This window comes from Spermophilus citellus (assembly GCF_964194105.1).
Source record: "Spermophilus citellus genome assembly, chromosome: 5".
In the NCBI taxonomy this organism is placed as follows: domain Eukaryota; kingdom Metazoa; phylum Chordata; class Mammalia; order Rodentia; family Sciuridae; genus Spermophilus; species Spermophilus citellus.
This window is the reverse complement of record NC_138186.1, coordinates 148864636-149008814: the sequence shown is the minus strand read 5'-3', so window position 1 is coordinate 149008814 and position 144179 is coordinate 148864636.

The following is a 144179-nucleotide window of genomic DNA, read 5'->3' as shown; positions in this document are numbered from 1 at the left end:
AGGTACAAGATAGGACCCCTTTTAAAATGATGGTTTTATGATAATTGTTAGACAAATATGTCAGAGAATTCCTTTTGGCCAGCTGTTACACATAAATGCTGGGAAATATTAGAGCAGTATTTCTAGATTTTATCATTGGCTCTCTGATATTGGAGTTCTAATTTCTATAATCTGCCTAGAGGAAGAGAATTCTTATTTTTATGGCTTTCCTTGAGGACAAAAGGGGAGAAAAAAAAGACAGACAGAAGAAGGTCAGAAAGAAACTCTTCTTCTGGAGGGTCTTTAATATCCTTCAGTTCATAGAATTCTGCATGCCAAACCACCATACTTTAGAGTACCATTCATTATCTGAGTCCTACAACATTCCATGCAATTCTAATGAATATTTAAATTTTTTTCTAGAAATTAATAGTTAAATTTTAAAAATTATGTGAATAATTTAAAATTTTAAAACCAATGAAGTATTTTCAAGACTTATTTTAATGTTAGAGTACTTATTAAGAATGAAAAGATGGTGTAGGAATAAACAAAAGACTATTCTGAATGAGAAATCCACTCAAACAAAAGCTAACTTTGTGATAGAGGTGGTGTTGCAGATTATTATTAATTTTTTAATAAATGATAATGTGACAAATGGTTATTCATATTAGAAAACATGAGTTCCCATCCTATAGCATGTACAAAAACCAATTCTGGGCATGATATGATAATAATGAAAATACATTTACAGTAGTGCATAATGGATGGGTTTTTTCAATCAAGTCTCCCCAAACAAATATTATAAAGGAAAAGGTAGATAAAATTTTCTGCAGTAAAAATAAAAGTTACTACAGAAAAAACTGAGACGCCTCAAAAATAAAAATATAATCTAGAGGCTCAAAAGGATTGGTATCCTATATAGAAACTAATATGAGTGTAAAAGCAACCCACTGAAAATATGTTAAATGATATAGAGAGCAATTCAAAGAGGAATGCTGCAAAGCAAATAAATGTTGAACAGATGCCTAACTACTTTGGTAATCAGGAAAATACAAATTGAAATAGCAAAGTGAATTTCTGGAAAGATGGTTGAATAGAAGTGGCCAATTTTTGCTTCCTCTTTCACAGTAGACCAGAACAAATAAATGGACACATTTCTAAGGTAGGTGACACTGAAACCTAGCAAGGAAGAGATGGAAATCCTTTAGGACACTGAAACATTGACAGTAGCACAGGGAGTGAAAAGAAGTGATCAGCAATGGCAATCCTGATCACCTAGCTAGAGAAGCTCCCTGTTGAACAAGAAAGGGTGAATGGAAAAATCCCATAGACCCCATCACAGCAGAGATCAGCTACCCTACTAACAGGAAAGTTCCAAAGATTTCACAGGCTTGAACCCCAGTTAGGGGAACTAACTGGTCTATACTAGAGCTTTGCTTCAGAGAAGAAATTTCATTACCTCCTTTCCTACCCCCAGAGACTAGGTTGCTGGAGCAAGACAACTTATTAGGGGAAAAAACAAACTGCTAGAACACAGTTGGCTCCAGTATCCAGAACCAGAAAATGTACATTTAATGTTCCCACCACTACTCTCTACATTGTTGCTGCTATCATTGCACACACTTCTCATGCCATGGTATGAGCATGCACATACCATGTTCCCTACCAGTTCAGCTGCTGAGTAAACATCCAACATGATCCATGTTTCTGATGCCACCACTTTCATTGCAGGAATGACCACACATGTGCACCCCACCTTCAATACTATACATACCACACTTACCTCCTCATCTCCCATGGAGCCCCCAGAGACAGAAGGGATTCCTGATCCTTTACCACACCCTATATATAACCAAATCCATTTATTTTACCTGAAGAAGCTATAAAGAGACTACATTGTGTCACCCAAATGAAATCAAAAGCAATGCAGGTCACAAAATTGACACCCAAAGGAACATTTTTAGTAAAAGGCATTTACTTGGAAAAAAAACCAGCTTATATAAATAGTAGAAAAAATAGATCCACTGATGCATAAATCTCAAATAGAGGTTCTAGATACATGAATAAACAAGGCAAACTATGTCTCCAGAGGAACTCAGGGGAACACTGTGTCTCCAAAGATGTAGCAACAGACTCCAAATAAAAGAATATTGATGAGATGCTTGATAAAAAATTCAAAGAATAATTATAAGGAAGCTCAATTAAATTCAAGAGAATAAAGAAAGATAAATGAAATTAGAAAAAAGAAGTTCATGACATGCATGAAAAATTCAGTAAACAGTGATCTTGAAAAATAATCAAACAAAAATCTTATAAATGAAAAAAAAAATCAGTAAGTCAAATTAAATTATAGCTGAAATTCTCAACAACAGACTACATCAAGCAAAAGAAAGAAGATTTAAACCTGAATATTTCTTTTGAAATATCCAAGTTTTTTTTTAAACAAAACAAAACAGATAATAAATGAAGACAATCTCCCATACATATGGAAAATAAAAATGAGTGCTTTCAATTTTTCTCCATTTAGAATGATATTGGCCTGGGGCTTAGCATAGAAAGTTTTTACAATGTTGAGATATGTTCCTGTTATCCCTACTTTTTCTAGTGTTTTGAACATGAAGGGGTGCTATATTTTGTCAAATGCTTTTTCTGCATCTATTGAGATGATCATATGGTTATTATCTTTAAGTCTATTAATGTGATGAATTACATTTACTGATTTCCGTAGGTTAAACCAACCTTGCATTCCTGGGATGAACCTCACCTGATCGTGGTGCACTATCTTTGTTTTTGTATTCGATTTGCCAGCATTTTATTGAGAATTTTTGCATCTCTATTCATTAGAGATATTGGTCTGAAGTTTTCTTTCTTGATGTGCCTTTGCCTGGTTTTGGAATCAGGGTGAAACTGGTCTCATAGAATGAGTTTGGAAGTGTTTCCTATTTTTCTATTTCCTGAAATAAATTGAAGAGTATTGGTATTAGTTTTTCTTTAAAGGTCTTTTAGAACTCGTCTGTGTATACATCTGGTCCTGGGCTTTTCATGGTTGGTAGTCTTCTAATGGTGTCTTCTATTTCATCCTTAAAATTGATCTGTTTAAATTGTGTATATCATCCTGATTCAATTTGCGCAAATCATATGACTCTAGAAATTTGTCAATGCTTTAATATTTTCTATTTTATTGGAGTACAAGTTTTCAAAATAATTCTAAATATCTTATGTATTTCTGCAGTGTTTCTTCTCAGTAGAAGAAACAATCAGTGAGGTGAATAGAGAGCCTACATCTTGGGAGCAAATTTTTACCACTTGCACATCAGATAGAGCACTAATCTATAGGATATATAAAGAACTCAAAGAGCTAAGCCCCAAAATAACAGCCCAATCAATAAATGGGCCAAGGAACTGAACAGACACTTCTCAGAAGGTGATATACAATCAATCAACAAATATATGAAAAAATGTTCAACATCTCTAGTTATTAAAGAAAAGCAAATTAAAACTAAGATTTCATCTCACTCCAGTCATAACGGCAGCTAATAAGAATACAAACAAAAAAAAGTGTTGGTGAGGACATGGGAAAAATGGCACACTCATACTTTGCTGGTGGGACTGCAAATTAGTATAGCCAATCTGGAAAGCAGTGTAGAGATTCCTTGGAAAACTTGGACTGTAACCACCATTTGACCCAACTATCCCACTCAACAGTCTATACCAAAAGGACTTAAAAACAGCATACTACAGAGACACAGCCACATCAATGTTTATAGCAGCACAATTCACAATAGCTAAAGGGTGGAACCAACCTAGATGCCCATCAGTAACAAATGGATAAAGAAATATATATATCTCACATTGTGTGTGTATATATATATATACACACACACACACACACATACATATATATACAGCAGAATATTACTCAGCAATAAAAGAGAATAAAATCATGACATTTGCAGGTAAATGAATGGAGTTGGAGAATATAATGCTAAGTGAAGTTAGCCAATCCCAAAAACCCAAAAGCTGAATGTTTTGTATGATATAAGGAGGCTGATTCATAGTTGGGTTGGGAGGGTAAGCATGGGAAGATTAGATGAACTCTAGATTGGGCAAAGAGGAGGGAAGGGTAAGGAGGGGGCAAGGGGTGTAAAAAAGATGGTGGAATGAGATGGACATCATTACCCTAAGTGCATGTATGAAGACATGAATGGTGTGAAATATTTTGTATACAATCAGAAATATGAAAAAATATACTCTGTATGTTTAATATGAATAGTAATGCATTCTGCTGTCATATATAACAAATTAGAATAAAAATAAATAAATTTTTTTAAAAAATGAAGACAAGAAAAAAATTAGGGCAAACTATTTAGTTCAATAATAGCTGAAAATTTCACAAGCTTGAAAAATATATGGAAATCCAGACACAAATAGACATATACAGGAAAGATCCTCATCACAGAATATTATAGTCCAATTGTCAGAAGTACAAGACAAAGAGAAGACTGTAAAAAAACAGCAAAAGAAAAGTGAAAACTTACATTTAGGGGAACTCCCATTAGACTAACAGCATATTTCTCAAAAGAAAGCTTACAGATAAGCAGAGAATGGAATGACATATTCTAAACTTTCAAATAAATTTCTTCTTTCAAAGAACACCTCCCCCCAACACACACATACCACTAAAAACAACAGACAACAAAAAGCTTGCAAGAAGACTATGTTAGCAAAGTTATCCTTCAGAAATGAAGAAGAATCACTTTCCAAGACAAGAAAAACTTGAAGAAATTCATCAGTTACCAAAGATAAAATTCTAAGATATTACTCCATGCACAATCATAGCAGTTAAAACATCAGACAATACCATAAGATGGTGAGTACATATTAGGATTCATACAGCAAGTGATAGTGTCCTATAGTCATCATCTCAGGGTGCCATGACAAAATACCATGTCCTGAATGGATTCAACCACAGCCATTTATTTCTCGACTCTGATAAGTGTAAGATCAAGATGCCAGTTGCTTTTCAGTGCATACTTCAATAGCAATTGAAAAAGAGTTCTAATGTCCCTTCTCATAAGTGTATTAACCCATCATGAGCTTCAACTGGGGAATTTGTGGGACCCAGAATTAAGTTCATTTTATGTGTATATGTTTTAAGCAGTTTGAGAGCACTATAACAATGTCTGGTATAGTTGATGGAACGTATCCATCCAATCTCTCAAATTAATCATAGAGAAAATTTTTTTTCAAATATATACACAAAGAGACAGAAGCATCATATGAAATAAGGAAAATGATGGAAATAACATAAATCTCTATTAATAGTAAGAGAGAGAGAGAGAGAGAAACCGTAGGATATTTAAGCAATCTAATACAGTCTCAGTGTTACCTAACGTTGAATACAGGACCATTGTAGTAAGCCACTGACTTAAATAATTTGCTCAGTTTATAAATATATACAATATTGAAGTCAACTCAGTATAATTTATTTTTCAATTTACTAGATATTAAATCTGACAATATTGTCTGTAAAATATAGCAGAGCTATCTTTTGTTGTTGTTGAAGCACTGAGCTACTATAAATCCTTTTCAAAGAAATACCCCTATTCAAGTGTTGAATGGGCAACATTGTGTGAACATGCCCTTTGAATCAGATCCTGTGAACTCATAAGGAAATTTTGATAAGTCTATGAGTAACACTGAACGTGAGATTTTTTTTGCTCACGAAGCATATATAACACTAGATGAACTAGATGATGAATGAATGTTCTCCTCTCAGCTTACACCAGGGCATACAAGCACGCAAACACACATTCTCCCTGCCCCCCACCTTGCTCTCTCTCCATTGCAATGAATCACAAAGAAAATTTAGTGGTAACTACGTGAACAAGTATGCAAAACAAAGAACATCAAAAATGATCAGTTCAAGCAAGTATCTGAATGAAAAAGTACAGTTTTGCTTGCATCTCCTTTTCCAGTATCTCCACCTGGTGTGCCAACCTTAGCATATCAAATAAGCAGAGTACATTTTGAAGAGGGTGGAAGTCTTATTTTATGCCAAGAGTAAGGCAATCTTATATCTGCTCTAAGAATGGATTAAGTAGGCTCTGGAGAAGAAGATGGCGGCGAGGGGAGCGCAGCACCCCAGTGCGCTGCGTCACTGTGTGGGAGAAAGACGAGGTGAAACGGCTGAAGGCTACCTTGGTGGGAATCCCCAGTGAAATTGAGGTGCTCCAGAATCTAGAGGACAGAGTTCCAGCGCACGGGATTCGGCTACAGGGGCTTGGTCGCGGGTGATTTCTCCGCATGGAGGGAAGCAGTACCTGGTCGGCGGTCCGCCCCGTGGATGGAGTCTGGGACGCTCCCGGGATTACAGCGAAGCGGATTCTGGAGGCTCCTGCCAGTGGCGCACTGGCCGCGCTGAGTGCTGAGTTCCAGATTTGAAACAGAGGAGAGAACCGGTCCAGTTCGAATCCCGACGCCGGTCGGAACACGGAGGAGGACAGCGGCCGCCATCATGGAGAGCTGATGCAATCATCCCTGCTTTCTACTGATCTCAGCTCATTCAGCTATGGAGCAGGTGATTCCGGGCTGGTATTTGTCTGCGCCGCGCAGACAGATCGCTCTGGCTCGGGACAGGAATACCTGAGGAGATTACTCTTCGGGCTTCACCCCTGGCAAGGCGGGCGCCGGACTTTGAGCGGCCAGATTCTGGTTCCCCGGGTTGCTTTGGCCCAGGGCGGGAGATCCTTCGGGGACTCCCGGCGGACGCCAGTTACAAGTGGATTGTGCCCTGAGGGGCGCCGTGGCTCTAACTCCCGGAACAGTTTTGGCTCGGGGCCAGGGAACCCGCAGGGACTGCGTCTTTGACCCTGCCCCTGGCTGAGCGTACACTGAGCTGGGAGAGGTTGGAGCTGCCAGGCTCGGGCTCCCGGGTCTGTTTGGGCCTGAAGCTGGGGTACCTCTGTGGAGCCTGCACCTAGCAGAGTGTGGCAGGGATCGGAGAAGCTGGGTTTTGGCTCCCGTGGCTGCTTGAGCCCAGGGCCGCGGAGCCTGTGGGGACCGCGAGCTGAGGCCAGCCACAAGTGAAACTTGCCACAAGGGGCAGCGGGACTCTGTCTCCCGGAACAGTTTTGGCCCGGAGCTGGGGAGCCCGCGGGAAGTGCGTCTTAGACTCTGCTCCCAGCGGAGCGAGCTCCGAGCAGGGAGAGTCTGGTGCGGCCAGGCTTGGGCACCGGGCAGGGAGAGTCTGGTGCGGCCAGGCTTGGGCTCCCGGGGCTGCTTTGGCCTGGGATTGGGGAACCCGAGGTGGTTGCTCTGAGGAGCCTGCTCCTAGCAGAACGAGGCGGGGATCAGAGAGACCGGCTCCTGGCTCCCGAAGCGGCTCTGGCTCAGGGTTGGGGATCCTACAGGGACTGCTTCTTGGTCCAGGTCCTGCTGGGTGCTGCGGGGGCCTGGGGGGCAGAGTGGAGCTGCCTCCTGCGCCCAGAGCAGGCTAAGGGTCCGGCCGGTGTGGTATCGCGACACCCCAACTACAGCTGGGGCCGAGGAGAGTAGCCGCCCACGCCTGGAACAGGACCAGCGACCTGACGGCAGGGTAGCCAAGTCAAACCACTTGGAGTGGAGGCCGTGAAGAGCCGCCGTCTGATCCTGCAAGGTAGGCAGTCCTGCATCCCACTGGCAGGACAGGCTCGGCAGCCTGCCAGTGTGGTGGACGAGTAGCATTGAGGCAGTCACGTCACACTGGTTGGAGTGGGGGTTGAACAGAGCCGCCGCCAGCGTCTGGAAGGAGCCCAGAGACCCGTTGGAGAGGCAGTTAGGTACCCCCACTGGGAGTGGGGGTTGAGCAGAACTGCCGCCCAGGCCCGCAGGGTGGGCAGATCTGAGACCCACCGGCGGAACAGGCTTGGAGGCCGACCAGCGTGGTAGACACGTCACATCAACTGGAGTAGGGGTGGAGAAGAGCTGCCGCCCACATCCGGATCAGGACCAACGATCCGAGGACGTGGTAGGAACGTCACCGCAATTGGAGTGGGGGCAGAGTAGAGCAGCCACCCGTGCCCGGAGGGTGGGCAGACCTACGACCAACCAGCGTAGTGGATAGATCACCCTGATTAGAGGAGGAGCACAGCCACTACCCGCCCTACAAGAGAGATATCCCAACTATACAAGAGAAATATAAATAAACAGGGGGAAAAACTTTAAAAACACAACAGTTTCACCAAGCAGAAAGAAAAGCAAGCAATATGAAAAGACAAGGAAAGAAAGGACCACAAGCAATGCAGGTCAACTCAACTCTAGAAGAGGTAATAGCTGCAACAGATGGAATGTCAGATAAAGAGTTCAGGATATACATGCTTCAGATGATCTGGACTCTCAAGGAAGACATGAGACAGCAAAATCAGACAATGAAAGATCACATTGACAAGGAACTACAGAAACAAATCCAGGAAGTAAAAGATCAATTTCACAGGGAGTTAGAAGTAATAAAAAACAAACAAATAGAAATCCTAGAAATGCAGGAAGCAATAAACCAACTTAAAACCTCAATTGACAATACTACCAGCAGAGTAGATCACTTAGAAGATAGAACATCAGACAATGAAGACAAAGTATTTCAACTTGAGAAGAACATAGACAGTTCAGCAAGACTGCTAAGAAACCATGAACAGAACATTCAAGAATTATGGGACAACATTAAAAGACCAAACTTAAGAGTCATTGGGATATAGGAGGGCACAGAGCTCCAAACCAGAGGAATGAACAATCTATTCAATGAAATAATACAAGAAAACTTCCCAGACTTGAAGAATGAAACAGAATCCCATATCCTAGAAGCCTACAGGACGCCGAAAGTGCAAAATCATAAGAGATCCACAACTAGACACATTATAATGAAGATGCCCAACATACAGAATAAGGAGAGAATTTTAAAAGCTACAAGAGAAAGAAAGCAGATTACATTTACGGGCAAACCAATCAGGATAACAGCTGATCTCTCAACACAGACTCTGAAAGCTAGAAGATCCTGGAATAACATTTTTCAAACACTGAAAGAAAATGGGCTCCAACCAAGAATCGTGTATCCGGCGAAATTAAGCTTCAGGATGGAAGATGAAATTAAAACCTTTCACGATAAACAAAAGTTAAAAGAATTCACAGCTAGAAAACCATCTCTTCAAAAAAATCCTTGGCAAAACATTACAGGAAGAGGAAACTGAAAATAACATTGAAAACCATCAGTGGGAGGTAGGACAGTAAAGGGGGGAAAGTAATCAAAGAGGAAAACTAATCAGGTTTAGTAACATAAATAAACAAATATGACTGGAGGAACAAACCAAATCTCAATAATAACCCTAAATATTAATGGCTTAAACTCACCAAATAAGAGACACAGGCTAGTCGAATGGATCATAAAACAAGATCCAACAATATGTTGCCTACAGGAGACGCATTTGATAGGAAAAGATATACATAGACTGAAGGTGAAAGGCTGGGAAAAATCATTCCACTCATATGGACTGCGGAAACAAGCAGGAGTGTCCATACTCATATCAAACAAAATAGATTTCAAGCCAAAGTTAATAAAAAAGGATAAAGAGGGACACTACATACTGCTCAAGGGAACCATACACCAACAAGACATAACAATCATAAATATATATGCCCCAAACAATGGTGCAGCTACGTTCATCAAGCAAACTCTTCTCAAGTACAAGAGTCTAATAGACCACCATACAATAATCATGGGAGACTTCAACACACCTCTCTCACCACTGGACAGATCTTCCAAACAAAAGTTAAATAAGGAAACTATAGAACTCAACAACACAATTAACAACCTAGACTTAATTGACATATATAGAATATACCACCCAACATCAAGTAGTTACACATTTTTCTCAGCAGCACATGGATCCTTCACAAAAATAGATCATATATTATGTCACAGGGCAACTCTTAGACAATATAAAGGAGTAGAAATAATACCATGCATCTTATCTGATCATAATGGAATGAAACTGAAAATCAACGATAAAAGAAGGAAGGAAAAATCATGCATCACTTGGAGAATGAACAATAGGTTACTGAATGATCAATGGGTTATAGAAGACATTAAGGAGGAAATTAAAAACTTCTTAGAGTTAAATGAAATCACAGACACAACATATCAGAATCTATGGGACACATTGAAAGCAGTTTTAAGAGGAAAATTCATTGCTTAGAGCGCATTCCTTAAAAAAAGAAAAAACCAACAAATAAACGACCTCATATATCATCTCAAAATCCTAGAAAAAGAAGAGCAAAACAACAGCAAAAGAAGTAGAAGGCAAGAAATAATTAAAATCAGAGCTGAAATCAATGAAATCGAAACAAAAGAAACAGTTGAAAAAATTGACAAAACCAAAAGTTGGTTCTTTGAAAAAATAAATAAAATCGACAGACCCTTAGCCAAGCTAACGAAGAGAAGAAGAGAGAGAACCCAAATTACTAGCATACGGGATGAAAAAGGCAATATCACAACAGACACTTCAGAAATACAGAAGATAATCAGAAATTACTTTGAATCCTTATACTCCAATAAAATAGAAGATAGTGAAGGCATCGATAAATTTCTTAAGTCATATGATCTGCCCAGATTGAGTCAGGAAGATATAGACAGCCTAAACAGACCAATAACAATAGAAGAAATAGAAGAAACCATCAAAAGACTACCAACTAAGAACAGCCCAGGACCGGACGGGTATACAGTAGAGTTTTACAAAACCTTTAAAGAGGAACTAACACCAATACTTTTCAAGCTATTTCAGGAAATAGAAAAAGAGGGAGAACTTCCAAAGACATTCTACGATGCCAACATCACCCTGATACCTAAACCAGACAGAGACACTTCAAAGAAAGAAAACTACAGACCAATATCTCTAATGAACCTAGATGCAAAAATCCTCAATAAAATTCTGGCGAATCGGATTCAAAATCGTATCAAAAAAATTATACACCATGATCAAGTAGGATTCATCCCTGGGATGCAAGGCTGGTTCAATATATGGAAATCAATAAATGTTATTCACCACATCAATAGACTTAAAAATAAGAACCATATGATCATCTCGATAGATGCAGAAAAAGCATTCGACAAAGTACAGCATCCCTTTATGTTCAAAACTCTAGAAAAATTAGGGATAACAGGATCATACCTCAACATTGTTAAAGCAATCTATGATAAGCCACAGGCCAGCATCATTCTGAATGGAGAAAAATTGAAGGCATTCCCTCTAAGATCTGGTACAAGACAGGGATGCCCTCTCTCACCACTTCTGTTCAACATAGTTCTGGAAACACTGGCCAGAGCAATCAGACAGACGAAAGAAATTAAAGGCATAAAAATAGGAAAAGAAGAACTTAAATTATCACTATTTGCAGACGATATGATTCTATACCTAGCAGACCCAAAAGGGTCTACAAAGAAACTATTAGAGTTAATAAATGAATTCAGCAAAGTGGCAGGATATAAAATCAACACGCATAAATCAAATGCATTCCTGTATATCAGCGACAAATCCTCTGAAACAGAAATGAGGACAACTACTCCATTCACAATATCCCCCCAAAAAATAAAATACCTGGGAATCAACCTAACAAAAGAGGTGAAAGACCTATACAATGAAAACTACAGAACCCTAAAAAGAGACATAGACGAAGACCTCAGAAGATGGAAAAATATACCCTGTTCATGGATAGGCAGAACTAACATCATCAAAATGGCGATATTACCAAAAGTTCTCTATAAGTTCAATGCTATCCCAATCAAAATCCCAACAGCATTTCTTGTAGAAATAGATAAAACAATCAGGAAATTCATATGGAATAATAAAAGACCCAGAATAGCAAAAACAATGCTAAGCAGGAAGTGTGAATCAGGCGGTATAGCCATACCAGACTTCAAACTATACTACAGAGCAATAGTAACAAAAACAGCATGGTACTGGTACCAAAACAGGCGAGTGGACCAATGGTACAGAATAGAAGACACAGTAACCAACCCACAAAACTACAACTATCTTATATTTGATAAAGGGGCTAAAAGCATGCAATGGAGGAAGGATAGCATCTTCAACAAATGGTGCTGGGAAAACTGGAAATCCATTTGCATCAAAATGAAACTGAATCCCTTTCTCTCACCATGCACAAAAGTTAACTCAAAATGGATCAAGGAGCTCGATATTAAATCAGAGACACGGCGTCTGATAGAAGAAAAAGTCGGCTATGATCTACATACTGTGGGGTCAGGCTCCAAATTCCTCAATAGGACACCCATAGCGCAAGAGTTAACAACCAGAATCAACAAATGGGACTTACTCAAGCTAAAAGTTTTCTCTCAACAAAAGAAACAGTAAGAGAGATAAACAGGGAGCCTACATCCTGGGAACAAATCTTTACCCCACACACTTCAGATAGAGCCCTAATATCCAGAGTATACAAAGAACTCAAAAAATTAGATAATAAGATAACAAATAACCCAATCAACAAATGGGCCAAGGACCTGAACAGACACTTCTCAGAGGAGGACATACAATCAATCAACAAGTACATGAAAAAATGCTCAACATCGCTAGCAGTCAGAGAAATGCAAATCAAAACCACCCTAAGATACCATCTCACTCCAGTAAGATTGGCAGCCATTAAGAAGTCCAACAACTACAAGTGCTGGTGAGGATGCAGGGAAATGGGTACACTTGTTCATTGTTGGTGGGAATGCAAAATGGTGCAGCCAATTTGGAAAGCAGTATGGAGATTTCTTGGAAAGCTGGGAATGGAACCACCATTTGACCCAGCTATTCCCCTTCTCGGTCTATTCCCTAAAGACCTAACAAGAGCATGCTACAGGGACACTGCTACATCGATGTTCATAGCAGCACAATTCATGATAGCAAGATTGTGGAACCAACCTAGAAGCCCTTCAATAGATGAATGGATTAAAAAAATGTGGCATTTATACACAATGGAGTATTACTCTGCATTAAGAAATGACAAAATCATAGAATTTGGAGGGAAATGGATGGCATTAGAGCAGATTATGCTAAGTGAAGCTAGCCAATCCTTAAAAAACAAATGCCAAATGTCTTCTTTGATATAAGGGGAGTAACCAAGGACAGGGTAGAGACGAAGAGCTGGAGAAGAAGATTAACATTAAACAGGGATGATAGGCGGGAGGGAAAGGGAGAGTCAAGGGAAATTGCATGGAATTGGAAGGTGAGCCTCAGGGTTATACACAATTACATATAAGAGGAAAGGAGGAGTAGGAGAGAAATTATATAAGTGTAAGAAAGGATTTACAGTAGAGGGGGTGGAAAGAGAGAAGGGGAGGGGAGGGGAGGGGAGGGGGGATAGTGGAGAATGGGATAGACAGCAGAATACATCAGTCACTAGAAAGGCAATTTGTAAATCAATGGAAATGTAACTGATGTGACACAGCAATCTGTATACGGGGTAAAGGTGGGAGTTCATAATCCACTTGAATCATTCTGTGAAATATGGTATATTAAGAACTATGTAATGTTTTGAACAACCAACAATAAAATAATTAAAAAAATAAAAAAAAAAGAATGGATTAAGTAGTTACAGACAATTGTTAAGCTACTAAAATAATCATGAAGAAGAATACATAGAAGAACAGATCCTTGCAACAAACTCCTGTTAATTAACCTTGCGGCTGGGAGATCAATTTGCATAGAGAGTCTTTGAAGCCTGTCAGGTATGAATTGAACCACTGAACTGCTACATTTGATAATCTAGCCATTGAGGTCCCCCCCTCCAAGATGTTTTTTCAGCCTAACAGACAGCTTTCTTCATATAAAGTACTCATTTCTAATTAATTTTCTACTATATTTAACACAGGCAAATTTGTGACTTTCAAGAAATTAACAAAACATCAAAAACACAGAGATTATTAATTATATATATATGAAAGAAGAAACATTTTAGTCATCATTTAGGTTTAGGCTTAGTTCTCAAAATCTGAAAACTTGAGAAATAAGTATCCTGGGACACTTACAGATGAAAGTTAGCTAATGATAATGAGACAGTATTATAAAAGGCTTTTCCAGTATTCATGCATTTAAAATTCTCAATAGCCATTCGAAGTAGACAATACAGCTTTTCTCATTTTATACAGAGGGAAACTGAGGCCAAGAAACCAATGATATATTGACCAAGAACATGGCCTGCTCAGAATATGAATCCAGATAGCCTGTTTCTCAACATATTTCCTTATTCACTCTATCTCACTCACCTAAAATGTCTACACTGCCTCTCCTAAGGTGTAAGTTTCTTTCCATTTAATCTCATTAAGTTAAAGAACAACAACAAAAAGTCTTAGTGTGGGTTTGTGGCAGTTAGTAATATTTATAATTAAAATAATTGTCAACTTCTATCTTTAAAAGAGCAATAGATATATAATAGGGAAAAAGAATATAGAAAATGAGAAAAAAAAACAAGAAATTGAGTGGAACCCCATTAAAGGTTAGCAATGTTTATAAAAACTGTGGCAAATATAGAATTGGACAAAAATTATTTAATAAATTTTTAAATATTTAGAATTGAGAATTCTAAATATGTAAATCTACTTTTTATCATCATTTTGATGATAAAATACATTTTTTTCTTTGATATGGAGCTACTGATTGGTTAAAAAAATCTTTTATTAAAATATAAAAATGTTTAGAATTTTTTAATTTTTGAGAGAATTCCCCATAGATTCAATCCCATTGAGTTCAACTTGTCTTTATTAAACTTTTACAACATTGTCAATTTTATTTTTATCAAATTAACAAATATTGTCACATTTACATACATATACAAAAGATTTAGAGAGATTAAAAAAGTCAGATCAGTGGGACCATCAAGCCAAGTAATAAAGGATCTCACAAGATCAGACCACAGGAAGGATTTGCTTTTAAAAGGGCTCAGTGGGAATCTGTCCTTAAAGCCTCATGTATCTAGCTGCAAGTATCTATACCAACTAGGCTAGCAAATTATCTGCAGTAAAATAGAAAGAAATCTATACATTAAAAAAGAAAGAAAAAAAATTCACAGCAAAGACTCAAACTTTCGAGATATGTCCATTGTTCTAAATGTCTTTTCATTTCTTTCAGGACAAAGAATCTTGATGTGGGGTTACAAATCAGCTTTCTGATATGAAATCTAAGAGGATGATTCCAACATAATCCAGATGAGCAGAGTGACAATTCAAGGAGAAACTACACAACACATTTGCAGAGCATTTCAGGTACAGAGTGGAAGTATTAGCATTCTCCTAGGAGAAGACAGCCAGAAGGAGATATAGTGCTCAACAGGCAGAGAAGGGTATAATATACCAAATAATCTTCTAAAAACATTAATTAATTTTAGAGTGTTAAAATTCAATCAAATATAGAATCCATGTACAAGACACGAATGATGAAATAAAATATGAATTGGGATTAAAAATGACATGTCTGAATGAGCCATAGGACTTTATAAGGGAAATAGACATAAGAAAAGCTTAAAAATTAAAAAAAAAATCCGAAAAATATCCAAAGAGTTAATGAGTCTGATTTAATAGATCTTTTTATTAAGCCTTATGTTCTAAAAAATCGTCTTCTATTAAAGCCAACTTTTGAATATTTATAAAAACTAACCTCATAGTGAGACACAAAGAAATCTACAGGGCAAAATAAATACACAGAAAGCATACATAGTAAGCAAACAATCTTGTTCCAAATGCCATAAAACAGCAACAAACACAACAAAAGCACCAACAAAACAAATAAACAAAAAAAAAATGACAGGGCAGATTAAAAAATTGTTTCATAAAAAAATCCTAGGGTAAAATAAAAGATCAAAACTAAGTATTTAAAATAAAAAAGGTATTATGAAATCATATTTTTATAACTCAAAATACCTTATAAACCAAGGAAAGTTACAATAAAATCATTTCTTACTCTAGAATAAATTTGATTCAATAAATTCAAGAAGGATAAACAAAAGAAAACAAGGATTAAGATATTAGCAATGAATTAAAAGTTACTTTTAAATAATAAGGATATGAATAAATTCTTTGAATTAGTAATAAAATTGATAAGTTGAATTAGTTACTAAAAATAGAGAAAAATCTACATATATTCTGTTAAAGGAAAGAACCAGGCTATAAGCAACAACAACAACAAAAAAAAGGCAAAAAGAAAAAAAAAACAATGTAAATAACCAAAATATATTTCCCAATATGAAACTGATAAATTAGAAAATCCTAATGTATTAGATAATTGCAAGGCAAATAAAGTGACCAAATTTGGTCTCAAAAAATTAGTATATGAATAGGTGAATGATCATGTGAAAAGAATTTTAAAAAAATAAAGAATGCTTCACAAAAAGTCAGTTAAATGGTGAATTTCAGTTTCTACTTCCACATATAAGAAACTTAAAGGTGAACATCCCATCCTAACAAGAAAAAAGCTAAACAGACTGAAAAATCAGCCACTTTTCTGGGTAAGAAGTGTGAGGACACAGAGCAAACTTCTGACCTCGAGATTTGAAAGATAAACAGGAAAATACCGTGAGTCAACGTTTACTGGAGCAGAGGCTCGGGAGCAGAAAATATGAGAACCAGTGCCTCACTAGGAAAACCTGAACTACAACTGAAGAATTGCTGGAGACTCAGAACCCGCAGTGCTGAGTTTAAAACCTCCAGGGAGACACAGTCATAGGGCAGCAACCACACTTTTGTGAGTTTTACTTTAGGAGTGTGAACAGGTTCTCACAGTAAATATCAGAGAAAAACTCCCCTGTAGTTCTGGCACTGGGAGTATAAAAGGAGCCGTTTCTAACATAGTAGAGCACTCCGTTCTGTTTGAAAAGGCCTGTCCTCAGGAGAAATCATTTAACCAGCACTGACTGGCTGGGCTGTTATCAGAGCCCTGCATACCTGGGGTGAGGAAGATGTCCCACTCTGGTCAGCAATAGCCTTTCATGAAGTGAAAGAGAGATGCCCAACTCCAACCTGTTAGGTAGCAGTTAGAATGAGCAGTGGGTGAGGAGGAATCAGTTAATCAACATTCCTGCCTCAGTTGCACAGCAAGGTCGGAAAAGAGCTCTTTCATGACCCTTGGCTGATCACAGACCCAGAAACTATTCCTCTTATGAGAGGAAGAACATTGACAAAATCAGGGGTAAGAACCAAAGGCAGGGATGTGTCTGTTCAAATGGGATCTAACTGCTACAACATTTAAAACAGGACCCAACACAAACAACACAGACCAGAAATTTCCATACCTAGGAGAGCAGGTTGATTAAAAATGGATTCCATCAACCATAAATTCTGCAAAACAAGTTCCAAATAGAACTTGTCAGCTATTCTAAGATGACCAAGAGTTGCCCTTAGGTGGTTACGTAATATAGAATGTCATTCCAGGACTGGGGGTGATACTTGGGTGGGACCTTCTAACAATCTCCATTCTATACCAATAAAGGCAGGGACACAAAGGAGTCAGTGTTGCTCTCTTCTCTGAGGGGACCCACTCTTTTCCTTCAGAGTGTCTTTTCCCCCTTCAAGTCTCAAGTCTTGCTTCAAATTATCTCATGCAAGAGCACAAAAGCCACCAACACAGCACAATCTAAGCAGAAGTGGAGTGTTATTTTTAAAGTCAGGTATCATCTTATCTCTGTCATCACAACCCACTCTAGCCCTCCTCCCCCACCCAAGGGGAAGAAGAATGCAAAATTCTGATGAAATTCACAGTTCAGAAGCCTGCTATTCTTTAAATAAGTTCTAATCAGAGAACTATAGCATTCTTCCCTTCCCACCACAGCTCACCATCACACCACTCAAGGTTTAATCACAACTTATCTCGCCATCAAGGAAAAATTATAAATCATTCTGAAGATAAAAAGCACAGTTCGAAGAGATGGAACTGCATGTGGCTGGAAGATTGGAATGATGAGACTGGTAATTCAAAACAACTAGGATTAAAATGCTACAGTCTCTAATGGATAAACTAAATAACATGAAAAACAAATGGGAAATGTAAGTAAAGAAATAGAAATTTAAAGAATGGCTATTAGTATACGAGACACACCCAAGGAAAGAATCTCTGAGATTGAAGACATTTCAGTGGAAAACACATTGATCTACATCCGTACCCTTTTCCAATTTGTTATTTCTTTGAGACAGAGTATTGCTAAATTGCCTTGGCTGGCCAAAAATTTACAATCTCCCTATCTCAGCCTCCCTGCTGGGATTACAATTATGCATCACCACTCAATGCACAGAACTGGAGGTGATTCTTATGTGGGACCTTCTAACAAAAATAACATAGACCAAAAAAAAAGTGAAAAAAATTAAAATTTATATAAAAAATCCTTTATAGGGCTGGGGATGTGGCTCAAGCGGTAGCGCGCTCGCCTGGCATGCGTGCGGCCCGGGTTCGATCCTCAGCACCACATACCAACAAAGATGTTGGGTCTGCCGAGAACTAAAAAATAAATATTAAAAATTCTCTCTCTCTCTCTCTCTCTCTCTCTCTCTAAAAAAAAATCCTTTATATATATTATATATATGTAAATACATATATATGTAAAGAAATAAAGAATAATGGAAAATTGTACAACAAACACAAAAAGAAATGTGTATACTGGAAATAGAAGACAAAATTATAGAATTTAAAGACAGAATATTTATAATAATGATTTCCCCAGAATAAGCTAGGTGTGCTAGTGGTAAATATCAAACACCAAACCACAGCGTAGAAATCTCAGAGAACACTAAATGCAAATGGAAATACAAATGATTGGGGGTAGGGGGGAATTATACCTATGAATACCATTCTCAAATTATTATGAAAAAATAATGAAAATAATTTTACAGAAAAATAATTACAAAGAAAAAACTCTGAAAGAAGGCAGACGAAATAAAACTTATGGAGGAAAACAAGGATTAGAAGTAAATCTTACTTCTCAAATAAATCTTACTCCTCAGAATCTACATGAAGCAAAAGAAAGTCAAATACTATTTTTAAAGTTTCAAAAGGGAAAAAATGAACCTAGAATTCTGTACTCTAAAATGATCCTTCAAGAATTGAAAAAAAGTAATAAACTTGAACTCATAAAAAAGGAAATTAAGGAGAAAACAAGATTTCCTCAAATATTAAGGAAAATTGTTGCCAACCAACCATTCTTTTAAGAAATGCTAAAAAATTATATAGAGAGAAGGCAAATAATGTAGGATAAAACCTTGGAAATACATAAAGAAAAGAGAAGCCTAGAAGAAGAAAAACCTGACCAATTTAAAACTTTAATTTTTCATACACTCATTTCATTCAACAAACACTGTTCAAAAGTAATAACATCCAAAAACATATTGAATTATCAACACTAATTTAAATATATAAAACATATACACAGTTGTGTATAATTTTATATATAAAGGAAAAGATTCACAGTAATGATATAAGGACAGGATTAAAGAATGAGTATTTTTATTATAAGGTGTTCACACTCACTGTAAAATGTTACAGTATTATTTGAAAATGGACTGGGTCAATCGTAAGTGCACATCTCAAATTCTAGGGCAACCACTAAAAATGTGAGTTTTTTTTTTTAAAAAACAAAATATAACTGAGATGTGAGAAAGGAGAGAACACCAAGGCACAATTTATGAAAGAAATCATTGGTAAGGTGGACTTCATTAAAAATAAAAACTTCTGGTCTGTGAAAGATGAAGTCAGGTGAATGAGAAGGCAAGCCAGAGTCTAAAAGAAAATATTTGCAAAAGACCTCCAATAAAGGGCTATTATCCAAAGTATACAAAGAACTCTAAAACCTCACCAGTAAGAAAACAAACAACCCAGTTGAAAAAAAAAATTAAAAAAAAAATATATATATCTTAACAGCATCTCACTAAAGAAGATATACAGATGGCCAATAAGCACAAGAAAAAATGCCCCACATCACATGTCATCAGGGAAAAGCAAATTAAAACATTATAACAACAGTGAGGAACCACTGCACATGCTTTTGAATGACTGAAATTGGAACACTGACACCTCCAAATGCAGGTGAGGATGTGGAGCCACAGAAACTCTGATTCATTCTTGTCGTCTCACTGCTATCTCAGCAATGCTTTTGATCTCTGTTTTTGTAAACTAAAATGATAGTTTAGAAGATAGTTTGGAGGTTTCTTACAAAACATCCTCTTGCTACATGATCCATCAATCACATTCCTTATTGTGTACTCAAAAGAGTTGAAAACTTATATCCACATAAAACCTACACAGACGTTTGCAGTAACTTTATAATTGCCAGAGCTTGGAAACAACAAAAATTCTTCAGTAGACAAATGGATAAATAGACTGCTCCCTCTGGACAATAGAATACTATTAAAAAGAAATGAGCTATCAAACCATGGAAACACATGGAGGGATCTTAAATGCATATTAATAAGCGTAAGAAGCCGATTTGAATAACCTACAGTCCAACTGCAATGACATTCTGGAAAAGGCAAAATTATGGAGACCGTAAAAATATTAATGGTTGTCAGGAGTTGGAATTTGGGGAACAATGGATAGGCAAAGCACAGAGTATTTTTAAGGAAGAGAAAATTATCTGTATGATACAGTAATGATGGATACATGTCATTATACATCTGTCCAAACCTATAGAATGTACAGATACCAAGCACAAACCTTAAAGTATATACTTGGGATTATTATCATTTGTCAGTATAGATTTATTAATAGCAACAAATGTCCCTTGAAACTTTAAAAAGATAATAGTGTGAGCTATGCATATGTTGAGGCAGGGAACTATCTGAATTCCCCCTGCCCTTTTTTTAGTGTGTGTGTGTGTGTGTGTGTGTGTGTGTGTGTGTGTGTGTGTATCTAATACTATTCTAAAAAATAAAGTTAAAAAAAAGTCAGTCAGACACATGGATTTTCAATTAAGAAATGTTTCTAATGCCAAGTAAATATTCCTGAACACAGGAAATAGAACATTCTTGACTTAATTTTATGAAGCTACTTTTACCCACACTAGAATCATGAAAAAGACAAGGCAAAGAGAAAGGAAGGAAGGAAAGAAGAAAGAAAGGAGCATGGACAAGGAGGAAGGAAGGGTGGGGAAAGGAAGGGAGGGAGAAATTAAATTTTTAAAAGACCACACATTAATGAAGATAGATATAAAAAAAACCTAAATAAAATATAGGCAAGTTCATTTCAGTAATATACCAAAAAAAATACCATGATTTACTTGTTTGAATATAGAATGTTTGTTTTAATGCTAAAGACTCTACTCATTTATTTGTTAATGCCAATAAGCCAAGGAAGAATGAACTCCAGTGATCAACTTGATAGAAGCTGAGAAGTCATTCAACACCCTTCATCATTCTTTCTTCATAGAAAAACATTTTAAAAGCAATGAAAGAGAACAGCTAAGAAGAAAGAAGAAAGTTTTCCTCAATCCTTTGGTTAATATTATTCATAAATGGAAAATACTTTGAAGCATATATTAAATTCAGAAACAGTAACCATTAGCATAAGTACTACTGTTTAATAGTCCTCTGGAATTTTGCAATAAAGTAAACAGAAAACAAAAAATAATAAATATAGAGTATAAACACTGCAAAGGAGATAAAAATATTGTTGATTTCATATGGTTTACTATTAAACACCCAAAAAATAAAGTTAAAAAGATTTTAACAAATAATTTTCCAATTTCATATTTTCTAACTGATGATTTGTTGTTATAAGGTCCCTACTCTTCTTTTAAATTGTTCCCTAAAATTTCACAAATTTTTGAATAAGTGAAAAAAAAATAGAAAAATCAAAAGAAATCCTAAAAATTCCATCAAAGGGACTCAAGTATAATGAAAAGTTTTAGATTATAATCGCTGTAGAATTTAGAGATAATAACTAGATGATTGCAAATTTAATTCACTCTGTATAAAGTTTTAAAAATCTTCCATTCACATTTTATATGTGCATGCCCCCACCTCAATGTAGAGATGGATTTAGTGTATTCATATAAAACTTTATACTATGAAGGAACTAGAAGAAATTTGCCTGAGCTTGATGACCTAAGCATAAACGTGGAAGAAGAATACTTTGAGGAAATCTTTATAGGCACAAAATTTTAACCCTTCTATATGTCAAACCATTACAAAAATACTTAAAGTTTAAATTTAAAGGCTAAAGAAAACATGGAAAAAAATATAGGAGCCTTTATAGACCTTAATATTGCTCTATAAAAAATCTAATTGATATGACTCAGAAAAAAATGAAATGAGGATAGGAACAGAAATTCCATATGAGGGAAAAAAACTAGTCATCATGTGAAGTCATATTCAATTTCATGAATAAAGTAAAGAATACAGAGTAAAAATGCTGCAAACTACAGCCTTAAGTTATAAATTATATAAGTTACTATAAATACAGTACCAATTTTCACAGTTGTCTGTGAGGCTCCCATGTTTAAAAATTGCTGCTTTGCAACAGTATTTGTTGGGAAATAAAGGTATATAGATTTAATGCTAAGTAAAACAATGTCCATAATTTGTTAAGTAAAACAATGTCCATAATTTGAATGTGTACCTATCTGAATGTTTCAGTGAAATCAAAATTTGTATACACTGCAGGTGAGTGAGCACCTGATAAGAAAGTTAGTAAAGACGTTTAGTAAGTAATGAGAGATAATATCATTACCAAACAATTATACTTTCAGAAGGATTCTATCAAAATCATCTGAAATATGTAAAAAGACATGCTTAAAATATTTATTATGTTATTATTTATAATATCATGCAGAAACATATTTTAATCCCCGTTAAAAGCAGATTGGTTGAATAAAGGATAAATTATCAATGCAGTTAAACATCAAGCAATCTTTCAAATTATACTTCAATAATTTTGGAAGAGCAAGATAGAGTACTGGAAAAGCAGATCCCAGTCCCTCAGCTCCTCCAGCCCTCAATCTGTGGTCTGTGTGAGGTTCCCATGTTTGAAAATAGCTGCTTTGGAACAATATTTGGAGGGGAAATAAAGGTGTTTAGATTAAATGTTAAGTAAAAATTAAACAGATTGTAAAACAATGTACTCAATTTGAATGTGTTCCTATTTGTGTAAAAATGGTTTAAAATATTCCTTTGATACATGATAGAATAGTTTTTTAAAACATTTTCTTTTTCCAATATGTTGAAAGGAGGCTATACTACATTTTAGTAAGAGAAAAATTCATAAACCCCTCAGAAAGAGCCTGATGGCACAACCATAAACTAGATCTGGGGATTTGGGGCGTGGAAGGAAGTAGCGTGAATTACAATCATTACCTGCTTGGTGACCTTTATTTGAATTGGATCATAGCAATATTTTCAATGAAGTCCTTCCCTAGGTTTTTTGGAGATTAAGAAAATAAATTATTTTCTTTTATAAAGAAGAAAAAGTATTTATTTTCTTCCAGTGTAGGCTAGAATACTACACTTTTTATTTTCTGCATAATTAGAAGAGACTAATTGCATAATTGGGTGAATATTGATTAAGACATTCCCAAGAAAAATACAATAAAATATTGGGAATATCTGAGAGAGAAATTATTCATATGATCGTGGATAAGTTGTTATATTTTATATTTCTCTGTACTTTAATTTAGTGATGTATAAAAATAAATAATCATATATTTATGATATAGAAGTATATATATATATACACAAATACAACTCAGAGATCAACCCCACCATCTCTTATCGCTGATCTTCCTCTAGCATATATGGAAAAGGAGTAAATTTGTTAGGTAATCTATGATGTATCTTTTCCATAGTTGCCATTTGTTCAAATTTTTGTGCCTTTCTGTTCCTCTGTAGACCACTGTTTGCTTCTTGCCAATTTCAGTCTAGACTGGTATATTCTAAGAGAATATAATGTGAGTCATATATGTAATTTTGTATTTTGAGTAGCCACATTGAATAAAAAAGTTAATTTTAATAATATACATTTATTTAATCTAATATATATTCAAAATATTAGCAACTTAGCCTGTAATCAGTTTAAAAAGTAATGAGATACATTGCTATTTTTCAGACCAAGTCATGGAAATGGGTGTATATATGACACTTACAGCATATTTTAAGTGAGAATAGCCATAATCCACGTTTTTAGAGACCACATGTACCCAGTGGCTGCCATATTGGTCATTCCAGCTCTAGAAGTTCTTTCTATGTCTTGACTCTTCTCTTCCATTTCCTACAATCCTACTTGAAACTATCCATTATATAGCTTCATTCCAAAGTTCTTCCTCATAAAGTTATTTTTTTATTTCTTTTTCGTGTAGCTCTTTTGCACAAATCTCTAAACTTGTATCAAAAGAGTTCTAATAATCTAGGTGGAAATACAAGGTATGAGGTAAGGAAAATATTACTCTATCACATTATTCAAAGAAAAAGATATACAAAGGAGTTTCAACCTTACTTTGGTATTTTCTCAGTTCCTGCTATGCCACCAACTTTCTTGCCTGAAATTTCCTCCATGAGCACTTTTACCCTTTAACTTTAAACACATGACTCTCTACTTACCAATTGAGAAACTCTACCCCTTGCGTGTAGGAGCTGACCTTGCCTCTGAATGTTAAGCAAAATATTGCTTTGAGATTGAGATGCCCAAATGAGAACTAAACCTCAGTCTAAAGTCACACTCACAAAATACTGGGGTCTCACAAAATAGTCTGGGATGAATGGGAACATTCAAACTAGGGACAATTTGAGTGTTACCCACCTGCTTAATTATAGTTGTCAAAGAACACACACTCACATATACTCACAGACAAACACACACACACACACACACACACCTCACTTCCAAAGACAGACACAACTCTCTGTATGAAAACAATTTAACCCAACTTATAAGAAGATAAATTCATATGTGTCTTATAATTTACATGGCTACTATTTAACGATAGAGTAAGTACATCACCTTCATAGCATACACTTCAAATTCTGTCCCCTCAGATCAACTAACAGGAATAGGATGCCAGCAATACTTAAGCTAACAATGATCAAAAATCAAGCCTGAGCTATAAAGACTTTGAATTTTGCTTTGTGAGGGTACTGGAAGAGCAATTTTTCTCCTCAGAATTTGTCACTTAGGGACTGTAATCCGGTTACTCCTGCTTCCTAGGTTGAAGTGTCTCATAGCTAGGTCTGGTGTATAGCCAATACTCAGTAAACCCTAGTTAATATAATCTGAAGAACGATCATGAGGATGACATGGTCATTGATTTACTCTATTTACAACAAAAACTTATTGTATTTGTCAGTTTTGCATTATTATATCAAAACACCCGAGACCATCAACTTATAAGAAGGAAAGGTTTATTTTGGCTACCATTTTTGAGATTTCAGCTCATGGCCAGGTGGACCCATTGCTTTTAGGTCTGTGGTGAGGCAGTGCATCATGGTAGAGAACATATGGTGGATGGAGGAAGCTGCTTATTTCAGGGCTTCTGAAAGTGTGAGAGTGAGAAAAAAAAAAAGAAGGACTGGGTCCTTATATTCCCTCCAAGGGGATGCTCCCTGTTCAACTCCAGGGCTGCAATTACCCAAGCATTCTGTTTACCAATCGTAAAGGAAGAAGTTGGAGACTCAATAGAGAAGTTTGAGACATTTTATTACTTTTGTACTCCTCAAGCCAGCAGAGAGTGGAGGTTGGTGCTGCACCAAAAGTAGGCAGAATATGGGATAAGTGCTAGTGGCTCTCTTCAGATGTTTTTTGAGTACATATTTTCCTTTACAACCAAAGTCACTCTATTTTGATCCTTACCTAAAGATTGGCAATAAGGGAAGTGCCCAGCTTCTCTCTTTCCATTTATTTCATTATCACATTTTGGGGGGTTTAAGGGGGGTGGTACCAGGGTTTGAACTCAGGGGCTCTTAACCACTGAGCCTCATCTCCAGCCCCTATTTTGTATTTTATTTAGAGACAGGGTCTCACTGAGTTCCTTAGCACCTCATTTTTGTTGAGGCTGGCTTCGAACTGATGATCCCCCTGCTTTAGACACCTAAGCTGCTGGGATTACAGTTGTGCACCACCACACCCAGTCATTATCACATTCTTTACAGTCCTTATCTCAGTGCAAGCTTTCCTAAGCCCTAACTAGTGTTTACTTCAACACTCCCACATAAGCAGAATACTCCTAACTAGGTGTCACCTCTAAAAGGTTTTATCACCTCCCAAGGCATTATAGACTAGGGACCAAGCCTTTAACACATGGACTTTTAGGGGACACTTATCCAAACCACAGCACCTATTTTATTATATTTTTCATAGAATGTACTATAAAAGGAAAACATTTGTTGCTCCAGCTTTTGCATTGTCTCTTCATGAAGGCATTTTAAGTAGTAAAATTGTTTTTTTCTGAATAATTTAAAATATTAAATATTAGAAATATTTTATTGGGCTGGGGATGTGGCTCAAGCGGTAGTGCGCTCGCCTGACATGCGCGGGGCGCTGGGTTCGATCCTCAGCACCACATAAAAATAAAATAAAGATGTTGTGTCCACCGAAAACTGAAAAATACATAATAAAAAAATTCTCTCTCTCTCTTAAAAAAATAAATATTTTATTATGAAATATATTTTTTATTCATTTCTATGTTTCCTATCAATTTATATTTCAATATGAAAAGTCAAAATATATCATTTTAGTGGTTTTAGTGGGACAGATAAACATTCTAAAAAAAAGTTTATATGATTGCTTCATATTCTACCATAATTGTATACTATACCCATGGCCAATAAACTATACCAATCTAGTTTCAGCTTCAGGTAGTTGTAAAAACAAATTGGCTTAGTAAAATAAGGTTTTTCTCTGTTTCCTTAAACATTTTATGGTTGAGTAGGATCTGTAGGATTTGTGTTCCTTGATCTAATGAAAATGAAAGAAATATGTTCAAAAGCAAGCTTCTTTAGCTAAAATACAAAATTTATATAATAGAACAACTTTTCTTAATGCAGCTAATATAAAAGTCAATTATCAATGTTAATTATAATCTAATGCAATGAATAAGAATGCAGGCTGTGAAAGAAAGAAATCTGGATGCAATTTTAGAAGTTATAAATTTTTCTATAGACCTCTGTCTCTTTCTGTTCCTCTCTTTCTTTATCCTCACACAAGTTTTTTTCTTTAAATGCTCTTACTCAAATCACTCCAATCTTAAAACAAGTAATGAATAAGCAAAAGTCCTGCTGGATTATCTTTGCCTCTATCACTAACATACCTCTTTCATTCCTTTCCCAGCCATACTTTATTTTCCACTTCCCATTCAGTATCCACTGTACCTCTCATCTTCATCCAGAGGATAACATTGCACTTTGATTAAAAAAAATAAAAACAAACAAGCTGAAGGTGAAGTCAAGTGAAACCCATTGTGCATTTTAAGTCTTATTTCGCTTCTATTCTCCATGGGCATTGAACCCTTGACCATTACCAACTTCTTGATGATCTCTTTTCCTGTCTTATACGACATCACTCTCACTCCTACCTATATCTAAACAATTTTCTCCAAACATTTCTCTTTTTCACTCATCTTCAACTTTTAATAGTCTTCAGTGATCTATGATCAGTCAAAACGCTCCATGATAGATTTCATTAATTCTCAAGTTTTCTATTACCAGATACATTGCAATGATAAACAAGTCTATGCCCCCATACGTCTCTTGCTTGAACTTCAAACCTGCATTTCCAAAACCCTTAGGATATCCCCACTTATATATTCAACAGGAGAATTCAAGTTCAAAACATCTAAAAAGTAATTCATCATCCTTTCCATTTTCCTGCTTCATGCCCTGTATTCCCTATCTTGAGATAGATAACAGGACTCCCAAAGTCAGAAATCTGAGAGTTATACTGATTCTCTCTCCTTTAGCCAATTAATCCTGAAAATGCTTTTTCCTACAGCTATCTCACCAGCATCTTCTGTCTTCTTTATTCTCTTATTGAGGATTTCCTCATCTTTTACCTGACCTAATGATTTCTCTAGTTTCTTGAGCCTTCACTGAGACCACTTGTGCATCCCACACTCCCTGCTACCAACAAAACATACCCCTTCATTTGATTCTCTTGATAGTAGTAATTTCATTTTACAAAAATATAAATCAGAGTAAAAGTAGTTTTTACTATCCTGCTAAAATCCTCCAGCATCTGCAGTTACACTACAAAGCTTTTTGTACAACATAAGACTTTTCATGATCTTTACCTTCCCACTAAGATAAGGGCTTCTTCCCACCCTGGTTTCTTTCACTTTAGTGAGATGAAACTTGAAACTACTATTTTAAATTTCCAAATGTTTTCCTGGACTTTGATATTCTGTTCATGAATTGGAGTTTATAATAAGATGTCAAGTAAGAGTATTTTCAATATTAAATCAATCTGTACCTATCATGATTTATAGCCAATAATATACACCCATTAGCCTACATATAAAATAATATATGAAGAGGCATAAATTATGCCATCAATCCTCCAGGAACATAGATGAAGAAAATCAATGAAGGAGGCTTAGAGAAAAATTCACAGAAGATGGGGGGGACCCCAGTTAAAACTGCAAGGGTGATAAATATTTGAAAGGCATAAGGAAATTGAGAGAAGTTGATTATGCCTCTTCTAGGAGAAGCAATACTGTTGACAAACACACAAAAGTCATTGTTGCTTGTGGGTTGGTGAGAAGACCAACAGACCAACGGACAGAAGAACAGAAAGCAATCCAGAAAGTGACAGAAGTAAAATTTGAATAAGTACATGTCACCAGGAAGCAGAGGACCTTGAAATTTATAGACACAGTTATTAAAATCCTTAAATAGAATAGTATTGTGACGATGACACAGAGTTTAAGGGAAAAAAGCATTCATTAAGCTAATGGAGATGTGTTAGCAGAGCATGAAAGGACATGAACAGAGAAATAGACCATGGAGTCATGAAGAGAGTGAGATCTTGACATTGGGAGATAAGCAAACTGCATAGAGTATGATGGGAGAGGACTAAACTGCAGGGAATATAAAAACTAATGGAAAAAAAGAAAAAGAATGGACAAAAAGTGAAGTCATGCATGCACAGGACCCAGCTGTGTTGTTTATCTACACTGCTTAATTACAAACTCAAAAACACTTAATTGTTTACAAAAGCCGTTCTCCCCCCCCCCCCAGTATTATTGGTTAACTGGTGTTCAGATCTGAGGTCTCTCTGCTGGTCTCTGCTTGGATGTATAAGGAAACTACATTCAGATTGAGGAGATGAGGTTCACCTATCTGCAACCTTTCCAGAAATGGCAGGAAGGCCACGTCTGTTGGAACACTGGTATCAGGATGCTTCACCTCTCTCATTATCATCTCTACAGGTGATCTCTCCAACCACGTTGTCAGACTACTTACCTGACAGTCTGGGCCTTTAAAACTTAGGTCAAGACTTGGTATGGTGTTCCTTCTGCCAGATTTGCATATCAAATCTAATTTCTCTCATCGTCCAGCATGCTTTCCTGCTACTTGTTCTTCTTATTGTCCCATAATTATGTGCACAGTCACCCTACGGCTTTTGTTGACATCTGTACTTTTCCTAAAATGTTCTTTTAAATTCTATCCACTCTGAAAATATTAATGTTAATATTAATATTGTGTCAAAGTTCATCACAGGGACTTCATATTCACAATAGGATGGAACGACTCAAGGGTGTCAGTTTCAAGGAAGCATTGTTCGTGTTGGCCAGTTATGTGGTCTAATTTCCACATCAGCGCGTAAGACATTTTAGCAAATATTAGCACATTAATACTTCATAAAAACATATTAGGACTGAATTACTATTATTTTGACAGATGGAGAAACTGAGGTTCAGAAATATTAAATGGTCCGGCTACTACACAACTAACAAGCAGTAATATAGGGCTTATGGAACTCCAAAAAGCCATCGCACATTATGCTAATTTTTAGAAATAAAAAAAAAATCAGTTCTGATAAAGATAAGGTAAAAGCCAAGACTTGAGTGCATGATGACTTTTCATACTCTTAGTTTAAAGCAGGGCAGTAACAAGAATAGTATCCTAGGGGAAAACATGCTATAATGGTGCTGTGAGATTCTTTAAAATGAAAAAGTCCCTTCAAAGACACCATTTTCAGCTGAGCCTTCAGGCAGGAAACTTAGTTTTCACTTTACAAATGATAGTCACAGACCATGAACACCTTTTTAAATGCTATTTTTCAAGGCCAAGAGCAAGCGTTCCAATTATAAAAGAATTGATCTCGTTAAACTTATTCTTAAATTTTTTATTTCCCTCTTTGGTTAATTCAATTTCCCCTTGAATGCATGAATCATCAAGACATAATGTGAACATTCAGACACAATGGAAGCGGATGTTACACTATTTGGATGTGCCCGATAGAATTCAGACAGAACAGATTGAGCAGGGGTCAAATGAAACTCACTTAGCTGGGTATCTGCAGCAACCATCATGGCCATTGTTTTCTTATTTTTACAGGACTTTATAAAAAATTCCTTTTAATAAAGGAGAAAGCACATCTGTCTTCAGTTGTTTAATCCAAAATGGTAGCAAATTTATAAACAGATGGGAAGCCAACAATTTTCTGTGCTTAACCACAGAGCAGGGATTATGCTAGGAAGTTTTCCTCATCTCAAGCAATTTTCATAACAACTCTACGAGGATATGCATTATTTCATTTTTACAAATGAGAAAAAATAAAGCTCAGAAAAGTTAGGTGATGTACCCAAGTTTACACAGCTGATCAGTGATGGCAAATTAAGAATTTGAATGCAAAACTACCTGACTTCAAATTCCATTCTTGTTTAATCCCTCTAAAGCTTTGAGTTTCAGGATCATTTGTTACCATAGCCAAGAAACTGGATATTTGTAAATAAACACTGACCACATAATATCATAAAATAGAATTTGTAACTAGAATCGGAAAGGGTACAATTTGGAAGCTTCTGAAGTATGGGGCTTTGAGGGAGGAGAAACAGGAATGGGAGTCGTTTGTTCTCCTTTCTCAGGGAAGGAAATGGGAGCAGAGCAGACCCCAAAGACCCTCCTTTCATCAGGATTTTGCTCATGAAATATTTTGGAATTGTCCTTCTTCTTACCCCCTACCACTTTAACCCAGAAAATTCTGACTGCACATTTGCCAAAGGGGTTTTTACTATGGTAACCTTCAGGCCTACACAAAGAACACAGTCAAAACAAATAGCTCTCTTTAAATGTCATTATGGGGAGTAAAATTCTATGTGGTGTATTAATGGGCCTCCCACAGCTAAATCCTAGCATACCACTTTGAAAAATGTCCCCTGTGGGTATCGCTTAAACCAACAAAAGTGAGGGAATTTGAGAGTTAAGAGAAAACCCCGATCCAGCTCTGGTGAAAATTAATAGAAGACAGAAAAGTATGAATAAAGAAGTGAGAAATGAGGGACAGGAATTAAATTTGCTTTGTTTTAATCCTTCTTAATGTTATTTCAATGTGGAAGGCCTAAAGAGAAGGCTAACCATTTTTTTTTGTTATATGCAATTTCCTTATTTTTGAATTTAATAAATCTTTAATGGAAGTAGAAATCCTGCCTTTGGCCTAAGAAATATAAAGAAGAGAAATATGTATTTCTTTCCCAACCATCAGATAGTATTCATAAAAGATCAGAGCAATGCCCTAAGCAAATAATATATATATATATATAGTTTTTACCCAGCATGCACTGCTTACCTGATAAATATGTTTGTTGCTCATTTTCTAAGCACTTATTAAGGCATAAGCTAATTTACAAAGCTTATTAAGAAATGAGTTGGCATACCTATAGATCTCTAGAGAAAATCGGACTCACGATACAAGTTTATCGTGAGGGCAGGACTGATGTATGGTTAGAAATCGTCATAAAAATATTTTAATGCTTTCACTAATACTTTATTAAACCTACTACTTTTTTTGCTTATTGTACCTTTTTCAAGGCAAAGAAATTAGTTCTTATTTTTCCTCCCTCTGCCTGGGAGCCTGAGGCAGCTTGTTTCAATTTATGCTTTGACTCCCTAGGATAGCTGAGAAGCTTTGCTGTCTATATCCTACAGGGAGAAAAACTGACATTGAGCACAATCCACACTGCCTATGGCCAGGATGCTTATGGAATGGTAGGCTTTAAGCTCTCTCTCTCTTCTGTTTCCACTCTTGTCTCCTTTCTTCTACATATCTCCCCATTGACGCATTTCTAAATGATCTCTGCAAAACCAAATTAAAAGAATAACACAATTTAACCATGTGGTACCTATCTTAGTCATTTTGTGTTGCTATAGCAGAATACAACAAACTGAGTAATGCATTAAAAAAATAGAAGTTTTTGCCTTGCAGATTAAGTTTCCACATGAACTTTGTGGAGTACATTCAAAGCAAAGCAGTGCCCAACACAAAAAGAAAATCTGTTGATATTGGACGCTTAGGTTGTATTTCCAAATCCTGGACTTTAGACAGCAAATAAAAATAGAAATGCTGACTACCTAAAAGATAGTCTTTGATTTCTTTTCTATAATTGAATTAAAAAGTCACTCTTCACTCCTTTCTGAGAAAAATCAGTCTGAGAAAACAAAAGTGACTAACGCATTATTTTCAAATTGTCTCATAAGTTTCAACTCTGGAGATAGAGGAATGGGTTTGGTGTAGAATTGATGCCTAAATGCTCTCAACCAATAGGTGAAGACCACAATGCAGTCCATCATAGTACCCCAAGTCTAAGTGCCTGTGACTACTTCTTTATAAATATTTTATTATTTAATTACAAAAGAATTATCAAATCAGATTCAGAAATAAAGTCAACTTGCATACCTTCCTGGTAGTCCTCTATTATGTAAAAGTATGGGTTAAGTCCATCTCTCATTGAAATGAATCCTAAAGTTGTATGAGTATGTGCTTAGTAGAAAGAGCACGGGGACAATGTCTGGGCCCTAGCTCTTCCATATGCATGAAGTAATTTTGGTGATTTCATCTCTTTGGACCTTTTGTCTCAAATGGAATGCTAATAAATATCTTACAGAATTTGTCACTATTATTTAATGATATAATATCTACTTGTTAACATACAATTATTTTATCCCTTACCTTGTGCCAGACAAGGCTCAGGGAATAAAGTATTAAACAAAAATCTCCTACTTCTTATACTTCAGAGTTAGTTAAGAAAACAAAGTTAGAGCAGAGTGAGAGAAAGGAAAAATTAGAGACAAATTGGTACAAAATTACATCCTAGAGGTAGCCAATGACAGATCAGTATAGAATAACTTTGGAATGTGTTCTAATGTGTTGAAAGTTAATTGAAGCTGACAGAAGCAGAAAAGTCATATGATTCAATTTACCTTTAAAAAGATTTACTCTGACTACTGAGCAAAAAAAAAAAAAATAAGAGGCAACAATTGAATTAGGGGGAATCACAGAGGAGTCAATTGTAATAGTCCCTGCAAGAGATGCTCACATCTTAGACTGATATGTTAGTGCTAAAATTCTTCACACATTGTTGAATTTAGGGCATATTTTAAAAGATTCAGTCAACCGTGCTGGCACATTGATTACAAATGGAGTTGGTAGGAGAGATAAGAATCCATCAATCTTAGCCTGATTAAGAGCAGGGACACTAGTGCCTTTACACTGGTAAACACTGATGCTCATGAAGCTTAAGTTTCAAGGATCCCACTGACGCAGGACCTTTCTAAGGTTCTTGTGTGATCTTAAAATATGTTCTTACGTTCATATATGCTTATGCTTCCAAAACCAAAATGTACTACCACTGATTAATACCTCTGTCTCTTTACTCTGCGTGACACCACTCCTAAGAACAGTTGGCATTACAGTGGTTGTAGGTATTTCTGGATCCAGCTCAAAGAAAGGTGAGTAAGGGATTGTGGTGAATTTTTAAATATGCCTCCTCCAATAAATCAATACTTCCTTTGTCTAGACCCTTTGGTTGAGACCCCTCAGCAGGTCTTCTCATCAATAAATAGAGTCTATTTCTCTATCTATTGAACAGAGATTATTTTGTGGCTTCATTTTTACCAATAGAAAGTTGCAGAAGTGAGATTTTTAAGCCCACTTGAAGACAACATGTAGTTTCCACTTTCAATCTTGGAATGCAGCTCCTGTATAAAGAAGTCCAGGCTAGTTTGAAGAGACAGAACATGTGAAGACACAATGTTATTAGTGAATGAACTACCATATGGAAAGAGGAGTCACTTGAAAAAGATCCAAGACTCTCCAGATTGACAGTAACAGCAATGCCCTAGATACTGAGTGTGAGACCACCTTTGGTTTTCAAGCTTCAGTCAAGCTTCCTCAGCTGACACCACATGCAGCAGGGACAAGCCATCCTCAGGGAGTCCCAAAAGCTCAACCAAAAGAACAGGAAGGAAGAAAACAGGTTACTGTTTTAAGCCACCATGCTATGGGATTTCTTTGTACATAGTAGTAGATAATTGGTATGAAGATAACTGTGTATTTTCCCTCCCAGTGGAACACATTTATGTGGAGTGCAATCACTTTAATATATGGTTAGATTATTGCTTTCTTTCCAAGCACGGGATTTGGTTCCAGGAATACTTCTGTCTCCCATTGTACTGACACTCCTGGCACCATGACATTAACATGCAGGGCCAGAGATGCTACTGAAATATGAATGTGTCCTGTGATGTCTGGCACCCAAAGTATGTGAGCATTGGAAGAAAAACAATGCTAAAATGTACAGAACCAGAAAAAGCATAGGGAAAATTCTTCCAAGGATTAGTTGTGTAAAACACTAAGTGAAGTATTAGATTCTTATAGATGCCTGATCAAGATGAAAATTATTAAAACCATAGTATATAAATTAAAATTTACCATGTATATTTTATTTTTTATGAGAATTTCAACACAATGAAATTTTCAGGAAATATTCTCTTGTATAACACAAACCTGTATCAGAAACATAAAAGGTTATGTATTTTTGAAAAGGATCATATTTGAAAAATATCATATAGAAGTTTTCTCTATGTGACTATAGTTTCTGAAGGTGACCATTATTTTTAAAAATTCATGACTTAAAAAATTAAAATTCATTTTAATGTGTTTTTAGTTAAATATTTATGTTTAATTTTATATGTTTAAGAAATAATTAACCATGCTAGAGGTAAGAAGAAATTATCTTTTTCTTGTCTAACTGGAAAATATAAAAAAGGATCAAAATTATGTAGCAAAAAAATATACAGAAATGTTTGGAGCAATTCTTTTAAAAATTTTGTTTTTGTAGTATGCTTTATGCTTCCAAAAACAAAATGTACTACCATTGGTTAATGGTGCCTTTACTTTATTTGTTTATTTTTATGCAGTGCTAAAGATCCACTCCAATGCCTCACACATGCTAAGCAAGCACTCTGAGCTACAGTCCCAGCCCTGGAGTAATTGATTCTTTATAAAGTGCTCTATTATCTCTTCTAGATTTTCTAATTTTATATATGTTTGAGCTTTTTAAATTTTGTAATTTTTTGGCAATTTCCCATTCTAAAAAAAAATAGTCAATTTGTTACCTGATTTTGAATTTGTAACTTATCATCTTTCTGAGTAAAAGATCTCTAAATATTTCACTCCTGAAAAAGACAGGTTATAAGCTTGTTGGTGACAGTTACTAAAATTTGAAGACTGTGTTTAATACCAAAGACTTAAAACTTGTAATGTACTACCCAACAGCTTTCTATTTCCTTTCCATTGGAGCACTAAATGCATCCTCAGTGTATTATCCTGTAAAGCAGCTGAGCTGTCACTGCTTTCCAAACCCTTGAAATGTAAGTGCTCATCTTGTCTGTCTAGGACCCCACCTAGGTACCCAAAGACATACAAGGGAAAGAGAAAGGGAGACAATTTTGTCACAGTTGTCAAAACCTGGGGCAAGACAACCATCAATACACAGGATGACCCAGGAGCAGTAGCCAATAAGCTCTCACTGGGCAGCTCCTTCTAGCAATGACAAAAGCCAGTACAGACAGACAGCGGTGCTGTGACATGGTGCTCACCTGAAGGGCAATCAGTGGTGGGAGACACTCTTCCTTCATCCTCTGCTTCTAGCAGTGATGGCTGCTCCACAGACTAACAACGAAAACATTGGTCTCCTCCACCTCCAAGCATTGCCGATACCTGCATCAAGTTGAAAAACTAAAGAAAACCAACCAATGTATGATCAATACTTGCTTTTGGTCTTCCTGATAATTTTTAGTTCACCTGTAGCAAACATGTAAATAGAAAAATCAAGCACAAGAAAATGTGGAAAATTAAGCCTAAAGATTAATACATCAATTTACAAACATACTTCAAACTCCCAGGAATGAATTTCACCAATGATACACATGTATATTCGTCATAGATATTAGGTAAATTTGATATTAGAATTACATTAAAGAAGTAGTGTTCATAGCATTTTAAAAGCAAATTTCTGCATTTAAGAGGCCTTATTTATCCAGTTGTAGATGATATTTTTTTAATATGGAATCACACTGTTTCCATTGTTCATCTCTTCCAGAACCATGAAAGAATTTCATCAATTTTCATTTTCGTTATTCTTCCACTTGGACATCTATTTCAGTTTGTAAACATTTTCTGGTCTCTTGTATGATTTATAAAGTGTCCTTCCCTGAATCGCTCTTCAATATTAACAAACTGAAACCTACAGTGCAAAGATCTGCAAAAAAAGAAAAAAAGATAAAGCCTGAATTGTCTATATTTTATAAATGAGAAAGACAAGGATTCAGATAACATTTGAATATAATCTATATGTGATTATTATACATAAATATTATTCACATGTGTTTTAAATGAAATAAATACATATGTGTGTGTGTGTGTGTGTGTGTGTATATATATATATATATATCTATATATATATATATATATATATATATATTTATTTATTTATTATTTTGAGAAAGGATCTTGCTAAATTGCTGAAAATGACCTTGAGCTTGCTATTCTCCTGCCTCCTCCTCATGAGTTGATGGGAATACAGGCATGCATCACCATTCCCAGTCTGCTCATATTTATTTTAAGGACATTTAGGTTTTTTTTAAAAATTTACTTACTGCCATCTGAATCAAAGGATTTGATCATTTCTTTGACACATATACTTACTACTTGAAGGCAACCCCAAAATGTAGGCTTCTACAGCATATGAAAACTAAGTTGTTTAAAACCTATACCCTGAATAAAATTAGATAAATTAATTATAGTTTTCAAGTCAAACATTGAATTATATTGAAAATTTTGAATGCCACATGTCCTAAGCCTAAACCCATTCAGTACCATGTGACCCAAATTCTTAATTTCCAGTACTTACTGTGCCAAGAAAAAAGCTATTTGTTTATTAAAATAATTATGATGTGTTATTAAAGTAGTAGCTTCATATTTCCACAAAGTTTTACTTTTCAAACTAATGTTTAAAGGTTCTACCAATGATGCTATACAAGAAGGTTTGCATTCACATGTATAATGCCTATATTTCTACAAAATCAGTTCAGTATATCTGTACGTATGTATTTGTATAACTTACAACAATGCCTTTAAGGGTCCAGATAGAAATCCACTAATTATTTTTTATCATTTCACATAGAGTTATGCTTTGAGTTTCAGAGAAAATGTTTTTAAATATTGAAATCTATAAAATGGACCTAAAAAGGTCATTAAATATCACAAATAAACATTATTACTAAAATATGAGGATTATTTTTAAGAGAGAAAAGCAATGTTTCCTTCCTCATACACATCAGTTAAGATGGCCTGTGATCTTAAAGACTTTGTCTCCTTCCAGTTATCACTGAAGAATAAATTTGTGGAGAATGAGCTGTCATTAGGAAAATTTTCATTTTATATTTTATTAGTTTCAGTCATGTCTTACCATAAGGTTCCAGAAACTTTAAAACATATTTTAAGTTTGAAAAATATCAACATGTTATTTATGGCTTTTCCAGGTCAGCTTTCTGGTTGTAAACCTCTGTTTAAAAATAGGATCCTGTACTTTTTCCCCTGGTTATAGGAAAACAGTGTCTGCTTAGGTAACCCGCTGCAACAAAAGAGCTACAGGCTATTTCCTTCCTTTGGAGTTCAGATTCAATGTGAGGAAAAAGTAAAGTATTTGCTCTCCTTATCTAATTACAATCCAATGAGATTTTTGTTCTTAATATGTACCAAGAATCAAAATACTGAATCTAAAATAATCAACAAAAAGGACTGTTAATTTTTTAAAAAAATTCAAATTCACACTTAGTCACAGAGTTCTAGTGGGAAATATGCAACTTGTTTAATTATTCTTGGTAAAAATCTAAATATTATCAGCTCATTTTGGTAGAGTAGTCAGTTGATGCTGAGGTTGGAAGTTTAGAAGAACCTATGCTTCTTTATCCAGTACAGTCATTGACTGAGCTGGACCCAAACTCATCACTGTCTGCCTCTCTAGGTTGAATCTCTGCAGGATTTTTCAAACAACTATGTAAATCAAAAAAGGTCCTTCTACTAACCTACATTCACAAATAAGTCAGAATATAACAATGTTGAGAAAAAAAATGGATTTCCTTCCTTACAAACTGGTATGAGAAAAAATTATCATTTTGTGTGGGTATGTGCTTTGTCTTAAGCCCTGAACCAAAGTGAAGGGAAATAGATTGGTTCTAGTTACCATGAGGACCATTCATCAGAATTAAGATCCTGGTATTGTAGAGCTGGAAGCTTCCTGGAGAGGTCATCAAGACCAGCCTCTTCTCTATTAATCAAAAGGAAAACCAACATACGCCCCAGCATGCACTATGATTTGCAATTTGAAGTTGACAGAGTATAGATTTCTGAGAAATTGTGAGTAAATTACCTTACCATTTTCTGCCTTAGTATCACCATCTGTAAAATGAGGACAAGAATAATTTTCAAAGAGCTACTGCAAACTGACCTGACATTCATAGAAGAAAAGACATACTAATAAATTAATGTAACAGATTTAATTTGTGACTACCAACCTTAGGGTATAAAGAAAAATGCATGGTTAAATATTTCTAACCATATTTTGCTTGATATTCAAAAGCAAAGGAACTAAATTTGAAAAACCAAAAATAATATGCATTAGAGAATATCTAAAAATAGTCTTACTGATATTTGATAATATTTCCTGATCCATATTTGAGTTGCTTTTCATGTCATCTTAATGTCTCTAATTTCAGAACATTAAGCAGAATAATAGGCCTCCTGTTGTAGGTCCAATGTTAAAAATAGGCTGATTATTATAGAGTTGTGCAGGGTGGTGCTGAGAATATTGATTAGCCAAAAATGGTCATGTTCCTAGAAAGGAATGTGGTTGTGAATCAAACAGAGTATCTCTTCAAAAATTACGTCTTGATACTTAATCAGGTTATGCAACTTCCTTCCTCCTCTCAAAATACTGTCCAAACTGTAGCTGAGTAGCCCTTGCTGGTCAGCATCAAAGCTGACAGCATGACCCCAGAGCATGAAGACCTGCTTCAGATTCACTGGGTTCCCTGCCTGTCTGCAGAAGGAGCTCTTGTGCAGATCAGAATGGGAAAATTCTTTTCAGACTCAGATTCTTCCCTTCAGTGGCAGAGTTGAAGATTTGGGGGCTCAATTTCAGCATAGTTAACACCAGACATTAAAGCACATGGAAAAAGAAATGAAAGATGAAAATAGTGTGCCTTTGTGTTCTATTTCCAAAAGCCAGGGAGGATGGACCCCATACTCTCTGTGAATGCAGATAATATAAGAGAACAGGCAGGTAGATATATTATTGTCTTCCCTCCCTCAGGCTCCAGAAAAGATGATTACTGTAATAACCATGATATTTTGCTCTTCACTGAATATCAAAAGACTCTGTAAGATTTAAATACTGAAAAATATGGACATCAACTCTTTTAAGTAGCTATAGTTTCTAGTAGTAACCTTGTTTTATCATTTTGTTGAAAGAGCTCATCTGCTAGAAAGTTATAACTACAGGATGCCTCTCCTAGCTTCGCTCAATGAAACCAGTGTACATACTAACACATTAATTTGAATATGCCAAAAAATTTTCTTTTATTTCTAAACTATTCTTTCTTTTACAGAATAACAAGTAAATGAAATAACCCTGATAACAAGAATTCCAGATCAATGAACCATGTTCAAGTGATTCTTCCCCCAAAAAATATTTAGAATCAGAAAAGTTGGATTTAATGTCGGGGGAGGGGGTTGCCAATGCAAGCGTATGCCACTTACTATCCCTCTACCCAGGATAACAACGTTGATCCGTCACAGGACATGCTTTATTGCAATTTTATCCTGGTCTTCCCATCACTGCCCTTAACTGAAGCCCTTGTAATCTTTTTTATTTTTCTCAAAACATCATTCTAGGTAACCATCCTTTTATCTCCAAAAGTGGTTTGCAAGGGAAAACCAATGTAGCCCTCATTAAACTCCTTCACCAAAAGGGTACTAGGGATTGTAAACACTATGAGATTCCTTATATCCTGATATCCTTCAAAGAAAACATCAGGGTTTCATGTTCCTTCTCTCCCACTGCAAGAGTTTTCTAGGGCTTCCTTAAGAAAACACCACAGAGTAGATTATTAAACAACAGAAATTTATTTCCTCACAGTTCTAGAGGATGTAAGACCAAAATCAACATGTGGGTGAGGTTGGTTTTTCCTAAGATCTCTCGTCTTGGCTTGGGCATACTCATTCTCTTTCTGTTTCTCCACATGGTCTTCCCTATGCATTTCTGTGCCCAGACTTCCTTTTCTGATAAGGAGAGCAGCCACATTTATTTAGAAACCACTCTGATGACCTCATTTTAGACCTGGTCTCCAGAAGTCCAAAAGTACAGTCACGTTCTGAGATACTGAAAGTGAGAGCTTCAATATATAAAATATGGAGAACACAGCTCAGTGAGTGACATGTTCTTTGAAATTCAGTACTTGAAATTCATTCTTCAGTCATAAGCCAAGTTTCACCTGATTATCAGCATTTGCCTTTTATTTCAAACGATAATGTGTTTATACTGAGGAAGTTCAACTGAATTCTTTCAGTCAGCTGTGCCATCATAGCGTGGCATCTATGATAAATTTTATATTAAAATATTTATAACATTCTTTTTCTGTTGTGACATTTAAAGATGATGTCAAGGTTTGCAATTGACTTTGCTAGCTGATTCGGATTTCTTTGTTGAAATGACCTCTGACCTTGAAATGTCTGCCTCTAACGTTTCTTCTCTCTTCCTGCTGTTCTCAGCTTTCCACATATCCAGTTTCAGGATAATTTACACTATTACAAACTAATCTTCTGTCCTCTCTCCCTTTTCATCTTATGTCTTGATACTGATCCATCCCTATTCCTAATCATTTTACTTTCTTGAAAATCATTGTTCAGCAAGCAAAATCTCTTAGGGATATAAAATACTCTTTCCTGAGAACAGAGCCTCAGTACCTACGTGTTTTCAGGTGTTCCTATACATTATTTAAATAGAAAAATCATATTTCTTTTGACAACAAAAGAATGTGTATTCACAATGAAAAAAAAAATGGCAAGAGCCTATCAATTGCCCTTAATTGTTTGAATTTACTAAATGTATCTTAGCTACATTCATTCTATGACCTCTTAGCAAAGTTTCATGAAAAGTTAAAGTTGACATTTGGCCCACAAATTGGTAGATTTTATTAATTGGAGAAAAAAATAAGAAAGAATCATTTAGAAACATCCATGGAAGAATTTCCAAATTAGTGAAAAATCAAGACTGTCATTACCAGAACAACAGGATGGACACAATGCTGGGTATTACAAATCCATAACAATGTAAAAAAGAGTGAAAAATAAAACATTTAATGCTCTTTCTTCTCCTGAATGCTCATTTTTATAAATTCTTCTGTTACAATGGAAGATCCAAACAAGCCCATAGCCTGGCAACTTTAAGAAACAATTAATTGATAACATAGATAAGATTTAAAGTAAACCTTAAAATTAGAAACTGAAAAAAATATTACATGTCTGGCATTGCAAGGCATATTTTATTGTGCTGTTCTTTTTAGAAACAAGTCCTTGTCTCCTAAATCAACTGAGTAACAGAGGATGTACAAATATTATAGAGATACTTCAAGTTGAAACATAGACACAGGCAGTTAATTGTAAGATTCACCTATTGAAATTTTTTTTAAATCTATTCACCTGGTTACATTTACTTTTGGGGTTTTAGCAGGGAATCAATTGTTAAGTTTACTCTTTCCATTTATGAATAATTTTTTTTTATCTTCACTGCCAACTACATCCGACAAACATGAATGTACTAGAACTTTGAATATTTATCAGAAAACAAAATGCACTTCTTCCCTGAGTCACCTTGTACTTGTGCTGACAGATTGACTCACAGTCAGACTTGATGCTTTATGGTTTTGTTGGCCAGACTTCCATCTGCACGACTGTTCAGGGTATAAGAATATCCTTGCCTTGGCTACTGTTCTTTTCTGCACAGATTTACTTGTTCTGTGCCCTTTACTTAACCTTGATACAAAAAATAAGCCGATTCTAGGCATATTGCCTTTGACCAAACAACATTTTATTAAATATGTGCATGCATGCCTCTGTGTGTGCAATTGGAACAGCCTAGGAGCAATGCCAAAAGGAAAAGTCGCAACACAAGTTTGAACAGCAAGTGTCTTTGACTTATTGCTGTGATTATACTAATTGCTCATCTACTTGGTGGGAGGTTGCAGGAAGCTGTTTTGAAGTAATCAAGCTGAGATGGGCCCTTCTATTTATAATAGTTCTGAAAATTTTTATCCACCAAAAAGACTTAATTGCATTTTTCTTCTTTAAAATATAGACTCATTCTCTCTTCTTCTTGCCATTTCCATTGCTTTAATCCAGTAATAAAAATTTGATGGCTTCTTCATTATTAACATGAATAAGCATAAATCATCCTTCATTTCATAGATCTGAACACAATGCACTCAATATTCATTAATGAATCTGTAGTGCAATACAAACCATTTACAAAATAACAGTAATTCTTTAGATAATCTTTTGTGCAGGGTAAATTTTTTGTGCATATCATTTTTATGAGAGTAGTTTGGGTTATTAAAAAAAGACAATGATGGCCTTTTCTCAAGACTTGGGTCTTTATTTATTTAGTCAGTATTTTATTGTTATGATTAGCATTGTTATATTATTGAATAGTATAGAAGCAGCAGACCTAAGTCTGTTTTAGCACCATATGTGCTACTTAACCCTTGGCTCTTCCACCCTGATAAACAAAGATTGCGCTGTGATCTAGGGTGAGCATGTGAGCAATCATTCAAACCCAGAGAATCCAGCTGTGTTGCTTCCTAACACTATAGATCTCGGGTTTCTCTGGGCCATGGTTTACCAATCAGTATAAACTGTATATTAATATCTACTTGAAAGCTGTTGTGCACATTAAATATCTAGCATCCATAACATTCATCACATAAAACTGACAGTAAAATTTACAGTGACATTCCTTTTTCCTTAAATCCTGTCCAAATTATATTACTTACAAATTTTTTTTAACTGTTTGGGCTTCAAAAACTATTTTTTTTCTGCCCCTTGTCCATTCTCTTATATTTTTAATTCCTCTCTAAATGCTTAGCAATTACAAACAAAACCAATTATATGAAACCATTTTAAGAAACACCTACATGCAAATACGTAACTTTAAGTTCACACATTAAGATCTGATAAGTTACATAAAATGAGTCATGGAACCCTTCAGTACTGGAACCTGGAGAAACCTCAGAGATATCTCATCTAATTCCTTCATTTGTAAAAGAGGAAATTACAATCAGAGAAAATAATTGACTCATTAAGAGCACAGATTGTGGTATTTCTTTTTATATAGTCATGTGCATTCCAAATAGTTATATATTTTTTTAAATTTTACTTTTGTGTTATGTTAAGGCAAAGAAATATTGAATGTAAAATAATCTATTTTCAGGTATCATTCACACAGTGGAAGGTGATTAGTTTTACGTATGTAGGGTGCACATGCACATGAGGACATTTTATCTTCACAACCATTTCTCAATGATGCCGAACTTTTGTGTCTGTGCAACATGCGCACACACACACACACACACACACACACACACACACACAGTTTAGCTCTCTGGCATTTTTGAATGATTGGTCCAAGTGTAGACCCTAGAACACACCTGCACCCTAACTAGACTCAATCTGTAAAACTTTAGAAAGAACTCATCACAACAATATTGGGGAAAGATCAATGAGTATAGTATTTAAACTCTTTAAATAAGCTTTGAATTGAAGCAAGACTTGTAGATGAGAAAATATCTCAAAATTGAATCCAGTCTTTGAAAAGTGAGAAGGTGTTTAGGAAGATGAAAATAGCATCTGTAATTAGTAATCTGAATTCAGGCAGGAGTTAAGGAAAAAGGAAATTCTCTGTCCTTTCTCCTAAGAATATCTCTCCCAACTTCCCCAAAAGGAAACCCTCTCTTCCCACAGGGATTAAAGTAACTGCTTGAGGATTGCTTCTTGCAGCCATTTCCTGATAAGGTTGATGGAGAGTTGACAACACCAGTGCCTGTGTTTTAGTCAGCTTTGTGTCACTGTGACCAAACGACCTGAAAAGAACAATGGAAAAGGAAGAAAATTTTATTTGGGGCTCATGGGTATCAGAGGTTCTAGTCTATAGATGACCTAATCCATCTCTGAGCCCAGTGTGAGGCAGAACATCATGGCAGAAGATGATAGAGGAAAGCAGCAATAAGGAAGCAGAGAGAGCTCCACTTACCAGGGACAAAATTTGTACCCCAAAGGGACACCCCCAGTGACCTGTCTCCTTCACCTACCTGCCTGCAGTTAACCACCCAGTTAATCCATATCAGTGGATTCATGAACTGATCAGGATAATGCTTTCAAAACCCAATAATTTAACCTCAAACTTTCTTGCATTGTCTGACACATGAGCTTTTGGAAGACAAATCGTATCTAAAACATAAATGGCATGCAAATAACTAACTATAGTGAAAAAGAAATATTGGCACTGCTTGTCATTGAAAAGATGTTTGTGGTATGTTCCTTAGGGCAAAATAATAGAAACATTGAAATATGTTGTCTATGTTGGGCACTGGTAGCTATCCCAGTGCCCAACTGAGACATTGATGGCTGAAATGCAATTATTTGACATTCTGATTTTAGATCACTAACTTAGCACATTTTAATATTCATTATGCAAAGAAAATAAATTGTAAAAAGACATTGGATATGAAAATCTGGAGTGTAACAGTCATATAAGAATATAACTTGGTTTATTTTACAACTATTGGGCATCATTTTTAATTGGTTCTCATAATAACTACATATCAAGCTATCTAAGTCTGATCACGAGTTTGTTCAATAATAACTTGCCACATAGCTCATTGTTTTTTTTTTTTTCCCTAAATGGCTCTCTTATGAATTCAAGGAAAGCCCTAAGTAAGAGGAAGAACTTGAGGATGCAAAAAAATAAAAACCATCACAAGCCTTTTTAAACTGTATGTTGTCTTAAATTCCACTTTTTGCCTTTTGAATAATGGTTATATTTTTTTTTTGAACTCTCATGGAGCCTTGGACAGAAATACAAAAGATATTCAGTATCTATGACTTGGGTAATTGGCTAATCTATTTCTTCCTCTTTCATCCTAATGGTTGTTCAATAAATCATAGGTAACTACTATTGTTGCTGTATTGAAGTAGTCAAGTGAAAGATATCCTTTCTCCCTTGGACAGTATTTTCTGCTCACACAGCACACTTGTCAAAGCCCTTGAGTATTTCAATGATAGTCATCAGATAAACATATAAATAGCTAGATAAATAACTGACAAAACACAATACATGATTTGGAGATAAATGTAAGCACATCACAAATTGAGAGATTAACACTTGGTTGGCATCTTTTAGAAAATGTTCCTAAACTAAGAAGACTGCATTATTAAAATCAGAATTTGGAACAAAATTTTACAATATTTAAAAGTTCCTGTTGGTCTGTGACTATTTTCTAATTGTCAAGCAACAATAATAACATAGCATTATTCAGTTCTGTAAGAAAATGTAATGATTAAATAATCAGCAAAATCAAAGAGTCTTCTGTTTGTGTTATGAAGGATTTGAGTTGCCTTAGTAAATAAGAACACATACATTTCAAGTTGCAACTAAGACCAATGGAACATAATTTTTTGGAAGTCTTTTTTTTTTTTTTTTTTTTGGTACCAGGGATTGAACTCAGGAGGACTCAACCACTGAGCCACATCTCCAACCATATTTTATATATTTTTAATTAGAGACAGGGTCTCACTGGGTTACTTAGCACTTCGAGGTTGCTGAGGCTAGCTTTGAACCCACCATCCTCCTGCCTCAGCCTCCCAAGCCATTGGGATTACAGATGTGTGCCACTGTGCCAGGCTTAATTTTTGGAAGTCATAAAATGATTATCATATTGGATATAAAAATCATCATACCCAGTTCTCTTAAGAAAAAGATTGTAGGTGCCATAAAAAAGACACCTATGAATGATAAAAAGATCAAAATGAAAATCTTGGTCCCTGAATCATGACTAGTGAATGCAGATACTGTGTTTTGTTTTGGAGGGGTGATCTCATATGTTAGTGGGCCAGATCCATCAGTCCCATTGACAGGTCCTACTGTTCTTATCCTCAGTATGACACACACCTCGCAGGGGTGATGATACACAGAAGCCAGGCAAATTTCCACTGTGTGTCATGATCATGAGAAAGGTAGAGCCGGCTGTTGCTGACAGCCAGTGATGGCCTTCTGGAATGGTAGGAGCGGAAAACTCAGTCAACATATTTTAACCTTCAGAGTTATTCAGGAACATTCTGATCTCACCAAATGGGCTGATAAGAGTGAAGTACAAACTTGGCATCAACAGCTGTTTCCAAACAACCAATGGGAGGTGGGGCAAAGGAGCACATTTTTTTTTTCTGTTTTTAGATACAGTCAGTGCCTTTCAACAACAATTTTTCCATTGCATAAAACACAAAGCGTTATCCTTTAAATGTATCAGAACACAGCAAGGCAATGAAAAAAGGGAAGAAGAAAATAAAGAATATATTAAAGGCTATGGGATGAAACCAAGCAGGTTCTCAGGCCCCAGAACTATGTGAACATTAGATTATGCAGTTGATTCAATTTTAATTCAAGTCAAGCTGGTTCCATGTTTCACTTAAGATTCTTTTGTCCTTTTTTGCTTGTTGCTTATCGTGAAATCTGATCTATTTGTAGGTTTAATGCAAGGGACAGGGGAAAGACTGACCTAACCTTAGTATTATAGGAGATTGAACTAAATGTGGGAGTGAGAGCAATAATTCCATGGCTTCCTACTTGGAAATGGGCCCAGCTTCAAGAAATAAAAATAGAAGTGTCTGAATGTAGCTAAAAAGCTCAGCCACATGGAATTAAAATGCCAATTCCCTTCAGCTTTCTTGTTTCCAGTCATCAGAATTCCAAAGCCAACAAATTAAAAAGCTCCTTCAGTCAAGTATCTTTTTTGGTAAGCCATCACTTGAAGTTGCATTGATCCCAAATCACTGCATATTTAGTAGTTCCAACCTGGATGTTCCCATTGCTTTAAAATAATTATCAAGTGGCAAATGTAAATAAATAAGTAAATGCAATTGTGCATAGGGCCCTGAAACTCCAATTAGTTGATGGTCATCCTTGTGATTCTAAGATGCCTTTAAATTACTACCTCCCCCTTTTTTAAAGTAAACACAACCTTTTAAATTGAAATAAGAAAAAAAATTTCCTAATGTTTTACCAACCTCTGTTTCTAATTTGCCTGAGGGCCACGTTTAGCATATTTTCAGTATCATGTATTCAAAGTGGAAGAACTGGAAACAAAAAACAGATTTAGGAAACCAAGATTTACCATTTGCATGAAATGATAATTTGGGGTATCTTTTGATGACTATATACATTAAGTGTTTTTATGACTGTTTCCATATTTCACCTCTGTCTGAGGAACTATGGATATATCTTGATACTTTTAGAAAGACTGAATTGCTCTCTCCCTCCACTGTTGATTTCTTTTGCTTCAGTGGGATCTCTTTGAAATCAAGGGGAGCTTTTTGTTTAAAAGAGGTATTTAGGGTGCAATGAGGAGTAAGAATCTGACCCAGGCCATTTTCAACTCATGTTTATCCAGCATTCATCATTTTCTCTTCTAACATATGAATATAGTTTCCAAAACCACAAACCTCACAAGTGTTTAGATCCCAGACTTGTAAACAGGTTTGATTTCCTTTTATTGAGCGTCTTCCTTCCTCATCCCTTATTGCATTCAGCTGGCTCTAATTCCTTTCCACGTACTTAAAGAAATGAAATATTTTTTCTGAATTAAGAGTAATCATGTGTTTGAAAAGATCAATCCTGAAACAACAGAAAAGTGAATTGTTTTCAATGAATCTGTTTACAGTGACTGAGCAACTAGGGTTTAGATGAATAAATAAAAGACCAGCAATTTTATTGAATTATATTGTTCAATTTCAATTGTGTCTCTTAACATAAACAGCTCAGTGATTGATGTATTATTGAATATTCGGGAGTGTGTCTGTAATGAATATGTTTATGAATGACCCTCTGAGAGTAAATCAATGTTAGAAAGATATCCCTGTTGATTTGGAGCTTAGATGACTGCAAATCAAACTTTAAAATGTGCAGATTTTAACAGGGAGTACTTTAAAATTTAAGAGGGAAAATAAAACTATCTGAAAAGCATAAGTGATTTATAGGAAAGAAAAAAAAAGGAAAATTTCTTATTGATTTTTTTTTAGTATTGGAAGCCATTATTTTGAAGCCTTCTTAAGAATATCACCAACATCATCATGACATAATCAAATAAACAAATATCGTAAACTATTAGTGCTTTTCTCTAAATATTATGCAGTTATTAACTGCAGAAAAATCCCCTTATTATTCTATCCAAGGGATCAATTATCACTGTGAAAATACTGCTTACCTTAGCTACAGAACCACACCATTTCTTGACCTGCATATATCTCCAGGTATCCAAGTTGATTGACAAAGCAAGGCGTCAGTATCTGTATTAAAATACCCAGTTGCAAAATATTTCGGTTCTTCCTCTTATAAACTTTATGATCTCCTTCAATTGCTCTGTATTCTAACTGCCCGTGACATGGTCCAAGACACTAATAAATCCCAGATACCTCCTACAATCCATGAAATGGCTGTTCATAAACCTCAGGCACAAATGGGATGCTTCCATAATTTCCAATTAGGAGAGCACCTAGGAAGCTCAACAGACTGTTGTCCTCAGTCATTAGAATATACAATCTGTTGATACAGCTCAGGATTTGGACAAATAATGTCTCTGTAACAGGATGATAGAATGTGACCCTTCAATGACACCTCTTCTTGCTCACATCTTCCAGTGTTGGCTTTTCCCAGATTCTATAATCAATCCTTTTTTTTTAACTCTATAACCACAAACTTAGAAAATCACTCAATTATATGTGTTCAATACCTAAATTTCCAGCCTGAATTATTTTCCAAGTATCTTTTTGTTTGTTTATATTGGTACTGAGGATTGAACCCAGGTCCCTCTACCACTGACCTATATCCCCAGCCCTTTTCTTTTATTATTTTGAAGCAGGGTCTTACTAAGTTGCACAGGGTGTCTTTGAACTTTTTTTCCCCTCTAGTTGCTGGGGTTACAGGCCTGTGCCAGCAGGCCTGGTATCTTATGTTTTCAACTGTCTGCTACCTACCCTCAAAATCAACATTTTCCTTAAGCCAGGACTTTTTCCTGACTCTACATTTGTATAAATGTGCCAAAATTCTCCAGGTCAGCTTGAAATGCAGAAGTGACTTTTCTATTTGCTTTCTGTATCCTCCTCTTACCAACCCATTGCATTTGCATTTCACTCTACAATTTATAAATTACACATTTATATTCAATGTAAGAAGCATGTAAAGCAGAGGCACATGCTGGCCTCGGAACTTTCTAACCATAATGTAGTTCACAGACCAGCAACATGAATATTCCCTGGGAGCTTGTTAGAAATGCAGAAGTTCTTCCCCATCCCCAACTAACTGAATCAGAATCTGCATTGTAACAAGATCCCTGGGTAAATGGTATTTCGTAGTTTTTAACCATTGTTCAGGAATGCCCAAATATGCTATTAATGTGGTCCTCAGACCAGGAGCAGCAGTAGCATTACCTGGGAACTTACTCAAAAATGCAAATTTCTGGACCTTGCTTCAGATCACTGAATCAGAATATCTAGAGGTGAGGCCAAGGAATGGTGTGTTTACAACTTCTCCAGGTTATTTTTACATACGTTTATGTGTGCAAAGCATTAGGTACCTATTTGTCTCTCATCATTTCCTTTCTTTCTTTTCCTACACCATTTCCCACATCTAACTCATTATTATTTCCTCTTTTGGGATATAAGCAAGTAGCCATCTTATCCTTCTTTAACCAATTGATCTAGTTAAATATTTCTTTGCATTACTTATTATGCATTCATTCATTTAGTCAACAATTATTTCAGTGTGTCAGAAAATGGGTTCATTTTAAAAATTCACTGGTTCCCCACTACTTTCTAAATAAGCCAATTATCTTCACATACTGTTAATGGACCTGACAGTATCCTCAAATTCCCAGTATTTCTCTACATTAAGATTTCCTCTAGATGAAAAGTCAATGGGAATATTTCAAAAAAAATCCACTAAAACATAATGGGGCACATATCTAGGTGAGATTCTGTCTCTAGCAGCATGAGCGGAACAGGGGTGGAGTCCAAGTCTTTACAGAGTAGACATTCCTTAGGCTCTTCCTATCTAGAGTCAAAATTTATCGTATCAAGTGTTTGAATGTGACCACCTGGCAGAAAAAATTTCATGAATATATAGAGAAGAAACATGAACCCAGGCAGTTTCTCACCATCTGGAGGGTGTTCATTGAATGGTGGACAATCATTTGGTACTAGTATCACCATGAAGCTGCATAGATGAAGAACCATAAACATGGCTGAGAAAGACTATAGGTGGAGGTCCATAGTCTGATTTGCCAAATGTTACAAATGCAATAAGCTTTAGACACCTTCAAATGACCTCCCATCTTATTATAAATCAGATAAAGGATGTGATAAGATGAAAGATGTGACTAAACATCTTACACTAAATCCAATGACTTACTTGCTTGATATGATGCTCATTGAGAACTTTACAGCAGCAATTCCCATTTCTGGCTATACTCTAAAGTCATCAATGGAGTGTTAACAAAACTCTATACTAAGTTCCCATATCCAGAGACTTTATTTAATTGTTCTGTAGTAAGGACTGGAAATATTTTTCAATTTTATGTTCCCAAGCAATCTAATATGTAATCAGGATTGAGAACCACTGCAGTTATTCTATTACAACACATTTTAATACAATAGTTCTGGGATGGTGCCCAGGATTCTGCATTCCTAGCAGTTCTCCAAGTGAAGCTAATACTACTGGTCCACAAATTGCACCTTGAGAAGCAAGGCATCACATAACTTCAGCTTCCATTATGGTTTGATCTGGTCTCCAAATGACTTCCTTCTCTTCGCATAATCAATCATGAAATTTCTTCTTTTATGTTAAAAACTATATCCACTAATTCAAGAAAATTCTGAGTTCCTAGGTGCCAGACCTTGTCATAAATAGTGTCTGAAGAAACTATATAAGTTAGCATAACCGACTTCTTTAAAAGACTGAATAAAATAAACTTTTCAAAAGCAAGAAACTGGTACTGGCATATTACTATGAAGAGGTCCAGATCCATGGTTGTCTTGGAAATGAGGAATAAGACAGAGGGTAGAGATATTGTATAGTAAGGAAATTATGCAACACAAAACAAAGAAAAGAAGGCTGAGTTGTATGTATCTGAGTATCGCTATTTCATTTTTAAACAAGCATGATGAAAGAATCAATATCACTGGATTTTTGTGTCAGCGAAAGCATGCATCAAACAGTGCTAGGTAAACAAAAATGTGTTATTTTCATAAACTGGCTCTTTACATTGAAATTCTGAGAAAATTTTCCAAAAGATTAACTTCTCATTTATGCATAATTCCTTACAAATAAGTTCTACAAATATTTTTTTTTACCACTTAACAGCTTTGTGAATTTAGCATATTTAAAAAAAAACAGTAGAGGAAAAATCAACAACGATAAGACTTTTCCTATAATGAAACTTTCATGACTAAATACTCAGATTAGATATGCAGATCTTTAAATATGTGAGTGTCAAACACTACAAAGTACATTTTAGAGATGATATAATAAGTTCAAAGCAATAAGGGGAGGTCATAAAATATGCAAAGCCCTGTAATATAGACAGTTACTAAATACATACTTATGAAAAGATCATCTCTCCCAGCTAAGGCACATGTATTCTATTAAGAAAAACCCTTTACAAGTGGTTTCTTTACATATCGTTTTTATAAAGAAAAGGTAATTGCCATCAGACCCATCAAAAAACAGGATGCTCCTCATTTCATAGATCACACAGATTTTGTGTGCTTTTTAGTTGAGACGTTCTCCAACATGCAAAGTTTATCAGAAACAATAGAAAATTCTAGGCATTTCTCCTTGTTCTAGCCTCAGCAACAACATCAACAACAACAACAACAACAACAACAAAAAAAAAACTTCAAGGAAATATTTTCAAATACTCATGTTTTAATAAAAGTTAACCTCTATTTATTCATACAAAATTTCAAATTTGGGGCTGGGGATGTGGCTCAAGCGGTAGTGCGCTCGCCTGGCATGCGTGCGGCCCGGGTTCGATCCTCAGCACCACATACCAACAAAGATGTTGTGTCCGCCGAGAACTAAAAAATAAATATTAAAAAAAAATTCCCTCTCTCTCTCTCTCTCTCTCTCTCTCTCTCTCTCTCTCTCTCTCTCTCTCTCTCCTCTCTCCTCTCTCACTAAAAAAAAAAAAATTCAAATTTTTACTGATTTTTTTTTCATTTTTCAAAGTATACTATACATATTTTGGTTATATTTGTCTAACTTTTCTCCTAAAAATAAACTTTGGCTTTAGTTCATCTAACAGAGGCCCAAAAGGACAAGTCTGAATGTCTATCCAAGTTGGGTAAATTCAACTGGGTATTTCTGTCAACTTTCATTGAGGGCATGTGTATGTTTTTAAAAATATTTTCAAGCTTAGTCTTTATGTTTTGAAGAAATCCATATTGTTCTGCTGTGTTTTTTTTTTAAATACTGCTTATGAATAAGTGTGCCATCCTCTCCTTTGAAACAGTCTCAAAATAAGCAAACAAATAATATATGAAGAATAAAAAAAAACACAGAAGCAGTTCTGAAAAAGACAGGTGGCAATCAAAGTCACACATATCACTACACCGTGATTAGTTCGAGAGGCATAATGTTTATGAACGAGAAACATATTTTTGCTACTGATCAAATTCAAATATTCTACAGACTTGGAATTATAAACATTTGCTTCTCTGCCTGCCAGGGGGCAAATACAGGCAGCAGCTAGAGAATAATTAGTAGAAATATGACAACAGGGAGTACCATCAAATATTATTAGTTAAAAGGACAGAAATGCAAAATGTGAAAACTCAATACATGGTCAGCAAGGCATAAATGGAAAGGATTTCCAAAAAAGGTTAGGCTGTGACTCAAGGATGTTTAATGTAGAAATAATTTCTTTTTTAAAAAAGTCATTCTAACATATATCATATCTACTGCATCTTCGCAGGTCAAAATAAATTGCCCTTTTCTTGTGATGGCGAATCATAATACTTCTACAACATGGCCTTAAAATCCACTTAGGTAACAAATGATTTAAAATAATGAATTCTGGATTTCTTCCTTTCATCATCAGTCACCTTGAAGATAGAAATTCAGAGAGTTGGTAGCTGCATATTGCCTTCCATGGCACCAATATTCAGACACAATGGGTGCTGAGGAAAGCAATTGGCAGGCTATCCCTGGGCTTTCTGGCACTACACAATTTAAAACTAATAAAAAGAGCAAGTTCTGTATAATCTTCGCCTTTCCCATTTTCCATGAATATAGGTATTGCTTTTTCCATAGTGTCAAATCTTCTTGAAGGATAATTTTCAGTTTCTTATTCTCTCAATCTCCAACTGATATTTTAAATACAAAGTCATCACCTTTTGCATTTCTAAGCCAGTTTCCCTTCACTGAAAATGGCAGCTGCCAATCCTTTGCTAGCAGGGTTTCTCTGTCTGCATGGTATTTCAGCTTTCTCCAGATACTATGAACATTTTCTCATCCACATCTCTGCACTTCTTCCCCCAGTACTACAATTTCTCTAACACACTCTAAACTATACTGTAAGAAGGGTCTTTTACATAAGCATCTGGCCAGGAGGGAAAAGCGAACAAGTGGAGTTCAGACTGGAGAAAGACCACCCTCCTTGAGCAGAAATCACTCACTCTCTGATTGTTACCATCCCATATTTGAAACACTGACTCTGATTGTAGTTGCTTCATGTTTACTCTTTAATTATGTTATGCTCATTATCATGTAGTCCAGAATAGCACTAATGAGACCAGAAAACACAGATGAATTTACAAGTAAAGCCTGCATTTTAGTCTAATTAATGACTAATTTCCTACACGAAAGGTGAAAGTAAGAGCAGAGTGTTTTCCTCTAACCTAGTGGGTCTTTACTTAGGAAACAGATTAATAAAAGGAAAAACATATTTACACTTGCTGCCAGTCCTCATCCCCAGTTGGGGGAGGGGACAGTCGACATGCATTGCAACTCCCCCATTCAAGGCTGAAAACAGCTACCCTGAACCCGAGTTGGGGCAGCCTGTAACCCAAGGGGGGGCTTGTCCAATATAATTTACTATGAGAAATGGAGATGATTCTAAAATGCCTATAAGAAAAACTGCCTTTCCTAAAACTCTCCCTTGAAAACTTCCTTAAACTAAAGATTTACAATTTCTTCCACTAACCTCATTTATCACTGCAAATTTCTTTGTGTTGGAATAAGCCCTGGATCAGAAATGGGTTCACTGGGTAACATCTGATATCAAGTAACTGACACTTTAATGGCATGCATCAATTTTAATTACTTTCAAGAAAATTTCTATATACCATGCATCTTTAAGATGAGAGGGAATAACTGCTGTTCAAATTGCACTAGTAAAGAATTTCTTTCCCACTACTGGACTGACATTTATCCTGAGAAGTACTCACACAATTTCAATCCATATCATTCTTAACCATTGAATAGAATTATAGGATCAGTCTAAAAGCCCAAGCGGAATTTTTCACTAGTCTAAGCAGATTTTCTGGTTTTAGAATTCAAGTCATGATATTGGTCTTATAACATCATGATTTAACAACTGAATTAAACAGCCCAGATCTCTATGTTCTCTCAAGTTCTAAAATATATATATATATATATATATATATATATATATATATATATATATATTTTTTTTTTTTTTTTACATTATGCCAAGTGCAGTGTTCATACCAAAATGTTTATATGGTGTTTTGATTCAAGTAGAAACATTAAGCCTCAATTATGTTATTTATTAAGCTGCATAGTAGCCTGCTCTCTGCAATCAATTACTTTTGCATGGACTTCAACTTCACTGAAGACAAGAACAGCACCTTATACATTTCTCTCCATGGTTCAGTATGGCCCAACACTGCTTGTTAAATGAATAAGTACTGCCAACAAATGCTTGTTAAATGAATGACTCTATCAATCAATCAATGAAGAGGCACTGAAGACACATCATCCTGACAGAAATCCTCTCGTGACAAGAGTGCACAATTACAAAACCAAATTAGTAGCTAACAACTTGAACTCCTGTATAATTCCAAGGAACCTTTTTGAATGGAAGGGCCTTATGTCTGGAACAGCAATATAACAGTTAAATCTATTTCATCACTAAGTATTTAATTATCTATTCCTATCTATTCATTTAGGGAGGGGCTAATCTTCCTGTCTGCATTACAATTAGAAAAGAGTTCAGATTCATCAGGGAGCATGGGGAGAAATTTAGGTTTTAAAAAGTAACTAACATTTTGTGCAAGCCACACAAAACCTCTGAGCCCTATTAAAATCACAGATAAGCAATCTTGGAAAAACATTCTCCAGTAATGGCTAACTGGGCTCTTGCAGCAAAGCAAATTGTTTTTTTCTTGGCAAACGTCCCACAAGCAATAGGCAGCAAGAAATTGTTTGTTCTACACACACAAGTTCTTGTGTGTATCTGCAATTCTAATGCCAAATTTGGTTCTATCTCAGAAGCAACTTTAACTGAAAAGAAAATCGCCAGAGACTTCACCAGGACAGCTAGTTGATCCCTAGCAGGAGTTCTGTGGTCATCAGAATGAATTCCCATGGTTACTGTGGCCAGTGTAGAAAATTGCACTCTCCATTTGGCTCAAGATTCTTACACATTTTCTTCCCCTGGCAGGAATTTTTGTTTGGTCATGGACATCTGGTTAGCATGCAGCACACAGAAGATATACTGTCTGCCCTTCAGTAATAGAAATGTAAAATAATCTAAACTAAGCAGACATTAATATCAAAAGAAAAAAACAGGAGAAATGTGCATTGGAGTGTTCTGGCGGATCAATGGAGAGCTTGCAATGGCCAAGTCAGCTGGGTTAAGCTGTAAAACACTAAAGATCAAGAATTTAAAGCAATGTTTTGAGTAAGAGAAAAACACATAGCTGAACCATTGGAATTTAAGTAGACAGTGGCAGGAAAGGGGTTTTATATGATAAATTGTCTGGAGAGAAGAACATGAATACACACAGGAAGATTCTATAAATGTTCCAGAATACCATATGTGGGTGCTGGGTTGTACACATATGCATGTACACACACATACACACATACACACACACATACACACACACATACACACACACACATACACACACACACGATTTGGCTCCCAAAAATACAGTGTGCATTTTGAGAGTCTATTTACCAGATATGTGATCTTGTTGTTTGCTAAGAGATAAGAAATAGCCTTCAGTTAGGAATATATAAACAGTTAACTTTCACATTTGTTACGGTTCTGGATCGTATCTATATCTTAAGCCTGCCTCCCTTTACCTGCTTAAAAAGACTAAGTCAACAGAGACAGAACAAAGGTTGGAGTAGGGAATAGAAAGAGGGTCAGGGTGGACATTGGGCTATGTACAGTTGCTCAGTTAGAGGTAAAGAAAGATCTATTAAGACATGTAGCAATTGCAGAATTTGACAATCTGCATCAAGCCACCATTGTCTTCTATCATCCATCAAATTCTGCTGTTCCAGCACTTACACATTCCTCTGCTTTTCTATGTCAGATATCATATCCAAGAAACAGTGTTTAAAAAGGTTTATTGAGGGGCTGGGGTTGTGGCTCAGTGGTAGAGTGCTCACCAAGCATGCAGGAGGCACCGGGTTCGATCCTCAGCACCACATAAAAATGAAATAAAGATATTGTATCCACCTAAAACTAATATATATATATATATATATATATATATATATATATATATATATATATATAAAGGTTTATTGATTAATTTAGTCTATTATATGAAGGTTTATGCCATGATAAGGCAAGAAAAATGAGAACCAGATAGTCACCCTATTTTCAATAATTCCATTCAAGGAAAGGGGCAAATAAAGGGAAAATTCTTATAGTTTTGAAAGATTGTAAAGTTTTGTTTTATGAGTCTTCACATTATAGTGTAACTTGTATGACATTTTCTTGCAATATTTTTAGTTTTAAGGCATGTGGGTAGAAAAAAAAAAGCAAGATAGAAAACCAAACCAAAAACAAAGAATAAAAGCAAGAATAATATCATTGACCTTAGATTAATGAGTCTAAAAGTAGCAAATTAAGATAAAACAGGGGGCTGGGGATGTGGCTCAAGCAGTGGCGCGCTCGCCTGGCATGCGTGTGGCCCGGGTTCGATCCTCAGCACCACATACAAAGATGTTGTGTCCGCCGAGAACTAAAAAATAAATATTAAAAAATTCTCTCTCTCTCTCTCTCTCTCTCTCTCTCTCTCTCTCTCTCTCTCTCTCTCTCCCACTCTCGCTTTAAAAAAAAAAAAAAGATAAAACAGGGTAAAAATTTACTTAACAATTTTAATGTCACATTTTATTGTTTCCAGTTGTCTTAGTTACCAAATTCTATGTTCAAATATTCAGCATCATAGAGATACTAATTTTTCTTTATAAAAGGAAATATCCAAAAATTATATTGATATAATTGATTTTCAAATCAAAATTCTGAATTTATATTTATTACTTGATGAATTCTATTGTCAGTTCATACTATCCTTGTATTATAAACCTGGGATAGAAATTGCTCATATTTAATGCCCTAAATTTATAGAATTTCTACATGTTCACTGCTATATGATGCAATGTCAGCTAAACAGGCTGCTGTTTCCACCCAGTTGTATTAACCAGTTTATAAATACAGTAGAATCAGATTTGGTATTGGAAGAAACTGCAAATCTTGGAATACGTCAGTAGTTAAGGGAGTAGAAGGAAAAAAAGACCTAACATTCCATGAGCTATGTGTAGCCATAAGGAATGCTCAAATATGGCGAAATTCCAAAGAATGAAATCAGAGTTGAGTAGAAGTAAGAAAAATAGTGCTAAAATATCTTCTAAAGTAAATTCAACTTCTATCAAAGACTGTAATGTCTAGCAAGCATAGTTTGCAAAAACCAATATCCTGAATGCTATAACCTCACTTATTCAGTCCCTTTCCACAAAAGCAGAGCTGATTGCTACATTTATTGAACTTTCTGTACCTGTGAACACCATTTCCATTTTATAATAGAAGAAATGCAAAAATAGGATAAAATGCTTACAGATTCACTTTGCAATGACACTTTAAGATATTGCTGGATTCCAAAGTGGGATGTGCTACAAAAAAAAATGTCTAATGACTGTATTTCAGTGAATCAAATTACCTTAGTGCTACTAGTCTACTTTGTCTTGTTGACTGCTCAAATACTCCAGCATCTGAGGTTAAGAAAAAGCAATTAGACAATACACTCATTATTGCTGAAGTTGCTTCAGCCAAGACCTTTGCCCAAGCCTCAGAGAGAGAAAGGGTAAGGAGAACTCAACTCTGTGAGTGTGCCATTTTAACCAAAACTGCCAAAGTTTCAGATGGTGAAAGCTTCAAAAACATGCTCTGTTCTTGACATTAATAATAAGTGCATTAGTGTATTCTCTCTAATATTTGAAGTGCTCCAAATATTACCAGGACTTCCAAATAGGCATCGCCAGGCCCAATTAATTACTTCAGTCTACAAAAATAGCAGAAAGTCTCAGGTATGATCACAGTAACTGTTGTTCGTTCTCTCTCTCTCTCTCTCTCTCTCTCTCTCTCTCTCTCTCTCACACACACACACACACACACACACACACACACACACACACACTGATGTTTTAGGAAAACCTGTTCTTTTAGCCTCTACTTAATGTCCTGGCTTCTTGGCTTGACCCTGTACATTTGATAGCATTATCTTTGACTTTAGAGAGTTAGATTAGCCTGCTGGTTAAAATTAATATTGGTTTGGGATTCTCATCAAGTCATTGAAATCCACACACTATTTGTAAGAATCTTGGCAAATCGCATAAAGTCTCTTCATTTCAATTTCTTCATCTGTTTAAGAGGGTAAAAATTACATCTCTCTAATAGCATTATTAGGAAGTTAATTTAGTTAATATTCATGAATCTCTTAGCACATTATCAGAAATATGGCATATGCTCACTAAATGCCTGTAACTAACCCCACACTGTGAGCTCCTGAGAGTTTGATCATCATAGTTCCATTTTTGCCTTCCTCCCTTGTTTGCTTATGACCTTAGAAAGCCTGAATGGCTAGATTTAAATCTCAGTCACTTACATCTATACTCTGGGGACTCGGGCAGTCTGACATGCCATAGATGGAAAGGTTGTACTTCATTAGAGATCTATTCTGGCTTACTATGGAATTTCACAAAGCTCCTTTTCTATTGTTCCGTTGCTCCAACTGTGAAGTGATTTGAGATTTTCTAAAAGGCCCCTAGAGCAAAAACAGATATATTGGTATTTGTACTTCCAAAGCATTCTTACTAATAGTTTTGAAAACAATTTCCAAGCAATAGATTTTGAAACAGAAGAGACTATTTCAGATACTGTTGTGCATCATTATATAATGCCATAGTTTCTAAGTGGCCTGGTCTTTAGTTTCTAATCTACCATGTGTATAAATCTTTATGTCATGTCCAAGCTAAAATAAAAGACCATAAATGAAGACACAGAATCAACTTCATGTTTAAAACATTTAGACTGACTTTGCTGTAGAAAAAAAGGTTACATATTGAAAATTGAGAGAATTCTGTTGACAGCTAAGTTCTGGAGTTATGTTTCAGTTGTGTAGTATATACATAGTTCACAACAACAGAAAAAATTAAAGATCACATATAAGTTTGCTGCAGTCTAGCTGGGCACAGAATCATGAGCCACTCAAGCAGGAACAAAACTTTATTTTTGAAAATGCCGCCAATACTCCGTATGCGCCCGGCAAGCAAGCCAGTCCACCCACGCGGTCGCGTCTACCAGAACCGGAGCCCAGGACCTCCCCGGAATTCCCTCCTACTGTCCTTCCCCAACCAATGGGAACTCTCCAGGAGTCCTGTAACATGAGTCCCATAGCAGGCCAAGGTGAACAGCAGGAGTCCAATTTCCATATGAATGTAAATCTTAACATAATCATATCATCTCAATGGCTAGCTGGCATCACCTTACAACCAAAAGTGCCATGCATCATATTATTTGGTTGTGGCTCCTAGCATAAGTTGACTAATATTATGGGTATAATTATAACTTCGAACTTAGAAAAAAAGCTGGGAAATTTTTCAAGACATGAGATTTAGATAGTTAATTGTTGGTGCCATTCATTTGCAAAACAAGCTTCCAGTTAGTCTTTTGAGCTTGCTCAGGGAAAGCAAAGATGGATATAAACAGTGCTTGATGTGGCCTCAGCAACATTCTTTCCAGGTAGCTGTCCAAAAGTTACAGGTCAACCTTTGACAAGAGGAAGCATTTGAAACGTGGATTATTTGAATTTTTAAAATACAGGATGTAAATCACTGTTTCCAAGAAAAATGTCATCAGTGATATGCACCAGAGCAGGTGGCTTATAACTTCCAAACAGTGAAAGATACCAAAGAGCTAGCTGCACATTTAAACAAATAATTTGTCAGCTCATGTGAGCATATATCTGAGTTTTGTAGTGAATTGATAAACAAAAAATGGCACTTCTGTCTTAAAAGCTTTTCTCACAAAACCATCATCCTCTGAGATCCCCAATAAAAGCCTTGTGCTGAAACTTGGTTCTTCTCCTACCCAATGCATTAAAATAGAATAGTTTGAAGAAAAGAAACATGCTATTGGAGGATGAAGAGGAAAGAACCTAATACTTTTCCTTGAACCTACTCACTAACTAGGCCCAGACAGAATTACAAGTATTCATATTTAAATTTTGACAGGTCCACTAACAAATTAAAGGGAACTCATGGGAAAAGTCCGGCAGCTGCAAGTTTATTGTCTTTAATGCAAAAATCTAATATCCTGAAATCTCTTCCCCAATTTGGCATGGTTGGGAATTGTTTGGCCTACTTCATTTCAGGAAAAACTGAGAAAAGAAAATTCACATTGCCTGATATAAAAATGAATAAGAATGTCAAGTATCCCAGAATAGTACATGTCATCAGATGCAAAACAAAATTCACCCTACAGTGAAAGACCAACTTTTTACCCCTTTTCTTATTGAGCACCAACACCACAAACATGAAGCCTTGCCTTCTTCCCTAGTTGCCTGACCACATATGTTGCTTTTGTGTCCTGTGATTACACATCAGGATCACACATCCCCCTTCCTCTCCTAAAAGAACAAAATCCCAGGTCTGCTTTCTACAACCAAAAATCTTTTCTTGTGAGAAACATTTAGCAACCAACCCTAAGTTAGAGCTCCTCCCCAGCAGTGCCTACGTTTTCCCCATAACTGCTTCCCCATGGCTGAATTTTGTGGACCTTAAAAATGAAAATGGCATACTCTTGGGCATTATATATACTTGAAAAGAGATCTATCCAGTATTTAGAAGACACTAAGTTTAGCCAAAGGACTCCAATACATTGAAAACTTTTGAAATCCATGAAGACACATTCATTGACCAAGAACAGAACATCTCATAACAAGGAAGAGCCAGTAGAACGCACAATTACACCCTGCTGCTTCTGAAGACATAAATGGATAGAAATCACAATCTGAACAGCAGATGCCAAAGTCCAGCTGCAGCAAAGTAACTGGGGGTGACGAACAACTTGTGTAGGAGAGGGAGCCGTTTATTGTAGGACAGGAGGGGTATATATACATTCCACACAGCTTATTTTAATTAACATAAACTAGATACTGCAGTCGACCGATAAGGAATCTCCACACTTAATGGCTAGCTGGCGTTACTTCACAAACCACTCCCTCTGGCAAAATGCCAGGCGCCATCCTGACTTGTTTACAGACTCTAACATTGTGTATCAATCTACACAAGTAGTTTGTCACCCCCGGTTACTTTGCTGCAGCCGGAATACAGCAAGCAGAGAGGCAAGGCCATTGCCTGTTTCTCTTTTCAGAGCTGTCTGGTGACCTTTGGTTCTCTTAGTCACTCTGATGGAGTGAGGGGCAGTGTTTCTTAACAGGGGATCAAGATCTCCCGTGTTCTACTGTGAGAACACATCCCTCGCTGCTTCCCTGTAATCAGCTTTACAGTTGCTGTCTTGTCATAGGTTCTAACAATGAGAAGTCACAGTGATCAGAACTTCACACACACACACACACACATACACACACACACACACACACACACACACACACACAGATAAGAATTAGACAGCATATCCTTTTTCACTTAGGAAAGGTAAATGCGATTTTCATCATATTAATTAGGGTAAAGCATAGTTTCTAAAAGTATGGTTATCTGGACCATGGTCTTAGGTTGATACACTACAAAACACAAACACACACACAAATTCACACATCTATCACATCCATGATTTTTAACCTAATGTTGCTTTCCCATCCAGGTAACTTTAACTGGGAAAATAACAATTTTTTTTAAATGCTAAGTAAGTAATAGATTGGAGATATAAAAATAATATAAAAATCATGAAAACAGTAACTATTCTATATTTAGAAAACTGTTCAAAAAGCAACTTTCTGCATTTATATTAAGCAGCTTGTAGTTAGAGTTCAAAGATGGGAAATAGAATGTTTAAAATGTTTATAGAGTCTTGTACGTTTCAATCTATGATTTTGATAGCATCTCCAGTGAACTTTTGACAAAAGACTGTACTGTCACCAGTGATTGTTAAAAAGCAAAATCTCTTTTGAACGACCAACAATAAAAAAAAAATAAAAATAAAATATAAACAAATAAACACAATAAACTGGAAAAAAAAAAAGCAAAATCTCAAACCTAAAGACTGTAACAAGTCTGTTTATCCCCCTCAGAGGACTTGGATACATTAGGAGATCTTTTATTGTAGAGAAAGGTTTTGCCTATACTCTTCAGTAAAATATCTTTGGTCAGATTACTTTCTCCATTTTGCATTCTGTTGGTTTTATTGAATATGTCAAAAAGAATTTTTATCTTTATCTACAAGGGTTTCTATGAAATGCTGCTTAGAAAAATAACATAAATCATGTTAGCAAAAAGGGCAGAATATGGTGAGGAAACTGTCTCTTCCACAATATATTGTGGAAATATTGGGGAAAATGTCAGTGGAAGTAGCCCCAAGAATCAGAGCACATAGATGGGTGACTTAACCCAGCAATTCTCAGACAACATTTGTTAGAATGGTGTGATGTGAAGGTGTTCTTCACTCTCCCTAGTAGTTGGTATCTGCTGTACAATCATTGCCCATATCTAGAAAAGAAGTTAAACTTACATTACTAATCACCCTTTTTCTAAATTAACTCCCTTTCCTAACAACTAACAGAATATTTTTCCCTCCTCGTTCATTCCCAGTCCTCATTAGCGATTCCTTCTCCTGGGCTCCATTTACTGTGAATTACATCAGTTTGACCAGACATCTGCTCTCTTAGGAGTGTTAAAGCTTCCATGTCTAATGTTCCTTCCAGAAAAGGCGAGGATCTTACATGCTCTTGACTTCTGTGATGAAAGTGCATGGGTAATTTAAAATACACATTATTAAGAATGCTCAATAGCATAACAGAACTAAATGTGCCTTGAAGCCCTGAGCCAAGCCAGTTGGCTAGAGAGCCTTGCTTTTCTCCCCCATGTCTGTGAGTTGGAACAACCAAGTCTGCCTTAGTCTATGGACCACCGAGAGGTAGAGCACCCTGTGTAAGAGTCTGAGTTCCCAAGGCTGTGTCAGGACAGAGATGGGAAGACTCCTGATGTAGAGATTACTTCTGTTCACTCCAGTCATTGGCTGTCCCTAGACTTGGGGAAGGCAGTGTTACCATATAGACAGGAGGCTTCATTTTTTGCTGAGGTCAACAGTGTAGAGAGAAATTCAAATTAAAACTACCTTGTATTTTTCCTTTGCTCTTTCACGCAGTTTTTATTCATATCTCATTTGTTATACCTTAATAAAGATGCCAGTTGCTTTTTAAATAGGCTCTTGTCAGATTGCCAATATCTTGAAATCTTAGAAACCCATTGCAAATGTGAGCAGACTTTGAATAACCTGGCAGCTGGCCAAGCACTGGAGATCTTTAAGACAAGAATAGTCAGCCATTCCATCTCATGTTTTGATTTTATGCTTGAATTTTTAAAGGGGTGGACTAGATAACCTTCCAATTTAAAGATTCCATGACTCTATTTTTCAAATATTCAATAAACAAATGTTCTCCAAGAGAAATTCTAAAACTGTTGTGGTCTGTGATTTTGCTCTTTCTCTCTCTCTTCTTTTCCACTCATCCCACCCCCAAATATGGTGCAATAACAAATTCCTTCACCAAAGCTGCAGAGTTGTTAGTTATTATAATACATGTTTTTAAATTCTCTACTCACTGATGAAAACATGTGATATGAAATGCTGATGGAACCTCAGGGGCATTCCAAGCATTTGTGGACAAAAGTCAAGACTTGTGGTATTTTCCTTCAGAATGCATGTGTACTGAATCAAAGAGACATAAGAATTTGTACTCAAAACTTCCAAAACAAAATGAATGCCTTGTCACTGGCAATCCCTGAGCACGGTAACTACACAGTTATTTAAATCTGTCAGTCCTGCCCAGGTCCCATGGCATTCCTCTCATCTGGACTGTTAAAGTCTAAAAATCAGGTCTTGTCCAAGCCAGCTCCAGGTGGCCCTTATTCAGACACCAGATAAAGCCCCCAAGAGTCCTACTCTGATCCCAACACATCTCTGCAAAAAAACTGACAATAGCTTCCCTCTACTACTTAGCAAATGTCTACAGTTAATGTTTAAATATCTTATAGCTTTGCTTTGCCTTACCTTTTTTATCCTGATTTTCTAAATTGTTTCCAGGTATTTTTATAATCCAGTATTTTTTCAAGCCTCATGATTGTGGACCTTTGGGGAAGATAATTATTTGTTGAGAAAGAGTGTTCTAGCAGCATTCCTGGTCTCTACCCAATAGATACCAGGAGTACCCCAAAGCTGTATCAATCAAAACTGCCTCCCAGATATTACAAAATGTCGCTAGGGGGCAAAAAAACAACTGGTTGAGAACCAATGCTACAATAAAATCAAATTTTATTATGTCTTATTCCTAAATATTATTTTATCTTAAGTTTATTTTAAAATTCTTTTTTTATGTAGTTGTAGATGGAAAACATGCCTTTATTTTATTTATTTATTTATTTTTTAATGTGGTGCTGAGGATCAAACCCAATGCCTCACACGTGCTAGGCCAGCATTCTGCTACTGAACGACAGCCCCGGCCCCTAAAGTTGTAATTTTAATGATAATAATTTGTCTTAAAATATCTCCAAACCTCCTTCCCTCCTGCACAAACACACCTTAGTTTCACATATTAATATTTCACAGCACATCTGGAGTTTCTTCCATGGAACCTTTTTCAATCCCTGCATCCCCATTTGATCACTCCTTTAAATCCATCTTTTGTGTCCATTGCATTCATTAATCATCAATCCCCTTTGAGCTTATATTACTCACATTTATTTATTTACCAAATTGTCCCTGAAATGTTTATCGTAGGAGTACATAGCTCCTCCAGTGGGCCAGGCACTGTCATATGCATGGGAATTAGAGCACTAAACAGAACAAACTCACCCCCTTGGTCAAAGTCACAGGGCAGGAAAGAGAGGGGTAGTAAGTGGATAAGTGGGGTATGTGTGTGTGTGTGTGCATGTTTGTGTGTGTGTGTAAGGGGCAACAATAAGTGAAAACATTTTTTAATACACCATTCGATAATATAATCAATAGTGTATTAAACTACAATAAGTAGAAACTCTTTGGATAGAGCAGTCAGGGAACCTTGCTGAGGCCTGATATTTAAGGTGAATACTGAAGTATAAGGACATCATCCCTGTATCCTTGCCTTTGGAAGTACCCACCTATGAAAGGCCCTGAGGCAAGAATAAGTTTGATTTATGAGAAAATTTGTCAGAAATTCCTGGATCTAGATTATAGAGAGCTAAGGAGAAAAAAAAAATTATTGGGAGAAGTAAGCAGGGACCAAATTGTGCAGAGACTATTTGTTCAAGGTAAAGACTCTAGCTTGTTTTTTTAAATGTTTTAATAATCAAATGAAGGATTCTATGGAGGGAAGCGATATCATCTGATTTACACAATCAATATACTGCTCTTGGATTCTGTAAAAAGAATGTGAAAAAGGAGTATTTCTATTTAAAGAACTCAGGATTATAGGATATCTTAATCTGTCCTATAGCTAAGACTCCTGAAAGAACATTCTACATATTGTATCATGAGTGAGGGAGAAGAAGGGCTACTGACCCCTTCAATCCTGGCCCATCTGGTTGTCACCTAAATGTGCCAGAGAAACATTAACATTTTTTTATGTGTACCATAGCATGATAAAAGATAAGAAACTCTACTACAGCATAGGATTAAAATAGTCACCCACATGATGTCTCAGCACCCTGAAAGGATGGGGAACTCATTACCTTCTAGCAACTGAAAAACTCTATTCTTCCATGAACTGAGTCAGTCTTATGTGGGATGCACTGGTGGGAACATGAGTAGACAGTCTGGCTCAGGCAAAGGCTCTGTTAGGAGAGGTTCATTTAACTCAGTAGAACTCCTCCTCCACTAGCAAATTATTCACCATGTCAAGAAGAACTGTCCTCTGCTAAGGACTTATTTCCCTTAACACTGCTTCTCTGCCTTGTGACTGTGACTGCTTCACTGGCCTCCCTTAATGTCACCACCGAATAAGCCCAACCAATCCCCTCTAAGCCGTGATGATGCTCATATGACTCCCTGTGACAAGCCTTCACCAGTCACCCCGCCCCCCTCTTCTGGGAGTAAGTTCTTCCTCCTTTCTGTGTCTTCTCTACCACCTCTGAACTCCCTGAAGACAAGAACTGGGTCTTCTTCATCTTGGCATGTTTGCTGCAGAGTGTCTATTAAACTAGAGATGATCAGTGGATATTTGTTAATGATTGTGAGTGAAGCAACTCTGTGTTTTGAAGTGAAAATTTCACATCTACCACTTAAGAATGACAGCAGTTACAAAATAATGTGTTCCACAAACATCACTGAGTAAAATTGTGCCAGTGAGGGAAATGCATGAAACCCATCTCATAGTGTTGGTGATTTACCTGGAGAAGCAAATGCTGATCTAATAATTTAACCAAAAATAATTACAAAATTATATTAATTTTATGAAGTGAAATATATGGTACCATGAGAGTAGGTGGCAGAGAAAGCCAATTTTGTTGTATTTTTCTTTGCTAAAACCTGAAGGATAACTGAATCATTTTTTGTTTGTTTGTTTGTTTGTTTTTTCCAGTGCTAGGGATAGAACCCAGGTTCTTGCTCATGCTCATATTAGGCAAGCACTTACAACTGAGCTACACTCCCAACCCAGGACAAGTAAATCTTGAGAACTGTAAATTCTCTAAGCTTCATGAGAAAAGTGAAGCAGGAGCCATCACAATACCAGACTTTAAATTTTACTACAGAGCTATAATAACAAAAACAACATGGTATTGGCACCAAAACAGACATGAAGATCAATGGAACAGAATAGAAGATACAGACAAAAACCCACATTAATTCAATTATCTCGTACTACACAAAGGCCATAAACATACATTAGAGAAAAGATAGTCTCTTCAACAAATGGTGCTGGGAAAACTGGAAATCGATACATAACAAAATGAAATTAGAACCCCTATCTCTCACCCTGCACAAAACTCAACTCAAAGTGGATCAAGGACCTAGGCATCAGAGACTCCACCCCTACTAGAAGAAACAGTAGGTCCAACTCTCCATCATGTCACCTTAGTGAACCAAATTCCTCAACAAGACTCCTCAGGTGCAAAAAAGTAAAATCAAGAATAAATAATTGAGAATGGTATCAAAACAAAAAGCTTCTTTGCAGCAAAGGAAACAGTCAAGAATGTGAAGAAAGAGTCTATAGAATGGGAGAAAATCTTTGACACTTGCACCTCAGATAGAACATTCATCTCCAGGATATATAAAGAACTCAAAAAAAAAAAACACCAAAAAATCAAATAACCCAATCAATAAATAGTCTAAGAAACTGAAGACGGTTCTACAAATATATGAAAAAATGTTCAACATCACTAGCAATTAGAGAAATGAAAATTAAAACTACACTGAGACTTCATCTCACTCTGGTCAGAATGGCAATTATCAAAAATACAAATAACAACAAATGTTGGCAGGTATCTGTGGGAAAATGTATACTCATACATTGCTGGTGGGACTGCAAATTGGTGCAATCACTAAGGAAAGTAGTATGGAAATTCCTCAGAAATCTTGGAATGGAACAACCATTTGACCAGTTATCGCACTCCTTGGCATGTACCCAAAACACAACATCAGTATAGTATAGTTACACAGCTCAATTCACAATAACTATGGAACCAGTCCAGATGCCCTTTGACAAATGAATGGATAAAGAAAATGTGGTAAATATACACAATGGAATATTACTCAGCCATAAAGAAGAATGAAATTATAGCATTTGCTGGTAAATGAATGGAACTGGAGACTATCATGCTAAGTGAAATAAGCCAATTCCCAAAAAAAGAAAAGGCCAAATATTCTCTCTGATATGTGAATGTTGAATCACTATAGGCAGAGGTGGGAGGATACACCAGATTAGACAGGGCAGAGTCAGGGGATGGGAATGGGAAAAACAGTAGAATGAGTCAGACATAACTTTCCTATGTTCATGTAGGAATACGTGACCAATGTAACACCATATCATGTACAACCACCAAAATGGAAAGTTATATAATATATATATATATATATATATATATATATATATATATATATATACATATATATGTATATATATATTATGTCAAAGTACATTCTACTGTCATATGTAATTAAAAAGAACAAAAAAATTTAAAGAACAAAATTCTAAGTATTATTGATATATTTCTATGCATATTTTAAAAGTAATGATGCAAATTATAAACTGTTTTCCCCCCAGAGTGTATCAACTTCTAATCTCAACAGAAAAAAAATATATATATATACACATATATGTATATGTGTATATGTATGTATACACACACACACACACACACACACACACACACACACATACACACCCTTTCACTGTACCCTGACTGGCTTTTAAAAGTACTTGTCAATCTAGTATGCATAAGAAATGGCATTTTACTCTAAAATAAATAAATAAATAATAAATTCTCTAAGCTTCAAATCCTTCACCAATATTACAAGAATAATAATGGCCTCTCCTTAGGATCAATGCAAGAATTAATTAGTGAACCTATGTAAAGTTTGTGCCACAAAGAAGAAATCCACTCTGCAATAATGAATGAGGAATGAAGGCAGGTTGAACAGGCAGGATTGTGAAAGGACTGAAATACTTCCTGTCATGTGATAAACTGAATCTCCTCAAAATGCATGTAGAAATCCCCATCTTTCTGTACATCACAAGGTGAACTTATTTGGATATAGGGATAATGTGGAGATAATTAGTTATGCTAAGATAAGTTCATAACACAATGAGAGGGGCACTCAATTCATTATGGCTGGAATCTCTTTAAGAAGAGGCAGATCTGGACCCAGACATAGGAAGGGAGAACATCCTGTGATCATGGGAGAGAGACTGAGACTCTGCAGCTGCAAGCTAACAAGTGCCAAAGATTCTTGAGAAACCATCAGGAACCAGCAAGGGGTGAGGAAGATTTCAGAAGTAGCATGGTTCTTTTGACACCTCAATTTCAAACATCAAGCCTCAAATATTGAGAGGCAACAAATTTGTTATGTTTTAAGCCACTCACTTTATGATACTATTTTATCAAAACCCTAAGAAACTAACACAACTCATAAGATGATCTGAATTGCATATTTCAAAAAATGATGCAGACTTTGAGGACTGGTGAGATAGAAGGTAAGAGTTGAAACAAAGAAAGTATGTAAAGGGTATTTTACGAAAATGAATCTAGAGTGTTTTCCTTGTTAATGTATTTTCTGTTCCCAGTGAGTCACAAGCTCCTTGAAGGAAGTATACATGCATTCTCTGTCAGGCAAGACTCAAAACATCCAGGTTAAATGAATTATTCCAAATACACATTTGGGCGCATAAACTATTTATGGAAATTTAGAGGTAAAACATTTTAACACATTGAATTTTCTCTCTTCTCAAGTAAAAATCATCTTCTCATTTTATTTAATTGAAGAGGCAAAGCATGCAGTAAATTAAGTCCAATTTGCATGCAATTGTGCATGCAATGTAGATCTTGGCTTTAAATGGGGAACAAACTGTGTACAAACTTAAATACCCTTATATTTGAAGTTAACATTAATTGTTTGATTAAAATTTTAGGTAGTTTTCTTCCCTGATTTCCAAGACATATATAGCATTTCTCTTTCTAATTTAAAGCCCACAAAATCCATACTGATAATAAGAATCTATCCCTTGGGGGCTAATACATTTCACTGATAGCATAGCAGTAATGCCTACAAGCTCTGTAGCAAGCCTGTAATTTCACGAGGAAAAAAAAAAACTTCATGGCTTTAATTCATATAGTCTTACTCTATTTAATTATAATTATCATTCAGTAATTTCCACACTTACAAAAATAGTGACTGGTGTATAGAGAAAGAAATGTTCTATTTCATATTTTATGAAATTTTTTATGCCATGTGTATTGATTGGGTATAAACTAGAGAACACACTTTGTTTAAATTAAGGCTTTAAATTCAATTTCATACCAATTCCTTCAACTCATTATCCATAATATATTTGTTTACATCCACGGAAATGTTACCTAGTTAAGCTACAAAATTTTACCTAATTCAGATTGATTTATATCTCCTCTCAATTCGTAGGATTTTATGCTGTGATCATTAAATAATGAAAGAAGGACCTTAGTCTGATCAAATTAATACTGCTGCCCAAGAATGATAATTAGGCACACAAGGAAAAAGAACACAGGAACTAGATAAAAGAGAACACTGGACACACATTTGAAGATGCTGCAGCGACCCTACTATGGATTCCAGGAGAAGCAGCTCTCAGGGGTTGCATGTCCATGTCAGTGCTCAGCCAAGGAGACAGCTGCTACACTTATTCTTTGGAACATCAGCCTTTAAAACTCCTTTTAAGTCACTCCTTCTGTGAATTATCTCCTTCTTTAGACGCTCCTTGTTTGGTTTAAATAACTCCAGATCAGGGACTCTTAAATTTTAGTGGTAGTTAAAAAGATTCCTGGATCCCAATAAAACTACTGAAGTCAGATTCTGATAGGGTTATGCCATGGAATTTGCATTAAAAAAAAAAAAAACACTCTAGGTGACCCCAATACAGAAGATCTAAAAGCCTCAGGGAGAATACTACTGTCCTGGATATCTGGCTCATGGTTAGATTGTGTTAGATTATCCTCCTTTCTGCTGTGAAGATACTGGGTCTCAACCCACCCTGTATGCCTTTTCCTCTCTACATGTCATGTAATCTGGTGGACTTGTCTCAGGATAGCAGGAGAGTTCTAGGAGGATTCCCGCAAGTCAATAAATACATCTTCACAAAGGTCTTCTGAGGGCTGTGGCCACTCTGACTTGAAGAAGTAATAACCTGGGACAGAGACACTAATAGTGACAGTTTCATGCAGATCCTTATCAGGATTTTGCCATGTCCCTAAGTGGTATTTTGTGTCCATCTCTGGTTTACATGGTGATAAAGAACGACAGTGAGTACCTTTGTCATGGGCCTTCCTACTGGAATGACCTCAACTTAAAATCTAGATCTGCCACTTGCTACCTAGTGGGGCATAGGTCAAGTCACATGACTTTCCTGAGCCTTCCACTTATTAAAGGAGATAATAATTTAGACTTTTTAGAATTCTTTAGATAACAATAATATGTAAAAAGTGCCTGCAACATCAAACACACAGAACTTAAGAAATGGCAGTAGAAAGATATACCAAAAATATTTAATTTCCATTTAAAAAAAAAAAAACTGGCCCCAGTTCCTTATCAGTGCAGGAAGCCATGCAGACCTTGCACTCCTGATGGTAAGGTTTGTCCCAAGTTCTTAGCTATAGAGCTACAGGTGAGGGCTGAGATAAGAATAAAGGCAACACTGTTTCATTGGTTGAAGTTCTGAATTCCTTCGCTTCAAGGCCTAGAGTGGGGGTAGAGGCAGAAACAGGGACATCTTTATTAAAAATAACTTTAAATTGGCAACCAACTGTCTTTCTGTTAATACAAACAATGAAATTCAGTGGAGGGAAAAAAATTATTTGTTCTATCCAAACCACCACATTTTAGAGCATATTCGTTGGTCGTTTTCCATCATCTTGGTTTCTGGGAATGGTACAGAAGCTTTGGACAGACGGTTTGTTTATATTTTATTCTTTTCATCTGTTTGTTTAATTTTCCATTATGAACTGGGCATGAAATACACACTCAAATTCATGCATTAAATATCCCTGACACAAAGGACATCCCCAATACACTCAATCATTAATGAGCTTAGTACTGAGTTTCAACTGCAAGAGAGCAACGGCAAGTTGCAATATGTCCTACAGCAAATGACTGAACGTTTTTACTCTCCTTGTAATATGAAGAAAGCACCAGTGAAGCTATCACCTCGCCATGGAACTAACAAGTAAGTAGGTTTTATGTCTTAGATACTACTACCCTGAAGAAGATAAAATTACATAGCCCTAGAAGAATAGGTTTATGTCCTAAAATCCTCAGCAAACTTAACCTAAGCTTTTGAGAATTCATGGGTTTGGAAGATCTAGATAGACATTTTATTTCTCCTTTCCTAGCATCCTAATTGTTTTTCAAAATCAATACACTTCCATGCATGCAATGCTTATTTTAAAAAATATGTTTCCAAAGCATTTTGATACCTATTCTTCTTAAAAGAGCATTTAGATTCTAAATTTAGAGGATTGAGCAAAAGGATCTGGACAGAGAGTTAGTTGTGTCTTATCTTCCACATATTTAAGCAATTTGGGTGAATTTTTTTTCCTCAGGACTCTGAAAAACATAAGCAAAAGAATAATGACTTTGTTTTTTTGGGTTTTTTGTTTGTTTGTTTGTTTTGTTTTTTTAGTTTTGTGGACTAACTGGAGAAAACCACTACGAAGACAGTAAAGCAGGAATAGACAAAGTGTGGGGTCCCTGGGCCAAAGTTGGTTTGCCACCTGCTTTTGCAAATGAAGCATTACTTATTGAAACACAGCTACCTCATTTGTTTTGATATTGTCTGTGGTTGTTTTTTTCACTGAAATGGTGGAGTCGGATAGCTGGGATACAGACATTTATGCTCCTCAAAGTCAACAATATTTACTACAGTTTAGTCCAGAAAAAGTGTATCCACAGCCCTGGTTTAGAGTACAATCCTAACCATGTTTAAAGACCAATGTGGTCTTTAAAAATACATTTTAAAGTACATTCTTTGAAAATACATCCTCATTTGTTGGGAATCTCTGGGCAGTAGATGGAGTTAAGCTTCAGTAATCTGGTTATTCTATATTCTTAACCATGAAAAGTTATCTTTATTTTTGTTGAATACCTTCTGGAAGCATACTTAATTCTCTACTATGTGATACAATTTACAGATGGGTTTCTGAAAACTACTGTCCAATTCCTTACTCCCCAGAACTCTCTTTGAACACATTTCCAAATACAAAAAAAAAAAAATGAAAATAGACATGTAAAACAGTGATTTAACAGGAAATGTATTATTGTGTTAGTATGTGTAAGAGAAAGAAAAGATCAAAAAAGAAATGCACGTAAATTGCCTCTGGACTTTTGAGGAAGTCCACCGGTTCTCCTACACACACATCCAATCTCATATGTAATACTATAATCTTACTGGTTCTGATTCGATCTTCCATATAATTCAAAACAAGTCATTTCAAGTTACATGTTCATTTATGCTTTCAGGTAAATACTTATTTGTAGAGCTTAACAGAGTAGAGACTGATAAATTCAGTTTAGGCATGGCACTGCTTCATTTAGAATTTGTTTTTCTCATAAAGGTTCAAAGCATTCTATAAAAGAAAAAAAAATCTTCCCCCATGCTCTCATACAGCCATAACCATGAGGCTGTATTAAAGAAAAAAAGAAAAATCATCTTTCAAACTTTTATTTTTCCTTGCAAAGTGTCCTAGCTCAGGTGGATATTGGACGTTAAAGAAATTTGCCCATCCTTAATCCAAAGATACTACAAAGAAGCAAAAAAAAAAAAGTAATAAAGAGTGATTAATACAGAGACCACTACATAGAGTTCCTTGAGTCATAAAAAATACTTTCTTAACATTTCTGACTCCCTTTTCTACAAAAAATAGAAGCTGCTCCTCAAACATCAGAATCATTGCACTAACCCTAAACAATGATACAGAGACCAAAGGAGTCAAAATTAAACTACAAAACCATGTACTCATAGAGAGCAATCTTATGGAGTGAATCAGGCATGATACCATATGTTGAGTGTTGAAAGTCATACAAAGCAAAGTCCCTGGTTTTAAGGACCTCATAGTGGTGAAGGAGGCCAAGTCAATCTACAAGAGTGTGGAGAGCTCTGTGTTCCACTGAAGTTCAAAACTGCAACTCCCACTCACATAATTTTTTAAAAAAATGTTTTATTCAATGCATTAATTAATAAGCAAGACATTTTGACCACATCAGAGACCATTTCAGGAGATAGATAGAGGGGGACAATCATAAAATAAGTTTGATGGACAGATACAAAACCGACTCCTATCCAACAATACCACGAATCTGTGCGTTATATGTTCTACTCGGCAGAAATTATGTGTAGTTCTACTGTGCAAAAACCTATTCATTAACAGTGAGGTAACCTAAGTATATAACCCCTCATTAGTCCTTGGGTGGCCTTGGTTCCAAAAAGACAATGAAAGGAAATTGCCCACAATTTGTAACTATTTCTCAAGCTTCAGGTATATTCTCTGAAGCACAGAGAAGGACGCCTTCATCACAATTGGGGTTGAGATGGGGCAGGAGCAAGCATGGCGATATTTGAGTTGCAATATTCAAGAGTGAAACCCTGGGCAAGGATAGAAATGGAGTATTCCAGAGCAAAAGGGGAATTAGGTGACAGTTTCTGCTCACCCCTGTGCTGTTCTGTGTAACCCACCTGCAGGCTGGTCAGTCACAGACCACCCCAGAAGAAGATAGAAAACAGAGCTTTGTACCCTGAAAATAAGGAATAACCTACCAACTTTTGACAGGGATAGATTAAGCAATAATCCCAGGGTGCATCATCCAAAAGCTGGGGAAGGACCAGAATGTCTCCAAAAAGCAAATAGCTCCCATTTCAAAACTATGAGTTTAGCTAGCAGAAGGCTTAAAAAGGGAAAAAGAAAAAAAAACAAAAACAAAAACTGTAAATCGCCTATTTAGTAGCCACATGTGCTGCTTGTCTGAATCAGTTTGTGGTCTCTCACTTACTCTATTTAGAATTCTGTACATCTGTGTGTATTTTTTTTCTAGTGTTTCCTATCATATCAGTGACAGAATTGCCAACACAGAGGTATCCATAAATTATGCTGCAGTCTCGTAGTTTCTAGTGTCTGGAAAGCTTGGAACAAAAGGCCCAAATGCAAATGTGAGCTGCTTAATTCAGTAAGTATTTGTGATGTTACCCAGGTGCCAATGACATCTCTCTGACCAGCTCAGAGGCACCAGGGACCAACCCAACATACATTTTTAATGTGCTCAGCTGTGACAGCATATACACACCGAAGACCTTAAGGCCTTAAAGTTGTCCTCTTGGAAACCACTGCATTTTTAGGGGCCCAGAAGAAGTGGTTTAATTAATCTTCTTTTTCGGGGTAGCTTTTTTTGATATAAATTATGTACACTGAAAACCTGCCAATTATAGCAAATTAAGGGACTTGGCAAGTGCATCCCGTAGAGGCAGATGGTAAATAATATCCAGATTCTGATTTGAAATAGGACCAGAGATTAGCTGGTGCAGAATGTAAAAGCAGTCCAGATATGAGAAATAAACAGATTTAATGTGAGCTCAAGAGGAGGGTTTTGTTTTCAGATGTGCTGAAAGCCGATGCCTCATTGTCATTACGTACATTTCCATGAAACAATCCTCCTTTCAGAAATTTTATCTGTGATTCTTTAATGAATGATTGTATATTGTGTTAGGATCTTTCTGATGTTAGCCGGATACCTCAGTTTTCCCACCTATACAATGAGCATAGAGTGAGCTGGGGTGAGTTTTTAAGGGCATATCATCACGTAATGTATTTATGTGATTATATACAGTTAAGTGCACAAACTCCTAGCGATTTTGTTAATGTTATTATAATATGGCCACTAAAGTGTCTCATCCCACACTTCACTCTTTTTTTTTTTTAATATTTTTTTTTTTAAAGAGAGAGTGAGAGAGGAGAGAGAGAGAGAAGAGAATTTTTAATATTTATTTTTAGTTCTCGGCGGACACAACATCTTTGTATGTGGTGCTGAGGATCGAACCCGGGCCGCACGCATGCCAGGCGAGCGCGCTACCGCTTGAGCCACATCCCCAGCCCCCCACACTTCACTCTTAGCTATTTGCCAAAAATTATACCTAAGGCTTTGAGTGCTGATTTTGTGCCAGGGGCTGTTCTGCCACTTTCATTTTACAGATGAGAAATGGGAGACTTACAGAATTTAAGTACTCTGCCTTTGTCACAGGTAGTAGGTACTGGGCTCTGGGTACTTAATTACCTTGGTACTCTGTTGTCACTCAAAGTCTGACAGCTACTTAAAATTTAAGGGAATCCTGAAACTTAAAATCTTCAGGTTGGTGTATCCTAGAAAGTGCCAGAAGAGAACTACGCATGTCAAAAGTGGGGTGATGGTTTGGTGCTCAAGGCAGACAAGCCTAAAAGACAAGGTTGGCTCCCTGATCACCTTTTCACTCCTTCACACTCAGTTTGTTTCTGGTTGAAGTCACTACAACAAGAAAGATGGTGATCTCAGCTTATTTGCCTGATAACCAGATTTTGTTTTCACTAATTCACCCCAGAAATCATTTAGAAAAATTACAAGGCTCAGTGACAGACTCCACACTCTGAAAAAGAAAAGTGGGGAAGAGAGGCAGGGAGACAACCACCGGGTGACAAGTCAGGGAGAGCCCCTGTTAGGACGGGGGAATCTGCAGAGCCACCAGGGCAGTAGCCGCGCTGTCAGCCTCTGCTCGCCCAGGGCCACACCAAGCCTTGCCACTCTCAGTGAACACCCAAGTATTAGCCAGTGGGAGGAATGGAATCTTCCATGAGTCCGAAGTACAGATAGGACAAACTCAAGAGCATGTTCGTCATGTAATTCATGTTCAGCCTAGGTTGCTAAAATTAGGGAATGACTCAATCATCATACATCATTACAGCTATTTTCAAGGCTGGAAGTGAGGCGGTGCACCGGCACTGATGCAAAAGCTTACCCCAATTAGCTTCTGCAAACGCTCTGCGTGCAACAGGGCTGCGTTTCCTAGGAGCCTTCAATCTAATTACAAGGCTTGATTCTCCCGCAGGGGCTGCCTGGCCGGATGATTTCATTTTACTTTTAGGCTAACCTTTGCCATCAGTGATGTCACTGGAGCGTTCCTTCTCTTGAGAGGCTCCTAGGAACACACTAAAAGGTTAATTTGTTTGATATTTGGTTAAAGAGGCTTCTCTACTGGAGGGGGCCTGTTTTGCTGTCGGCAGGTAATGGTACAAAGCAGGAATCTTCAGATGAAGGCAATTTGCACCCAGCCAGCGCCAACATAGCTTTATGCACTAACTACCCAGGAGCCACTCAGATGGAAAATCACTGCTGAGAAAGAAGTCAGTGGATCCTTTCTACAATTCAGATTATCCACTCAAGGAGACTTTGCATATTTCCCAATGTTTTTTTTTTTTTTTTCCTCAAAAACAAGAACTACAAGGCTCAGTGGAAAATGTAACCAGTTATGCCACAGGAACAACTTGTGTGCAATCATCTTAAAATCAGAAAAAGAAAGAGAAAAGCACAAGTTGCATGTATGCAGGCATCATGTCATTATTATCCCGGAATTCGGATGTATTTGTTCCCTATGTAGATCCTCCGCACCCCTCCCTTCTGTGGTGAGCATAGCCCTGGCTGTGCAGGACTAAAGATGATATGTAAAGTCTCAGACCCTGACTACAGCTATCTGCAAGGGGAATGCCATTGAGGGTGTGGAAACCCAACTGATGCCAAATGAAGAATGTGAAAATCATGGCGATCTCATGTTTCTAATGGGCCAGAAAAATGAAAAAAAGAATTGATTCCACTATTTTTCTTCATTTACTAGCATCATTCAAAATAAACCTTCTGACCTTAACTTTTGCTTACCAAAATTTTGTACTTGAATCAACCCTTAACATTCCTCTTATCTGTTAGGGCTTTTCATAGCATCCACACACATACCCCCACACACACCATCCCAACACACACCTTTCAATGCATCATTGAAATCATTATTTTTGTTTAATTAAATAAATTTCCATCTCCTGTTTCTATACAGCGTTTCAATTTCTATTATTTAACTGAATAATAGAAAAAAATTCACAACATAATGAGAGAATATGAAGCCTGGTATGAATCAGCATATGAAAGCAGCAAAGAAAAAGGAATAGGACTTTTAAAGCCCAAATTGGAGAGCCCAGGATCAAATTTGACTAAACAATGAAACCATGTGGACAGTCTGGACACAGACTCTACAATAACCTGTGGATATAGGAATGCAGTTCATGTTGAAAACTAGAACTCAAGAACACATAAAAAAAATAGAAGTCATATTATTTAACAGGCAATCAATTATAGGATTTATTTAATGATAGTTTCAGCTGAAATGTTAAAAAAATAGATACATCTTCAGAGAAGTTTGTGAATAACAAAGTGAAAGTCGATTGCTGAAATGTTGGTAAAGATGACAGATTTGAAAGTGATGCCATATCACATCATTCCCATTTTCCATTTTGGTGTCACACATGAACAAACTTGAACAAATTTTCAAAATAAATCATTATCTGCTGTAACCAAAGAGGGAAAATGCACAACTGAAAGTAATAAATATTAATATGTAGAGAAACCAAAATGATACAACCAAAGATTCTAGAATAAAGCAATGCAGTGTTGGCCAGTTGGTTGGCTCCTAAAGTTCCATCAACATTCTAGAAGCAATAACACTGAGTCAATAATACACTGATTATTTTCTACTAACACTGCCAAATTTAGAGAAGCAAATTAGAATCATACTCTTGTAATTGAAAAGGCATATTCTTGTAACTTAAAATATTAGAAATAGTTTCTGGATGGAAGATGAAAAAAAGAAAAAACAGGACAATTAAGTTTTCAGGGGGCTCATGGAAAAGGGATAAATTTAACGGGAATGCCATATAAACCCTTCTGGTTAGAGAAAACATGGCTAAAGGTGTTCAGCACAATCTCAGCTTAGCTCCTTTCCATTCCTGCTACTCCTGAACTGTCACTAAAAGGAGACATAACAAAAGTAGATGTTGAGTATAATGGTAAAAGGATAAAGTAATTTTTTTTTCATTTTTACCAGAAAAGCATGCAAATCAGATTGTACCAAATAATTCACATTATGCATAGGTGCTCCTCAACATACAATGGGGTTACATTCTGATAAACTCAACATAGCTGAAAATATCCTAAGTGAAAGGTGCACTTAATACACCTAACCTACCCAACAGAGCTTAGATTAGCAACAGAATCCACAGTAGAGAATCAATTATTGAGTCTCCTGATTGTGTGGCTAAAAGCTGCAGCTCTATGCCATTTCCCAGTATTGCCAGAGAGGATCATATCACATATCACTAGAATGGTAAAAACTCAAATATAAAAAATATAAAGCATGATTTTCACAGAACGCATATCATTTCTGCACCGTCATAAATCAAAATAAATAAATAAATAAAATAATTAAGTTTGATCTTCATAAGTTGAAGGCTTTCTGTATTAACTAACATTAAGAAATCTTCATGCCAAAAATTCAAAGCCATTACAGAGTGAACAATCAATTCATAAATGAAACATAGGGGGAAAACACAAACATCAAGAAAAAGATGTCTATGAATGAAGGCAAAGAAAAGGAAACAATACAAAAAGAGAGTGTTTAGCATCAAGAAAAGTTGGCGTCCAAAGCAAGAAAATTATGGGACACATAACAACTTTTAACTAAAAGCAATAGAACTAGAACACACAAGGCTAAAAATAATATTGCTACTCTAAACAAACAGCTCTTTATAATCAAAACAAATATATAAAGAATGAAGAAAAGCATATCAAGAGAAGAAAAAAGGGAGAAAGAAGAATGAAAGGAAGGAGGGAGGGAAGGAGGAAAAATGTTTATGACAGATAAAGATAAGCTTACATGCAATGAGTTTCTTCCTTGAAGAACAATGCCAGAGCACAAAACCAAAAACCTATTAAAGAATATAAAACAAGAAAATTTCCCTGGAATGATGTTAAAAATAACTAAAAAAATCAAAAAGAATGCATTTTAATCCAGACAAAATTAATACAGAACACTCAAAGCTAAAACACATCCTAGTTTACTATTGAATTTCAAAGATAATGACTACTCATCCTGCTTCCAAAAATTAATATCAGAAGGCAAAACCAAAATACCCTGAAATTTTACCACAGCAACATTTAGGATTAAAGATTAGAGGTAAAAGTCTAGAAAGTTCTGGAGAAAGAGAAAACATGTCACATGAATTGGGTATCCAGTTAGAGTTCAGGTAAAATGGGAATTTAAAAAGACACTCTGAACCATACATGAACTCTGTAGAAAGATGTTTGGGTCAGTTTTTTCACAGCTGTGACCATAATACCTGACAAGAACAATTAGAGGAAGGAAAGTTTATTTTGGGGTTCATAGTTTCAGCGGTCTCAGTCCATAGATGGCCAACTCCATTCCTCAGGGCCTGAAATGAGGCAGAACATCATGGAAGAAGTATGTGGTGGAGGAAAGCAGCTCAGGACATGATGATCAGGAAGCAGATAACTGCTAAAAATGGACAAAATACATACCCCAAAGACATGCTACCAGAGACACACCTACTCCAATCACATCCTACAGCTACCATCCAGTTAATCCCTATTAGGGGATTAATGCACTGAGTAAGTTAAGGTTCTTATAATCCAATCATTTGACCTCTAAATGTTCTTGCATTGTCACACACATGAGCTTTTGGGGGACACCTCACATCCAAAGGAGAAGCCATTGTGATCTACTGTGTGTGTGTCTGTGTGTGTGATGTTATTTATTTTTTTGTTTGTTTGTTTTCAACAAAATATTTATTTGTTTCCAGATTGAAGAAGTATTTACAGAATTACTCTTTTAAATGTTTTTTTTTAATTATTTGTTTTGTGATAATTCTCTTTATTGAAACTATGAGCTTAACTGAAAATTGTCATGGTAGCTATCAAATTTTACTAAGAAGAGTAAGTACTTTGTCATTAAATATTATCTTTTTTTTCTTTTTTTATTGATTGTTCAAAACATTACAGAGCTCATGATATATCATCTTTCATACATTAGACTGAATTGGGTTTTGAACTCACATTTTTACTCCAAATACAGATTGCAGAATCACAACTGTTACATACTCACATTATTACATAATGGCATATTAGTGACTGTTGTATTCTGCTACCTTTCCTATCCCCTACTATCCCCCCTCCCCTCCCCTCCCCTCCCATCTTCCCTCTCTATCTCCTCTGTTGTTGTTCAATTCTCTCCCCTTTTTTCCCCCTTCCCCCTTGCTCCTCATAACCTCTTATAATTTTGTATATCATTGAAGGTCTCCTACCATTTCCATATGCTTTCCCTTCTCTCTCCCTTTCTCTCCCCCCATTCGTCTTTGTTTACTGTTAGTCTTTTCCTCATGCTCTTCCTTCCTGTTCTGTTCTTAGTTGCTCTCTTTATATCAAAGAAGACATTTGGCATTTGTTTTTTAGGGCTTGGCTAGCTTCACTTAGCATAATCTGCTCTAATGCCATCCATTTCCCTGCAAATTCTATGATTTTGTCATTTCTTAGTGCTGCATAATACTCCATTGTGTATAGATGCCACATTTTTTTTTATCCATTCATCTATTGAAGGGCATCTAGGTTGGTTCCACAGTCTAGCTATTGTGAATTGTGTCACTATAATCATTGATGTAGCCTTATCCCTATAGTGCGCTCTTTTAAGTACTCAGGGAATAGTCCGAGAAGGGCGATAGCTGGGTCAAATGGTGGATCCATTCCCAGCTTTCCCAGGAATCTCCATACTGCTTTCCAAATTGGCCTCACCATTTTGCAGTCCCACCAGCAGGGTACAAGTGTACCCTTTTCCCCACATCCCCGCCAACACTTATTGTTGTTTGACTTCATAATGGCTGCCAATCTTACTGGAGTGAGATGGTATCTTAGGGTGGTTTTGATTTGCATTTCTCTGACTGCTAGCGATGGTGAGCATTTTTTCATGTACTTGTTGATTGATTGTATGTCCTCCTCTGAGAAGTGTCTGTTCAGGTCCTTGGCCCATTTGTTGATTGGGTTATTTGCTATCTTATTGTTTAATTTTTTGAGTTCTTTGTACATTCTGGATATTAGGGCTCTATCTAAGGTGTGAGGGGTAAAAATTTGTTCCCAGGATGTAGGCTCTCTATTTACCTCTTTTATTGTTTCCCTTGCTGAGAAAAAACTTTTTAGTTTAAGTAAGTCCCATTTGTTTATTCTTGTTATTAACTCTTGGGCTATGGGCGTCCTATTAAGGAATTTGGAGCCCGACCCCACTATATGTAGATTGGAGCCAACTTTTTCTTCTATCAGACTCAGCATCTCTGATTTGATATCTAGCTCCTTGATCCATTTTGAGTTAACTTTTGTGGATGGCGAGAGAAAGGGATTCAATTTCATTTTGTTGCATATGGATTGCCAATTTTCCCAGCACCATTTGTTGAAGATGCTATCCTTCCTCCATTGCATGTTTTTAGCCCCTTTATCAAATATAAGATAGTTGTAACTTTGTGGATTAGTCTCTGTGTCCTCTATTCTGTACCATTGGTCCACCTGCCTGTTTTGGTACCAGTACCATGCTGTTTTTGTTACTATCGCTTTGTAGTACAGTTTGAACTCTGGTATCGCTATACCTCCAGATTCACATTTCCTTCTTAGAATTGCTTTTGCTATTCTGGGTCTTTTGTTTTTCCATATGAATTTCATGATTGCTTTATCTATTTCTACAAGAAATGCCATTGGGATTTTGATTGGCATCGCATTAAACCTGTAGAGAACTTTGGGTAATATCGCCATTTTGATGATGTTAGTTCTGCCTGTCCATGAACAGGGTACATTTTTCCATCTTCTGAGATCTTCTTCTATCTCTCTCTTTAGGGTTCTGTAGTTTTCATTGTATAAATCTTTCACCTCTTTTGTTAGGTTGATTCCCAAGTATCTTATTTTCTTTGAGGATATTGTGAATGGAGTGGTTTTCCTTATTTCCATTTCAGAGGTTTTGTTGCTGATATACAGGAATGCCTTTGATTTATGCATGTTGATTTTATATCCTGCCACTTTGCTGAATTCATTTATTAACTCTAGCAGTTTCTTTGTAGACCCTTTTGGGTCTGTTAAGTATATTATCATGTCATCCGCAAATAGCGATAATTTAATTTCTTCTTTTCCTATTTTTATGCCTTTAATTTCTTTTGTCTGTCTAATTGCTCTGGCTAGTACTTCGAGAACTAAATTGAATAGAAGTGGTGATAGAGGGCATCCCTGTCTTGTTCCAGATTTTAGAGGGAAGGCCTTCAGTTTTTCTCCATTTAGGATGATGCTAGCCTGAGGTTTAGCATATATAGCTTTTACAATGTTGAGGTAAGTTCCTGTTATCCCTAGTTTTTCTAGTGTTTTGAACATAAAGCGATGCTGTACTTTGTCAAATGCTTTTTCTGCATCTATCGAGATGATCATATGGTTCTTGTTTTAAGTCTATTGATGTGGTGAATAGCATTTATTGATTTCCGTATATTGAACCAGCCTTGCATCCCAGGGATGAATCCTACTTGATCATGGTGCACAAGTTTTTTGATATGTTTTTGTATTCGATTCGCCAGAATTTTATTGAGAATTTTTGCATCCAAGTTCATTAGAGATATTGGTCTGTTGTTTTCTTTCTTTGAAGTGTCTTTGTCTGGTTTTGGGATCAGAGTGATGTTGGCCTCATAGAATGAATTTGGAAGAGCTCCTTCTTTTTCTATTTCTTGAAATAGCTTGAAAAGTATTGGTATTAATTCTTCTTTGAAGGTTTTGTAGAACTCCACTGTATACCCATCCGGTCCAGGGCTTTTCTTGGTTGGTAGTCTTTTGATGGCTTCTTCTATTTCTTCCTTTGTTATTGGTCTGTTTAAATTGTGTGTGTCTTCCTGTCTCAATCTGGGCAGATCATATGCCTTAAGAAATTTATCGATATTTTCACTATCTTCTATTTTATTGGAATATAGGGTTTCAAAATACTTTCTAATTATCTTCTGTATTTCTGTAGTATCTGTTGTGATATTGCCTTTTTCATCCCGTATGTTGGTAATTTGAGTTCTCTCTCTTCTTATCTTCATTAGCATGGCTAAGGGCCTGTCTATCTTATTTATTTTTTCAAAGAACCAACTTTTAGTTTTATCAATTTTTTCAATGGTTTTTTTTCGTTTCAATGTCATTGATTTCTGCTCTAATTTTAATTATTTCTTGTCTTCTACTACATTTGCTGTCGTTTTGCTCTTCCTTTTCTAGGTTTTTGAGGTGTAGTGTGAGTTCATTTATTTGTTGGTTTTTTCTTTTTTTGAAAAAAGAACTCCAAGAAATGAATGTCCCTCTTAAAACTGCTTTCATTGTGTCCCATAGATTCCGGTATGTTGTGTCTGTATTATCATTTGTCTCTAAGAATTTTTTCATCTCCTCCTTTATGTCTTCTGTAACCCATTGATCATTCAGTAACATATTGTTCATTTTCCATGTGATGTAGGATTTTTCCTTCCTTCTTTTATCATTGATTTCCAATTTCATTCCATTCTGATCAGATATGGTGCATGGTATTATCTCCATGCCTTTATACTTACTAAGAGTTGCCTTGTGGCATAATATATGGTCTATCTTTGAGTAGGATCCATGTGCTGCTGAGAAGAACGTGTATCCACTTGATGATGGTTGATATATTCTATGTATGTCGGTTAAGTCTAGGTTATTGATTGTGCTGTTGAGTTCTATAGTTTCTTTATTCAGTTTCTGTCTAGAGGATCTGTCTAATGGCGAGAGCGGTGTGTTGAAGTCACCCATAATTATTCTGTTGTGGTCTATTTGACTCTTGAACTTGAAGAGAGTTTGTTTTATGAATGTTGCAGCTCCATTGTTTGGTGCATACAAATTGATAATTGTTATGTCTTGTTGGTGGATGGTTCCTTTTAACAGTATATAGTGTCCTTCTTTATCCTTCTTGATTAACTTAGGTTTAAAGTTGATTTTATTTGATATGAGTATGGCCACTCCTGCTTGCTTCCGAGGGCCATGTGTGTGGTATGATTTTTCCCAACCTTTTACCTTCAGCCTGTGTATGTGTTTTCCTATCATATGAGTCTCTTGAAGGCAGCATATTGTTGGATTTGTTTTTTTGATCCAGGTTACTAGCCTATGTCTCTTGATTGGTGAGTTTAGGCCATTAACATTTAAGGTTCCAATTGAGATATAATTTGTACTTCCAGTCATGCTTCTTTATTTAATTATTTTACTTTGGCTGGTTTTACTTTTTGGTTATTTTCCTCCCCCTTTACTGAGATACCTCCTGCTTAGTTTTGGGCACTATTTTTCAATTCCTCTTCTTGTAGTATTTTGCTCAAAATGCTTTGCAGTGCTGGTTTTCTTGCTGCAAATTCTTTTAGCTTTTGTTTATCGTGAAAGATTTTAATTTCATTGTCAAATCTGAAGCTTAATTTTGCTGGATACAGTATTCTTGGTTGGAATCCATTATTTTTCAGCGTTTGAAATACATTGTTCCAGGATCTTCTCACTTTCAAAGTCTATGATGAGAAATCAGTCGTTAACCTAATTGGTTTACCCCTGAATGTAATCTGCCTCCTTTCTCTCATAGCTTTTAATATTCTCTCCTTGTTCTCTACGTTGGCTATCTTCATAATTATATGTCTTGGAGTTGGTCTATTATGGTTTCGAATGTTTGGGGTCCTGTAGGCTTCCAGGATTTGGCAATCCATTTCATCTTTCATCTCTGGGAAGTTTTCTAGAATTATTTCATTTAATATGCTGTCCATTCCTTTGGTTTGAGTCTCTGTGCCTTCTTCTATCCCAATGACCCTCAAATTTGTTTTTTTTTATGACATCCCATATCTCTTGAATAGATTGCTCGTGGGATTTAAGCATCTTTTCTGTGTTGACTATATTCTTTTCAAGTTGATAAACCTTGTCTTCATTATCTTGTGTTCTGACTTCTACTTGATCAAGTCTGTTTGTAATATTCTTGTTTGAGTTTTTAATTTTGTTTATATTTTCCTGCAATTCTACGATTATTGTTTGATTTTTTTAAGGTCTCTATCTCCTGGTAGAGCTCGTTCTTTGCCATTTGAATTTGTTTGTTTAATTCATTTTCAAAATATACTTTTATTGCTTGGACTTGCTGTCTCATGTCTTCCCTAATATTCCTTTCCATTCGAGTTAGGTATGCCTTGAGTTCTTTCCCTATCCCTGCTTCTGATGTTTCTATGTCCTCCTGTAGAATTAAGTTGTCCTGCATTGTTTGTACTCCTTTTTTCCCTTGTTTTCTCATGTTGTCCACGTTACTTTCTAGCTCTATTTGATTGCCGTGTTTCTGCTCTCTTCTATAGATTTGTTTTGGTTCTGTATTACTCTGTTGTTTCTTCTTTGTGTTGTTAAACTGTGTCTGCTAACATGGATTCTGCTGGGAAAGAATTCTGACGGCTGAGCTCCAGTGACGTCACTACTCTGCTATGACGGGCCCCAGGCTCCTTGCTGGGGTGTCCTAATGGGGCTGTGTGACTGGACTGTCTCTGTTTGGTTTCAGCTCCCCATAGAGGCAGGCGGGCAGTCTCCAGCCGCCCAGTATCTCAGGCAGCGGGCGGGTGATCGGTCGCCGGCGGGGGAGTGAACTCCAGCCACCCAGTCGCGCGGCCAGCAGGCCGGCTGTCGCCGGTGGGCGGGCGATCTCTAGGCACCCAGTCCTGCGGTCAGTAGCTGGCGGGCGTTCTCCTACCGCCCAGTTACGCGGGCAGTGGGCTAACTGTCGCCGGTGGGCCTGCGGTTTCCAGCCGCCCAGTCGTGAGGGCCTGGCCTCTAGTCCCCTGGTTTCTCCTGCTAGTCTTGGTTTCTCCTGCTAGACCAGATTTCCCCTGAGTGATGACTCTCAGCAGTTCAAACTGTACTCTGGACCTGCCGTTTGTTGGGTGTTGAGGGTGTCTATTGGGAACCCCGGCACACTATTGTTTTGTTTCCGTTGTGGGGGATAGAACTGTACCGCTTCCTTCCCCCTCTGAAATCCCGTACTCAGCCCGGGGGTCAGTGCGGGCTCATCCGGCAGGATTCCACAGAATTGCAGCCACTTTTCTCCCTGCTTGCTAATTAATCACTTCTCTGTGGCGCCCCGCCTTCTGTAGCTGCGGGGAAGGCCGGGCGAATCAGTCAGCCAGGATCCCCGGGGTCGCACAATTGGCTATTGGGATCCCTGGCACTCTATCGTTTTGTTTTTTTCTGCTTGCTCCTCCCCTAGCGCTGGCTAGACAAGTTTCGTTTTGGCTGCTGATGGGAGGGGGAGTTGAAGGTCAGGTGTCTCTAGTTTTCCCCTAGTCTTTATGCGGGCTCACTCTGATACTCCCTCCCCCAGAAAGACTAGGAGAGGTTTTATGGTTTTATGCGAATTCCCCGATGTATGGGGGATGGGCTGACTGACACAGACCTGTTTTATTGTTGCAGTCTGTCGGAGAGTGGTGGTGGATACTTCAGCTCTCCAAGATGGTGGCCGCTGATTGCCTTGGGGGAGTTTCCATTGTGGGGGATGGGACTGTATCGCTTCCTTCCCCGTCTGAAATCCCGTACTCAGTCCGGGGGTCAGTGCGGGCTTGGCCGGCGGGGTTCCACCGAATGGCAGCCACTTTCCTCCTTGCTTGCTAATTAATCGCTACTCTGCGGCGTCCCACCTTCTGTAGCCGCGGGGCAGGCCGCGGGAATCAGTCAGCCTGGATCTGTGTGTGTGATTTTAAATAGGAGAGTACTTTAAGACACTGAGATTAGGTTGAGTTTGAGCACCAGAGAGAAGCTCCTCATAATAATGAAGGATGGATAAAATGAAGGCACTCCAAACTGGTAGCAATACAAATGGAAGGGAAGAGACACATTTATGTGTATAGCTACAAAGTTTGCAAACAATAGTAGCTAAATTGGTATTTTCTTGCATGCACAAATCTCTCAGTTTCACAGAAGATTTAACTATCCCAGTATGTTAAATAACACTTTATATTTGTATACATTCTATACCCATTTTTGTCAACTTCTAAAGCTTGTTTTGTTTGCTAGAGATATTTGCAAGTCAAATTATAACACTTTTCCTTCCAGAAATTTAAAAATTTATGCAACTTTTAGAATTGGTAATGTAATTTACACAAAATAATTGGAATATCCATTATAACTTATGAAAATTGATAAAAAGTTTGAGTATTATTCCATTTCTATTCATGCTTCAAGGATTAAAATGCCATATTTTAAAATGGAATTTCTGGTAACTTTATTGCCTTGTTATTGTAATTCTGATAGAATACCATACTAACCAGGCCCCTGAGGAATAAGCCTACTTCCATGTGTGTAAGGTAGATAGTTATATTAACACTCCCTGTAGAAAAATTTGCTCTTAGAAGTGTCTACAGATTCTGTGTTTACATATCAATAGGGATGTTGACTTATGTATTCAGAATCCTCATACAACCTAATCTCAGTCATAGCTTCCTTTGTATAAATAATAAGGTATTTTAGCAACTTGACCCCAAAATGCAAAACTCGGCTCTTTCACTAAAAATCCCTGAGAAACTCACTGTACACAATTATTGCTGGGCATTATAGACTTCAGTGAAGATTTTGATGGTCCTGCGATGGGGAGTCACATCTTCCAACACAAACACTACCCTTTCTCTTATTTGTCCCTCTGCCACTTTCTTCTTTGCCACATGACGCGACTAGTTCATTCAGGGTAACTCCAAGTGAATTTGGGTTGACAGGAAATAACCACACAGAGACAGAGAAAATACCTTTTGCTTGGGATTCTTCAGCGACAGTTCCTCTGCTCTGGCTCCCACAAGGAAGGTGAGGGAGGAAGAAAAAGGAGTAGGCGCATTCCTGAAACCACCTATTTATTGAGGGGAAGACACTGGAGAAAGTTCCACCCCGAATGAGGTAAGGGGTCAGGTTTTTGGGGGTTAAGTCTAGCTTCGTGATGTCTTGCAGTCAGCAGATTGACTGACATCTTGGAAGGCCACTCTTATGTGCTGTGTGGGGATCATAGGCAGAGCGAGGGAAAAGGACACATATGTGCACTGCCCAGAGAGGCAATGTCAGTCCAGTCTACTCATGTACTCATGCTCCTAGTTCACATGCACAGCCCATGACTGGCTCGCCATACTTCTTTGTCCCTTTTCCTTAGAGTCCCAATCTTTCCCCTCTGCATTATGTACAGGAATTGCCATTAAATATTAGAGCCTACTTACCAGCCCACTCAGCCCTGAGGAGGTCAAACAAGGCTGAGTCTTTTGAAATCAGGATCTTGCTATGAAGAAATTTTAGGTCATGGATGAGAATAACATTCTTCCTCTAATGTGGCCAAGAGTTAAATGTGGAGAATGTCACCTGTGTATGAGTAACTGTTTTAGTCTGCTGTTTTGCTGCTGTGACTTAAAGACCCAACCAGAACAACTTTATAGGAGGAAAAGTTTATTTGAGAGCTCATGGGTTCAGAGGTCTTAGTCCATAGAAGGTGAAAGGTAGGTGAGAAAGCGAGAGACGGGCAAGCAAGAAATGAAGGATGGAGACCAGGCAGAGATCAAAGCTGACAAATAAAGGCCATCCCTCTATAGAGGAGAGAGGCCCTGAGATGTTAGGGTGTTCAGCTTTCATGGGGCAGGGGTTTGGAGTGGTAGCTGTGGTGCTATGGGATGGGCTTGGTGTGCTTGTGTCAGAGCGAGGCAGGTGGAAAATAGCATGGATTGGCTTAGATGGATGGCACCATGGGGCTTTCCAGAGTCAAGGGGTCATGTCCTTCTAGGATTGGCTTAGGGTTACGTACCAGGGGGAAGGTCACTAATGGGTGTGGGAGCTCAGGTAAGAGGAAGTACAGGAAAGTGAAACTTATAAGACGGCAGTTAACATTTAAGATGGCTGCTCAGATGTTAAATCAATACCCTATAGAAGGCCAACTCCATTCCTCAGGACTTGAGGTGAGGCTGAACATCATAGAAGGAGAGTATGGTGGAGAGAAGCAGCTACATCTTGGTGATCAGGAAACAGAGAGAGACACCATACTCCAGATACAAATATATACCCAAAGCCACTCTCCAGTTCCCACCTCTTCCAGCCACACCCTACCACTTCAGTTACCACTCAGTTAATCCCTATCAGGGGATGAAATCACTGATTGGAATAAGACTCTTACAACCCAATCATTTCTCCTCTGAGCCTTCTTGCGTTGTCTCACATGTGAGCTTTTGGGAATACCTCACTGTAACAGTATTGGCATGAGCTCTACTGCACACCAAGCCAATTCCACTAAGGCCTGTGTTTGGGGAGTTCCATTTCCCTGTTCTGTTTATCAACCCTAGCTACACATTTGGAACCCAGGCCTGGGTGTGTAAAGCACAGCGTAGGATGACATATTTGGCTCTGCCTGTGATTCTATTGGGCAACAGATGACAGTCACCCTACTTGGGTATTATCTAGGCCTCTACCTTCATCCTTACCCTTCACCATAGTGGGAAGTTTGATTAATTTGGGATTGCTCTGTAAGAACTGTGGCACCACCCCCTCCTCTCCTATTTGTGGACTTCTCTTAGGAAACTGTAACTTTCAGAATTCCTGTTTCTACATCGGTACAGTTAGGTCTGGGTCAGGCTTAGCTTCTAAAGATGGATCTGGAGGCAAATGTCTTTCTTGGTCCCAAATATAAGACAACAAATCTGGATAAGTATGTCTCCTCCATAGACGGAAACAGTCTCTCAGTAGATCATGTCAATCTGGCTTGAGGAGATGATGGAAAGCCTAGCATGGCTATATATTTATGCCACTCTTCAATTCAGCTTTGACAGTAATAAACTTAGCAATTTATCTCTATCTGGCTGACTCCTTTGTCTACTTTCAAAAATTGCTTCCTGAAACACAGGAGAGATATCTATGGTTATCACTCCCTAAAACCCTAGCAATCTCTAACTCTATTAGGATAATTACATTTAAGAAAAGGAAAAAAATGCCACAAAGGATTTATCTAAATAATTTTCACATTGTCATAAGAGGCCTATGAAGTTGGCCTTTTCCCTTTTATTTCTTCTTCCTTCCCTCCCTTCCCTCTTTTCCTTTTTTTTTTTTTTTTTTTTGGTGGGGGATACTAAAGATTTAACCAAGGGTGCTATGTCACTGAGACCCATTCCCCAGCCCTTTTTATTTTTTTATTTTGAAATAGGGTCTAAGTTGCTTAGGGCCTCACTAAGTAGCTGAGGCTGGTCTTGAACTTGCAATCCTCCTGCCTCAGCCTCCTGAGTCACTAGAATTACAGATATGCACCACTGTACCCAGTCTATTTTCTTTCCATCTAGCACCTTTTTTTTAATTCCAAGATGCCACAGGAATATATAGTTAAGAAAAACCTAGTCTTAACATACATCAAGATAAGGCCTCAGTCAGTCACCCTGGTCACATAGAGCCACCCTGGGTCACATCTGTGATCTCCGTCCAGGAGTGGCCAAGTATCAGCCAGCTGTAGGAATGAAAATCTTCTCCTGAAAACTCACTTCTCTTTTGATAGGCAAAATATTAAGCCATACAATTATTAAGAGCTATATTTTCCTACCCTTGGATTCCTAATCAGGATTCTATCAACATCAATTACCTGTGTGTTGTATAATAAGAGACTTCTCCAGTGTATGATCTGTTTTTATATAACTGACCAGCAACCTTGTTGAGGACAGGGACAAATGACTGCTTCTTCCTTTCTTTGAAGTCTCACCCTGCCTCTGCTCTCACATTACATTCTGACTGACCATCAATAAAACTTGCAAGCTGATTGATAAATCATGGTAAATGGTGGTGCCAACTCATCTTAAGCTTATACTCTATAATAAAAGATACTAACAGAGACACTGACATTTACAAAAAAGGCAAAATGATACATGTTAAAAATAATTTTCAGGAAGCTCAAAGCTACATTTGCTGCTCAGTTTTGAAAGCTATCGTTAGCCTATAAATTCATTCTCGACCTAACATAGCCCATAATCACATTCATTTGTCCTTGCTTGGATAGTTTTGTATCTTTTACACACTGCTGCAAATAATTTTGGAGGAAAGAGGGTTATAAATAGCAAGTACAGTTTACCTCTAACATAATGCATTTAAGAGTTAAAATATAATAATTGCATTTTTCACATGTAATAAATAGGGAACAACACACAAGCAGAAAAAAATAATTAATGAAGATGAAAGGTGGTTTTGTAACTCAAATCTATTTTGGGGACACAGAGATGAGCAGCTTGATCATCTGAACTTAGAAAGGGCAAAACATCAAGGTTATCATCTTAGCTGCTTGTGAAAATGATTGCACAATCTTTAGCAAGAGGCCCAGAGTAGGATCTGTGTTCAATGACTCTTCTGAGATGTGGCCCTTCCATTAGCTCCCCAACTATAATACTGAGACTTCATTTAATTCTGACTCACACCGTTAAATGCCATATACTGAATCACCAATCCTACTACATACAGCACCTGGCTCAAATGTCTCTATGAAATACTTACCCAGGCTGAAAATTTCCTCTTGGACCTGAGAGACACTGGAAACCGGTTACAGCTAGTTGCCTTGAAAGTCATATATGAGTTCAAGTTCACTGACTTTCTGGATGCAAGATAAAGCTAAAGTAGTCAATAGATTTTATTTCCGTGTGGTGCTTTATGATGCTACTTATACCTTTATTGTATGCAATAAAAATTCTTAATAATCCTATATCTATAATTTTGGCTTTTAAAAATATTTGTCTTTGTCTGCATATAGTTTTCCTACTTAGGTTGTTTTCTGAAGGGGTTTTCTAAATATGGAAAAAAATATGCTACAAGGGCCTTCAAATGAAATGCATTCTCTAACTGTCCAGATGTTCATTTCAATGTATGCATCAAATAAATCTAAACTGATGATAATGGTAATGGCCCTGCTCAGTCTGTCTTATTTGGTGAACTCTGAAAGAAGAAAAATAAAAAATGTGCTTTTTTGGAAGTTATGAATTTTAACAACTTGAGAAAAGAAAACACGTTTTGAATTTTATTGCTTTGATTTTGTGGACAATAAAGTGGACTTCCCACAGTGGTCTTCTTACTATGTAACAGAAAAATATCTCTGTTTCAAAATCAGAAGCAAAACTTGCTCTGTAATGAGGGTATGTTTGGAAAAAGACAAATAAAAACCCAAGTAATTCCAGAACAAATTCTAAAATATGACCATACATTCTATTGCTTTTCTTTCTGAAGACTTCAGATATTGTGCACCTTTACATTGTGTTCCATGTATCACGTGAAGGCAGATAGAAATAGCTTCATTTTTTCCACCTTTGAGAATATACATAAAATCATATAAAAGTCATATAATATGGCCTCATTTGCTGTCTGATGCCTTTTGAGAGACTGTGGTCACCCAGGGCCCAGCATTAGCCTGCTACTATACCCTTAGTACTACATTTTGCACAGAGCCTTTTCTTCCACTGAAAAAATATGGCTAGGGAGCCTCAAAGTTGGGTTCTAGAAGAAGCAAGTGCTCTTGATTCTACATGATGCAGCTGTAGTTTCCACTCTAGGGAGAGAACGACGTAAAGCAGCATTCCCCCATCCTCCCATCAGTAGAGTGAAGGAAGCCCAAAGAGCTACAGGTCTTTAAAGCAACCTTAGTTCTTGGCCTTCTGCAATGTACATGGCAAGAGAGGCATGGTGCTGCATTGCTGATGCTTCATCCAGCCCTTTCCCCAAACCATGCCATTTCCTGTGGGGTGCTTGTGTGAGGCTCTTCATCTTGCTCATGCAGCTACTTAAATCATTTCCATAGTTGCAGCCAGAGTTAACACCTACTCTGATTCTGAGTACCCAGAGTTGAGATGCACTCATTAGATCCCAAAAGAATGTTTTCAGGACTTTTCACATGTCTCCACCCTATGCTAGATGCTGAACTCAGCCCACATCTGCAGTACTTTCGGAGCATCAATGCATCCTGGTCTTGTGCTCTCCTTGCTCCTGCTGCTATGTTGTTGTTGTTTCCCCCCCCCCAGTAGCCTTGCCCTTTAGACATAAAAAGGGAAAGAGTCTATTAGAAAAACCCCTAGGGCTATTTTGTTGGAGGAGGAAAGGAGAAGAAAAAGTGCTTGACACTCAGAAAATAAGGAACATTAACCCTATCTGCTCCTAATCATTCATATAGAGTATGTGTGCCCTGGGCCATGTCAGACTCAGTTTTCTAAGGAAATGTCCTTAAGAATTTTCATTTATATTTCTACTCTCCTCTGCCACTACCCAATTATGCACACCACAAATGCAAGGACAGGTCAAGAATCTGTTTCTTTTATAATCTTTCTATAGTTCTTGATACAGGGCCCTGGATGATTAAGAATATTGGTGACTAACAGCTATGCCAATAGAACTGAAAACAAAAATAGATTCTTTTAGCATGACAGAGCAGCCAGTAGCTTCCTTGGCTCAAGGAGAAGCACTAAGTTTGATATTTATAATAGTGAAGATTATTTTCCACTATGTACATTTATTGTTATAATATAATAATTCAATTCAAGGAGTTAGCTAAATAAAAAGGACATTTCATGGTTTCTTATGCTGCCAAATTAACACTATCATTTAAAAATTTAAATATGAAGATTATGAAAAATTTTCTGGAGCCGCTAAAATGAATACCTTTAAAGACTAGAGTTCGTAATTGATCATGAGGCATTAAAATGACTTATGTGGTTATGACCTGGCACAGTGACTTTTCACTGGATTAGCCTCTAAGTCTTTGGGACAATTTCAAAGGAAACTATCCAAAGACAAGGAGATGGACCAAAGGCGCTTGATGTCCACTGTAGCCTGGGAATTATGTGAGTCAGCATCAGTTGTGTGAGTGTCGTGCTCCTGGCACTTACTCTGGAACCAGAATGGCCCATCTCTGAATACAGGAGTGTCCTCTGACCATGTGCACCCCAATAACCATCACCTTTGCTCTTCACTCAAACACCATTTGCTCTGCAGAGGATGGTATTTGAGAGGACCAGAACTTCGCTTCCTGAGTGAGCCTCCTCAGTGCCCCTTCCTTCTACTCCCAAATTTACAGAAAGGTTGAAAAACTTTGCCTTTTTCATTTTAACACCTTCCTGTCCATATCAAATGAATTATATTTTGACTGTTTCTGCATCTCACATCAATTCATTTTACAAACTCATCTCTTTAACACTTCCTCCTTCCAACTATACACACACACACACACACACATACATACACACACACACACACACACATATACACACACACACACACACACACACACCTGTGTGTGTCTGTTTGTGGGTGTGTATAACTAAAGCAAAAGTTGCCTTTATTCATTCTACATTTTCTCACAGAGTGATAAACTTGGCTCTAAATATTCAGATTTACCCATAAACTTAGCAGACACATGTTTCTTCTCATAATAACAACAGCTTCCAATTTTCAAGGTAAATAGGAAGGAAAATATAGAGAATATTGCTGGAGTACTCACGACCTCACTACCATGAATGAGGCAATTACTCAGTGTGCTCCTGAAAATTCTTGGAGAAAATATTTTGCCTCTCCTCCCTCAATTGACCAACCTGATCCTCCCTGGTCCAGAGATCTGTGCAAATACCTCCAGGGGCAAAGCCAGGCCTATTTGCAATCTGGCTCTATAAATATTTAATAAAGAGTTTGAGAGGAGACTGACTAGAGATCCATCTGGTAAACTGCTGGAGACATACCAGACATTGTGAATTAACTACAGAATAGGTCTATTATATTGTCAGGATTCGATGGAGGGCCAGAGATATGCAGCTGATCCCACATTCTGCATAGATTGATATTGCAATGCAGATGAAACAAGCATGAGTAGATGGATATAAATTCACAAACTCCTAATGCAAATCAGTTAACAATGCTCTGACCAGTTTAAAACAACACAACTTAACTCTGTCGTATTTGCAATAAGTTACATCTGCAAGCCAAGCCAAAGTCCTCAAAATCTGGATTCAGCTACCATTTCTCAATAAATAAAAACCACATCAGGAGAGATGCAGCAAACAGAAGCTAGGTGGACGTGGAGGTGCTCATTGACAGCCACTCACTCCCTGATGCTTGCAAAAATTAATTTTTAAATAATCTTAAAAGCCTAACACCCAAACAACTGCAAGTCAGACTGCCATAGCTAGTATTTTTGTCACACTATGAAAGACAACATTTGCTTTTTGAGAATGGACAAATGTCAGAATTTCTAATAATTCATTGGTAGTTTATAAAATGTTATGTCAACCTCCTTTAGGGGAACAGGCCTCTATTAATATTGCACGTGAAGAGTAGAGTACACAAGTACTAAATTCACTCTCTTTTAAAGTTTCTATCTTGTTTTCCTTTCCAAAGACAATTTAAAATAGAAATAAACAGGCTCAAATGAAGTGCAAGCTTTTTTACACTCACAATATTTTTTAATATTTTATTTCCCCTGCTTGTCTCTCTGCCCCACTCCCCAAGTGTGAGGGAAAAGCACTTAAACCAGAGGCAAGAACAGGTTTCTATTTTTGATCTTGTGCCCTCCGAGCCTTTGTTGCTGGACAGGGGACGGTGCTTAGTTTGGTTTGGTTTTCCAGCAGCCTTGTCTTTTGATATAAACAGGGGTAACTTCTATTAGTAGAATCTCCTGAGGCAATTTTTTTGGAGATGGGGAAGGTGACAGAAAGTGTTTGACACCAAGAAAATAAGGAAATGATTTAAGCCTATTGATTGCCTTAAAATTCACATGCTAAGGAGAAACTGACTCCTTTGTTTCCAGCCTCCACCCTTAACTTCACACATGAGCACACCCATGCACACATGCACACGTAGCAAATGTACACAGACATAAGCACATTTGCACTGGCATGAACACAAACTGTCTGCAGTGTTTCAGGTAAAAGTTAAGATATCTATTTATCTCAGATATATGATTGATGTATAACCTTATTTCAAAGGAGTAAATTCTATATTCCCAGAACATCATGCCTTGGCTACGTTGCTGATAGAAGCCTAGTCAAAACACCACCAGCAAACGATCAATTTGTATTTTGTACAATGGAGTAAGCCCATTTTTAGGCCATACTATATGGTGAACTAAGAAAAAAGACAATGAAGAAATTATGATCCCTAAATAAAAATCATCAGTGAATCTACTGGACTTTATGGTACATTAAATCCATCTATTTTAAAATTAAATTTTAAATTTTAAAATTAATTTTATTTTAAATTTAAATTTTATTTTAATTTTAAATTTTAAAATTAAAATCTGTATTATAGGTGGAAACAGATTCCATAATTATAGAATGATCACAGCTCCATTTTCATTTGTGGTTCCAAAGAAGTAAAAAAAAATTTTTCATTTTATAATTTTAGAACACAAAGCTGACAGATAAGTACAGAGCATACTGTCAGGAGCACATCTGTATTCTAAAACACAGGTGTTTGGGTTTTTTTGTTGTTGTTTTTTTTTACAGGGCTTGAGTGCATTATAGTAAAAGCATAACTGGCAAATTATAATTTCAAAGCTTTTGCTATTGTTCTTAAAGAATAAATAAAATAATCTTGTTATTATTAAAATGTTCCAAATCTATGCTCTCTTAGAATCCAGGTTGGGGAAGTAAATAATGAAACTCATTAATATGAAATACTACTCTAATATGTAAGATTACAGTCATTATAACACACACAATATATGCAATTGGTAATATAATGACATAAGAAAATGGTTTCATGTCACTGCACTTATTCTATCCTTCACAATAGGAAACAGGTTGGCTGGAGAAAAGAGACTAAGTCCTTAGCTTTCTCTTTTAAACCTAAAGGTTCAGAGCTAATTAGTTTCCCTTAAGTACCAAGTATCTGCAAGTAAGCCATCATCAGTTCAATAGCCATCCATACCATTTTCAAATGTCCATCTGGAGGAAAAACACAGGAAATAATTATCCCCAGTCCAAGAAGCCAAACATGGTGGCCACACACTTCTACAAAACTCTAAGATCAACACTTCCACCAGCTCTCTCTCCATCTCCATCTTGCCTTTCATCTTTGGACTCTAGACAGGTGGGTTAACATCACAGAGTTACAATGTATTAGAGCTGGATTGGGTCTCAGACATAATTTAATCCAATATTCTCCAGCCATAGATTAAGAAATGAAATCTGTGCATTAAATGATATTCTGAAGGTAGCCCAGTAAAGTTTGTGGAAGTCTCAAACTTGAACTCATATTTCTTGAATACAAAGTTCTCTCTAAACTTACTATCCAAAGTACAGAGTTCAGAACAGCAGTATCAAAAACTGTTGAGAAATGCAGAATCTTCAAGTCTTGCTCCAGACCCACTGTATTACTTGGGGTTCTCCAAGCAGATAGAATCAATAAAATATATGTGTGGATATTAGGGTGTTAGGGTGTGTATGTGTGTGTGTGTGTGTGTAGATATACTTTAAAAACTGGCTGGCAAGGGGCTGGGGATGTGGCTCAAGTGGTAGCACGCTTGCTTGGCATGTGTGTGGCCCGGGTTCGATCCTCAGCACCACATACAAACAAAGATGTTGTGTCCGCCAAAAACTAAAAAATAAATATTAAAATTCTCTCTCTCTCTCTCTCTCTCTCTCTCTCTCTCTCTCTCTCTCTCTCTCTCTCAAAAAAAAAAAAAAAAAAAAACTGGCTGGCAAGCCTGAAAACCATAGGAAAAGTCAGCAGTCTGGAAACCGAGACAGATTTTCTATGTTACAGTCCTGTTTCTCTGAGAAATCTTGTTTTCTGTTCTTAAAGTATTCAATGGATTGATGATGTCTATCTCCATTATGGATGGTAAAAAGTTTACTTAAAGACAAGTGATCATAGACGTTAATCATGTCTACAAAATACCTTCCCAGCAACATCTAGACAAGTGTTGAAAGAAACGCATGGGCACCATAGCTTAGATGCATAAAATGTATTTATCACCCTTGCTGAATCAGAGTCTGCATTTTAACACAATCCCTAAGTGACCATTATGTATGTGAAAGTTTGATGAAGTGATTTATAAGTTTTAGGGATATCTTAGCTCCATGGCTGAGATCTAATATAACAGTGCCTTGATTGAGAAGTTTCTTTCCTTCCCATGATGAGTTTGAGCATTATGGTCCAGAACAAGAAGATAGCAAGCAGGTGCCCAAGACTTTTCTAACTTGTTCCGCCATTGTCAACATGGGACTTTCACTTCATGGTCAAGATTAACTCCCTCAGTTCTGGTCATCATGACTTTGTTCTCACCAGCAGAAGAGAGGAAGGGGCAACAGAGGCACAATCCTTTCCTTGAAGAACATGACCCAGAAATCACATTTGTTGCTTCTGCTCAAATCCCATACTCCCGAACTTGGTCCTATGGCCAACTCTTATCCACAAGGAGACTGGCGACTTGCTATAGGTAATAGTGTAATAATACTTCCTCAACATTCAGAATTCAGTAACTCAAGGAAAAAGGGGAGTCTAATCACCATAGAACACCTAACCATTTCTGAGACATTTTTCCTGTACCAGGTACCCTGTAATCACTTCTAGGACTCCATATAAGGATGTTGGGAAAGTCTCACAAGAAAGGGGGCAGTTTACCTGCATTATTTCCCAGTAGAACCCAGAGGATCACCTGGATGGAAAGACCAAAACTTACAGTGGCTCATGCTTATGACACATCGATGGGCTACTTCCTCTACATGGAGCCACTCTTGGTGGAATGAAGCCAGAATGTTAGTTTCCCTTCTGGGGTAGAAGCAGTGGTAGAAGAAAGGGAATTTTAGACTGACTCTTCTTACATTTCATCACTTCTCTGTCCTCACTGTCACACAGGAATTACTCACTTCTCCCTGTTTCCAGCATCAAGACAGAACATAAAGAGGAAATGACTCCAAGTTTTTCCCTTTTCTATTTCAATCTCATAGTGCACAGCTGGGGGCAAAATCCTGTTGAGCCACTTTCAAAGTTAATGTTAACCACAAAACTCTTTGTTATTCCCTTTCTCAAAGCAGAAGGCCTATATGTTTGGGGGTAACCAAGAAGTACCCAGAAGTATACCTAGGAATTGTTTTATATGGGGGAGTGATGTTGGCATAAGTGTATGTTAACTATATTGATGAACGAAGCTTTATGCAAAAACTACTTAATAATGGAACAAAAAATATCTGTAAGAATATATCAACTTCTCTGTACTACTATTACTTTCCACTATAACACATATCCAGATAAATTCCCTTCAGAGACCAATAAGGCATATTGTGCAGAATTTGTGGTAACCAAGGTAACAAAACATTGTTCTTTCTATCAACATTTAAGACCAAAAAAGCAGGCATTTTGAGACTGAATGTTTCTTTGGAATAGTGTTTATTGCTGGCCTATCTGCTGCCATTTTTAAGATTTAGGTTTATATCAGAAAATCATTATCTTCTAGTCACTAACTATAACTTTCAACAGGCAATTAAAGGCACCTAAATTATATATCAAAGACTTTTTTGAACTAAACAAAGAAGAAAACCACTATGATAGGATTCTATTTACTTTCATATTTCTATGATAAATTATTTATTAAGATATCTGGTAATTATATTTTTATATTAGTTTATTAATTACATGATCTGTAAGTATGCATGCATAGGTAACGAATGATATATACAGTGTAAGACATTATAAATAATTTGCATGTCTACTATTTTAAATGTATAAAACCATTTGATATCTTTCTCAGCAAACTTAACTCATTAATAATTATCTCTCATATAGTATTTGATGACATAGAATGAAAAAATCCATCCCAAATGTAACATAATCTCATACAAAGATCATTCCTCCCAAATGCATATACTCACACCTTTATTAAATAGTACTCTTTTCAAAGTTTTTGTTTATGTGGGGGCTGACTTAGAGGCTCAGTTTTCAACAAAACTAAAACTTTTTTGATGTGCATGAGAGCAGGGCTCAATAGAGGTCTGGAGTTTTGTGACATTGTGTTCCCCTCACTAAAATTTACCCTCTTGATCCCAGTTCAATATGAATCTTTAATAGCTGTGCTCACATAACCCTCATTCTTGCCTGGATTCTATTTTACCTTAAAAAAATATTACTATTACTTTGTGCACAGTTGGCTCACAAAGGCATTGTGAGTGTTATTATTTTGTGTTCCTGGCAAATGACCACTGACCTTGTGACTATTACCAAGCTCCCATGAACTTTTACTTGTGTGATATGTGAAGGAGTGTGTGTGTGTGTGTGGTTTGATGTGTGTGTGTGTGTGTGCATGTGTAAAATTCGTAGAGCTTACAACTTACCACATGATGTGATTAAAAATGTTTTTTGCCAATATTATTAATGTCATGGTTGAGTTTATACTTCCATTAACTTTAAAATGGTCTTTTTTTATTTTAGAAATTAGTGATTATTTAGAAAAGTGTGTTCTTACTGACTAAAATTTGGAAAACATTTATTCAAAATGTCAATGATACACTTACTATGAAAATTCAAATCCTGAAAAGTGATTTTTCTTCTATCTTTCAAAGGAAATAGACTATTTTCTGAGTTTAATATAGCAAAAATTAACCTACAGTTCTCCCAGCTTCCTCTGGAAGAATGTTCTGGTCATCTACTGATCTTATAGGTTTTCTTACAAATCAGGAAGAAATTGCTACTATAAGGATCTGGATTTGGATTTCCTAGATCATTTTCCCCACAGGACTTAGTAGGATGAGAATAATTTTCACTGGAGTCAGAAAATGAACGCACAGGGCAATATATAATATGCATGTGATTAAACTTTTGCAATAGTATGCTGTAGGAATTATTAGCTCTAAGAAGTTGTAAATTTACAATATTTTACTGACCTGATAATGACATTTGCCCTGTAGCTCTTGAATTTAATTTCTTTATTCAACTTCACAGATGTTATTTTGGTTTCAGACTTAGACCTAGCACAGGGGTTATACTTACATTCCTAAAGTGAAAATTTGTCATTATTTTCCTTTCTTCTGAACTGATTTTAAGACAAGTTTTAGTCACATTATATGTTCATCTGTAATCTCAACTATTTTGAAGAAAACACTGATAACATTCAACATCTGTCTAAAAATAGAATACATAGAATACTATCCAATGATCTCTCAAAAAGTATCATTAAATTTTATCAACTGCATTCTGGTTTGGAATGTTGCTAGAAGAAACAGTTATTAATTTTCTCATAGATATTAAAATAAAAGAAAATTCACATGTCTTTATTTACATGTAATCAAATTACATCTAATTCAGAGCCCTACCAACTTGAACAGTAAAAATCCTGATCTTATTTAGGGGCACATGATCCAATGTGAGTCTCTCCATTGTAAGCCATCATGGCCTAGGGCTGTGCTCCACTACTCAAGGACTCTGCTGCCAAAGCCATCCAGACCCTAGGACCATTGCCCAGGTTCCAAAGTATTTGACCCCAGGTCATCACTCACCCACATCAGACTGGCGGTGCTAGGGAGAAATGAATAGGCTAAAATCCATATGTTCCCTTCTCTCTTCATCCTTCAATCCTAGGGACACACAATCTCTTACAGATTGGTGAAATTCTCCTTATTCAATTCTTTCCATTAGAGCACCATCATCATTCATTGTTGGAAAAATTCAGATTGGAATTTCCATGAATTCAGGTTTTCATATCAATTATAGTACTTGAGATACAGGGGCCCTTCAAATGCATTGACCTGTTTCATAAGCAAAACAGGAAGAAGGATGTATTATTATTGTATCCATCTTACCTGTGATCTTAGTTACTTCATTTTACTGTCTCTCAATGTGACAAAGTAAGATAAGTAACCTGTGTCTTCCATCATAAAGACTTGATTATACAGAGTGGTAACTGAGGTTGGAGGGAAAAATGTGTGAAGGAAAATACTTGCCGTACGTACTCTTACATGAAATTCCTCCAGAAGAATATAAAATACTCTTCAATTCTCAGATAATTTTGACATATATGTGTATCAGGGTCTCAAGTATATTCCCATTATAACTAAGATGTGCATTAAACATATATTTTCTGCATTTTCATCCCTAAGTGGTCTGGATTGCCACATGAAATGCAACTTACTAGATCATGTGAATTCAAAATTATAAGAATTCAATGTAGCTGTCAACCTAATTTGATTTAGTAGTTTAAACACCTTAGCCATGCCCAACCTATTGGGTTAATTACCGAAAATCTCTTATTTCTGAACTCCTCCTACTCTGACTCTTTTCTAAAATGGCACCCCCGTTATATAGGAAATAGGCTTATATGACCTCATAGTAGAGAGGACTTGGAATTCCCTGGCTTTTTCCTGTGATTGGTTTTCAGTAGCTTTTCCTATTGCATCTGCAGCAAGTGTAACTCTTGGGGTGTCGTCTGTCTGTCTCTCTCATTGGTCATAGCCCACAGGAGGCTTCCTAGATGCCAAGGTCTCAGTGGGCTGTCTAAGCCCCTCTGAAATATCACCATATTTTCTAGGTGAGCCACTCCTACTTCTACCCTGGTATTTTCTTGGTTTTGCCATTGTGGACTCCAAAGGAGACCTGCTGACTCTCAGCTGGGAGATGAGGCCATACAACAAAAGACAACAAAACGTAAGCTCAAATTAGACCCTGACTGTATCCTTTGCTATGCCAACCTACCCTCTCAATCTTGCTTTTTAAGCCCAAGTGATAGTGGGAAATTGTCTTACCCAGGATCTTCCTCCTGGGCAACTCCTAGGGTATCAACTGAAGGAAAGGCAAGAATTCCCACCCTCTACTCACAGCTACATCCCCTGTCATTTAGCCAAACCAGGCAAAGTCAAATGGGTCAACTGTCCAAATCACTTTTTCTCCTTCTTCTCAGGTTATATCCTTCCACTTTAATCCACAGTTCCCTGGGTAAACATCTCCATTTCTCAAGATCATAAGCATCTTCTACCAAAGATAACAAGTTTCACTTATGCAGGGTTTTTTTTTTTTTAGTTATATTTTTGCAATTCAATTTTGTGGCTATGAAAATCTTCCTTGCTAGGTACATGATAAATGGATTTTATAATAACTGTTCTTAGCTTTAATCCCCATCTCCTATTCCTGAAGAAGGCAGAAAATTAATGTTCCAGTTATTTATGGCAATGTAACAAACCACCCAGACATTTAGTGATTTAAAATAACAATCATCATTTATTTTGCTCACAAATTTATAATTTTGGCAGGATCTGGCAGGAAGGACTCATCTCTGCTACAGATGGAATTAACTGTGATGGTTTAACTGGACCTGGAGGATGCACTTTGAAGATGGCTTGCTTACATGACTGGCAAGCTGGTGCTCAGCTGAAGCTATTGGCAGAGATTTCAGTGCCTTAGTGCCTTACCATGAGGCCTCTCCACAGTGGTGCTTCTTCTTCATAGTGTAGAAGCTGTGTTTCAATTAAAGAAGCAAAAGAAAGTAAAAGCTGCCCATCTCTTAAGTCCCAGCATGGCTCAGAGTCACTTCTGTTATATTCTGTAAATCTAAGATGTCACAGACCTTCCTAAATTCTAGGGTGATTAGGGCAGGGGAGGACTGAGGGATATCAACTCTGCCATTTGATATGAGAAGTACAAAGCACCTATGGCTATCTTTAGTTAATCATACTTAATATATAGTTTCCTGTTGAAATTTGTTATATTTAAAAGCAAACCCAGGAGATGGATCTTCAAAAGATGATAGTGTCAAAAAGTTCAGCAACTCCTCTCTCTCAAAATAAAACTATAATATGGAGCAAAACTGTCAAAAACAACAACCTAAGGGTTCTGGACATCAACCAATGGAAAAAAAATTAAGACGTGACTATTTCCAAGGGGAGTAGGAGGAAGGGAGGGGAGATGAAAATGGGAAAGACAGTAGAACAAGTTGGACATAACTTTCCTATGTTTGTATATAAATACATGACCAGTGTAACGCCACATCATGTACAACCACAAAAATGAGAAATTGTACTCCATGTATATATGATATGTCAAAGTACATTCTCCTGTCAGGTATAACTAAAAGAAAAAAAAATTTAAGTGATTATTTATAAAAAGCCTCAGACCATCAGGTAAAGAATGGGAATCTCTAGTATACCTGTTCAGGTTTTCTCTCTCAAAGCTCAGGTGGTAGAATATTGTTACCAGGGCAGAGCTGACAATAAAAAATAAAACCCCAATAACTTCACTGATTGGGGGTGAGGGTTTAACTTATTCTTCAGCAGAGGGGAAAAAAATGTTTTCCCAGTTGGCCTGTTAGTGAAAACTTGCAAACTTGATGAGCCTCAGTTATGATTCCACCTGTGGAAGACAGAAGATCCAGAGGCTATCCTTTAACTTAACAAGAAGATCCTGAAAATGATAGAACCATAGAAAGAATTGACAATTTTATCACACATCCTTGGCTGATATACTCAGAAGAGACCCAAGAAAGCCCAATCCTACCATGAACTTTCTGCTGACTTTGTGTTTGTGTGAACACATAAGATGGACCAGAGAAAACCCCAATTCTCTGCATATCAGTGATCCACAAAAGGCTCTAAATATATGCAAGAAAGACCTGGAAGTGCCTAACTAAAAAGAAAAGGTTAAACAAACTAGAAAAATGCCTGAATTTTTAATGCACTTACCAACCTAACTAAATTTCCATTGGTAAATGGTGAAAGGCTTTTTAGGTTCAAGCAATTAGAATAACAATAAATCACAGAGGGGAAATCAGAGTCCAGAATTGCTTAAAGTCATTATCCAAAATGTCTAGTTTCAAAGAAACAACAACAACAAAAGAAAAAACAAAATACCTGAGACATGAAACAAAAACAAAAGCATGTGACACATATCACATATACAGGAGAAAAATGTCAACAAAAATTAATTCTGAGTGAAGAAGATGTTGCATTTAGCAAACAGAGATATCAAGACAACTATTATAAATATATTCAAAGAATTAACAAAGCCTGCCACACACCTATAATCTTAGTGGCTTGGGAGGCTGAGGTAAAAGCATCCCAAATTCAAAGCCAATCTCAGCAATTTAGTGAGGCCCTAAGCAGCTTAGTGAGACACTGTCTCAAAATTAAAAATAAAAAGTTTTGGGGATGTGGCTCAGTGGTTAAGTGCCCCTGGGTTCAATTCCATATGAATTCAATAATGAAAATAATAATAATAATATAATTGAATGAAGAAGTAAAATTTCATTTTAGAAAAAAATGAAAATTTTAGAGTTGAAATAAAAGAAGAAACCATTAGTAAACTTGATATATGAATTGAAACTATCCATCCTGTATAACGGAGAATAAAAAGATTAAAAAACTTAACAGAGCTTCAGAAAACTGAGGAAAAAATCAAAAGTAACAAAATATTTATAAAGAGAGTCCCAGAAGTTGAAGAGAAGGAGAACAGGTAGTAAATGATTTGAATACATTATGGAAAACAACTTCCCAAATTTGATTTTTAAATATTAACAGATCCAATAATCTCAATAGTGCCCAATTGGGATAACCACAGAGATCCATACCTAGACACATCATGGATACACTGTTGAAAGTTAGAGAAGAAAGGGAAATCTTGACATCAGCAGAAATATAAAATAAAATAACTCATCACATACAGAACAATAATATAATTAACAAATTCACAACAGAAAGGATAGATTTCAGAAAGTAGTAGAAAGAAAAATTCTAAGTACTTGAAAGAAAATTAGTCAACTCAAACCACAATACCAAAAATAAGAACTATCATTTCTTCAAAAATGAAGACAATACAAAATCATTCTCATTTTTTTTAATGAAGGAAATAAGTCTACTGGAAATTTTACAAAGTTTCTATCAGAAATTCTTATGAAACTCTCTCAGGTTGAAAAGAAATAAATCCAGAAAGTAGCTAGAACTCCAAATGCCCAAAATAGTAAAAAAAGAAAAAGAAAAGAAAAAAAAGAATAAATATAAAATAATGCAAGAAAATGTTTTCTTTTATCTTATTATAATTTCTTAAAAGACATAAACAATTAACACTCTATTTTGTGTTTATAACATACTTGCATATAGTAGAAACAAAAATAATAGAACCAAATGGTGAGAAAATAGATCTGTATTAGAGAAAATTTTTTATATTTACTATATTAGTTATTATGTGTTATTGGAATTTAGTCTACTGGGCATACCCTGAAAAGTTAGAATGCATACTATAATTCCTAGAGTAACACGAAAAGCTAATTCAAAAAGATTTTAAAGGGCTGGGGGTGTGGCTCAAGCGGTAGCGCGCTCGCCTGGCATGCGTGCGGCCCGGGTTCGATCCTCAGCACCACATACCAACAAAGATGTTGTGTCTGCCGAGAACTAAAAATAAAAATTAAAAATTCTCTCTCTCTCTCTCTCTCTCTCTCTCTCTCTCTCTCTTTAAAAAAAATATTCTAAAATCAGTAATGTGCTTAAATAGGACACTAAAAATATTTGCTACACAAAAAGTGGAACAGAGGACCAAAATTACAAGAGTTGTAGAAAACAAGCAACAAGCATAAATACAGCTTAATAATTATATTAAATATTAATGGCCTAAACACTACAATCAAAAGTCAAAGATTTGAGCTGGGGCATGTAGCTCAGTGGAGCATTTGCCTAGTGTGTGCAAGACCCGGGTTTCTATTACCAGTAACACAAAAAGAAAAAAAAAGTCAGAGACTGTCAGATTCGATTTAAAGGGAACTATGTATGTATATGATATTTACTGGAGAAATTGCTCATATTGAAAAATAGATACAGATTGATTGTAAGTACAATAATTACAAAAGATATGTTACAAAAATTTTACAGTTTAAATACTAACATAGTGACTACATATTAGCCAAAATGACAATAAGCACTCTAAATAAAAAACTATTATTAGAAATAAAAAAGGAAAATTTCATAATAACAAAAGAGTCTATATTCCAGGAAAATATAATAATTATAAATGTGTAATACATGTAGCAAAACCAACAAAATTCAAAATAATACATGCTTCAAGAAGTGCAACTGGAGAATTCAATATCCCATTTTCAACAACTGACGTAGCAACATGGAAAATCATCATGAATAAAGAAGACTTGAATAATAGCATCAATTAACTTGACAACTGACATTTATGAAACCCTTCACCCCAATACAATAGGACACTCTTTCTTTTCCAAAACATATAGAACGTTCTCCAACATGAAGCAAATTCTGGGGCATAAAGTGAGTCACAGTAAGTTTAAAAAGATTAAAAATCACTCAAAGTATGTTCTATAGTAAAAATGGAATAAAACCAGACATCAACAACAGAAAGTACTTAGGGAAAGCTCCAAATTCTTGGATATCTAGTAACATAGGGTTTAAAGAAGAAATTTCAAGGGAAATTCAGAAAATATTTTGAACTGAATGAAAACAAAAACAAAATATCAAAAGTAATGAAATAGAGGTAAATATACATTTGAAAAAAGAGGAAATTTTTCAAATTTCAAATTAAAAGTTTATGCTTCATCTTAAAAAAATAGAAAAAGAAGATTAAATTAAAAACAAAATAATCAGACAGGAGAGAACAATAAGAATGATAGCAGAAAAGGAAAGAGGGGGGAAAAGCAGGAAAAAATAAATCTTAATAAAAACCTAGTTCTTAAAAACAGAGCATTGAGAGTTTCAACTATACTGGCCAAGAGAAAGACAGAAAGAGAAGACACAAGCCACCAAAATCAGGAAAGAAAAAAGTGACATGCTTGCTTATCCTGCAGAAATTAAAATATAAGGAATATTATGAATAACTTAGATAAACAATTTAGGTGAAATATACAACATCCTAGAAAGACATTAATTCCAAAGGCTCATTAAAAGCTAAGCTATACAGAGGGTGCATGGGGCAGGAAAGATGATAGAATGAGATGGACATCATTACCCTAGGTACATGTATTACTGCACATAAAGTGTGACGCTACAATGTGTACAACCATAGAAATACAAAGTTGTGCTGCAATTGTTTACAATGAATCAAAATGCATTCTGCTGTTATATAAACCTAATTAAAATAGATTAATTAATTAATTAATTAATTAGTGAAACATAAAATTAGTAATTAAAAGTTTTTCCACAAAGAAAAACATAAGCCCAGATGGTTTCAAGCATGAATTCTATAAAACATTTTACAAGGAAATAATATATGTTCTATTCTTTCCAACAATGCAAAAGGAAGAGCACTTCTCTACTCATTCCAGGAGCCAGCAATATTCTGATAACAAAGCTAGAAAAACACATTATGAGACAAGGCAGACTCAGATCCTTCGAGAGCATACAGAAAAGAAAATGTTAGCAAAACAAATCCAACAACATATGATGACTCATAAGCACATGTAAAGATAGTCATCATCACAATTCTTTATGGAAATTCAAATTAAAACCGAAATGAAATCCCATGTGACTAATAGAATGGCTATGATCTAAATAGCTGTCAAAATCAAGGGTTGGCAGGGATATCGAAAAACTGGAACCCTCAAAAATTGCCAGTGGGATGTAAAATATTACAACTAATTAGGAAAACCATATAGCAATTTCTGAAAAAAAAATAAACATACCATTCCAATTAGCAATTCCACTCCTAGGTATCTATCCAAGAGTATCAAAATGTATGTCCACATAAGTCCTTGTACATGCGTGTTCCTAGCAGCTCTATTCATAATAGTTCCAAACTGGAAACAATCCAAATGTCCATTATCTGGTGCATGAGTAAATGAAATGTGGTCTATCTGTAAAATGCATACCCTTCAGAATATGAAATGAAATAAAAATGAGCGAATAACTAGCACATGCACAATATGAATGAACCAATTATGCTATTGAAAAAAAATGCAGATGCAATAAACTTCATAGTGTATCATTCCATTTGTATGAAAGTTTGGTTTGTTTGTTTTTAAATCTATAAATATAGAAGTTGACTACTTGTTGTCTGGAGCTGGGAATTAGAGTAAGGATTGACTGTAAACCAGTATGAAAAAATCTCTTTGTAACAAAAAAAAAAAAAAAAAAAAAAACTTGTCTAAAACTATTGTGGAGATGATTTCACAGCTCCATAAATTTACTAAATATCATTGACTTGTATACTTATAATGGGTGTATTTTGTGCCATGTGAATTATACTTCAACAAAGCTATCTTTGAAAAAGCAGGATAGGATAATTTTATATTTTCCTCTGAAGTTCCCATTTTCTCTCAGATTGCATTATTCTTCCTCAATTAACATACCAACAGTTTGGAGGAGCTGTGACTGTAGACTTAGCAGCCCTATGCTAGTATTCATTAAAATGTATCCATAGGCCATCAAGAGTATTGTCAGCCACCTTTCCTCTTCTCATGAGCTGAATTGCCTGCTAACCCACAGGACTTTAATCACCTGGTTAATACTGCCATTTTGGAGAATGATCCTTTCATCTACAGTGCTCTTACAGATTTTCTTCTGAGAAGCATTCTTCAATAAATCATATGCATCCTAATTCTAATTTCCTGAGAAATTGACCTCTACCCCTGACATCCCAAGCAGTATTCCCTGTTTACTGCCCCTATTCTCCTATTGCAGAGGCAGCATCTATAATTTCCTCACAGAGTGTACCAGTTTGGACATGCCTCTCTCTGTATTTCTCCCCTATGTTCTCATAGCATAATGGTGTAGAATAACTTTCTATCACTTCTTCTGTCTTCCCAAGCTTCACTCAAGGAATGAAACAAAGACTCTATTCTGTTTTATTTGGGGACCAGGGATTGAACTCAGGGCACTTAACCAGTGAGCCACATCCCCAGCCCTATTTTTTTGTATTTTATTTAGAGAAAAAGTCTATATTGAGTTGTTTGGTGTTTCACTTTTTGCTGAAACTGGCTTTGAACTCCCGATCCTCCTGTCTCAGCCTCCAGAGCCACTGGGATTACAGGTGTGTGCCACTGCACCCAGCTCACTCTATTCTTAATCTCCACAATCCCAGTAGTGGAAATGTGGAAGGAAGGTTCATTTTATCCTAAATATACACACTCTCACCTTTAATCCTTGGTTGTCCTCCAACATCTCCTCCTTACCTGATTTGGGGCACCACATTTTCTTCCCAAATCTTTCTCTATAAAAACTAAGGTCATAAACTCTTTTTTTTTTAAGCTTGGCTGGATCTTTTCTCCATTAGAACAGCAATACTCCTGCACTAATGGTAACAGAGACAACAAAGTATGGGATTTAAAAATCACCTTGATTAATATCAAAATATATCCCTATTATAGATGGTGGTGTATGATGCACATACACATTGTATGTAATTTTAGACATTCGGATGCATGACAATTAACATGTTTAGTCTTACTCCAGCCCCCTTGAATTCTGATAATTTATGACATTGAACGAATTCCTATGATGCCTAGTGATTCTTCAGATCAAAACAGTGTTACTGATTGTTTCAGTTGACAATATTTGAATGTGATTATTTTCTTACTTCCTAACAGAATGACAGTCAACAAATTGTCATTATCATTCTCTCTCTCAGTCCTTCTGTAGTACTGTTGAGATTATCACATATATAACACCTTTTCGAGATAAAATAATGTGATGAAAACTGCAGATGCTTTGAAGGTAGATAAAAACTTGAGTCCTGATGCTGGTTCTTTTCTTAATGGACAGCAAAACCAAAACAAAATCTCCCTTGAGTGTGATTCATGTAATTGAGGAGGGGTCCTTTTGAAAATTAAACATGAAAAATGTATAAGGAAGCTCAAAACACAACATAAAAGCACTCTAAAGATTTTAAAGAAATGGGCTAACTATAAAAGCATTTATCCAGTCCATTGATGAAAGAAATAGGCACAAATTTCAAGGCATGAGCAAGATTTCAATGTCAATGTAGTGCATTTCACTATAAGAGAGACAGAGACAAAGAGGTTTTTTTTTTTTTTCCTGCCTTTATTCCAAAAGAAGAGAAGGAAAAGAAAAAGAAGGTGAAGTCAAGAGAAAGGCAATCAAACCATGTGTTTCTTCTTCCCTCCTTTTTAATTCTTTCATATTCTCTGGTTGAACTTAATTGTCAAGGAAATTGATAATTTAAAACATAAGTGAGCAATGTCACAGTAGGAACTGAATATAAAATAAAGAACCTGCGAGACATTGGATGGTGAGAATTCAAATCCCAAAGTTTCCACAGAAGGTACACAGAGGCCATGAGCCACCACAGGAAGGACGTGACAGGGTTCTGCCTCTGCCTTCTACCCAGCTGCTGAGAACGCTTTTTGATCCTAGCAGTGACATTTGCGAAGAACAGAGTTGACTGAGGCCACTGGCACATCAACTAACATCTCAGCTTCAGTTTCTTATCAGCAGAACAGCAGCAGGGCTGGGAGAATGGGAAATGGTGTGTGTGGAGGGCCTCACACATATTAGGTAATAAATGAATCATGCCTCTAATTATCTCAATGTGCAAAAAGAAAACATTCCCGACCATGCCAGTCAAAATAAATGAGATGAGATACATTGCAAAAATGGTGATTTTACAGACAATTTTCGGCTTTCATATGCCATCTGTAGACATAATCATTTTTACACTTTCATTGTTGCTACTAAAGTTTAAATTTGCTTGTGCTGTGAGGGCTTGCAAAGGATGAGAATGAAGGAGCACGAGGCTGTCCAAAATAATAGAAATCTTCTAATGCATGAGACAAGCTCCTGCCAAGCTATGTGAGAAATTCCTAAAATAATAACCTACATTCCCACTACTGTAGAAATGGAGCTTTTTATTGTTGTCATTATCTCCACTATTATCATTATCGCTGTTTTGTGAATCCCCTGCCAGACCCATTAATCCCTAAGGGGATCTAATGGTATGAGTTTCACATCTGCACAATTCACCTGGAAAAGTTCTGAGCATGTTAAGCTCAGTTCATGTTCAAACTGAACTCTCAGCATCTCCCCATACAGCAGCTGCATGCCTGGCTCTACCGTTTTGCTTAGCTGACTCCACTAACTTGATTCCCCAAGCTCAAAATCTCAGATTCGTCATTTACTCATTCCTCTCCCTCAGTCCTTGAATGCAGTCAGTGCTCTATTCTTGGCTACTGCACCTGCTATGAGTCTTCTGCTTTCCTTCTCTCTGCTCTGTGCCAGTCACTACTGGCTTCAATCAAGACCAGAACAAGGAAATCCCTTAGAGGTCTGTCCAGTGTTAGCCTGTAAGGAGCATATTTCAAGTTAATGGTTCTTGTCCCTAACAGTGATGATTTCAAAAGTTAGAAACTTAAAAGCCAATGAGAGACTCTGGGATACTCAAAAAGCAAGAAATTTGTCCCTCTTTAATATTTGAGGGTGATCTAAGGATATCCTAGATTATATTTTGCCTATAAATAATTAGTCAATTCTTCTACCATGGCTCTCTGACTTTGCTCTTGTCTTTATTGCAACATTTATTATATTCTACTCTAAAAATTTATCCTGGGCACTACTCTGTGCATTATAAAAAAAAAACAACAACAACCATTAAATTTACTTTTATGAATCCAATCAAACACTTAGAAGAGGGTATACACTATTACCAGTGTGTTGTAAAAGGAAACTGAAGATTTTGCCTAATATAAAGAAAACAGATGTAAAAGAAATGGCAAGCAATCTTTCTAATGTGCCACTAATCTAAGTTCCAGGACTGAAGGCAATATTTGATTGAAGACAGTCTCTGAAGATAAACAGAGACTATATTTGCCAGAGTACACTAGAGGTCACTTGGTCTGAAAAATGATATGGATGATACTTTCCATATATATATATATATATATATATATATATATATATATATATATATATATATCAAAATGACAGAGGCAAAAATGTAATAATTATGAAAGAGTCTACCTCTATTGGTACCTTTACAAGTCTCCTCTCTGCAAAAGTGGAGAAAGAAGAGAAAGGGTTTCTCCACCTTACTGTCAGTTTCAGAAGTGTGGAGGGAGATAGAGCAGGTGCTGTGGGCACCCTGCCCATGGGCACCAGCTCTCACCACTTCAGTACCCTCTGGCTAGACTGGCAACTCCCAGCACCTGCATTTCTATGCCTGAGGGCCGTCTCCAGCCAACAAAGTCTGCTTTGCCCACCTGTACAGCATTCTGGATATATTAGGGTATTATCTTCTCCTGGGAATAATCTTCAACCAATTAATGAAAGGAATTGGTGTAAGTAATTCAGTGACCTTATCCCTTGGATTAAAAACCCAGAGATATTCTATACTGACTTTCAAGCTTCCCCTGTGGGATTTAGCTTGATAATACACATTTTGTTGACTATTTTCCTTTCGTTGTTTCAATTCTGCATTCTCCTATCAGTGATTTGATTTCTTCTCTTCCCAAATAAAACATTTGTACATGAATCTACATCCCAGGATCTGTTTCTGAGGCAAACCAAACCAAAACTCAAAGTTTATCACCAATCACACACAAAAAAAATTGGTGACTACATCAGAAATAGTGAAAACTAAAGGCTAAACAAACCTTTCCATTCAGTTCAGTAAGCAACTAGTGAGCATCCACCATGTCAGGAAATGTGCAAAAATGATTAAGACATACAACCTGATCTCTAAAGAGATCATTAATTTCAAAAGTAGACAATTATCATTTTTTAAAGGTGCAGTAATTAGTATATACAAGAATAATTATTAAGCACAACAGAGGAAGCATTTAAAACACTGTCAGCATGGAGGAGTAAAGTAACAGATAATAAGAAGAAACAGTGGATCCAGTTTTTCCAGGCATAAGTGGAAAGGGGAATACCAAATAAAGGAAATAACAAGACCCTTATGCACAGAAGAGCAGATGCAGTCTCCTCCACCACAGGGATTTGGGGACAGTTTCAGAGGCTGGAAGATAGAATGCTTGAGAGATGAATCTTGAAAACAGTCTGAGTTAAAATCCCAGCTTTTCTACTTGCTATCTGTGTGACATTGGACAAATTAATTCAACTCTGTCCCAGTTTGCCCATCCATAAAATGAAGGTGCCTACTTCCTTCTTTTTTATCCATTTAGAAAATTTAACACAGACGAAATTTTAGAACAGTCCCTGGCATATTGAAAGTGCTATAAATTATAACTGATTTATTTTCATGACTGATTAACTCACTGGAAAGGTATAGGAGATAGCAAATAGAAGACAAATCATGTAGAGTCTTATATTACTTGCCAAGTAATTAAAGCATATTCCACACATAGGAACTCTTTCTTTATCCTTCAGATGAAGGGCAAGCAAAGTATGTATGACCCACAGGAAAATCCAGCCTACCACCTGTTTTTATAAATAAAGTTTTATTGGAACACAGGTATACTCATTAATTTGCATAATATCTATGATAAGCACAGTGGCCTACAGAATCAAGTTTGGTTGTTTTTTGTTTTTTGTTTTTTGTTTTTTTTTTCATTCTGACATTTTACAGAAAAAGTTTGCCATTCCTAGCTATACAGAGAAGGGAATGACAGTGAATGTCATATGGAATAAAAAACCACAAGCAGTTGAAAGCCATTCCATGCATAGAGATTAAAGTTGAGATTCCATGATCCTCAGAAGAGGAAGGGTTTGGGGTGTAGAGACAAAGGAGAATATATTGGAAGTTGATAAAGAAAAAGTAGAAAGGTTATGAACTTGCTGGCTGGAATGAATGCCTAGCCCATAAACAAGTTTTCTGTATTCCATAGTGTTCACATATTTCATTAGTTTCCAATATCTAAAAGAGTTCTCACTAATAAAATTTGAATTTCTGACTTTGATACAGAATGTAAATTGGAAGATGTGGCCAAAGTTCAATCATAGTCCTGAATGACAGAATCCTCTCTATCTCCAAAGCAGCTTATTAGGTCACCTCCTCCTCTACTTCCCATGGTTCTTGGCTTCATTTGTGTCATAATTACTCTGCCACTCATGAATGCAAGGGTAGAGAACATGGGAGAATGGGTAATTTTCTTTGAAAGAGCTAGAACAGAAAGAGTGGTCCTGAAAGAGAGCCAAACTAATAACAACAGATGAGAATACCATGGGAAGAAGTTGAGGTATAAGACCAATTTATCCATGAAAGAATAGAGATTTAAGAGGGTAAAAGACGAAAGTATTTAGGAGCAGTTGCAGAGAGCAAGGATGCACAGAGCAGGGTAAAGATCCCTGAAGAAGAGGGATTGGTAGTCAGCAATGTTCCCTTTGGTTGATGAATAAGGTTGTCTTGAATGACGACCATGGAAGGAACTAGTCAGCTTCAAAGTGTCTGCCATTTTGTGGATCTATTGTGGTTAGAACTAGTTGTGGGTATGTTAGACTTAGTATGGTTTTAGGTTTTGTCTTCACAGATGGTGTCTAAAATCTGTGCAAGTCCATTAGAATTGCCCCAAGGCTCCACTAGGGTCATGGTGAGACCTTCATCAGCGGCTCCCTAATGAGAAGTGCTAAATTGGTTGATTAAAGAATGCTCGTGTTTGCTTTGAAGTCAAAGGTCATATATTTCTAATATCTTTATAAAAGAAGAGGAAAAATTCATCTAAAACTAGAATTGCATTTTCAAAGGTTGCAATCACAGATTCTTTCCTCTCTCTCTGCTTTATAAGCAATAGACTCCCTTTTCCTCACTGCAGCCTTGAGGCACTTCCTATGTGGAGAAGCCTTTATCCTGAGTATTTGAAGATGGAGATCTTCCTACCCTGTGGTACAGGTTAAAAGTCCTTCATGTGCCTTCCACAATTTTGCCTGTTTTTCCTTGATTTTCTGAACTTTAAGGAGTCACTTATCTATTAAAAAAGAAAATGAGGAAGATAATAAAGAAGTAAATGGCATTAAAACCCTTAACATTTTTAGTTATCTATGAGTTATTTTCCATTATAAGAAGTTCCTCAGTCTTACATAATGAAGCATCTATGGCTGCTCTTTAGTGTTTGTCCAGAAAAAAAAAATCTTATGAAGTCATATTTTTATGCTTCTAGCTGCTAGAAATAGCCACAAGGGAATGCCACCTCTCAGCCACAGCTGCCCATACACTACAGTGGAGGATTTAACCTTGAAAAGGAAGAAAAGGCTAGAGCTGTGAATAACTCAATAGTCAACAACCACACATTGTATGATTGAGATAAAAAGATATTTCCCTGTTTGCATTCTTGATTTAGTATGATTCCTTATTCAAAAGGAAATATTTTACATTTCAGAAATAACAAAGGAAGCTGTACCAGGTGCTGATGTAGAAATCTGGCATGATGAAGTATGGAAAATGAACTCACTACATTTATTCCTCAAGGAGTTATCAGTGAAGTAGGTACTAGAGAAAGAACAGAACAGTGTTCAAAGAAACCATTATAAATAGGTAAGGAAAGTATAAAACAGTGGTAACCCTGACTCAATCAAAAGAACTATAAACATTTTATATAATGACGCTTCCCTTTACACTAAGATTCATTCTGGTCTGGAAGAAAATCTGCTTGGAAATGGATAAGTGAGAATTATAGAGGACATTTCAGAAGTTAATGCACATGGTCCCTATGTGTTTAATAAAGTTGACTTCCCACAAAGTTTAAGAAAGGAGGAAGAAAAAGATGAGACAGGAAATATAAGTCCCTAATGACTTCTCTTTTGACCCACGAATACACAGAGAGGATGAGAAAGCACAAAATGCAGCTCAGGGCTAAATCGTCATAGCTCAGACCTCTGCCAGAATTAGAAGTTCTTTACTTCATGGAAAATAGGAGAGCTGTGGGTTTATAGAAAATAGGAGAGCTGTGGGTTTATATTTAGTCTTCTTAAATCCTAAGGAACTAGGCTTTAAGAGAGTAGGGTTTGTTTAACTTTTTTTTTTTACCTTTCCTTTCTTCTTTTTCTGTCTTTTTTTTTTAAGATAGACTTACAATGTTTTAAAATAATATATGTTATATATAATCACATTATATAGAGAATCCACATCATTTTCTAGGCATAGAAAGTGTGCTGCACTGGTAAAGAGTTGATACTGCTTTCCCTATCTTCAAAAGTTGAAGGGAAAAAAAAATTTTCTTATGATGGAAAATTTGCTTTTTCTGTCATGTAAGTCAAATGAAAAATTGTCCCCGTGTTGTGTGTTACTTTCCTCTTAAATATGAGAAATTTAAGGGAGCAAAACAACCACTTAGTTCTCCACTCCACACAGAGGTCAAGGTTCAATGGAGCATCACAATCTGTTGCAAGTAATTTGCTACTATGAATAGCTCAAAGTTTGCAAATGATTTACTTTTGTTTGTAAGTTAGAAAAAAAAAATCAAGGTTGTCCTGAAATATCTCTCTCATTCAGCTGCATTCTGAGATCCTTTTCTGAGTGGCCATGTCATATCTGAGATGCTAATGAGTAAAGATCATTCATCATTTTTCCCCCAGGGGTAAAAAATTAAAACTTCTTTATCAGACTGAGGGCAAATAGCAAAATACCTAAGAGATATTGGAAGCAAGGGGTACATTCAAAAGTTAAATTATAAAAACAGGGCAAGGTGGGCATGCAAGGCCATCCTAAGTATGAGAAGTTGCATAGGTCTGTGCACTGAGAGAAATCCCACACCTCTCCATTGATAGGAATGGAGAGTGCATCAGACACAAAGGCAGGGAGTATTTGAATGACTCAATATTCTTTGCCCTCAATGGCATGCTCAGAAACTGCCCTTCTGAGTCTTATTTGGTTTTATGTGTTTGTTTTTTTCCTCCTTCAAAGAGCTTGAAGGACTATTGACATTTATAAGTTCTGTAAGTTAATCAAATGCCCTTCTGGTTTCTTGAAAAGTATTGACTGTTTTGTTCCAGGTCCTGTTAGGAACCAGGGATGTTTCAGAAAGAGTCCATAGACTGGAGGTGTAGCTCAGTTATAGAATACCATCTTAGCCTCTGTGAGGCCCTGGGTTCCATACCCAGTATCCCCCTCCTCAAAAAAAAAAAAAATAAATTAATTAATTAATGTGAGTTTGTTCCAGAAAAGTTAATATACTCACTCTGTGTGCTCAGATAGTCATGTCTACAAACCTAGTTAATTAAGGAGTAGAATTTGGATTATGGTGAATCCATCAAATGAAGGAAATTTCTTATTAAGCCTCATGAGGACCAAACAATTGGCTTCAACTGGAAACAATCCTCATATCATGATTCCCTTTGTGAGCAAATACTGATTATCTAGGCTTCATTTGATTAGATGAGGTCCATCCACACTAAAGGAAACACTCTGTTTTATTTGGTCTACCAATTTAAGACACAGACACACCCAGAAATAATATTTAACCACATATCTGGGCACCCCATGGCCTAGTCAAGTTGACACATAAAATTAACCATCACAAAGAAGATGTTAGTTTTGTTTTGTTTTGTTTTCCTTTGCTTTGTTTTCTTTTTGGCAGGCATGAAGAAAGAACTTGTGATAAAATTACAGAACTAATTGCTTATAAGTTTATTGTCTTGCCACTCTCTTCAAAATAGTGAACTTAACAGTCTAACTTGCTTCAAACTTGTCTCAGCCTAGAAACACAGGAATGGTAGAATGATCTGTTTTCCCTTAAAATTCCTCTGTTAATAGACTGTAGCCCTCTGTTTAAGAGAAAGAATCAATAACACAGAAAATTCTAGTTTTAAAAACAGTTAATAAATATCACATTAGAAAGATGAGAAATGCACATTGGACTATTTGCCTTTAATTCTATATCACATCTTTGAATAGTCAACCAAATGGGTCATACCTGGGGGAGGAGATTTGAAAAACTATGTGAGGCTTGTGGGTGGGCCTTGCAATTGTTAAAGCATTAGTGAATGGGATCTTTCTCCTAGAAGAGAAATGTAGGAGAAAGAGGGAACTGTTTTCCTTTTTTATGAAGCGGAATTCCTTTCTAATTCTCTGAGCCTTTTACTATAACTGCCGTAGCATGTGTTTTAAATTATATTGTATGCATGTGTTCCCTATAAAATTAGCCATCATGACCCATTGTTCCACAGTCCTTCCTTTCATCACATTTTAGAGGCCTGTGTTCCATATTAGCAAATAACCCTCAGGGAAAATTATGCATTTTCCATACACCAGCTTTGTTACATATTTGATAACACTTATTGTATATTTAAGGATATAGGTCAATATATAAAATTTTTTGAATAATAAAACAAGTGGCCAATTGTTTACTCATAGCATACAAACCAGGAAGTCAAAAAAGAATATATCTAACATCAATATCAAAACAGAATTAACAGCTCCACTTTTAACCCATATGTCCACGAATATATATAACTCCATCAATATGTTAACTAGGATAAAGGCATTTTGCCAACTTTAGAACCCACTCAAATTCCTTGGGTTTTGAGTTTAAAATGAAATTTGAAACTTTCCAGGTCCAAGGTCCTTTTTGGTGCTGTAAAATGTGACTTCCTGGTTGAAAAACTGAAGGTATTTGGACACCAACTTACTCACGCAAAATATGATAAGTGTGAATGAATTGGTAACATATGGATTGCATTTTCTTTCTGAAAATCTATGATTTTTAAAACTTTTTAAATAGAAAATTCATGTTAAAAGCATGCAATGGATTTAGCCAACTCTAAATCATTTGAAAAATATTTCTAAAGCCTTTTTCTCTCAATGGATATGTGGCAGAGTTTCCAGCCCATACTGTTAGTATAATTGTACTCTTTCCCCCAACCCTCCCCCTCACCATTGAGTTAATACACAAGAAAAAACAATTAAACTGGTTCAGTTCTCTTCCTTACTACTGCTGTTTTTCCTCCCCTACTTCCTTGAGTGTGTCCTGAAAAACTCTGTCTCATTTCTGTTGCAATGACATTGGTGTTTTTAAATTAAATTGCACTCCAAACTATTTTAAATGTGAAGCTCTAGGGAATAGCAGCAAAGAATATGAATTCTTGATGAAAAGAAATATGCTTGTCTGTAATTCAAAATGTACATCCTGAAGATAAGAGTTGTTTCCTTGTCTTCAATCCACAAACCATTAACCCACAAATCAAAATTAAATAGTATCGGGATTTCTGAGAATGACCCCTGAATACTTGACCAGTAAAAAAAAAAAAAAAAAGGTAAAGGTATAAGAAAACAAAAATATTGTAATCTTTCCAATTTCTAATATATTGCTGTGTTTGTGTATCATGTGTGTAAAATAACATTTCCTATATTTATACCTCCTTTTTTGAAATGTTTTCCATCATTAAGTATCTTGAATTAGACTTTGACAGTAGCAAAAATTATTAGCCTGAAGTCAACCCCACATCTAACTTCACTCTGCCTAAATTATTTCTGAAAACAAGATTATGTATCCGTGTAACCTTCAGTTTTCTAGAATTCTGAGTGTTCATATCTCTGAGTTGTATGCATTTTCCAAAGTTGTTCAGGGATCTTCGCCAATTGCACATTTTGAAAGCTCTACTATCTTATCTACTTTGCTTAAACATTACAGAAATCTGAGCTGGGTTTGAACATAAACCGGAATTTATTACTTAATGGATTTCTAATTTCAGAGTACAAAAAACAATATTCTAGTTCCTCTAAACAATAATTACCTTAGTATAGATGTAACACACTACATATTTACTTCAGATTTCCATTCAAATAACACATATAAATACATAGGCATTTGTATAGAGTATTGAATACCACAGTGTGTATAATATCCTTTTAGGTTGTTCATATAGAGAAAAAAAAAAGGAAAATTTTAAAAAACATCAAAGAGACTGTAATTCTCATATTTTATGCAGTAATACAAATTCTACAATATTACATTAACATATATAAATCCTAACTCTGGAGACGTGGATAGTTGTAATTCCCTGAACTGTGGCAGATTAATCCATGAAGATTGTCTCCCAACTCTCTAATTACAATTAATGAATCTAATTACTGTGATGACTTGAGTATTCGCTTTCATCATAAAATCTACCGTGTCTATTTTCAGTTTCCCATTTGAAAGAGTATCACCCTAAAATTCTAAGGAATGGTGAAAATTGCCTAAGGAATTTGAAATTCAACTGTAATGGTGCTGGAGATTTATTTATTTAACATTCCATTCAACAAAATCTATTGAGTATCCACAAAGTGTCATATGACCACCAACTATCTGGGGATTTTCAAAAGTTGCATAAATTTAATGCTGCAACAGGATAGGAAAATACCTTTATGTCATAAATGAATGTGATATTCTCTTTTATGTTTCCAATAACTTATCGATTTTCATCTCCATCTTCTGTAGATTTCTTTCCCCCACCCCTCTTTCTGCTGAAAATGAGGATGGAGTCCAGGGCCTCACACATACTAGGCAAGTGCTCTGCCACTGAGCCACACCCTCAGCCCCTGTAGGTTTCCTTATTTACCTTTACCTTAATATTAGAAGGAAGATGACCTTTCTATTCTCCTGAATAAATTTTATTTAAGTAAAGAGAAAAATAGCTTAAAGCATCACCCCTATGTTAAAATCACTTGATAAATTTTAAGTAAAATTTTTAAGCCTGAAAAGAATAGCCTTTATAGATTCAGAAAGCTCAATTTTTATTCATTGCTTCTTGGTCAAGAAAAATGTATCACTGAAATTCAAATGATAAGTGCATCACCAGAATATCTTATTCCATTGCCAGACACTTGGAGTTAAGAAAGACTTCTATGCTTTATTTACCCTGGCAACTTTTGGTTCCCATGTAATTGTGAATCAAGGTGACTATAATAATAAAATATTTACAAATAATGAGCATGCTAATTACCACATTATAATAGCTAACTTGCATATGTCTGTATTTATGAATCATCAAATAAAAATATTAATGTCATTTCCAAATTTTAATGTCTTCTTTCTTTTATTCAGCATCCTTCTGCCCAGGAAGAAGGTAAAGTCACAAAGTAATGGCTCAAAGTAATGCTGCATTTCCCTTGAAATGAAGAAACAGTCTTGATTGAGAAATCTATCCATGGGGTATAATTCCGGTCATTTAATTTCTTATTTGAATTATTCTTTTTTTCTTTTTTATTCTAATTTGTTATATATGACAGCAGAATGCATTACAATTAATATTACATATATAGAGCACAATCCTTCATATCTCTGGTTGTATACAAAATATAACCACACCACTGTGTCTTCATACATGTACCTTGGGTAACGATGTCCATCTCATTCCACCAAATGAAATAAATTAAAAGGATATGGATAGGAAAAGAAGAACTCTAATTAGCACTATTTGCCCATTATATAATTCTACACCTAGAACAGCCCCCCAAAAATATCACCAGAAAAGTTCTAGAGCTAGTAAATGAATTCAGCAAAGTAGCAGGATAAAAAATCAACACTCATAAATCAAAGGTATTTTTGTATATCAGTGACAAATCATTTTAATTATTTTTATCATTAAAAGTAGACACTTAAGAGTTGGAGATTGAAGTCAGAAATAGATGATAAAAGAGCACAGCTTCTAAAGAGGAGTGAGAAGAGAGTATATTGATGATCCCTGGTCCAGACCAAAAGTGACACTTAGCATCATAGGGCCTTAAGTCAAAAAAAAAAAAAAAAAAAAAAAAAAAAAAAAAAAAAAAAGCTGCATCAAACACCTAGTAGCCTCACAACTATCTAGTTTCTGTTAGATGGCCATAGGCTTCTGTTTATACCATTTCCAATGACTAGAATTCTACTGCTTCATAAAAGCAGTTGGATTCATTTTTTAAGAGCTTTAGCTATGACAAACTTGTTATTCTGCCTCACTAAAAATTCTACTTATGAGAATATGTTTTGCCTAGTAAAGTTTAACAGAAATCTACTCCACACATTATCTATCTCTTCACGTCTATAAAAACAATCATCATGTCTACTTTGTCTCCATTCCTTCTTCACTTGTACCAGGGAAATATCCTCAGTTCACCTAAGTATTCTTCACAGCGGTTGGCCTTTAACCCATACCATCATCTCTATGGTCCCTTTATCATTATTTTCTTAAAGGAAAAATTCTACCTGTGTGTTAGCAAGAGTGAATTTTATTTAAAAAAAAAATAACATACATATATGCCCACTGATGTATTCTATATTTATTTAATTTGCTATTTTAGGATTGCTAATGGATAACAGACATCCATCCATAAAAATAACCAAATTTTCTCTAGGAAATCTGCTTATATCACTAGGAGACTTGAGATAGTGGCTGAAGATAATTTCATATATTCAAGAACAGAGACCACATCTATACCTGCACACACCACCTTCACCACCACCACCCATTTTACCATGAAAAAGTATGATCTTAAGATTATGGCAGGAATTCTGATATTGGAAGCAAATCTACAGAGAAAGAATACACTAGTACTGTGTGTGGAATTGGGTGTGTGCTGTACTGCTAACCCCTCTCCACAAATATGTGCACACAAGGTCTAAACAGAAAAACATCATTATAAATTACTTCTATACCAATATTCTCTTTTCTCAGTGTTCTAAATTTATAATTTTTCATCAAGGTAGAAGACAAAGTCTTTTCTCTATCATAATATGTGGCATCCCACAAGACAGTTAAGAGAAGGGAAGAAAAAACTGGACTTCACCAAGTTCCAATATTCTCTGAATTTTGAAAAAAAAAATCATTAGTTGCCTTGTATGTTGGGGGTGGGATGGGTATTGACTTTAAAGGCCAAGGTCCTTAAAGTAGAACAATGGGGGTAGAAAACTAAAGACAACTGATAGACTGTCTTTGGTCAACTACCAAAACTCTAGATGGCAGCATGTTACTGAAGTAGGGCACAGAGCTAGTTGTTAAAAGGTGGCTCCTGTTGAGCACCAAGAGAGGTAGTGATGGTTGTCACATCACAATCATATACATAGAGCAGAGCACTGCTTACCTCACCAAGAGAACAACCAGTGGCCATAGGAGCAGCAAGCATTCACAGCAACATTCTCCAGGTCCAGAGTGCTGCCTACAGGAAAGTCACCAGAGACAACTACAGAATCCCAGGGACTTGAGTGAGTAGGAAGATGTCTCAGTCAAGAGCATTTGGAGAATCTCAAGCAGAAAAACAGTTTTTCCATGCCTGGGACATGAGTACCATCTCTCACTCCTACAGATAAACACACATATGAATTTGCACATCGGGCCACAAAAGACCACTTCACATCCCATACTTGTGTGCCATTATTAGACACCAGAAGAGCAGCCTTAAACAAAAACATGGCAAGTGGAATGAGACTAGATTTTGGCCATTGGATAAATAAAGAGCACACCTGCTCAAAAACTTTGGAAACATTATTTATAAACATTAAACTAATCATACTTGATTGGTATGTGTACTTAAATGGATAATATTAGAGGCATACTGGTAGAAAACATAGTACAAATCCTTTTTATAATCTCCTCCCACCCCCAGTTTCTTTTTTAACCTCCAATCTCATGCTGTAATATTTTTCATAATAACTTCACATTGTAAGCTCGTTTAGTTTGGGTCACCTGAAATCCCAAGATTTGATTGATGTATTTCATATGAATTATTTTCAATATATGGCTTTTCTCTCCTATAATACAAATTTAATACCATAAACAGAAATGCAGGAATTGACTTTGAGTCTGTTTAAATTTTATCTTGGTAGTTTGGGCCTATTATTTGAGCTGATCAAAAAAATTTTTCATCTTGATTTTTCTCATCCATTATATTGTCTATCAGTCTTATCATTGTATAAATGAGTTGATTTGGACCTTGAAATCTGAATGGACCAATAACAAATAAAAAATGTTCTTAAGTGATTTTATTCAGCCTATTGAGTTTTAGGGCACTTAATTTGCCTATTTCAAGTTTAATGAACACACAGGTTATGAACTGAGGCTTTATCTAAAAGCTAATAATGTATAGCTTTTGGAACAAAGCATCATTAACCATGATTTTTAGAATGATCATCTATCAAATTATTCTCCTTATTTACTAGTGTTTTTATTAATGTGCTCATCTGTATCATTTGTTTTCTTCATGTACTTTCAATCTTCTATGAGATACATCTCTGAAATGTTTAATAGTTCAAAGGAATAGTGCAAAGGAAAAGAAAAAAGATTTAAAATTTTGATTCCTTTATATAAGTCAGGCTCTTTACCTGTCATATTACACCCAACGTTACTCCTCCCTACAACCTAGTGAGCAATGTCTTGCTAAAGTATGTCTTATATATAAGGAAACTTAGATTATTTTTAAAAAACGATAGTGTGTCTTAGTCAAAATAAGTGGTAAATCTATGACACAAAACCAAGTTGATCTACTTCCAAAGATTGAGATTCCTGCTGTCTACAGAGGTATATTCATCCTATGTAAGTATCCTGTTGCTGATTTGTTTAAAGGCACTTTGTACAAAAAGCACCATGAATATAAATATAAGAAACACAGCAGAAACAAAAATGATAAACATAAGACAGGTGTAAGAACACCCATAGTACAGAAAGAATGGAGATAGCAACAAGAAAGGCACCAACTATGTTCAGACGAATAAGAGAAAGAAAGTCCCTTTTAATAAGAAGCCTGAGTTTCTTTCATGCTATTCCTTTTATCTGGGCCTGCATTCCTGATTAGCTGGATCATAATCACTTCCCTCCATCTCCCTTATACTACCAGGAGCAATAGCACGTTAAAAGAAAAGCAAGCATGTTTTGGAATCGGGCCCACCTGACTCTAAAACCTGTCTCAATCTCTCACGATGGACCTTGTACAACTCACTTTACCATTCTAAGCCTCAGTTTCCTTCCCAGGAAAATAGTCATATTAATATCTAAAAATAAGATTATAATAATAAATTACATTACATTATACATGTCATGATGGCCCAGGGTAGTTATTCAAAAAATGACTTTTTCATTTTTTTTGCTGTCTTTCCAATTAACTTTTCTTGAATGCTATTTTATGTGTTATGTGTCATTCCTATTTGTGTGTGTGGGGGGGGGGTGCAATGGGTCTGTTACGGTTTCAATGTTTTTGTCACCTCCAAAACTCATGTTGAAACAATGCCCAATGCAATTGTGTTGAGAGAGTAAGACTAATGATGGGAGGTGTTTAAATGTTAAGGCTTTATCTCATAAAGGGATTAATACCCCTATATAAAAAGGATTGTAGGAACAATTCACAATAGATAAATTATGGAATCTACCCAGATGCCCATCAATAGATGAGTAGAAATTTTAAAAACGTGACATATATATAATGAAATTGTGGCATTTGCTGATAAATAGATGGAAATGGAGAACATTATGGTAAGTGAAATAAGCCAGACATAGAAACTCAAAGGTCAAATGTTTTCTCTCATGTGTGGAAGCTAGTGTAAAATAAAGAAAAGGAGGAGGAAAGGACAGAATATCATAAAGATATTGGGAAGATCAATAGTACAGAAGAAAGAGATCAAGAGGCAGAGTGGAGAGATGGGAAAGGGGAGGCAAAGCGGAGTGGATTATTAATAGACTCATGTTGTGTGCACATATAAATATACCACAGGGAATTTCACCTTTATGTATAAGAAAAAAGAACCAATCAAAAATAAATAAATAGATGAGTGAAAGGAATCTAGCAGAGTAGAGGAAGCAGGGGAGGGAGGACAGGAAGGAAAAAGGGGGAATTGTGAACTAAAAATCAAATTCCATGCATGTATGATTCTGTTGGAATGAACCCAAATACCATGTGTAACTATAATGCTCTAAAGGAGGTGGGGGTATAGGGTTTGCTCTCTCTTTTGCTCCTCAGCCATGTGAGAAATTATTCCTTCACTTCAAAGGATGCAGCACCAAGAAGCAGGATTGGTAAATGAAGATTTTCTGTTCTCTATAGACAATCTGTGATAGTCTTATATAGAAACACAAAATGATGGAGAACCTCTTCTTAGAACCATTAATGACTTTCTTTCCCTTCTCCATCATATCCTCTCTTCTGTGCCTGACATAAAATCCTCCCTCCAGTCTTTGCTACTGATAGACCTTGACCTTGCAATTTGATATTGTCTGGACGAAGATCCTCACTGATGCATGAATACACATCATCCTCACTCCAGTCTCAGGGCCTTTGATGACTTTTTCCTTCCCTCTTTCTCTGCTTATTCATCCCATGAATCTTATCATCATCTAAGACTCAGCTTTGGTCCCACCATAGTTACAACTTTTATTGATTTATTCTTCCTCCTGTGAATGTTTACAGGGGTTAATATTTGTGGGGGAAAAAAATTGGACACTCATTTTCAGCCCTAATCCTCTGCCCTACTCCTCAGTCCTATTTCTTCTCAACTTCCACAGGTAGACTTCCCAACTTCATCTTGCTTCAGTTCTCTGACTAATCTGGAGATAATGTCCAGAGAGAGGCTGGCAGATATTATGCCAGTTCAAACTATGATGTTTTTCAAATGCAACCTGGCCCATCACAAATCCTCTCAGGCCCAGGTCCCCAGACTGGCATAACAACTCAGGTTTCTACCCTGCTTTCTGGGTCTATTCAATGGCATACTCAAGGTTCACCCTAGTTGTCAAACATATTTTCAATTCATCTGATGCCTAATGTTGGCTCAGTGAAAAAAAAAAAAAAAGAACAACTTGTTATCTCTCTTATCCTTCAGATGATCCTAGCATTCAAAACCTTCTTGGAGCCTATCTGCTTCAGGCATATATTTCTCCTTCTTGGTTATTTTGCTAATTTTCCCATTAATGTACTCTTAAAATAAATATTACAATAAAAATAATAAATTCTGATAACTGATTACCTTGTTATAGGCACTGTTCCATACATTCCACAAGTCTTATTACATGATTTCATCTTTACAACAGTCCTATGAAGTTTACTAGAAATAAACCTGGAGTCCAAAAGGATAAGTAACTTCTCCCAGGTCACACTGCTAATGAGTGATTTAGGATAGAATGCAAAGCAAGGAAATGTCTCTAGAGCCTGCCCCCTCAGATTCTCAGCAGGACAGAAGAATAAGAGAAGGAATACTACTTTTTAATAAGAGAGCTGTTTATCTCAGATTACTCCTTAATAATATAGGACATCTGATTGATATATAGATTAAATAGAGAAAGATATATATAAATGAAATGCTTTTCTACAATCCCGTATTCTAGATTATTTGCTGAAGATACAGGGTAGCACTTCAATTAAATGGCACAGTGTTTGATTTCAGGAAGCCTGCATTCACTTAGTACACTAGAAAACACCATGTAGTAAGTGGTGATTTCTTAAAGCTATGACAGAATGAGGCTAAGTAGCTATGATAGGCATTTATGTTTTAATTTATAATGTGCACATAAAAAACTAAATCCATTCTCTGAAGTGCCCATGTTATGAACACAGAAAACAAAGACTTTTTGTCTCTTATCCCCAACCTCCAGTGGTATATACACCTGAACACACACAAACCCCATAAGAACAAGGTCTAAACTCTTAAATTAATTTTAGAGAGTTAGAAGAAAAATTCTTTCTGAAATAAAAGGGATAGAAGACACAGAAAAAAAGAAAATGAAAGATATACAAGAGAGACTTAGTATATAATGTCTCCAAGAAAATCATGGTCTTAGTATAGAATCTCTCCAAGAGAATCACCTGTACTGGCTATATTACGGGCAAGTGAACCTCAGAATTCTTGGGTATAAATCTGGAATAATAATTTAGAGCTACTGAAATGTCTTATGCAAAGAATAAAGAATTCTGAAAAACCTACGATTCCTTTAAATTGCTTCATAAATACTTGTGCTGAACCCTTATTTAAGCTTGTTCGAACTTCAGGTAGCCCTACTCAAAGAGTCAGCTCATAGTAAACACAAATTTAAATACACCAAAACATAAAGCCTATATTTACACAAGCAAAGTTAAATTATAAAATGAAAAGGTTAATTTTTGTTGCTTTTGTTATTAAGTAAAGATAGTTCAGGGGAGAAATATCTGGTAAATTATTCTCTTTGTTTTGCATGTAATCAGAGTCAACCATGGTCTTCTGCTTCTGACTTTCAGAATGCAGTTCTTCAACATAGTATCCTATCTACAGTGACAATCACCTGAGAAAAGTGTGCTTGGTCACATCTCCATCCCCTGCTCAATCTGACAACAACTTCTCACCAAACCCCTCCCTTTCACAGCAAAGAAATTCAGAGTATTATAGACACCCATTCAAAAATTCAAGTAAATACACACACACACACACACACACACACACACAAACAAGCATCTGTATCCCTTTACCTTAAAACAGCAACATTAACACACCTGGTACTTTGCTTTACCAATTTAGTAGGAGGAGGATGCTAAATACCAGAAAAACCACAATATTCTCCCATTACTGAACTTAACTGTTTTATTCCCTATTTAGTACAGGGCTAGGATTCCATCTTGAGTCTGAAATAACCCTGCGATGGATTACATAAGCACAAAAACACATTGTCATCATTTGCTTCGAAACTTCATTTGAACGATTTTAAAATCCTAGAAAATCAAGGAAGTGTCAGCAAAACCTAAATTTGGTACAGCGTCTGAAAATCACAAGATGATAGAGTCTTCTATGGAAAAGACGACTGAAAACACGGTTGTTCAAAGAAGCATGTGCTGTGAATGGGGTAAGAGATGCAGCTAAGGCGCTTGGCCCTGATGAAGAGGCAGGAAACATGAGATGTCAAAACATCAAAACAGCTCTGCACATCCACAGAGGTGGGGAGAATTACCAGGGAGGTTAGGCAAGCAATTAGAGTGCTATTTGGAGTCTGAGAGTATTAAGTACAATGAACAAGAATGGTTTTATTTTCTGTACTAATCTATAAAATGGGGGCTGCAGTGGGGAGTAGCTGAATAAAAAAAATATAGTAAGTGTTGATTGATAGCACTTTTATTGGAAACTGTTTAAGAAAGATGTGGTTTAATAGCTATTTGGGGGAAATATATTAATTATTGGGGGACTATTTTGCTTTCCCAACTTTGGAAAAGTAATTTCACAGAATCTCATATCTATCTTTATTAGCAGAGCTAGAAAGATAAGAATTGATAACTTTTCCCTGGTCCAGATGATTTTATCTATAGCTAAAGCATGCTTCTGGAAAGATGTCAAACCACACAAAATTTCAACAGATCATTTTCTGTATTGGTGGTAAAACCATGTATGGTTATCGTGTGTACGTTCGTGAACCCATTTGTGGTAAGTGTTTTCCAGCCTCAAAAGCTTGTTTGTTTCTGTCTTATTACAGGAAAAAAAAGGACTGTCACTAAAGTCCTCACAGAAAGCTGCTGAGCATGACATGATACAGTGGAGAGTCTTGAGGTCACTGTGTCTTGGAAAGAGGGTCCCCTCCATACACAACAGTTGAGCAATTCCATTCCCAAATGCCATTTTGAAACGTATACAGTCCTAGTTTGTCTCCATAGAGGCAAATATTAATCAGAATTCATTTGTTTATATTTCCCTATCAAGATAAAAAGACATATAATTGAGCTCTGAGGAAGTTTTGCAGAAATAACAAGGGATGATTTGTTTTAAATGGCAAATAAATGCAACCTCTGTTGATGAGGCCAGTTTATTGGGAAATAGCAGTCCATGCTCACTTTATTAGCTAGAGGGACCACAAGGGCCATGGCAAGATTGAGAAGATGGAAGCTCACATTATAAAAATAATGACAGATAAAAAAAACAAAACAAAGAACTTACAAAAGAGGAAAGACTAAAAACTATGAAAATGACACCATATTATTACAATGTCCTTAATGTTCTGTGTCACCATGAAAACCTGACTTATTTGCTATGTGATAATGGACATATCACCTAAACTCTGCACCAAATTTCTTTCTTTGAAAGGAGGAGTAATATGAAAAATTAACTCCAAATCCACTCTAAACATTGACATGTTGTGTATAGAGTGGTCAGAATACTTTCCAAAATATTGCTAACAGTGCATTCATCCATTTATTTACCACACATTTACTTAATGCCTATTTCGTGCGTGTCGTATCCCAGCTGCTTAGGTTACAGCAGTGAAATGAGAAATGTCTGCCATTACAAAATTTATATTCTAAAGGAATTTAGCTATTATTATAATCTATTATTTAAGAATCTATTAAAGTCATTTTAAAATAAATTCAATTTGTATTGAGAGTTGAATGTCACAGACATAAGGCAAAGTTGAACACATTTTAAAGATGCACTAATTGAGCCTAAAGAGAAGGGAGAAAGGACTAAAAGAAACAAAAGCATGAGTGGAGATGCCTAAAAGCAATATTTCTTTAAATTTGGAGGCATAAGCATCCCTTTGAGAACTTATTAAAAGCTGCAGATCTGTTTCAAATAAAATTAGAATATCTACCTAATAACCAAGCAGTTACAGTCCCAGGAATTTTTTTTCCCCAAAATTAAAGGTATTTCCACAGAAAGGCATAAACAGGAACACTATTCATCATAAACAAAGAGTCAAAGGTCCATGAATATGAGAAAAATAGTAAAATTGTGATGCATACATACAGAAGACTATTGTTCAATAGCAAAGAGAAATTAAGTATTGATAGATGCAGTAGCATGATGAATTTCAAAAGTATTAGAAACTAGACACACAAACAAGTGCATAGTGTATGATTCCATTAGGATGTAGTTAAAGAATAAGCAAGCATAATTTATGGTGATAAAAATCAGTAAGTCATTGTACTTTGTGGTGGATGGGAAATTGATTGGGAAAAGCCTCAAGAGAACTGAGTGATAGAAAGTGTTTATTTATTATTTTAAGTGATAGCTATAGTAATGTATATAATTGTCAAAATTGTTAGAAGTCAACTTTTACAATCTATGCATTTTATCACATATTATACATCATTAATAAAAGAAGTCATTTAAAAAATTGTAGACACTTCCCAAGATAAATATTCACACACTTAGCATAAAAGTTTAGATGATGAATGAACCCCAAGGTAACATTTTCTGATATAAAAACTAGGGACTGAGTCGGTTAAATTTAAATGTCACTGTTAAAAATATGTATGCAGATAATTCGAGAAGAATATTCTAGAGAAAAAGCTTGTTTTAATTCTCTGACATTTCCCATATACCAATTTTATTTTGACATGCCTTCCTTATGTATAGTCAAAATAGAATGTGGTACTTGATCAGGACATATTTACCATAAAGGATTTCACCATTAATTTTGAAAGGCATGTATTTGGAGTCATTAACTATTTCCTTGAAAAGACAAGTAGGAAAAAAGGAAGGTTGCTAAGTGCATTAGTTATGAAGATATCAATTTATATCAATGCTTAAACACCATATTTTGCTTTGAGCAATATTTTAATATGTTCTAAAGAAATAAGAGCTTGGGCCCTTTAAAAAGAAGCAATTTTATGTCAAGGGTCTGTGACCCAGGTCAAGCTATGCATCTGCAAAAAACGCCTATAGAGGCTAATAAGAAGCTAGATTGTATGTTAATTTCAAATTAGCTTTTATACTTGCTTCAGGCTTCAAAAGGGGCTGAGAGAAAAGAAATAGTTATAGGGAAGAAAATTACTTGTGATTAGAAAAAGACCTTCATGAGGGATTCGAATTTCTTTCTTACTTCTGATTGTAGCAAAAGGCTATGTAGAAGAGAAAAACAGACTTTTGAGGGGAAAAAAAAGGAAATAGAAAGCTAAACGTGAAAATGGTAGACAGAAGAAAAAAATGGTTCACCTTGAAATCTTACATTCAGACTTGTGGTGAAAATATTTAGGACTCTTGATTAAGAATGATTGAAGTTTAATGAGAAGATATCTAATTATACTGGTATGTTTTCTTAAATTTTCTAATTGAGCATTATTTTATAATGATTTCATTGGTTAATAGTTCTGCTTACTGTTTTAATAAAGAATTTTGTTTTTACAGAGAGCATGACATAACAGGATGAATGCTTCTTCCTATATAGGCATACTTACAGTTTAGACATTTAGACTAGTCTTAAATCTACCAGCTACTGTCTTCCTGAAGAGGATAGCCCTTATTACAGATTTTTAGAACCTGAGAATAATTTGTACCCATAAACCCCTACTTCTCTAACCCAAGTTTAAAAAATAACTAATTTTATACAACTTACATAAATCATTAATATAAATCCAAACTTTTAAATCAAGATCCTCAGTAAGAGCTATATTTTGCAACTGTCTTAGTTGGTTCGGTTCAAATTGCTATGACAAAAATACCATAGGCTATATGGTTTAAACAATACAAATTTATTTCTCCCAGTTCTAGAGTTCAAGGTCTAGATGCCAGTGAATTCTTCCCAATGGTCTTTTCTCTAGTTTCTAGATAGACATCTTCTTGCTATATGCTCACATGATACAGAGATGTCAATATAGGAAAAGAAGGTTTTTCCCTATAGGAACCTAGTCTCTTTGACTTCTTATAAAGACACTAATAACACCATGGAGAATTCACCTCACAATCTCATTTAAATCTTGTTACCCTCCAAAGTCTCCACTTTCTGATACTATCTCATGGGAGTTAGAGATTTCCACATATGAAATTTTAGGGGGACACAAAAATGAAGTCCTTAATATTCTGCATCCTACCCCCCCCAAATTCATATCCTTCTCCTCTATAAAAACATTAATTCTATCTTAACATCTCCAGAAATGCCTTTTCTAGTGTCAATTCTAAACTCTAAAGTCTGATCTAAATATCATTTAAATCAGATATGCATGAAACTCAAGGTACAATCCATCCTGAGGTAAAATTCTTCTCCAAGTGTGAAACTAAACAAGTTACATGCCTCTAAAACACAATGGTAAAAATGATAGCGTGCCGGGGATCTCAATAGGCAATTGTGCGACCCCAGAGATCCGGGCTGACTGATCCCCGCAGCTACAGAAGGCGGGACGCCGCAGAGAAGCGATTAATTAGCAAGCAGGGAGGAAAGTGGCTGCCATTGGGTGGAATCCCGCTGGCCAAGCCCGCACTGACCCCCGGACTGAGTACGGGATTTCAGACGGGGAAGGAAGCGATACAGTCCTGCCCCCACAACGGAAACTCCACCAAGGCAATCAGCGGCCACCATCTTGGAGAGCTGAAGTATCCACCGCCACTCACTGACAGACTGCAACAATAAAACAGGTCTGTGTCACTCAGCCCATCCCCCATACATCGGGGAATCCACATAAAACCTCTCCTAGGCTTTCCGGGGGAGGGAGTATCAGAGTGAGCCCACATAAAGACTAGGGGAAAACTAGAGACACCTGACCTTCAACTCCCCCTCCCATCAGCAGCCAAAACGAAACCTGTCTAGCCAACGCTGGGGGAGGGGCAAACAGAAAAAATCAAAACGATAGAGTCCCAGGGATCCCAATAGCCAACTGTGCGACCGCGGGGATCCGGGCTGACTGATTTGCCCGGCCTTCCCCGCAGCTACAGAAGGCGGGGCGCCACAGAGAAGTGATTAATTAGCAAGCAGGGAGAAAAGTGGCTGCAATTCTGTGGAATCCTGCCGGATGAGCCCGCACTGACCCCCGGGCTGAGTACGGGATTTCAGAGGGGGAAGGAAGCGGTACAGTTCTATCCCCCACAACGGAAACAAAACAATAGAGTGCGGGGGTCCCCAATAGACACCCTCCACTCCCAACAAACGGCAGGTCCAGAGTACAGTTTGAACTGCTGAGAGTCATCACTCAGGGGAAATCTGGTCTAGCAGGAGAAACCAAGACTAGCAGGAGAAACTAGGGGACTAGAGGCCAGGCCCTCGCGACTGGGAGGCTGGAAACCGCAGGCCCACTGGCGACAGTTAGCCCACTGCCCGCGTAACTGGGCAGTAGGAGAACGCCCGCCCGCCGGCTACTGACCGCTGGACTGAGTGCCTAGAGATCGCCCGCCCACCGGCAACAGCCAGCCCGCTCGAATGAGCGGCCGGAGTCCACTCCCCGGCCACGACCGATCACCCGCACGCTGCCTGAAATACTGAGCGGCTGGAGACTGCCCGCCTGCCTCGACGGGGAGCTGAAACCAAACAGAGACAGTCCAGTCACACAGCCCCATTAGGACACCCCAGCAAGGAGCCTGGGGCCCGTCATAGCAGATTAGTGACGTCATTGGAGCTCGACCGTCAGAATTCCTTCCCAGCAGAATCCACGTTAGCAGGCACAGTTTAACAACACAAAGAAGAAACAACAGAGTAATACAGAACCAAAACAAATCTATAGAAGAGAAAAGAAACACGGCAATCAAATAGAGCTGGAAAGTAACGTGGACAACATGAGAAAGCAAGGGAAAAAAGGATTACAAACAATGCAGGACAACTCAATTCTACAGGAGGACATAGAAACATCAGAAGCAGGGATAGGGAAAGAACTCAAGGCATACCTAACTCGAATGGAAAGGAATATTAGGGAAGACATGAGACAGCAAGTCCAAGCAATAAAAGTATATTTTGAAAATGAATTAAACAAACAAATTCAAATGGCAAAGAACGAGCTCTACCAGGAGATAGAGATCTTAAAAAAACAATCAAACAATAATCCTAGAATTGCAGGAAACTATAAACCAAATTAAAAACTCAAACGAGAATGTTACAAACAGACTTGATCAAGTAGAAGTCAGAACACAAGATAATGAAGACAAGGTTTATCAACTTGAAAAGAATATAGTCAACATAGAAAAGATGCTTAAATCCCACGAGCAATCTATTCAAGAGATATGGGATGTCATAAAAAAAACAAATTTGAGGGTCATCGGGATAGAAGAAGGCACAGAGACTCAAACCAAAGGAATGAACAGCATATTAAATGAAATAATTCTAGAAAACTTCTCAGAGATGAAAGATGAAATGGATTGCCAAATCCTGGAAGCCTACAGGACCCCAAACATTCAAAACCATAATAGACCAACTCCAAGACATATAATTATGAAGATAGCCAACGTACAGAACAAGGAGAGAATATTAAAAGCTACGAGAGAAAGGAAGCAGATTACATTCAGGGGTAAACCAATTAGGTTAACGACTGATTTCTCATCACAGACTTTGAAAGCGAAAAGATCCTGGAACAATGTATTTCAAACGCTGAAAAATAATGGATTCCAACCGAGAATACTGTATCCAGCAAAATTAAGCTTCAGATTTGACAATGAAATTAAAATCTTTCATGATAAACAAAAGCTAAAAGCATTCGCATCAAGAAAACCAGCACTGCAAAGCATCTTGAGCAAAATACTACAAGAAGAGGAATTGAAAAATAGTGCCCAAAACTAACAGCAGGAGGTATCTCAGTAAAGGGGGAGGAAAATAACCAAAAAGTGAAACCAGCCAAACTAAAATAAATAAATAAAGAAGCATGACTGGAAGTACAAATCATATCTCAATTGTAACCTTAAAGGTTAATGGCCTAAACTCACCAATCAAGAGACATAGGCTAGTAACCTGGATCAAAAAAATAAATCTAACAATATGCTGCCTTCAAGAGACTCATATGATAGGAAAAGACATACACAGGCTGAAGGTAAAAGGTTGGGAAAAATCATACCACTCACATGGCCCTCGGAAGCAAGCAGGAGTGGCCATACTCATATCGAATAAAATCAACTTTAAACCTAAGTTAATCAAGAAGGATAAAGAAGGACACTATATACTGTTAAAAGGAACCATCCACCAACAAGACATAACAATTATCAATTTGTATGCACCAAACAATGGAGCTGCAACATTCATAAAACAAACTCTCTTCAAGTTCAAGAGTCAAATAGACCACAACAGAATAATTATGGGTGACTTCAACACACCGCTCTCGCCATTAGACAGATCCTCTAGACAAAAAACTGAATAAAGAAACTATAGAACTCAACAGCACAATCAATAACCTAGACTTAACCGACATACATAGAATATATCAACCATCATCAAGTGGATACACGTTCTTCTCAGCAGCACATGGATCCTACTCAAAGATAGACCATATATTATGCCACAAGGCAACTCTTAGTAAGTATAAAGGCGTGGAGATAATACCATGCACCATATCTGATCAAAATGGAATGAAATTGGAAATCAATGATAAAAGAAGGAAGGAAAAATCCTACATCACATGGAAAATGAACAATATGTTACTGAATGATCAATGGGTTACAGAAGACATAAAGGAGGAGATGAAAATATTCTTAGAGACAAATGATAATACAGACACAACATACCGGAATCTATGGGACACAATGAAAGCAGTTTTAAGAGGGACATTCATTTCTTGGAGTTCTTTTCTCAAAAAAAGAAAAAACCAACAAATAAATGAACTCACACTACACCTCAAAAACCTAGAAAAGGAAGAGCAAAACGACAGCAAATATAGTAGAAGACAAGAAATAATTAAAATTGGAGCAGAAATCAATGACATTGAAACGAAAAAAAAACATTGAAAAAATTGATAAAACTAAAAGTTGGTTCTTTGAAAAAATAAATAAGATAGACAGGCCCTTAGCCATGCTAATGAAGAGAAGAAGAGAGAGAACTCAAATTACCAACATACGGGATGAAAAAGGCAATATCACAACAGATACTACGGAAATACAGAAGATAATTAGAAAGTATTTCAAAACACTATATTCCAATAAAATAGAAGATAGTGAAGATATCGATAAATTTCTTAAGGCATATGATCTGCCCAGATTGAGACAGGAAGACATACACAATTTAAACAGACCAATAACAAAGGAAGAAATAGAAGAAGCCATCAAAAGACTATCAACCAAGAAAAGCCCTGGACCGGATGGGTATACAGCGGAGTTCTACAAAACCTTCAAAGAAGAATTAATACCAATACTTTTCAAGCTATTTCAAGAAATAGAAAAAGAAGGAGCTCTTCCAAATTCATTCTATGAGGCCAACATCACTCTGATCCCAAAACCAGACAAAGACACTTCAAAGAAAGAAAACTACAGACCAATATCTCTAATGAACTTGGATGCAAAAATTCTCAATAAAATTCTGGCGAATCGAATACAAAAACATATCAAAAAACTTGTGCACCATGATCAAGTAGGATTCATCCCTGGGATGCAAGGCTGGTTCAATATACGGAAATCAATAAATGCTATTCACCACATCAATAGACTTAAAACAAGAACCATATGATCATCTCGATAGATGCAGAAAAAGCATTTGACAAAGTACAGCATCGCTTTATGTTCAAAACACTAGAAAAACTAGGGATAACAGGAACTTACCTCAACATTGTAAAAGCTATATATGCTAAACCTCAGGCTAGCATCATCCTAAACGGAGAAAAACTGAAGGCATTCCCTCTAAAATCTGGAACAAGACAGGGATGCCCTCTATCACCACTTCTATTCAATTTAGTTCTCGAAGTACTAGCCAGAGCAATTAGACAGACAAAAGAAATTAAAGGCATAAAAATAGGAAAAGAAGAAATTAAATTATCGCTATTTGCGGATGACATGATAATATACTTAACAGACCCAAAAGGGTCTACAAAGAAACTGCTAGAGTTAATAAATGAATTCAGCAAAGTGGCAGGTTATAAAATCAACATGCATAAATCAAAGGCATTCCTGTATATCAGCAACAAAACCTCTGAAATGGAAATAAGGAAAACCACTCCATTCACAATATCCTCAAAGAAAATAAGATACTTGGGAATCAACCTAACAAAAGAGGTGAAAGATTAAACAATGAAAACTACAGAACCCTAAAGAGAGAGATAGAAGAAGATCTCAGAAGATGGAAAAATGTACCCTGTTCATGGACAGGCAGAACTAACATCATCAAAATGGCGATATTACCCAAAGTTCTCTACAGGTTTAATGCGATGCCAATCAAAATCCCAATGGCATTTCTTGTAGAAATAGATAAAGCAATCATGAAATTCATATGGAAAAACAAAAGACCCAGAATAGCAAAAGCAATTCGAAGAAGGAAATGTGAATCTGGAGGTATAGCGATACCAGAGTTCAAACTGTACTACAAAGCAATAGTAACAAAAACAGCATGGTACTGGTACCAAAACAGGCAGGTGGACCAATGGCACAGAATAGAAGACACAGAGACTAATCCACAAAGTTACAACTATCTTATATTTGATAAAGGGGCTAAAAACATGCAATGGAGGAAGGATAGCATCTTCAACAAATGGTGCTGGGAAAATTGGAAATCCATATGCAACAAAATGAAATTGAATCCCTTTCTCTCGCCATCCACAAAAGTTAACTCAAAATGGATCAAGGAGCTAGATATCAAATCAGAGATGCTGAGTCTGATAGAAGAAAAAGTTGGCTCTGATCTACATATAGTGGGGTCGGGCTCCAAATTCCTTAATACGATGCCCATAGCCCAAGAGTTAATAACAAGAATAAACAAATGGGACTTACTTAAACTAAAAAGTTTTTTTTCTCAGCAAGGGAAACAATAAAAGAGGTAAATAGAGAGCCTACATCCTGGGAACAAATTTTTACCCCTCACACCTCAGATAGAGCCCTAATATCCAGAATGTACAAAGAACTCAAAAAATTAAACAATAAGATAGCAAATAACCCAATCAACAAATGGGCCAAGGACCTGAACAGACACTTCTCAGAGGAGGACATACAATCAATCAACAAGTACATGAAAAAATGCTCACCATCTCTAGCAATCAGAGAAATGCAAATCAAAACCACCCTAAGATACCATCTCAGTCCAGTAAGATTGGCAGCCATTATGAAGTCAAACAACAATAAGTGTTGGCGGGGATGTGGGGAAAAGGGTACACTTGTACATTGCTGGTGGGACTGCAAAATGGTGACGCCAATTTGGAAAGCAGTATGGAGATTCCTGGGAAAGCTGGGAATGGATCCACCATTTGACCCAGCTATCGCCCTTCTCGGACTATTCCCTGAGGACCTTAAAAGAGCGCACTATAGGGATATGGCCACATCAATGATTATAGCGACACAATTCACAATAGCTAGACTGTGGAACCAACCTAGATGCCCTTCAATAGATGAATGGATAAAAAAAATGTGGCATCTATACACAATGGAGTATTATGCAACACTAAGAAATGACAAAATCATAGAATTTGCAGGGAAATGGATGGCATTAGAGCAGATTATGCTAAGTGAAGCTAGCCAAGCCCTAAAAAACAAATGCCCAATGTCTTCTTTGATATAAAGAGAGCAACTAAGAACAGAACAGGAAGGAAGAGCATGAGGAAAAGACTAACAGTAAACAAAGACCAATGGTGGGAGAGAAAGGGAGAGAGAAGGGAAAGCATATGGAAATGGCCTTCAATGATACACAAAATTATAAGAGGTTATGAGGAGCAAGGGGGAGGGGGGGAAAAGGGGAGAGTATTGAATAACAGCAGAGGAGATAGAGAGGGAAGATGGGAGGGGAGGGGAGGGGAGGGGAGGGGAGGGGAGGGGGGATAGTAGAGGATAGGAAAGGTAGCAGAATACAACAGTCACTAATATGCCGTTATGTAATAATGTGAGTATGTAACAGTTGTGATTCTGCAATCTGTATTTGGGGTAAAAATGGGAGTTCAAAACCCAATTGAGTCTAATGTATGAAATATGATATATCATGAGCTCTGTAATGTTTTGAACAATCAATAAAAAAAATAATAAATAAATAAAAAATAAAACACAATGGTAGGAAAGGAGTAGGACAGAGTCCCATTTCAAAAGGGAGAAATAGGAAGGAAAGGGAGTGATTAGTCCCATTCAAGTCCATATCCTAACGAGGCAAATACCATAAAATCTTAAGGCTCATAATATGTCTTGTTGCATAATCCTCCCCACCATGTTGTGGTAGCCCACACTGCCATTCCAACAGTTCACCAAAGTGGCCTTCTGAGTGAGCCTCACCCAAGCGGCAAATCTTTGCCAAAGGGGCCCACCCCACAGCTTCTGCTGGGAGACTGAAAATTCTGACACCTGGCTTTCATTCTGTTCCATCTCCTTCCCCTTCAGTAAAGATGGTAATTGTTCTGCAAGGGTGGCTGATTAAGTCTGAGCTCACACCTATACTAACCTGGTTCTCAAATGTTTGTTTAGCCTCACTCTCGGAGAATTTTTCAAGCAGGATTGTTCATTTTTTGCAATATGAATAGGTAGAGGTGGAGAGTTTTCCATACCTTTAAAATTCTGGTTTCTTTTTGCTTAAAAATTCCTTTAATTCTCTTCTCTCTTTTCACATTTTACAGTGAGTAGTCAGGAGAAACCAAGATGCTCCTCTTCCATACTTTGCTTAAAAATATCCTCAGCTAAATATCCAGCTTCATCACTCACAATTTTACCTGTCACAAACACTAGACAGAAATATAATTCCGCCAACTTCTTTGCCATTGAGCAAGTATATTTTCTCCATTTTCCAGAAACATACTCCTCATTCTCCTTGAGACCTCATCAGGCTAATCCTTAACATCCATCCTTTTGCTAAGTAACATTCATACATGGCTGATGAATATGTTCTCCAAGAATATGGAGCTGTCTCTCCAGCTTCCTCATTTCTTTCTGAGCCCTCATCAGAACTACTTTTAAAGGTCTTTCCAAAGCAATATTAGCTTTTTCTAACATCCTCATAGACACACTCAAAAATAATGTTTAACCTAATATCTGGGCATCTTGTGCTTCAGTCAAATTGACACAGAAAATTAACAATCACACATCATGATCCAATAGACATACCTATGTTACTGACAAAAAAAAAAAAAAAATCCACAAAAAAGATCTAATCCTTCCTAAATGTGGCTCATTGTGTTATATTTTTGCTATTGCAATTTTTTAAATGTTTTTTTTAGTTGTAGTTGTACACAATACCTTTATTTTATTTATTTATTTTTATGTGGTGCTGAACATCGAACCCAGTGCCTCGCACATGAT